Source organism: Stenella coeruleoalba, assembly GCF_951394435.1.
Source record: "Stenella coeruleoalba genome assembly, chromosome: X".
Taxonomy (NCBI): Eukaryota; Metazoa; Chordata; class Mammalia; order Artiodactyla; family Delphinidae; genus Stenella; species Stenella coeruleoalba.
Window position 1 is genome coordinate 110,315,592 of NC_137152.1, and position 126,042 is coordinate 110,441,633.

Here is a 126,042-nt window from a genome sequence, read left to right on the forward strand (position 1 = left end):
CTATGCCAGGAGTTGCCTGCAGCGGAGCTAATTGTTCAGAACCTTCTTGGGGTCAGGGTCGGGCAGATCGACTTCTTTTCCTAGCAAGCATGAAGCCACAGCCTCTCCTGCCAACCAGAAAGACCAAACATCAGTGCTTCTGAGGGCTCGTTATGAGAAAAGGGAAGGGCCACGCGCCTGGTGCCAGGGGAGAGAAGGGAACCTTGCAAGGGCTTAGGCTTTCTCATAAGGGAGGCCAGCGCCCAGTTTGTGCACCCCTGGGGAAAATAGGAGTCATCAGACTGGATTTGCTTGATCTATACTTACGGCTGGCCGCCCTCCACTCAGCCCTCTGATCGGCATCTTAACAGTGGAGAATTCCTTTAAGCAGATGGAGGGCCCGTCTTCCTCGTGGACCCCAGCTGTCATTTCCTCTGGGCTAGGCAGGCTTCTCTCATCAGCAATCCCTCCCTACTGATTATCCCGCCACATGCTCTCATCTCTCAAATGAAAAAGAGAGAAAGGAATCTTCTCTTGTCCCTAATTGTCCCTCCCGTTCCACTCCACTTCTGTTCCCCTTTACAGTGAAACAGCTCAAAACAATTGTCTATACTATGCTGTCTCTACTTCAGCTCCAATTTCCTCTCCGAACCCGTTCCATCAAATCCTTCCACTTCCCTACACAGGCACCACCCTAATCGAAACCACCATCCGCTTTGATAGGGACTATTGGGAAAGCATCTTAACTAGTTTTCCTGTTTCGATCCTCAGTCTCCTCTGAATCTTTCTCCACATGGTAGTCAAGGTAGTCTTTTAAACACATGAAAGGATGCTCAACATCACTAATCATTAGAAAAATGCAAATCAAAACTACAATGCGATATCATCTCACACCGGTCAGAATGGCCATCATCAAAAAATCTAGAAACAATAAATGCTGGAGAGGGTGTGCAGAAGAGGGAACCCTCTTGCACTGATGGTGGGAATGTGAATTGGTACAGCCACTATGGAGAGCAGTATGGAGGTTCCTTAAAAAACTACAAATAGAACTACCATATGACCCAGGAATCCCACTACTGGGCATATACCCTGAGAAAACCATAATTCAAAAACAGTCATGTACCAAAATGTTCATTGCAGCTCTATTTACAATAGCCAGGACTTGGAAGGAACCTAAGTGTCCATCGACAGATGAATGGATAAAGAAGATGTGGCACATATATACAATGGGATATTACTCAGCCATAAAAAGAAACGAAATTGAGCTATTTGTAGTGAGGTGGATGGCCCTAGAGTCTGTCATACAGAGTGGAGTAAGTCAGAAAGAGAAAAACAAATAGCGTATGCTAACACATATATGTGGAATGTAAAAAAAAAAAAGGTCATGAAGAACCTAAGGGCAAGATGGGAATAAAGACGCAGACCTACTAGAGAATGGACTTGAGGATATGGGGAGGGGGAAGGGTAAGCTGGGACAAAGTAAGAGAGTGGCATGGACATATATACACTACCAAATGTAAAATAGATAGCTAGTGGGAAGCAGTCGCATAGCACAGGGAGATCAGCTCGGTGCTTTGTGACCAGCTAGAAGGATGGGATAGGGAGGGTGGGAGGGAGGGAGATGCAAGAGGGAAGCGATATTGGGGATATATGTATATGTATAACTGATTCACCTTGTTATAAAGCAGAAACTAACACACCATTGTAAAGCATTTATACTCCAATCAAAATGTTAAAAATAAATAAATAAATAAAAATACAAATAGGACCTAGAATACTACTGGACAATGAAAGAGAGCAAACTATGGATACACACAACTTGGATGACTCTCAAGGGAATTAAGCTGAGTGAAAAAACCAATCCCCAAAGGTTACAAACTGTATGGCTCATTTACATAACATTCTTGACAGGACAACATTGTAGAAATGGAGGACAGATGAATGATTGCCAATGGCAGGAGACTGGGGGGACTGGGGAGGGGGTTGAGGCTAAAGGAGCAACAGGATGGATTCTTGTAACGATGGAACTATTTTGTATCCTGACTGAGGTGGTGGATATATGAGTCTACGCGTGATAAAGTTGGATAGAACTAAATACACACACGATCACAAGTAAAACCAGGGAAATAATAAGATTTGTAGATTGTACTAATGTCAGTATTCTGGTTATGATCTTGTACTATAGTTTTGCATCGGGGGAAACTGGGTAAGGGGTACATAGGACTTCTCTGTATTATTTCTTACAAATGTATGTGAATCTACAATTATCCCAAAAGAAAAAAGAAATAGGAAAGAAATATAAATCAGGTCATGTCATGCCCTAGGGGTGAAGCCATTCATTCACTAGCTTCCCATTGATTTGGAATAAAACCGTCTGTTGACTAGGATGCAGTCCATGATCTAGTCTGTGCCAGTCTGTTCAGGCTTAGGCTACCCTCCCCAGCTCTCCTGGTGCCAATCACAACCACCACCTCATAGTCCTAAAGCAGCAAGATTTGCCCCCTCCTGGCTTTCATATGTCTGCTCCCTCTTTTCGCAAGGCTTTTCCCTGGCTCTTCCTATGGTTGCTTCTTTCATAACTTTCAGGGCTCAGCTTAAATGCCACCTCCTCCTTTCCTAACCACACAATTTGCACCCTCTCCTTTTGCTGCACAGGCCTAATCCCAAATTTGATTATTTTCTCACTTCTTAATCGTCTGTCTCCCCACTAGATTGCAAGCTCCCAAGGCAGGGTGGCGGGTGTTCTGCTTGACTCTGCCATGTATCCTCAGCGCCTGGCACTGTGCCTGGCACACGGTGAGGGCCCAGTAAACCGAAGGCTGAGTGAATGAATGAGTAGCCACGTGCCGCTTTGCCATCAGTGCTTTTTCGAATGATGCAAAGCCCTCTGTATGGTAGCTTTGGGCTCATGATGGGACTCCTTTCGCTCCCCCCGGCCGATTACTAAGGGAAAGGGTCGCCGGTGGGTCCTTCGGCGTCCCTCAGAACCACGGGGCTCCTGCAGTCTGGGCCGAATCCGGGTGCGCTCCGGACACGGGCCGCTTTGCAGGGGGTGTGCTGGCTAGCGTAGGCCACCGGTGAGGCCACCTTCGCTCGACTCTCTTTGTTGCTCCCATCTCCCCAGCGCCGGCCGCGGCTGCCTGCAGTGACTCGTGACTCCCCGCCGGCCTCGAGGGCTGCGGCGCGAGGGCGGGGGTCCCCGGGCGCCCCCAGCCCGCCCTCCCCTCGGCCTCCGGGGCGGGAGCCGGCCCTCCAGGAAAGCGCTCGCCCCTGTCTCCTCGCAGCCACCTTCCCCGCGCGGCCGCGCCTTGCAGTCAGCGGGCCGCCCCCCGAGACGGAGGCACGTGGCCGCACGGGTTGCGTGGCGCCCTCGCCCGGCCCCCGGCCGGGCCGGCTCCCGCGCGCGCGCGCGCGCCCCGCACCGCAGCCCCCGCAGGCCGAGCCCCGGCTGGCGCACGCCCCGCCCCGCCCCGGGCCAGCCGCGCCCGCCCCCGCCCCCGCGCGCGCGCGCGCCCTCCCTCCCCGCCTCCCCCACGTGCCCCTCCCCTCGCGCCCCTCCCGCGCCCTAGATCCACCGCCCGGCCGAGGGGGCTCAGTCCGCAGCCGCCGACGCCGCCGCCGCGCCTTGGCCTCGGTGCAGGCAGCGGCCGCCGCCGAGACAGCCGCGCGGGCGAGCATCCCCAGGCTGTAAGCCCGCTTTCTCTCCGCGTGTGCGTGCATGCGTGTGTGCCTCCCGCCCAGCGGGCCCGCGTCCCGGGGGAGCGGCTGCCCTCCTGCCCCGCCGCCGCCGGTCGCGGGCTGGCCCCCGGGGCGGGTATCTGGGGCCTCGGGCCTCGGCCGGCCGGCCGGCCGGGGACGGGGGCTGCGGGATGGCCGGCCGCGGGGTCCCCTCCTCTGCCCTCCCGCCGGTGCGTGCCTCAGCCTCCCTCGGGCTCTCGCCGCAGGGGTGGCGGGCGGAGGGGACCGGGAGCGCCTGGAGGTGGGGGAAGCGGGAGGGAGGAGGGGGCTCTCCCTGGTTTCCTCTGCGGAATGGTGGGGAGTGGAGAGAGAGGGAAGGGGTTCCCTGGGCTTTCTGCCCGAGGATGGCGGGCAGTGGGGGGAGTGGGGCGAGGTGGGGGGCACCTCTCGGTTTTCTCAACGAGGATAACCGGCTGGGAGAGAGGTAGACGGTGGGGAGAGCGGGTGAAGATGAAGTAGAGGGCTCCCCTCGGTTTCCTCCTCGAGGACGGGGAGGGAGTGAAGGGGAACCGGCCTCGGTTCGCACGACGAGGTGGGCGGGGGTGGGCGTGGGAGGGAGTGGAGGTGAGGGGCTTCCAAGGTTTGCTCGTCGGGGATGCTGTGGTGGGGAGGAGGGGGGAGCCGCGCTGGTTCTTCTCTAAGGGGATGGCGGGGGGAGGGTGTTGGCGAATGGGGGTGGGGGGAGGGGGGGTTTCAGCTTCAGCGCGAAACCTAGAGAAGCAGGAGGAAGGTTTTGTAACATGGGTTGAGCCTTAGAAGGTGGATTTTCAAAACTGCAGGGTGTGACCTTTCCGTCTCAGAAAGCGTGAAATCCCTACAAGGTGCCGTCTGTTCTAGGCTCTGGGAGAGAGGTTTCTGCTTTCGAAGTTTCTCTTTCTCTTCCATTCCTCGCGGCCTCTTCTCAGGCATCCAGGACTAGGTGGAGGTTTGGAAATCAGCAAGGAAAGATTGTGTGTGGTTCGTGTTCGGTGCTATATTATCTTCTGCGTTTGAGACTGTGAGGGATTCTCAGGTTTGTTTTGATTGCCCTTTACAATAAAAACCCTGTACCAGCGAGACCCCTTGGGAAAAGAAGAGAACAAGGTTTATTAAGGGGACTCCAGGTTTGGTTTTTTAATTTCCTGAAGTGCAAGAGATACGTCGTTGTAGCATTTTGCTTGGCTTTCAGAAGACGTAGTAATAGAATAAACGTATGTCTTTGCTGGAAGTCCCCTATATTCATTTAAATTACTCCATCGGGATTATCTGAGCCCCCTTTGATTTGAATTTGGAATAGATCCAGATTTCCTAATTGGAGCCATCATTTTGTAATTGCCTGTAATTCTTTCCTGGGTTATCAAATCTATGGCAAGCTTATAGAGCACCAGGAATAATGTTTTTTCGTTATCTTGATTAAGACAGTTTTAATGTAAATTTTATGTTGTTCTTTGGAAATGTGAACATTTGCAGAATAGCATACATTTAAATTATGAGCCCCTTGGAATTTTGCAAAGCCTTTCCCTCCCCAGCTCGTCTCCAGGAACAGAACCCTCCCCATTCTTTACACTGAGGAAGCAAGGGCTTCTGGGATGGTAGCTTTGCCTTTGGAAACTCATGCTCATATTTGCTTAGGAAGAATACATATTGAAAAGGTTTAGGCCTTTAATGTGGTGATGCTATACGTGCTTTCCCATTTTGGTTACATAAGGTTCCAATCTAGTCTTTACCTTCAGTCTTTAAAAATGCTTATTTAACATTTTTCAGAGCAAATATAATCTTTATGCAACAGGAAATTGGTCAGATACGCCATGATTTGTGTGAACCACCTACCAATAAGTATATAGTCTAAGACTACCATATGGATTCTGTAACCATATATGGTTTTTGAAATTCTAGGCTGCCATTCCCATATTGAATTTTTGGAGAAGGAAAGCGCTCTTTTGTTTTTTGGGTTTTTTTTAACCAAGTCTAGATTTTTGAGTGAAACTTTTAAAAAATGGTGTAAGATTTAAATTGGGAAAATTCCTCTTATATGATACCAGGAAATTGAAGCTAATTTAATATGGATCAAACTAATGGACCACTTAAACATGATAATTTACTTGTGTACTGGAAATGATAAACTGGAAATGTTTTAAGTGGAAATAGAGGTTTTGGTCTCAAAGGTGGACGAGAATGCATTTATTGTTTTTTATAAATTTATTTATTTTATTTATTTAGTTTTGGCTGTGTTGGGTCTTCGTTGCTGCACACGGGCTTTCTCTAGTTGCGGCGAGCGAGGGCTACTCTTCGTTGCGGTGTGCGGGCTTCTAATTCCGGTGGCTTCTCTTGTTGCAGAGCACGGGCTCTAAGTGCACAAGCTTCAGTAGTTGTGGTGCACGGGCTTAGTTGCTCCGCGGCATGTGGGATCTTCCCGGACCAGGGCTCGAACCTGTGTCCCCTGCATTGGCAAGCGGATTCTTAACCACTGTGCCACCAGGGAAGCCCCGAGAATGCATTTAAACACTATTATTTGCACCATTTCTAATGTTAATGTGATACCCATTCTATATACTGGGCAATGATCTTAAAATAATACTTTAAGAATACAATTTAAATCTGACTGTTTTTTTCTCTTATGAATAGAATGCTGGGAGTGGTGAAGTCTTTTGCAGAGAGAAGCATGTGATGGTGGTGGGCCTTAAGTTTCTCTAGACAAAAAGAGTAAATGGAGTGTCTTTTGCGCAGCTTTTTAAGAACCTGTTGTTTGCCCTGCGGGACTGGAGAAGGGAAAAAAAAAAGATAAGGAACCTTGAAAAATTAACAAAAATATGATCAGATATCTTTCTAAATATTCTTTAAATTTTTGCTCATATCCATTTGAAAAGTAATTTGTAAGTCAAGGCTTTGCGTAAGACATTGACTCTTACCTCTAAAGTTTTGACGTTAAAAAAACCAAAAAAACTGTTCACTGACGGATGGCAGCTAACCTCCTGAGGCTGATCCATCCCTGTTTTCCTGCTTCCACCTCCCGGCTGCCTCCTTGCCCTCTTGTGCCAGCAGCTTTGGCTCTTATAATCTTGCGGGAGTTGAACAAATGTTCGTGCTTGCTTGAACTTTGGGCCTTATCTGTTTGGCTGCTTTCCCCAACTTTTGCCTACAAAATTTTTTTGGTTAATTGAATTTTCCAGTTGTTTGGGTTTGGAGTAAAAGGGAGCAGACTGTAATTATTTTCTCTTAAAAGATCTTTTCTTTCAGCTCCTGTTGAACGAGAGCAAAGAAAGTTTCTTTTTTTTTTTCAACAGAGTACTTAATTAAGCAGAATATATGACCATTTATTTATTCAACCAACATTTACTGAGTGACCGCCTCTGTTGGAGGCTCTGTGCTAGGTGCTGGGATGCACAGTGGATAAGAAATGGCTCCTGCTTTCTGGTGCAGTTATTAAAATGAAAAATAGACAGTGAATTCGTTGTGAATAATCAAGAGTTGTCCAGAGTCTTTTGGACTTTAACATAGCACTTTATGTACAGTAAACATGCTTTAGCCATGCAAACAGGGGAGCCGTTTCTTTCCAGGGTATTAGTCACTGCATAAATTCCATCTCACCTTCCCAATGAAGACATACTTAGTTTGGGTAATAACATGGTTTATAAGTCATCTTAAGGTCAATGACCTTTTAACGTTTTATGTAAAGTAATTAGGACATAGCAGACTCCTTGATATTAAAAGTTCAGCATTTTGTATGACTGTATAGAGTAGTGAAAAGATAACCAGGCCAGCATTCCTTCCTGTGACTTAAAGCAGCTTCTGACAGCAAATTGGGCCCAAAAATTTATTTTTCTATGGTCACCTTTGAATTACAGGTACTAATGAATGATGGAGCCCAGAGGAGTAGATAAGACTAAATGGGAGGGCGAGTAAACCTTTGTCCTCCTGCAGGGCTGCCTACCGAGAAGTCCCATCTGCAGCAAGTGCTAGACGAGTGGTTTTTAACTGGGGCAGTTTTGTCCCCTAGGAGACATTGAACAATGTCTGGAGACAGTTTTGGCAGTCACAGCTTGGGGTGTGTCTAGTAGGTAGAGGTCAGGCAAGGGGCTTAAACATTCTAGGATGCAAGGGGCAGTCCCCCGCACTGGAGAATCATCTGACCCAAATTGTCAGTAGTGCTAAGGTTGATGTAATTTCCTCTATGAAATGCAGTAGAACTTAACTTCAGGAGAGTAGAGAACACTAACAGTGTCTTGATGTGACTGAGTTGTTGGCCAAGCTTACTTTACTAGTCTTTAAAGTGACTAGTACCTGAACATCGACCCAAATCATGAAGACCAATGGAAGCTACCATTTATGGTACTTAGCTCTGTGCCAGGCACTTGTATACCTTGTCTAGTCTCTTCATTTTTAAATTAAGAACCAGGCTCAGAGAGGTAAAGTAATTTGCCCTTGGTTGCACAGCTGGGCACGGTTAGGAGACATCAAAATTGAGATTGTCTTACCCCTCAGAAGTTCATGGTTTTGAGCACAATGTCGTACTGTCTCCCTTGCTGTGTGCTCTATTCAAAGTCTTAACAAAATTAAAATTACTACATGTGCTATATATACCATTGAGTTTGCTGGAGAGTAATTAAAACCATGAACGTTAAACTTGATCATACTTGGAGTAAGTGGCCAGGAGTAGGGGGCGAAAGGGAACTGGTTACTTGAAGGCCTACGCTAGTTCTAGAAAATATGTGGGTTGAATTTACACCCATTATGTAATTTGATCCTCAGAGGAACTCTGCAGAGTGGTTATGATGCACATTTCATAGATGAGGTTAGTTAAGTAACTTGTTTAAGATTGCACAACTAATAAGCGGCAGAGTTGGGATTTGAACTTCAGTCCTGTGACTAAGCCACTGTCCCTTGCTGCTTGGTCTGGAGCTTGGTGTTGCTGAAGGGGAGTGAGGCGAGGACCCTGCTGCAGAGAGGTGAGTGACTGGTCCTGGGTAAAAAGTCGTTTCGGAGGTAATGTGTTGTAGACACAGATCACATCCAGGTGGAGAATGGAGAGGTGAACTATAATGCTATACCTTCCTCAACTGAGGAGAATTCAGCTGAACATGAAGTTTGTTCTAGAGATCTACCCTCACTGAGCCTGCAGTTGTCATTTGGGGGAACTTTATTGTCTGTCTTCCTTGAAAATTGTACTTTTTATGGTGGTGAAGCTGGAAATTACCTAATTATGTTTATATCCTTTCCGCAGCTTACCTTCAACCTTTTTTGGACTGTCGTATAGAACTTAACAATGATAGCATTTAGTTTTGTAGTCTTTGTACACAATTTAAACATTTATTTTTGCTGTGGACGTTGTTTTTATAACAAGCGTCATCAAATTCAATATTTGTGTTTTCCATATGGGGGGTGTGTTTTGTTTTGACAGCTAAATATTTATTTTAACTTTTGATGTGTTGTGTTTTAGAGCATAGCAAGAGAAAAAAAAAAAACCCCAGCCCAATAGCAACCATATTTTGTCTGGAAAGCTTTTTTTTTTTTTTTTGTGGGTAGAAGAAGTACCTCGTGTTTCATTTCATTTACTTTAAACTGGAAAGGAATTTTAACCATGCTTCTCAAGGGCCAGGATGCTGGAAAAAAAAAAGTTATTTAGATAAAACGTATGTTTTGATTTCCACGTAGGACTGTGAGCCATAGATTCTGATTATAATAATAATGTCCTGATTCTGACTACAGCGGCCAGCCACTTGGGTAATCAACCACTGTGTGCAGACACGCATTGTGATACTGTCTGACTTCATATCACCGCCCCCCCGTGATTTTAGAGTAGACTTGAGAGATCTGGTAAACCTTGCAAGAATGCACTAATCCTTCTGAAAATCTATTTTTTAAATGATAAGAGTGGTACTTTTTCATTGTAGGGAAATTTAGAAAATACAGACAAGCCTAAAGAAAATAAAAATCAGTTATAATCCACCACCCAGAAGTTAGTGACAATGTTTTGTATTTCTTTGTTAAATGCAGTGATTTTTTTCATGGTGGACTCAAGTCCATTGCAGAATCTCCAACTTATAAGTGTAGTCTAAGGTTTTTTAAAAATTTTACCAAAAGATCCTCTGAATTACTGTCGCATCTCTAGATAGAAGTCATGGCCATGAAGAGTGAAATGGGAACGCCACCCGAGAGTTAGAGAATGATCATGTGGCCTCCTCATGCAAGCTCCTTAAAATTCTTTCTCCTCCAAGTTGAGTAGTAGAATTTCAGCGCTAGAAAGGGCTGTCAAGACCCCGCCCCCCTGCTTTGTTTTAGAGGTGAGAAAACTGAGGCTCAAAGGGGCCAAACACCTGATCCAAGGTCATGTGATGTGTTAATGTCAGAGTTCCAATTTGAAGTTTTAGGTCCTCCATACGAAGGTAAGTTTTAATTTCCTAATTAAAAACTCTTCACAGCCAGAACTTTTTGTTGGCTTGTCCCTCAAAAGAACAAGGTATTATGGTGAAAGTATATTAACTGTATACTGAAGGATACCAAAAAGGCCAATTTTTTCCTAATTTCAGAAAATGATCAAAACAGTTGTTTGCAGAAATTTATCATATTATTTGCTTTACTGAAATTGAATATTAGTGGTGGGGAGCCTCTTTTGTGCATCTAGCCTTTAATTTCCTCTGGCCTAGGGAGCAAGTACAAGTACCAAGGCCTACGGAATATGCATAGTCACAGAAATGCAGCAACGACTTCGTAAGAGTCTTTACACATACTAGCCTGAAAGACCCCAATTGGAGCCATCGCTGCATGAAAGTTTTCTTTTCCTTTATAAAACGAAATGTCTGTTAAAATTGTGGTAAAGTTCAAATTGTGGGAAAGAAATTGTAAAGAGTGCATTTGCTTCCAAACTCAGGAAGTTATGGCCAATGCTGGCACAAGCGCCATGCGCGCGCACCCTCACATGCGGTCGTTGTTTTAAATCTGGCGCTGTTAAAAAATAAAAATAAGTTCTTCAGCTTCCCGCCCTTTCTTTCTTCACCCTCTTTGTGCTTTCTGTAGCTGTGTGGGCCCCTCTCTCTTCGTGTCTCTTTTGCCTGGGTGTCTATTTTACTCTCAGGGTGACCTTTTTTCGGTCCAATGAACTCTGCCCACTTTAATTTTTCCGGGCTCCAGAGTCGTCATCAAGTTTACCTGCCGCTGCGTCTTCCCCTTCCCGCATTGGCCAGTATTACAGTTACCCCCAACCTGGGCCAGGTCCGTTTTCCAGCCTAGGATGGTCAGGGAAGCTGCTCTCCAGAACAGGTGTCGGGTGAGATCTGGTGTCCCTTGATACAGAAATGTCACTGTTAGAATAGAATTCAACAAAATACATCTGGAGATTACATAGGCTGTGTACACATGTAAACCTGTGAACACAAAATCATCCCTTTTCTGTGGCCAGGGCTCCCGCAAACGCTAAAGCTACGTGAAATAATGAATATGGATACTCACTGCCAAAGGCTTACTATTGGAACAAGTGAGAAAATTGTCCCCTTGCCTATAGGGCTGTGCTGTGAAGTAGTTTCCCCTCCTGTTCCTCATTATTGCCTGCTAATGAATATGTGCATTGTCAGCGAGCCGCCAGCTCTTCCCAGCTTCCTGCAGCACACTGTACTGCTCTTCTGGAAATGGGTTTTGCTCTGTATTTAAACCAATGAGATTTGCTTGAGCTTCATTTTGGAGCTACTATGGGTGTAAAATACACAGATAGAAGATACACGTGTACCGGCTTTGTAAGTGCAGTGAAACCTAGGAAAAGAAAAGAGCAGTCAAAGTAAGTCTTGGTTGCCAGCACTCTACATTTTGTGGGATTTATATTTTATTCACGCACCTAAAAACTCTGGTTCTAGGGGCAGGACAGGAAGAAAGATGCAGCCGTAGAGAATGGACTTGAGGATACGGGGAGGGGGAAGGGTAAGCTGGGATGAAGTGAGAGAGTGGCATGGACATATGGACACTACCAAATGTAAAATAGATAGCTAGTGGGAAGCAGCCGCATAGCACAGGGAGATCAGCTCGGTGCTTTGTGACCGCCTAGAGGGGTGGGATAGGGAGGGTGGGAGGGAGGGAGACGCAAGAGGGAAGAGATATGGGAACGTATGTATATGTATAACTGATTCACTTTGTTATAAAGCAGAAACTAACACACCATTGTAAAGCAATTATACTCCAATAAAGATATATAAAAAAAAAAGCGAGTCATGTACCAGAATGTTCACTGCAGCTCTATTTACAATAGCCAGGACATGGAAGCAACCTAAGTGTCCAATGACAGATGAATGGATAAAGAAGATGTGGCACATATATACAATGGAATATTACTCAGCCGTAAAAAGAAACAAAATTGAGCTATTTGTAATGAGGTGGATGGACCTGTCTGTCATACAGAGTGAAGTAAGTCAGAAAGAGAGAGACAAATACCGTATGCTAACACATATATATGGAATTTAAGGAAAAAAATGTCATGAAGAACCTAGGGGTAAGACAGGAATAAAGACACAGACCTACTAGAGAATGGACTTGAGGGTATGGGGAGGGGGAAGGGTAAGTTGTGACAAAGTGAGAGAGTGGCATGGACATATATACACTACCAAACGTAAAATAGACAGCTAGTGGGAAGCAGCTGCGTAGCACAGGGAGATCAGCTCGGTGCTTTGTGACCACCTAGAGGGGCGTGGGGTAGGGAGGGTGGGAGGGAGGGAGACGCAAGAGGGAGGGGATATGGGGATATATGTATGCATATAGGTGATTCACTTTGTTATACAGCAGAAACTAACACAACATTATAAAGCAATTATTCTCCAATAAAGATGTTAAAAAAATTAAATTAACAAACCAAAAATAAAACAAACCAAAAAAACTCTGGTTCTTACATATATTCAAAGCATAAAATGTTCCATAGACCTTCTAATCACAAGAATTTGCAATATCCACCGAGTTCTAATTGTGCTTTTCAGTACTAAGGACATGATAGATGGGAGTGTAGAGATGTTACCGTCAAGGTTGTTTTGACGAGGATGGTACAAAAGTAAATTTCTCTACTCGATTAACAAGTTTTGTTATTCACTTTCACTTTTAGAGTGCGGATAAGGCTGCTTGGCTCCTGTCAGATTAAAAATGTGTGATTTATTAGGAAGAGGTTAAGGGCTGGTTTTTCACTGAATCTCTGCCGGGTCTAGTATTAGACTTTATTCTTGTTTGGGAAGCTGATGGCCAGCGTCTGTCTATAGACATAATCAATCATCTGTACTTTCGTGTGACCAGTTGAACTGATGTAACAGGTGCCCCTCCCAGGTTTCTTAGAGACTAAAGCGTATACACACACACACACACACACACACACACACACACACACACACACATAAATTCCAAAAATTTTTGTATCACTAAGCCATAGTAGTGGATTTAGACATTTGAATTAACAAAAATTTATGTTTTTCAATAGTTTGTAAGAAACACCCTGTAAATAATGGTAGTTTCACATACTTAAAACGATTTTTATAAAATGTCCTCAGGCAGATGGCTTCTAGAAGCTAAGGAGACACTTTAAGTTCCTTGTCAAAGGTTCTGTGTCTCCAGATGCCAGGGTCAGTTCAAATTTTCAAATTCTAGGCCCTTCCCTTCTAGGCCATAAGATGCAGAATTTTCCAGTGTAGTAAGCACACCTAACCACACTAAGGAAAGAAGCCAAGCAGCCCAGCTAATAGGAGGTGAAAATGCATACTCGCATCTACAGATAAAGCAGTCGGCCTTTGTTAGAGACACTTTTAAAATATCAAACCCTCCCCAATTTATTAAAGAATAATAGATATAATTGTATATAGTTAAAGTGTACCACATGGTACAATAAATAAATCTATTTTAAATAAGTTACAATAGATGAGTTTAGGATGAACAGATACACACTACCGTATACAAAACAGAGGTTCGGCTGAGGGGAGGGACGCTTCAGGGAGAGGCTCAGCCACGGTCAGCAGGCTTGTTGCTTTTCTGGTCGCCACTCCCCCGGCCAGCCCGACAAGATGCGCCGGTAGCGCGGCACCGATTCCTCTCGCTCTGAGCAGCCTCACCCTTTATACCGGAAAGCTGGAGGGCACTGTGGGGAAAACAAAACAAGAAGAAAGTGGAGGAGGTGCTAGAAGAAGAGGAAGAAGAACAAGTGGTGGAAAAAGTTCTCGAGCGTCAAGTGGTAAAGGGCCAAGTGGAGCACCTCCTAAAGTGGAAGGGGTCCTCCGATGAGGACAGCACATGGGAACCAGTAGAAAACCTGGATCGCCCCGGCCTCATTGCTGAGTTCCTGCATCACAGAAAACAGCACACGAGACAGATAAATCAGAGGGAGGCAAGCGCAAAGCTGATTCTGATGTGCAAGATAAGGGGGAGGAGAGCAAACCAAAGAAGAAAGAAGAGTCAGAAAAGCCACGAGGCTTTGCCCGGGGTTTGGAACCGGAGCAGATTATTGGAGCTACAGACTCCAGTGGAGAACTCATGTTCCTGACGAAGTGGAAAAACTGATGAGGCTGACCTGGTCCCTGCCAAGGAGGCCAATGTCAAGTGCCCACAGGTTGTCATATCCTCCTATGAGGAAAGGCTGACGTGGCATTCCTACCCCTCGGAGGATGATGACAAAAAAGATGACAAGAATTAACTCTCCTGAGTACCAGCCCCTGTCACATCTGACTGGGTTTCAAGTGGGGAAAGAAGGAGTTCTACTTGTCTTGACACTGTAGAGGGGGCTTGAGAAGATGTCCTTTGAAGAGCCAGTATAGCTTCTGTGCCCTACAGCAGCCCAAGTGCTTTAAAAACGCTCCATGCTGTATAGTTTGCACACCCATCCCAGTGGAGGGGAAGGACGGTCAGTGTTTCAAGGCAACCCACTCTGAACTTTGCTGAGAAAAGCAAAGGGCTTTCTATGAAGGACAAAACTTGCAGAATGAGATGTGGGAGAGCAAAAGATACTGTAGATCTTCAAAGAGCATCTCCACAACCCACAGCCTTCTTCCCAATAGTGTTCACTCTGCACTTTTACAGCATAGCATGTATGTAGTTTTTGAGTATTACTGGTGTATTATTTGGGGCGGGAGGGATGAGGTGGGAAAGAAGGGAGGTGGGTTAGGGTCATTTTTGTTAAAATTTGGGGCCTGATGGGGGAAGTGGTGAAACAAAGGAAAGAACAACTAATGATGATTTGGTTCTGTGTCCAGAATATTTCATCCTTTCAAAAAATGTCATTGGCAGCCTAAATGAGGACTGAGACACTGTTTAAAAGCTATGAATGCCTGAAACTTAGAAGCCAACGTGTTCCCTGCCTGAGCTTAATGCTGTTCCCAACAAAGGACTAAGCCAGTTAAGAAGTTACCAAAGCTGTGGTCTGTGGGATGGAAACTGGTTGAGGAGGAAAAGTCTTATTGGAGTGTATATGCAGGCAGGTCATTCTGTCTTAGAGGTGCTAATTCTTGAAATTGACAAGAAGACCCTTTCTTTTCCAGTTACGAAGTTATAAATGTCAGCTTCTCCACCCAAGCCACTGGCTGAAGTATTTGGGGAAGGGCAGAGGGTGGTATAGGAGGTGGGAGAGTAGGGAAAGGCAAGGGCCGATGCTCTTAGGGTGGAAAACTCCTGGAGCCTCTGTTTTTTGAACTTTGAAACCATTGGTGGCAGGGTTCAGTCACTGACAGCACAAATTCACTGAATCACTTCAGGAGTTGAATGATTTCTGAAGCCCTGGTCTCAGGAGAAGATTAAACTTTCATACTGGGGCAGTGGTTCACTTTAAAACAAAACAATTTTTTTTTAATCCTAAGAATTAACTAAAACCCAAAATGCTGTCTTGAATCATGAGATCCATCAGTTCTTGACATCGTCTAGACCTGCATCTAGAACTCCACTGTAAAATCATTTTAGGCATGTGTTAGGTTTCTGTGAAAACTTTTGTTTAACTGTTAAACTTCATACCAACACTGTCAGTTTTTGTCTTAATGAAAGTATAGATTTATAAAAAAAACACACTAAAAACAAAATAGATAACAAGGACCTACTGTATAGCACAGGGAACTATATTCCATATCTTGTAATGGAAAGGCATCTGAAAAAGAATAGATATATTCATATATGGATAAGTGAATCACTTTGCTGTGCACCTGAAACTAACACAACATTGTAAATTAACTATACTTCAATTTAAAAAATGGTTTAAAAAATAACAAGAAAATAGAAAAAAATGAAGTGTACAATGTGATGATTTGATACACGTGTACACTGTGGAATGATTATCAAGATGATTTAATACCCACTGTATGGAGTATCATTTATGTACAGTAAGCTGCATCCAGTTAAGGCATACAACTTCACAAGTTGCGGCAGAGGCATAGAGCCTTTTGCAGCGCATCCTTCCCCAGGCAACCACTGATCTGCTTTTGTGTGAGAGCTGCTTTCTATAAACTGAGATTTGAAAGTTTCTGGATCTTTCTCAATCCAAAGACCAGCTCTAAATCCAGAACGCTGTTTTCTTCTCTATGTTTAAGATCAAATAATGTGACAAGGAGATTCCAGGTTTGACTTCTTAGAACCTTTCCCTGGTGGCCTAAAGGCGAGTACTGAAGATTTTGCCTGCAAGTAAACCACAGTCTCTTCATTGAATAGCCTCGTTACATACTTGGATTGAAGGGAAATCAGAACCAAGAGAGAAACAATCCTGATAAAACAGAGAAGCAGTATATGTTCTTCTGAAGTAGGTAGGGTGAGATGTCAGATCCCCCAAGGACAGGACAAATAAACTAATTTGAATTTTGCTTCACACTTATTCATAAATTAAAAATGAAAGCATCAGAATAAATGTTTTACACCTGTAGGTCTATACCTCCAGCTAGTGTGTGTATGTAATCATCATTCAGGAATAACCCTATCCCTAGAGCCTTCCAAAAGATTTGAAATGGGTTTCAGAGGGAATTTTCAGTGGATGGAAGGTGTACCATCTTTACACACTTAACGTGCAAAGCCGGCTTTTAACATGCTGAATGTTGCTTTCCCATTGATATATTCAGTTGAATGAATGATTAGGCAATTTAAGGGCTAGAGTGTTGAGACGCACTTTGTCCCTTCCTCACTCACCCCCTCAAAATAATTCCTGTCACCGTCCTTTTATGTCTAGCTGGCTCTCCTTTCCATTGCTGCCACTCTGTCCTGCATCTCGTGTCCATCTGCCACTCCCGATTTCGACTGTTTCTGCCCGTCCCTGCTTTCCTTTCCCAGTTTTCTTCCTCCTCTTTTCTGTCTCCCGATGCTACTTCTCTTACACTGCTCTGCTTTCTCATGACAAAGCTGTTTTTATAAACATCTCCAGACCAAGTCATCAGCAGACTAATTCCAACATGTCAGATGTCATCTTGGAGACTGTTTTTCTTACTTTTTGTTTTGTGGTCCAAGAATTTCTTCAGACTCGTTTTTTTGGGGCCATACTGGAGGTCTGAGAGTTGTGAATGGTTGGTTTTCACATAATCAGAGTTGAATATGTTTGCAGGGCTATGTTATAGTCAGTCTTTGAAACCATGAATCACTGAAAAGAAATGAATGATGTACATTACAGCGTTCCTGTGAAACTTGCCTTTACAAAGCTACAGCAATTAAAATGGTCTTGAGGTAAGGAGATTTATTGCTCCTCAGAAGGTACTGGAAACGTTTTTTCGTTTGGTGTTTGTTTGTTTGTTTGTTTTTGGCCACACCACGCGGCTTGTGGGATTTTAGTTCCCCTACCAGGGATCAAACCCAGGCACTGGGCAGTGGAAGTGTGGGAGTCTTAACCACTGGACCGCCAGGGAATTCCCGGAAAGGGTTGGGTTTTTTTGTTTTGTTTCAAAAAACAAAAAAACTTCAGCATCTGTCAAAATCTATGGAATGCACAGCAGAAAGAATGAACCCTAATGTAAACTATTGACATTAGTTAATAATAATGTATCAGTGATAGCTCATCAACTGTAAAAAAAAATACAGTAATGCAGGATATTAAAGATAGAGGAAACTGGGAAGGAGGTATTGTGGAGGTATGTGGAAAATACTTTCTGCTCAGTTCTGTAAATCTAAAACTGCTTTTAAGAAATCTATTTTAAATCTATTATTTTTCACTTGGGATTCAGAAAGACAATGAATATATCAGTCACTTTTTATTATTAATTTGTAGATAAAAGCGCAGTGTTTGCTTTTACGTACTAGTAATGTAAGAGAAGTGTCTCTTCGTGAGTGCTGTAACTTGGACTGTGGGTCCCCTGAATAGTGAAAATGTGAGTTCCCGGGAGAGCTGCCCGGCGCTGTTCACCACTGTCTGGTTGCACAAGAGTTACTGAGCAGGTTAGTGTGAGCACTGCGTCGGGACTTTGTCTGCCACCACTGGGGCATCGTGCCATCTTTGTGGTGGAGTGGAGCCCCGGGCTTGACAAATTCTGTGCCCTACAACCCAGTGAGCCCTTTTTTGACCCTTGCATTTGTGGTATCACTAGCAACAGTGACAATCGGTGAGCTCATGCCAACGCTTGCAGCCAATATCCAGGTCAGAGTTTGATTGCTTTCGGCCAAAGGCTGTTGCTTGGCTTGTAGAAGCATGGACCTGAGACCAGAACCTCTGGGCAATTACTCAGCATGGCCAGTGTGACAGTAAAGCTATGTGAAAAGATGAGGTCTTTTAAGGTCTTCTTGCCAGTGGTTTCTGTATACTGGAACTGGCTGATTCTTTCTTTTTGACCTGGCTGATTCTTACGAGCAACTACAAGTACATGTTGCTTCCTTGAGTTGGCTGTGTAAACAGAACGTTCTCTGTAGGCGTTAGTAGGTGGGGGGGGGGGGGGGGTCAAGCCTGAGAAGGACATTGAGGCTGAGGGAGACAAGCAAACATTAGGATGGTGTTAAAGTCACTGGAAGAGGAAAAATTGAGAAAGCATCAAGAGTTGGAATATAAATGATGGCAGTGAAGGAATCAAGGAATGGATGTCTTGGGGATATGGTTGTTCACGGAATGCGTCCATCAGGTCTGTGATTAGACCCAGAGTCAAAAACTTCATACAGTTAGCTGCGAAAATACTCATGAAGGGGGGAGTTGGTTATAGAGATCACCTATTTAACTTATTAAATTTTATTGTATATCGGAAGAAAACTTTTAATGTATGGATCTGTTACGTATGCTCATTGTTATACCTGTTATTAGAGAAGGGGAAAGAGGAGACAGAGAGAACCTCTCCCTTGAGCCACAGTCCATGATGGAGGCTGGGGATTCCAGTTTGGCTGCCAAGGTCACGGGTTACTGTGGGCTGGTGGTGAACCAAGTGGTGGCACAGCCGCTGCATTCCTTGTGCTCACGCCTGACACCAGGTTCTGTGAGCTGACATGATTGTACAGCACTTCCTGTCCATTGTAGAGGCGGCAGAAGTCACCAGAGCATCCTGTGTTTGCCCCACAGGTGTAGACAGGCCCGGTCAGTCAGGAGGCCGGGCCCAGTCATGCTCCCCTCAGCCAGGCTGCTGGAAATAGCTCGAAGGCCTGCGGAGGTGCAGTGGCGATGGCAGGCAGGGCGGGTGTGTCACACCGTCCTCTTGCCCCCCGTTGCTCACCCAGTCGCCGCTCGCTGCCCTTCGGCTGCTCTTCATCTCCCTTCCCCTCTATCTCCTGTTTACCCTTGATTCAGTTACTTGTGGATTTTCTGTGAAGGAACAAGGAGGCAGGACCTCAGCACCAAAAAGTCAGGGCCCCTTGGCTGAAGCCGTCCAGCCCAGACTTCGCCCACTGCCGGGCTGTTACAGCTGCGTGGGCCTGTTGGGTGTCACGTGGAACTTGGGGTACTTGTAAAAGTTTCTGACATATAACTTGAAAGTTGATTTGTGTCACCTTATAAACTTATCGCTCCTTCCACTTTTAAAACCCTATAATTTTCCTTTACATGTGTGTGATTGTCCCTATAGCAGACACTGGCTGCGTGCATGCCGATGTGAAGGATTTATTCTGCGGCTAATTGATGGGAGCAGGGCCGCCCAGTGGCCAGCACGTAAGGAAACAGTTCATAGGGTACCAAAGGCAGCTTCTAGAGTATGAGTCCGAACACTTCCTCAAATGAAAGCAGCAAACGTTTACTGACTGCTTGCTCTGTGTGCTAGATGCTGTGGGGGACGTCAAAAGCAAAAAGGATCTCCTCAAGGAAGGAACATCCATTCTAATTGGGATTAGAGGATGTGGTGGGAAGAGTACTGCGCTGAGAGGGAGGAGGAGGGAGTCGGGAGTGTTGAATCCTGGCCCAAGTTCTACCGATAACCATCTGATCCCTGGGCAAAGTACTTCCCCTCAGTACTTACTTTATAAAAAGGGAATCGGACTGGATAATCCCTAAGACTTTCTATAGATTGGTTCACGAACAAATGGGCTCAAAAGGTAAACAACAGTACAAGGCAGTAATAGGATTCCAGAAGACGGTACCTTCTCCTTTGCCAGATGAAGTATGCAGATGATAGTCACTGTTATGTGTAAATGATATATATATTTATACTGTATAACTATACTAGTTATGACTATAGACCAGTATTTCTCAAAGTAGGGTCCTTGGACCAGCAGCATCAGCATTACCTGGGAGCTCGTTAGAAATGCAGATTCAGGGGCCCCACCCCAGACCTACTGAACCAGAAGCACTGGGAATGCAGCTCAACACTTTGTGTTTTAATAATCCCCGCCCCCCCGGAGGTTGTCACGCCCACTGAACTTTGACTGTGGGCTCTAGGAATTCGGGGCGGCGGTTCTCAAACGTGGCTGCCCATTACATTCCTCTGGGGGAACACGGGGGGCACCGAGCACGGGGGGCACCGAGACGTTACTAGTTGCTCTGGCTCCCCAGGGGCAGCCAACTTGAGGATCACTGGTGTAGGGACGGTGGCGTGCACCCGAGCGCCTGTTACTCGGTAGGGGTGACAGAGCTCAGAGGCACGGAGTCAGCCAGAACCAGAGCTGAGTGTGGGAGAAGGGGAAAAGTGGGTTCGAGTATGACTGGAAGGCCTTGAATTTCATGCTAGAAATTTGGCCTTCAGATTACAATGGAGGAAAGTTGGGGGGAAAGGGAGTGAGCCGTTCAAGGTGGTACATTCGAAAGGTGATTCTGGCGGTTCTACGAAGACGGGAGTGCGTCCATAGTCGGGAAGTCTGGTGAAGTAGTCTAGGTGTGAAGTAATCATGAACCAAATTGCGAATGTAGAAATGTGATTAGAAGGAAGAAAAAGTAGGAAAGCTCTCTTGCAGGACAGATGGCTAGGATTTGGTGATAGCTGTGGGGTGAAGGCAGGGTTAGAATGAGGCTTTGGCTCAGGAGTTCCTCTCTTCTGGGACAGCCAGTGCTCTCCAGATGCAGCGATCAGAATGGTCACGTTTTACGCATCTGTACTTATCCTCTGTCCCTCATTGCTTTGATTTTGGAGTTCTAATTTGGGGGGTGTGTATTCCCCAGTGACTTATAGAAAGACACAAATTATAGTCGTCCACAAAGCTACTCATGGTCATCGGGGCCGGGCGGGGGGGGGAATCCTGTTTCTCTTGATGAAAGAATGCTTGGAGTTGTGGGAAAGTTGTAAACTTGGCAATGACTAATTCAAGCCTATCAGTCAATTAAGTGAATTTTTATTTTATCATTTGTTTTATTTGGGAACCGTTGTAATAGTCACTGAAAGAACATCAATCTCCATATTTTTAAAACAAAACAAAAATACCATTGAACATTAGGGCAAAGGGCAAGAATTTCGAGGTTTTACCTTTTGACTTTAGCAAATGTTTGCTGCTCCATTTTTCTTGCTGGATTTCACCATTTAATTTGCTTTTGGTTTGGGGCTTTTGGGGTTTTTTTTTTTTTGCATTGTTCCTACTGTTCCTCATGCCTGATCATTTTAGTTCCCTTTATTCTGTCATTGATGGCTTTTTTATTCCTAAGTATTCTTAATGTTTTAGTTTTTTGTTTGTTTTTCTCCTTTTCTTTAGTCTTATAAAGCTCATTAGCCAGCAGTTATGTAAAGACATACGCAGAAAACACGTACAGTCTGGTTTTTTTTAACCTTTTGACCCCTTCACCCATTTCCCCACCCCCTGCCTCTGGCAACTGCCAATCTGTTCTCTGTACCGATGAGCTTGTTTTTTGTTTTTAAATTTTTAGATGCTGTGTATAAGAGAGATCATGCAGTATTCGTCTTTCTCTGACTAATTTCCCTTAACATAATGCCCCGGAGGTCCATCCATGTTGTTGCAAATGGCAAGATTTCCTTCTTTTTATGTCTGAGTAGCATTCCATTGCGTAAACATGTACTGCATCTTCTTTATCCATTCATCCATTGATAGGAACGTGGGTTGTTCCATATCATGGCTATCGTAAGTAGTGCTGCAGTGAACATGGGGGTGCAGATATCTCTTTGAGTTAGTTTCTTTGGATAAATACCCAGAAACAGAATTGCTGGATTATATGGTAGTTCTATTTTTTAATTTTCAGAGGAACCTCCATACTGTTCTCCATAGTGACTGCACCAATTAACATTCCCACCAACAGTGTAAGAGGGTTCCTTTTTCTCTACATCCTTGCCAACACTTGTTATTTGTGGTGTTTTGATAATAGCCATTCTGACAGGTGTGAGGTGGTATCTCATTGTGGTTTTGATTTGCATTTCCCTGATGATTAGCGATGTTGAGCATCTTCTCATGTACCTGCTGGCCATGTGTTTGTTCTTTGCGAAAATGTCTATTCAGCTCCACTGCCCATTTTTTAAATTGAATTGTTTATTTTGCCATTGAGTTGTATGAGGTCTTTGTATATTTTGGATACTAGTTCCTGATCAGATACATGATTTGCAAATATTTTTCTCCCATTCCGTAGGTTGCCTTTTCATTTTGTTGATCATTTCCTTTGCTGTGCAGAAGCTTTTTTATTTGATGTGGTCCCACTTGATTATTTTTGTGTTTGTAGCAAAAGTATTCTTCATGTTTTAGTGTGCCAGTTAAAAAGGAACGCGTGTATTTTTATTTCTTATCCCCCCTTTGTGACCACAAATTCTTTAAATTTGCATCCAGAAATGGCCCATTGAAATTTCTCCTTAGAGCTTATTGGGGGCCTGGTGGGCACACTGCTTACCTTTCATCCTTTTGTTAGTTTACAGGTTGTGCCGTATCTGGAAGGAGAGACCTTTTATTACTAGTTGCAAACCTGTAACAGCACATTTGATATTTTAAAGCGTTCCATATATTCCAATGCAATATTTTAAAATGGTCACCACTCTAACTTTGGAAAAGTTGTGCACTTTTTAGTTTTCTGAAGGAACTATAAAAATCTAAGGATGAATCTAGAAGGATCACAACTTGAAATGTGTAGTATATCTAGGAGATACCTTTTAAAAAGTATAACCTCTCTTTTCCCAGACTGAGTAAAGATAAAACCTTTCTCTTTGCAAATTTTGAAGAATATTATATCATATAAAATAATAGATGTAGAAACTTGTGTGGAATAAATGGTCTTCCAGGCATAGTATAGAGTATATTATACTCAGTCTAAGGACACAAAATTAGACTTTATTATATCTCTATAACATAATATCCTCTTGGATTTTGTTTATTAAGTTAATGTGCTGGTAAAGACTCGATGATATTGCAGATCCTGATTATGTTGAAATTATTAAAATGAGGCATCTTTTATCTGAACCATTTATTTATACCAATTAATTATTTTGCCGGATAAGAGCCACTTTATCAGTTCTTCTGCTAAAGGAAAGAAGTCGGTGGCCATCTCGTTTGTATTTCCTGTTGCATGTGATGGCAACATTTCAAGTGTGTTTCTGGATGGTGCAAATGCCGATGTCTCTAACGACCATAGCAGCGTAAGCATTTGAATCGAAGCAGGATAAATGAGAAGTCTAAGCGGCTGCTCAGTACCATCACAACTGTACCTAATTAAGAAGATATTTGGGGTTCACTGCTCTTTGGTTTCTTAGGTAGGAGAGACTATTCTGAAGGACATGATTAAGGAATGGTTACCATGACAATCGCATTCAAAGAGTTAGAGGAGACAGTGAATCTGTGGGGCTCATCCATTTTGATTGATTCAACTGGTCTTTTAGATTCATTCAAACAGCTGTTGTCTCTGGATTTTATTTTCCACGTAATTCACCCAATTGATTGGTGATTTGGGGATCATTTAAGCTTGGCTGTCCATAGTGATAGGACTGACAGTGTCTGTGACCAAAATACCGTTGTTAAACCTGAAGGAGAATGATTGTGTGTGTTAAATGTCACTAGAACACAGCTTCTGGCTTCTGGAATAACATAAATGGTTTGTCTAATTTCACTTATTAATTCTGTCAGGGTGGGATAAGATTAACGTGATTTATTTTAAAGCATGACTGACCCCAAAGTGTTTGGGTTTTATTTTGGATTACTTTGCTGTCATCACATTTTACCCAGTGTGTTTGGCTGCTGTTCTGTTTTTACTCTTTGACTTGCGCAATATCATCAACACAATTTGTGTTATGTCTGGTCGGAGCCACAGTTACACACTGCAGATTGAAAAGTGTACACGACTCTACGGCTCTGAGTGCCTTTATCCCCAGCTCAGTGTTAAGCGGGACACAGTAACGTGAACTGGACGTAGAAATGCTGTTAAAATCTTGCTGTACGTTTTCATCTCTCTTTGTGGGCTAGTTCTTGATGGTCAAACTCTGAACTGTGCAACTCAAGACTGCTCTGGCAGGGGCCCAAGTTGGACCCCCATGCGAGAGCTCTGCCTGCTCAGCCTTTGGGCCTTTCTCTCTTCTGCCCTCTAGAGGCCATCAGGGAATATGACATTCAAGGACTTCCTCCGCGAGGGAGAGCCGGCATCTTGGTGCGGTTACTAGATGCCAAGTTCTCTGGCCTCCCCCGGCCCCATCAAAGCCTGAATTTGCAGAGGTAGGGAGCAGACAGAGAGAAGGAAGGGAAGGTACTGGCCGGGTTGGGGTCTCAGGGAGGAAGCTCTTCTGGTTCTTTAGAGAACGGGATTCCTTCAAGTAGAGCCCAGCATGTATCAAATCCATCTCTAGGAAAAATTGGTTCTGGAAGGGTGAGTAAAATGGACTAGTATAATAAGGCTGGAGTGTGATGGATTCAGGTTCAAAGTTTAAGTCGGGTTCGATCTAAGTAGGGGTATATTTGGGGCCAGGTATCTGAGGCAGCATATGAAATGGTTATCCAATTTTGATAACCTTTTCACTCTGCGCCTGCTGGAATAGTCGTGTTAATTATATATCTGATATTCGGTGAGTACCTTGTATGCGTGAGGCCTTGTTAAGTGCTTTATATGCACTGCCCTGTTGCCACCTTACAACCTCTCTGTGAGGTCAGCTAACATGAGGTTCGCAGAGGTTGTACAGTTAATATGAGGCGGGGCCGGTATGTGAACCCAGGCAGCCTGACTCTGGCGCCCTTGCTATGAACAGCTGCGCCATGCTGCATTCTCCCCGCAGCTGCATGAAAGGGTGTGGCACCTTCTAGAAACTGAGTTCTGTGTGAGTGGGGTGTGGGTGGTGGGAGAAGAGACTTAGCCAAGGCTTTTGTGTGTACATACCGTGCTGAGTCCCGGGAGATAGAAGAGAAAGCAGGGATTTCTGTCCCTGTCACCAAGAAACTTAAAGTCCTGTAAGACAAATGAGGTATAATATAAAACCAATGCTGCATTATTCATACGATAGAATAAGAAAATATTATCTCTACTTAAGTATAGGTGGGAAGGGGACTAGAAGGTATTCTATTGGAGTCAGTCACTTTCAAGCATTTGCTTTTGAAAGTTAGCTCTTTGTCGCTGGCACAAATTTGCCTTCCTCTGGGCTTTTTTTTTTGCTGTACGCGGGCCTCTCACTGTCGTGGCCTCTCCCGTTGCGGAGCACAGGCTCCGGACGCGCAGGCTCAGCGGCCATGGCTCACGGGCACAGCCGCTCCGCGGCATGTGGGATCTTCCCAGACCGGGGCACGAACCCGCGTCCCCTGCATCGACAGGCGGACTCTCAACCACTGCGCCACCAGGGAAGCCCCTTCTGGGCTTTTGATCTGGCGGACAAGACCCCTGTCCCTATAGTCAGCGGACTTGTCCATTTCAAGTTTGGAAGAGTTGTCTTCAACTGTGACAGTTGTCATTAAGGTCTCTAAACAGATGAACCCGTTAGCCTATTGAACTAACTGGACCAGGTACTTATTTTCCCATTAACAGTAAAAAAAAGAAAAAATCTCTCACCGTTGCTTGTTCGATGATTGGCCTGGAACCGGTTGGTTGGGGCGCGGGGGGCAGTCATGAGCCTGGTTATAATCCTTGGTTTATGTTTGCCTTATTTCATTGGGTGGATGCTTCTTGAGCGCCTCCTGTGTTCCAGGCACTGTTCTGGGTGTGGGAATAGAGCAGTGAACAGAGGAGACGGGGCTGGGGGGGGCCTCCTCTCTGGGAGCTGTCTTTTCCTCAGATTTCATTTGCTCGTGTACATTTTACAGTTCATATAAAAGTGCCTTTGGTGTGAGTTTCAGGATTTCACACGTTGGGGATGATACAGTGATCACACTGCCTTTCTCCTTAGCCCCAGCCAGTCCTTTCTGAATGATGGGGGGTGGCTAAGGTGGTGATGCCAGCGTGCCCGCGGGGAGGCCTCGCGGGTGCGGAGAGGGCAGCGTGTCAGGGTATACCGTCTTTGTGTCGTGATGGGAAAAGCACAGGGCACACCTGTTTCCTAGGCATGCCTACCAGCCTGCGTCCTAATCCTGTTGTTGATTGGAGATAACTTCAGTGGTCGCAAGGCACCTCATCTCCATGGCAACACCTCTAAATATTCCTCTGGTGACTTGTGCTCTACATTCTGTCTGGATCTGAGCCCTCCTGTGGCAAAATATTCTAGAGCTGTTAAAAGAGGGGGGAAAAAAGGCTCAACTAATAAATCTATTCTAAACGACTGAGTCATTTGTTTTGATTACCCGGGTGATTGCCAAATGTTAATTTAAAACTGAAATAGGCCATGAGCTCACTCCGCTAACAATGCTGAGTGTTTGAGCTAATACAGCTTGATAATGAGGGGGCCAGATCCACTGCCGGTGCGAATGTTATATGATAAACAGACATTTGGGGAAATATGCAGAGCATCTTGGCAGTTTTCCTTTAGCTCCAAGGGTTGTAAATACAAAGCAGAACGTGTTACCGTGAGCCATGTCAAAGGAAGTTGATTTTTGGTTTTGTTTTTTAGGAATTTCTAACTTTTCTTCTGAAAAGGTAACTTGACCTCTTGGTTCTCATTGTTTCCTAACTTAGGTACGTCGGAGGTTGTTGTCAGCTGCGTCCCGCCCTCACCGAATACATCCCGTTCTGCACACATCCAGTGTGAGGTAAGTTTTCCGAGTCGCCACACATTCTTAACACTGATCTCCACCTCCTGGTGTGTGGTGTTAGGCTCAACGTTGTACAAAGATCTCTGTCTGTACCGTAGCCTCGAAGGGGGTTTGTTTTAATTGAGCTGAGCGACATCACCGCTTACCCTAGATACTGGGTCTCTGGGGAATGCCTTTTCAAGGGCAGACACATCTCATTTGCTTTTCATTTGGGGGCATGGAACGTGAGTGTGGCAAGCACAGCAGGATGGTCAGAGGCCTGCTTGAGGGTGTAGCTCTGCTCGTGCTGCCGCGTGAACAGTAGGGAGCAGGAAAGCCGCATGGAGCAGACCCTGGGCTGGAGCCCCGCAAGGCTGGGCCGCCCGGCCAGCTGTCAGGACTCTTCCGCCTGGGGTGAGCCGAGCCGACCTGTGGAGCTGCCACTGCAGAACCTGGTGATTTGGAGTGTTTCCATGGAACCACATTACCGTGGGCCGCCAGATCTTTCTCTTGCTAGGACTGAAGTTCTAAGTGCAGCCGCGTGGGTGTGAGCAGTGGGGTGCGCCAGGCCTTCCATTTAACATGCCCTGGATAGGCATCCTCCGTCCTCTTCCTTTCGCCTCGGCGGCTTCTGGACACTCTGTGACGGTGCCGGCTTACTCATTTCTCTCTCTTGAGAGATGGGGGACGTTCACCTTTGGATGTGGAAAGGAAGGGAGTCTGCAAGACGGTTCCTCCAGGCACAGTGTAAGGGGCCACGGTCTTTCTGCTTTCCTGGGCCCCAGTCTCCTTGTGTTTATAAGAGAGGTGGTGACATTCGCTGCACCGGACCACTCAGGATTTCCACTTGCATCCATCGAAAGGTTGCTGCGTTTTTGCCTTCCCCTCCACCCTGCCCCATTCCATGCTCAGTCCCACATTCAATGTAGGGCCTTTTATTTCAGTTAGGGTTGTTGCTTCCTAGGTGGTGAGAGTTGCCTTTCTTACATCTACTTGATGCAGGATTCTCCAGAGATTTTAAAATATATATGCAAGTATATTATATTAAACCCTAAATACGACTATAAAATATAAACCCTAAAGAGTGAAAAAGTAGGACAGCTTTTTAGAAGTGTTTAATCTGAATTTGATCAATTTCATCCATTACGATGGTCGCTGGCAGTCGTTCCCAGGGCCTGGGGCTTTAAACTGGCCCTGTGACAAAAGCTGCGGCAGTTTCTCTCAGCTGTCAGCCTCAGTCGGCTCTTCCATCTTCAGATTTAAGCCCTGGCATTACTATCATCCACAGCCTTCACCTAAAAGGGTTGTTTTCAAACTTTTTTTTAAATGATAAAAGCCTGTCTTCAAATAAAAACATGAGGTCTAAAACCCCAGCCGAGAATACCCAACCAGAACTGCCTGGGCTCAAGTAGGAGGCTGCGACCCTTCTCCTCCAAGGAGCCCTAGGGCAGTTGAAAAGCAGTACCCTGTTTAAGGAGCAGAGGTTTTCACTCTGTGCCCTTTCATAGCTCTTACTTTTATTTTTCCACAGCAAGAGAGACTAGATTGTTGAAGGCCATACACAGATGAGTTAAAAACATCCTCCCGTCAACTGAGTGGGAAATGCTGGCCAGGTGAACCTTGGCCGTTCGCGTGCATTGTATGCCCTTAGTAATTCCACAGCAGTCTGCAGCCTTGACAAACTCTTGTCAGTAAAAAAAACTTTAATAGAAACTATGTGTACAAGACTGTATTCCTAAAATGGAACATTTTAATTTGAAGTCCTTTGAACACATATTTGAAGTGGTTTTGTGACATTAAGAATACCTCAGTGACATCTTTAATTTGACCAAAACTTAGCATCTTTGGGTTTTCTTTTAGAGCCGTGAGTTTCTCAAGTGAGTTAATGAAATAGAATCCATTAAATTCTGTTTCACCGTGACAGAAATCTATGGGATTGATGTAACACAGTTCAACAGTCACGATGCAGTGGTATCTTATGATCTTTCTTCATTTCTTTTATTCATTCATTCGTTCAGCCCTACTGTGGACTAGGCCAGGAACGTAGGAGTGAGCAAAACAAGAAGAATGTGATACATTTTCGTCTGATATTCTTCAAGTATAGGACATCCCTGGATTACTTTCCTTTTGCAGAAGAGGAAACTGAAAATTGATTTTCCTATTTAAATTAAATTGCCCGGTATTGAGTAGACCAGTATGGGTTCAGGCGTACAAAGCAAAGTCCCTGTCTCCAGTCTGCCCCTTGAGCCACCTCCGTGTAAGCATGTGCAAATAATAAAGGATGCCTTAATTCCTGGAGATGCAGCTGTGCCTGGGACCCAAATGCCCCCCAAATGAAAACAGATGTAAACTGTATGTTTCACACTCTAGATTTTTAAAGTTTATTTGGAAAAATTGGACAGTTTAGGAGAATGGACTCTGCAGTTTCCACATGAGGATATATATTTTTTAATGGTAATGTGTCCCGTTTTATGTTCAGTACAGCATTTATCACAGGTAAACTTGATAATTCAGGGACTTGAAATTGTCCCATTTGGCTGCCCTTTAGGTATGGAATTACTTGGAACAAAAACTTGAACACAACATAATTCTTAATGCATACTTGAGCTGGGTACTCTACGTGTTTGTTTTTGTAGTAGAGACGATATTGTTAATGAGCATTTATTTCACATCTAGGAAATATTTGTATCATTGACATAAGGTCACTTTCATGATTGATTTGGCAGTTTTTAATATTCACAAAACAAAATTTTTAAAAGCAGTAGTCGTAGTTATTTGATTTGTACCATTGATCTTTTTTTTTTTTTAACTTGGTTGACTTTTTTTTCCCCTAACATCTTTATTGGAGTATAATTTCTTTACAATGTTGTGTGAGTTGCTGCTGTATAACAAAGTGAATCATCCCCATATCCCCTCCCTCTTGCGTCTCCCTCCCACCCTCCCTATCCCACCCCTCTAGGTGGTCACAAAGCACGAGCTGATCTCCCTGTGCTGTGGGGCTGCTTCCCACTAGCTGTCTATTTGACATTTGATAGCGCATGTATGTCAGTGCCATGTACCATCGATCTTGATGTGACCTCTCTTCTTGGTGCACAGACGGGTCACACAGGCTTAAAGAGTTTGGAAACCGTCCATCTGGAGCCAAGGTCTGAAACTGCTGGGCTGGATCTGGCACGCAGAGGGGGTTCCTTTAAGATTTTCAGTGAATTGCCAAGCATTTAGAAATTGAGAGATTTCACATTTTTTTAAAAATGCAGATTTTCATCTTCTCTTGAGATATCGGAAGATCTGACAGCATGGAGCCTGCATTCCTGTTGGGCAACGCTGGGCTGGGGCCAATAGCCGCTGGATCTTTAGATAGAGCATGAACTCTGAAACTTGCCACGGCCGCCAGCGCTGTGTTATCTCCTTGACACTAAGGACAAGGGTCGGGTGCCATTATCTGAATGTCTTACTCATTTGTAAGACCTGCTTGGCTCTTACGTGCATGTGACTTTTCAATCCCAGGGCTGGGTGAAATTGCGACTGCAAAGTTAGAGCCATCCTTCCTTTCAGAACCTCAGCATGTGAATTTTCAGGTGCACGATATGCTGGGTGATGTTCATTTGAAGGGGGTACCTTCAAAGGGTTGAGGGTAGACATCTGAGGGGAGGGATACCTTCTGATGGTGCCTGATTCGGAGCAGGGGCGTCAGCAGAGCTGGGGGGAATCCCGTGGTCTACGTCAGTGCTTTTCAGCCTTCAACGTGTAGATTCCGGTGCAGCAGGTCTGGGGCAGGCCTGAGGTTCTGCAGTTCCAACAAGCAGCTGCTCATACCGTGGCTACTCTGAGGACTCGCCTCTTTGAGTGGCGAAGGGGACTCTACCCTAAAGCAGTCCTAAGAAAGAGCAGTCATGCAGTGGTGGTTCTAAATAGCTCTTCCTTGGACCCGAGAAAGAGAAGGAGATCTTAACCAGGCTCTTTGGGGTTGAATCTTCATTAACAAACCTGGATTCACTTCTGGTTGCAGCAGGATAATTTTTTTTAGTTAATTATTTTTAATACAACATAGCCTGTGTAAAAGAGAAGAAGTCCAACTTTTACTTTAAATCTTGTTTTAAATTAAGTGCTTCTGATAAAAAAGCTAGATATGTTAAAGGTCAAGAATCATGAAGTAGGAATTAGAACTTTAAATTGTATAATTATAGGAGAATATATTTATGAGAGACTCCTAGAAACTTATTTAAATAAGACCACAGAAAGTAGGATAATAATCAAATCCCTGGAAGTATGATAACCTTGTAACTATAAAATGATATAAGTCAGGGGAATTCCCTGGTGGTCCAGTGGTTAGGACTCCACACTCTCACTGCTGTGGCCCCAGGTTCAATCCCTGGTCGGGGAACTAAGATCCCGTAAGCCACGCGGTGCAGCCAAAAAAAAAAAAAGAAAGAGGTCAGAAAGGAAAAGATCAATGGAATCAAATATATAAAAATGTGCCGAGAGAGTAGATCTTAAGTATTCTCACTACACATACACAAAATGGTAACTGTGAGGTAATGGCTGTGTTAACTTGATTGCAGTAATTATTTCACAGTGTGTGCATATGTCAAGCTATCACATTGTATACCTTAAATATGTACAATTGTTGCAATTATACTTCAGTAGAGCTGGGGAAAAAGTACTGAAAAGGAAAACACAGAACAAAAGGAGATGCTCCGTAACTGTTGGCTGAGTGAATTCTCCAGTAGGTAGACGGGTAAAAGACATTCATGTTCTATCACAGAGTAAATGAATGCCTGAAAAAATGTTCAGCCTCACTGGTATGCAAAGATGAGCCTATTCAGACAGCAGTGAGGTACATTTTCCATCTGTTAAGTCAACAAACACAAAAGGAAAGCCCAGTGCTAATATGGTTACCTTGGAACCAGTAAACACTTACTCATTGCTGGTAACATTGTAAGTTGGTAAAAAGCTTTTTGAAACATTATTTGGCAGTATATGGCAAAAGTCACAAAGATTGGTACCCCTTGATCCAGTAATCCTATCTGGGGAAGTGTTCGAAGAAACAAGCTGTTCTAAGAAAAGAAAAAAGCTGTGTGTTATGGATATTCCTCACAGTGTTATTTGTAAGGACAAAAAATGAGAATTTAAGCATCCAACGTTAGAGAAGTGGTTCATTTATTCAACAGATAGTTTTGGTTAAGTAACTATGATATCTCTGTGAAGTAGAATTCCATGAATTTGTTCAAAATTAAAATTCTGATGCCTGCAGAGCAGTATGAAAGAATCCGTATAATACAGCCTTACTAAAAAATGCAGGATGCGAAATGGTACATGTGCTCTGATTATTACCTTGTGAAGGGATGTGTACGAACGGACAAGAACTAGAAGGCACCTGGACAAATGTAAGTAGCGCTCTGAGCTTTCGTTCGCGTTGTTGTCCTATTGTTTGTACGTTTTGGCGGTTGAGAGTCTTCAGCTTTGACCTCCTTACATCAACGCCACATCACAAACAGTGATGTTTCCACTGATCACGCAGGAGGTGCTTGGTAAATAGCTGTGAAACATGATGAGGACTCCTGCTCAGGGCCTAAGCGCTGGGTTCCAGTGGTATTCTTCCTTCTGGATTGCTTTGTTCCACCATCCCGAGCCCCCCTTTTGCCTCCTGCGGTCGGTGGAGAGGCATCTTGGCGTCCCACGTGACAAAGTGTAAATGTCTGTCTCGGAGCTTCTCATTGACGTGCAGCAGGGCTGGGGCCCGGACCTTCGCGTGCCCGGGTTCCACGTTTGCTGCAGTAGAGCCTCGGTGGAGCCGCGAGGAAGGGCAACACCCGTTTCAGCTTCTGGTTTCCTTCAGCGAAGCAGCAAACCTCCACCTCAGTGTCCTGAGCCTTCTCCCAGCGCCCCCTCCCCTCCAGTTGTGTTCCCCATCTCCCTGCTCTCAGTATACTTTTCTCCTTTAATTAGGTCAGTTACTTCATGTCTGTTTTTCTTTTTTGACATGGTTTCCTCTGGCTGTAGCGCCACATATTTTCCCCATTTGTCATTGCCTCTGCAGCTTCGTGTTGCAATCGTTTTTCAAGTGGAACAGAGAGCACACTGCTGAGGGGGGCAGCTCTTGACTCTTTGCCTGCCCTTTGCCTGCATGAGTGTTCCTGTTTCTTTTGGGCCTAGTTCTGTTTGGTTTTGTAGTCTTCATCGTCAGTTATGTTTGGACTGAAAGATACTTAAGTAAAAATAACGGTAAGTCAGAGAGATGTCTGGCAAAGGCGCGGCACATTTGCTAAGGTTGCTGGTTTATTTATCTCCCCTGTCTCTATGGTGACTAAATCCGGGGCTGGGATTTAATGGACTTAATTTTGACCTCTTGTATGTCTCCTGACTTTCCCAGCCTCTGATATAGAAGGAATTCACTTTCACTATAGGAGAGAAATTGCGTCACTTAGAGAAAGGGTCCTAACTGGACTCTGGAAAAGGGGTATCTCCAGAGTCTTCGATCCTTCTGCTGTCTTTGATCCGAGTTCACGTAGCACTTGTAGAGAAAGTGGAGAAGTCTTCTAGATAAATACGCGCACGCGCACACACACGCACGTTACCGGTAGCTCCAGTACGGTTCCCAAATGACCACGTGCTCTGCCACAAAGGGAGAAATGCATTCCTAATTGTACTCACATGGTGTCAGATCATCCGTTCCAAAGGATTAGTGGCATATGTTATGGACAACAGCCTTCAGAGGACTCTTTGAGTGGCCCTCACTTGCTTCCAGACACACCACCCGTCAGCCTTCCTGGCCAACCCTGGTCCTCTTCGTGAACGGTGTTTTCAACACCAAGTGCTCTCTGTCGATGGACCATAACTCAACCTGCCCCCTTGGATAAGAGTAGCATCAGAATGGGTATGCCCCTTCTGTAGAGCCAGAAACTTTCTTGCTTTAAATAAAATATGTACACTTGAATTATGTGAGGCCATTGCCTGGTTCTGTGCTAGCCCAGTTCCTGGAGTTTTAATATTCACGTAGTTGGCTACTGTCAGCAAGCCACCTGAATGAATAGTCTTTCAAGTCCTTTAAAGTGATCTCTGGGTGTTTTGTTAATCCTACTATAAGCAGTCTTTTAAGTTACTTGACTTTTTTTTTTTTTTTTTTACTGTTAAGGAAATTGAGATTCCCCAGGTCTCACATTGAAGAAAATATAGGTATCAATAATATTTCCCAGGCTCATGTCTTTATTGTTCGTTAATGTGGGTGAACTTTCAGTGAGAACTTTTTATAAGAGGATCTTTTCTAAGAATATTAAATCAATGGGAACATTGATTGGATATTACATTTGTTTTTATTTTTAAAAAGTATCTCCTTTATCCATTACAGGATTCTACGTCTCCATGCGTAGAAATGTTCGAACCATGTATCAGAGTTCAAGCGTATTAAACTGTGCCCATGGAAGTCCACAGTAAAGGTTAGGTTTGACTAGGATTCACACGGAAGAAGTCAGGTTTGGACATTGGAATTCAGATCTAGTGTTCTGTCCATACCTAATTGATGTGAAATGAAGACATGGATCTCTGACCTCTAAGGTAGCTGGAGTCAAACCATCTTGAACTTGAGTTGGTTCAAATGATCCTTTAAAACTTTTTCTCCTCTTCCATATGATGCTTTAAGACTCACAAGGACACTCCAGTTTTAGGAAGTTTAATAATGTACCCCAAATCGAGTCAGAGTGCTTTATTTAATGCTAGCGTATACTGTGTTAGTTTACTCATGGATAATTTATCTATCTGCAAGTCCTTTCATCCTCTCTAGGAACAAATTCACATGTGTGAATTTTCTTTAAAACCAAAACAAAGGAGTTAGTAAATGATTAATAAGGATTGTACAAAGACTGAGACAAGAGAAGCAACTTAAGTGCCCTTACATTCTTATTCCTCGATAAAATATTAGGGTTCAGGTCTGTCATCAAGTTCAGTTCCAGTCCAATAGGGACTTGTGAATACTTAATGTTTTTATTAAGATTTTGTAACATCATAAGACTCAATGGATATGGAAGTTGTTTGAAGATTTTCTCCATCATCAACTCTTCTATTAATAGTACAGAGACTTGAGAAGCCAACAACAGATGCTCACTTGTGAAAGAGATCCATACTTGCGAGACGAATGTTGGATACTCATAAAATTCTGGGGTTGAAACCTTGCTCATGTGCCTTATAACTGTGAACTTAGAAAATTTATGAGATTAGGGCCATAGCTAAATCATATACATTTTATCATGGTCAGTACGATAAGCATAGCTCAGGTCAGAGCTTTTAGAGAAATCAAAACGTTAAGGCCCAAAGCTGTTAACAGTGCTCGAGGAAGAGCAGCAAGCATGTTTATTCCCATCACTGTCGTTGTCATCATTACCATCGTATCAACCTTGTGTGTTGAAAGCCTAGTGTGGAGAACTGTGCTAATAATAGTTATAATTTATTTCCTCATCTCTTTAATTCTTAATATTTCCGTTTTGTTTAAACAGCTCTAGGGATCGAATCAATTTAAATTTTAAAAGGAGAAAGTATATAAAAATGTACTTGGACTAGTAGCCTCATTCTCCTGTCCTGTCAACCAGATAAGCTTCCCCCTCTGTATAACGTCTCTCACTGAAGGGTCTCCGTTTACCGGATGAACAGTTAGTTTCTGTAACAGTTCTTCACCGAGGTAGGAAAGCAGTGGTCCTTAGGTAGTTTGGTGAGAATTTGTGGCCTTCGCGGGTCTGTGGACACCTCTTAAACCGTGTGATACGTGTGTGTGATATGACCATTTTTATACCTTCTTCAGGGCTATGAATTAATAATTTACTTAAGATATTCCAAGTGTTTCTTTCCCAGAACCAGTGGAGTTTTTTTCTGTGGATTCTGGTGACGGGTTTGTGTACGTGGTTCTCAGCGTACGTGCCTAGGGGATTCATAATCCATAGCGTCTTTTGCTCACTAAAGTGGTTCAAGTGCTCACTAATTGGAGAGGCTGAGTTCCACCCTTGGCACTGGGCTCACGTGATGGATTTGAACCTGACAGCAGTACAACGTATTCTGTTATTTGTAGCCTGTCCTTTATGTTCCCAGCTGTGTCCTCTGTATCGTCAGTCCTTGTAGACTTTACATAGGATCTTGACCCGGCTCCTTTGGTCCTCTCCTGTGCGCTCTTTTCTATTACTAGGACAATCTAAGGCGCAAATTGAGTCAAGGATTTGGTTGGGGTTACTGCCCTAAATAGTGCTCTCTTTCCCCAGGAAGCTCCTTGGGAGCAAGAATTACTCATGATTTCTCCGGTGTCCTCCAAGTCATTTAGGATTTATGCCAGAGGCATTTACTGGAGTTACAGTTAATTAAATGAAAGGCATTTTATAAATTACAAACCACAGCATTACCGTGGTATTACATAGGACGATCTCAGGATCTTTGTCTGACTTCCTGTTCCTCTGATATCAGTATTCCTGACATGGTTGGAGCATATGCTTGAATAGGACAGTCCCTCCTACCTAATCCCTTATAGCATAGCATCACATTTTTCCAGCACTTGGTTATGAAGTTTTTCAGACAGACAGAAAAGTTGAAGTTATACAGTGAACGCTCCTCGCCCACCACCCCGATCCTATAGGTAAACATTTTGCTAAATTCGCTTTACTACGTACCCCTCCGTCCGTTGGTCCCTCTTCGTTTCTGGGCTGTATTTCAGAGCAGCCTGCGGGCATCCGTACACTTTACCCCTAAACACTGCAGCACGCGTATCACTGTGTGGTTGCGGTTTTGACTTTCTTAGCCCTGCTGTCAGATTTGCTAAGATTCTGACATTTATTTCACTGGTGGCCAGGAAAAGATGGTAAGTTGAATGTGAAATAAGCTCCATTTTCAGACCCGGGGGAGTTTTTGTTTCTAACTCCCAGCAAGTGAGCAAACACTTCGTATCACTGCCCCTTTTCTCCCACTTTACACGGTCACATTATTTGTACTGTGGAAATTTGAAAGGCCAGTCTAGGAAATAAAGTTGAGAGTCTGGTTTATATGAGTAAAAGCGGAGAATTGGGGTTGAGGATAGCGGGGCAGGAAGTTACCCACGTGATACCGCTTACTTATACAAGGTCTCGAGAGGGTTTAGTGGCTGTTTATATCCCCCAAGGGTGGTAGATTCAATAAACACTAACAGTACAAATAGAGGGTCCTTCTAACCTATTGGTTATATTCCGTGGAAGCCTAGAACTCATAGAAATGTTTCAGAGGTTTCACCAACATTTAAAACTCTAACGTGAATTAGATTTCTTTAGAAGTGTATCGAGCTATTTAGAAAGCACTGATAAAAAACAACAGACAAGACTCAACTGTGTTTTGTAGTAAATTTTAACATACTGGAGAACACTTACTGAATGACTTTAAAATAAGTAAAGGTTATTCATGTCAGCTTAAAATAAAATTTTGAATAACACGTGTCATTCATCAAAGTCAGGATAATATTTCTGTTGTGGGAATAAAGACAAAAGGTCTTCAGTGAGACCATTACACTAAAGCCATGGTGTTAGGGCATCGGCCTGCAAAAGCTGGAGTTACATTTTGGTTTCCAGTTACAGTGAGCACTTATCCATCTGTTATATTTAGATTTTTTTTTCTAGTACCTTTAGGAATCTGGAAACAGACAAGTATATGCTTTCAACTTGAAACCACCATAAAAGGGGAGAGGTAGTGAAGGGGCCGGAGGCTGGCTCCAGTGTCATCCCTCTGATGGGGCTGTGTGAATGGATTAGGGAACCTTTCGAAAGGTCTCCCTCTTGGCCCATAGCTCAAACCGCTCAACACAAGTCTGAAAATGCATGGGTGCAATAGTACGGTTCGTTATGAGATTTTCAGGGCTTCTCCGATTACGCCCGCAAAGCCTTACAATGGCTCTGGCCACCGTTCTTACTTTGGTCCCTTTGTTCTGGGCGGTACCACATTCTGTGCCTGTGTCTAGGCCAGTACCTGCTTGTTCGTAGCTGCAGTTGATTTTTAAAATGTTCGCTTATCTATATTTTATTTTCTCCTAACATTTTATTATGAAGATTTTCAAAGTTGAAATGATGTTGCAGTGAACACCTGTATCCCCAGCATCTGGAGTCGTCTCCCATTAGCATTTTACTCATCAATGCATATGATTTGGGGATGCATTTCAAAGTAAATGTGGCAGATTGCACCAGTCAAATAAGTTCATATATTTTACACACTTTGAGTCTGGCTTTTCGAACATTGTACAAATGTGCCTAAATTGGCATCGAGTCCTGTGAAAGAAGCTGTCAAATAAATGCCCCCTTTTCACTGGGAAACAATTCAGGAGCCTTTCTTAAAAGTCACAAATTTTCTGGGGGACTTCCCTGGCGGTCCAGTGGTTAAGACTCCACACATTCACTGCAGGGGGCACGAGTTCGATCCTTGGTCAGGGAACTAAGATCCCCGCATGCTGGAGCACGGCCCGAAAAAAAAAAGTCGCAGAGTTTCTGGAATTCTGGCGGCATGGAGTTGGAAAAGAATACTGGCTTATTTTGAAATCTGAACTTTTTCGTGACTCAGACGTTGCTGACCTCTTGATAGAGAACGGGGATTGTACTTGTAAATTTTGTTTTCATCCTTGAGACAGGAGCCAGATAACTTCCAGTTCTTGTAGAGAGGCAGGATCATCTTTTAAAGTGTTACAAAATACATGGTGTTGGTCACTCCAACAAAACCTGTTATATTTGGAAAACAGGGGAGCAGTTAACTAAGGACTAAATGTGGTCTATGCTGGATCCCATCCCAAACCCTGGTGTCAAGGTGTTAAATGCAAATTATTAAAAAAAAAACACTCTTGTTGCAATTGGAACCGTGAGACCGTGCTGGAGATGAGAGATTTTAGTGTGTGGCTTTTAGCCCCTTTATGCGGAAAGCACTCCCTCCATCCTTGCAAAGCTGCGTCGTTGTTCCCTTTACTCTCAATCCCCAGAACCTTGTCTAAACACTCTCCCTTGGCCCCGGGGGAGGGGGGGGCTGGATGGGTGTATTTCCTTCTGGAAGTCTTCCCTCACACTCCTGAGTTAGCTGGCGGGAGATCCCTTAAAAGCATTTCCCCCTATAGGGGCTAATCCTGCAGTTTCCACCTCAGTTCCAGCTGCCGTTGCCTTGGTAGAAACAGATCTCTGCGATGCTGCCAATCTCTGGACCTTCCAAGAAAATTTAATGTTTAAGAACAGAAAGTTAGGAGAGAGAATCTTTGGGGCAGGGACTAGGTGGCGGGGTGTGGGTGAAGAACTGGGCGGTTAGATATATCTTAAATGTGTCAGTAGAACATGAATTTAAAAATTACCTATAGGGAGTTGTAAAACCTTAAGCAGCGCCTTCAGACAGACACGCTACTCTTTAAAACCCGTAAAAAGTCCTTGGCACCATGGAAGGATAATGCCCTTTGGTCTTGGAAGAGACTATTAGGTTGCAGAGGTTTCAGTTCCTCTACTACCGACTTGCTCTTTGATCTCAGAATGTGACTGACTTGTTCTGTGATGGTTTCTTTCGTAAGCACCGATAATAAAACCGATTTACTGTATATAGTATAATAGGGACATTTAAAAGTATATCTAGTTATAGCTCAAGTTTTTGAATGATTAACATTTAGGTATTAACATCACTCCGATTTAATTTTGTTTGAAAACTGTTGTTTTGTATATGAATACTTTATATTCTGTCATTCATATGTACAGTACCACCCTTAAGTAAATGATATGTCCACAAATCAGTTTAGAAGGTTCACTTCCTGACTGCAAAACAAGATGTTTAAAACACATAGAAATTGATTAGACTGTGCACCTATTGCTGGCAGGAGGGTGGAAAGTTTTCTAGATTTATGATTATGACAGGTGACAGTGTGAGCTTCTATTCTTAGTTCGACCTTGCTCCCCTCTCTGAAGGCAAGACACTTAATCTTTTTAACGTCTCAGTTTATCCGTGTGTAACACCTGTACTCTTCTTTCATGAAAACAGTACCTGGTTTATATTTGATAGCATTTGAGGACTGGATATAGAAGGTGGCATCAGGGTTCAAATTACTCTGTAGAAACTATTTGTATGTTGAATGATAATCTTGACAAATTACTAATTACTACATTTAGAAAGTTACAACTCTGGAGGGAACTGATATTTGATATTGTTGTCCTGTGTGTTCTAAGTTACCATCATAACAGTAGGAAAATAAACCCTGTCTTGGCTGTGTTACAAAGGGATAAACTCACTTCTTCAAGTGGTTACTGAATCTCCAGCCCTTCGGACAACAAATAAAAAGTGTCCCTTGTTTTATTTAATTTTTCTGGGAAAAAAGTCTTCTGAGTAACCTTGGCTTCATTTTTCCTCTTGTTGAGAGCTTGCCAAGTTGTTCTCTTTGTAAAGAATGAAGGGTAAACCATGTCAGTTACTTAAAGCAGCAAAAATTACCCTCTACAAACAGGCAGAGGAGGATGCTTTTGATTTTTAGATCAAAGCAAAGAACCAAGATTATGTGGAGCTAGCTTATAATACACTTGTACCCGGCTCCCTGTGCCTTTGCAGAGAATCAAATGTTAACTAAATAGCAAGAGGATTAAATAGCTAGATCCTGAGTAAAACTAGAATCCCCATATGACTATTTTTTAAATTCTGTATCCTTGGAAGTTTGGGCTAATGTGAGAGAGATCGCCAGGCTTTTCACAATGATCTGCTACTCGATTTTATGGTGTATGGTGTATAACTGTGTATGTGCTTACTGTGAAAACTTTGTAAGTTGTGTGAAAACTGAAATCCACTCGGAAAATTAGAAGACACTGTCTACTGAGGTACAAAGCCTGGTTTTTATATATATTTTTTCTTTTACAGACACTTTATTTTGACATGACTTTTCAGTTCATACTTTTCGGTTCAGTACTTGGACACACGTGATTTAATTTGGTTCCCAAAACAATCCTATAGAGAAAGCAGGAGCAGTATTCATGTCCCCATTTTCTCGATGAGGAAGAAAAAATAACTTGGCTTGTGAGCAGGTCAACAGAGTCAGGGATTCTACCTGGGATTTTTGATTCCATATCTGTTGCTCATTCCTTGAGTTACAGAACAGTGGAGCCAACCAGACGTTCACTGTTCTCTTCATTAAATGCCAGCTTAAAATGAATTTAACTTTTACAACGTTGTCTCCGTTTACTTTGACGGAATTAACTTGTAATTGATGTTGCACTTGCTAAAACTTTCAGAATTAAATGTCCTGTTTCACAGCTCCTGAATTCGTCTCTTCTCTGTACACTGCCTCGTCCGATATGATCATTTATGTAGCATGTATTCAGCATTTGTTTATGACATTAAATGAGTAGACAGTTTGAAGTGAACTGAAATGAATTAGTGTTACAATTTTTATTATACCCCTGGTTCTCCACACTGACCTGCTGCAACACCATGACTGAGGACCCCTATTTTAACACCTAACAAAAACTGCTGGTAGACAAGACTTTTTAATGATTTACATATATTATGCTGATTTATAAACATGAACCCCTTTTCCCGAAACCCAAAGAGTTAATTTTTTAAATGTTCGCTGTGAGATTGGAGTCGGGGTACAAATGACACTTCTGTTTCTTGTTTGTTGGAGAAACAGGGAGGTACAATCTAAGTTGCGAAATCAGTGACACACAGAGCACGAGTCACCTGGCTTCCGTTAGTTATGCGTCCTTTCAAAAACCAAGTGCCCGTTTCAGAAAAGACTGACTTTTGAGACGACAGACATCAAGCTACTCTTCTTGCAGGGTTCATTTAAAGCTCTGATGCAGACAGAGCTGGAAAATCCCTGACAGGTTTCCAGAAGGAAGGTGTGCAATGTTGCCTTCCAGGCAGGCAAGGTGAAGGTCAGCCTCGTGACTCAGCTGCACCGCCTTGGTGCAGAGCATGGGCACCCGTGCTCCAGACCCTGGCTGAGAAGCCACCTTTCATTTTGTTCAATAGATAAAGAAGAGAATGTGAACACTTGAAAGTCAAATACCATAGGTACTTTATAGCTTTTCCACCTAAAGACCTGATGAACGCTAAGCACCTCCTAATCTCAAGGGGTAACGTCTCCGTTGCCACCAGCGCATCACGGTGCACCACAGTGAGCACGTGTGTACGTTGTCAGGATAAGCGTTTGACTCAGTTTATTGTCTTGTAATTCATTGGCCGAGACCTGTGGTTTGGTGCAAAGAGCACTCGACTTGGAATCAAAAGCCACTTCCTGTCTGGGTGGCTTATTAGCTGAGGGTAACCTTAGCATAGTTGGCGTGGGATTTCCAGATGGCGTCTTTTCTGCCTGAACAAAAATAATCTACCACTTCAGTAAGCCTTGGGGGGTGCTGCCTGATCCACGTGAGACCCCTTCATCCTTTTCCTTTCTCTGTCTCTCTTTCCTTGTAAATAAATCACAACTCTGGTTCTTTGAGTGCAGCTGACCCTTGTCGGGTATTAGGGGAAGGCAATCTGGTCAGACTCACTAACGGTACTTTTTCTAATTGATTCATTGCATCGTTTTAAACTTTGTGTATTTCTTACATCATTGTTTGTAATAGCAGGTTGGAAACAACTTAAATGTCTATCAGTAACGAACTGTAAATCGTGGTACAGCTACACAGTTGAATACTATGTACATGTTACAGAAGTGGAGCTCTTGATGTACTAACATGGAAACTCTAAAATATATCTATCGAATAGAAAAGGCAAGCTGTAGAAGAGTATGTATAGTATCTCACTGTTACGTTTTTCAAAAAGGAAAAAGAAAAAAGTGTACGTGGCTGCCTAGTTTTCATATGCCCAGCGCCTCTGGAAACATAAGACACCGGTATCATTGGTTCCTGATGGAGAGGGGGAAATAGGTGTCTGGGGCCGGCAGGAGAGGAAGACTTTTCACTACCTTTTCATCAATACATATTTAAAAAATGCAGTAAATCCACATGCAAAACAGGATGTTCACAGCAGCATTTTTCATAATAGCTAAAAAGTAGAAACAATTCATGTCCATCAACTGGTGAATGAATAAATGGGGTGTGGTATATCCAGACAATGGAATATCATTCAGCAATAAAAAAGGAATGAAGTACTTACACATTTACAACATGCGTGAGCCTTGAAAACATGCTAAGTGAAAGAAACCAGCCACAAAAGGTCACACACTGTGTGATTCCATTGGTATGAAAATGTCCAGACTAGGCAGATCCCCAGAGACAGAAAGCAGATTAGTGGTTACCAGGGGCTGGGGGAGGGGGAATAGGGGGCGACTGCTGGTGACTGTCGGGTCTGTTTTCTGATGATGAAAATGTTCTGTAATTAGATGAGGCTGATGCTTGCGCAACTTTATGAATGTACTGAAACCCACTGAAGTGCACACTTTAAAGGGATGAATTTTATGTTGTGTAAATTGTATCCCAGTAAATAAAAGAAAAAACAACTTGGTGAAGTCATGAACATGGAAACTTTAAGAATCACCGTGAGTATATTAAACAGGGAACAACTTCCTTAAGTTTCCACCTAAGAAACCTTTCCGTCGTAAAATACTTTACGTAGTATCGCTGATGACGCCGGAAGACTTCATATCCTTTAGGTACTTTCACTAACACCCACCAGTGATCTTTTTATTTTCTGGGGGAATATTGTTAACCCACATGAAGCCCTGGTTGATTGAATTTTAAGCAAAATAGCCGAAAAAAAAGGATTTACAGTTATATGAGATTGAGAGATTGTGGCTGCAGGCCTTCCCCACTCCCTGCCACGAGGAGAGAAGGTTATGGGAGTTCTCAAAGGAGCCTCAGAATCTTTGGAGCAGCTGCCCTTCCTCTCGCCACAGCTGATGTCAGAGCAACTCCTGCCCCTAACCTGTCTTGCCAGTGAGCCACCCCACACCCTTCCTTGGGCTTTCCTGGGTCAAACTGAGTCTCGGGGTTTGAGGGGCCATTCCTAATCGGAGGGGGTTAGCCTTAGGGCTCTCGGGTGAGATCGGTGGACCTGACTGTGTGACCTCTCGTCCCCCGGTCACGGAGTGTTCACAGGTGCTGGGCCGTTGCCGTCATAGCATCGGCCTGTCCGTAGGCTGGTCAGATAACAGTCTTCTGTCAGTCTTCCCAACTCCAGGTGCCTAAACCTGCGCTCGTCTTGGGGTTGGGCCCGGGGGGTTGAGCACAATGTATCTTTGCTCAGGGGTGGGATAGACGACGCACAGCTCAGTTCTGCCGCCCCGAGACGTTCGGCCTGACCGTGCTCACTCAAGCGAAGTCTCTCCCCGAGCAGCCTTGAGCTGCTGAGTCCTCCTTGTAAGTGGCCTAAGAAGATGGCGTCTTCAGATGCGTGTCCTTGGCATTCATTCCGAATGAACTCATGCGACCCAAGACTAACCTGTGTTCTGGCCGGAGCTGTGGCTCCCAGTGATACAGGCAGCCTCTTCTCATTGTTGCTCTTCGTAGGCCAACTGAAGATCAGAGCTGTGAGCCGCAGGGGCCCCACCTCATTAATTAGTCTCATGGAAGCAAGGCCTTATTCATCGTGTAGGAAGGTCTGATCATCCGTTGGGCTCACTGGGCCCTTACTTGTAGGAGGGATGTAGGGAAGATCCCTCCCCAGACGAAGACTGAGCAGGAGACCTAGACCTAGTGGGTCTTTTATTTTCACTAGAGGATCGAAAGGGCAGAGTTTTGTCCTCCGTAGGTCTCCGTCACGTGTTCATAAACCCTCCTTGTCCGTGTGGGAGGTACAGCTGTCCCCTGTGGGCTGATTCCTCTGAGTTCCTAGGACTTTCAGCATTGTTCTTGGGTGCCCCAGTCATTCTCAGGCCCATAATCCTTGCAGCTGGGCTCTGGGCCAAGATCCTGAGCTCTTGTCTCTTTCCACATATCCCCTGTGGATTGGTAAACTTGAGGATAAATTCCTCTTTTGCAGGAATCTGCTTCTTGGGATATCCGTATTTTTAGAGTGAAATTGAATAAATAATAACACGTTGTGCTTACTGTGTGCCAGTCACTGTTCTAAATGTTGCCAGTATTTACTGTTTCTCATGACAGCCCTGTTAAGGTAGGTACTCTTGGTATCCCCATTTTAAAGATGAGCAAATTGAGTCACAGAGAAGTTAAGTAATACTTGCTCGCACACAACCACTAAGTGGTGGAGGCAGGAGTTGATTCTAGATGTTCTGCCTCCAGAGTCCATGCCCTTAGCCACTGTGCTGTATTCCCTTGAAACTTTATGAAACAACCCCGTATTAAACCCAGGGCAAATTCTATGTTATTTGTCTTAGAACAATGTTGGTTGCTCAGACAATCTCGTATAAAGTTAAGACTTGAATTGCTTTCGTGGAAGCCTTCAGAAGCAGTCATGGTCCAGTCTAAACCATTTCATCTGAGTTCCATTGAATGCGGTGATCACTGTCACTGTTCATTTGGGTTTCCCTACCTCCGACAATCTGGTCTTGTTTACACTCGGTCCGTAGTCACGTGCTTGTTCTCTTTGATTGTCGCACTGCTGGAAAACCAACAGGAAATGTTGGAGTTTGAGGTGAACGTGATGTAATCTCTCCGAGGGCGTGACCTGTGGTGGCTTCTGCCACTCCAGCTACAGACTGCTCCTTGGGCTGTGTTTGCTGGACCTCGTGTCCCTGTCGTTCTGGTCGTGTGCTGCCCGCCTGGCACGGTGAATGTGCTGCTTGACTTCCAGAGCTTTGAAACGACTCGCTCGTGCTTCTGGAGTGTCAGCCGTTTCAGGGAGACCCTCTGCTCCTCCATCGACCAGGCCCTGCTCTCTCGGCCCCGTAGCAGCTGCCGCTTCCCACTGAGCTCGGCTGAAGTGTACGGTCACTTTGACTAGACCCTGGCTGTCGCGTGAGAGAACCTACGAGGTGTCCCCTAGTCTCGGTGTCGGTGACTCAGGCACCCAGCCTCTGCCGATGATGACCAGAGGTCAAGGGACCGTGACCCCCATTGAGCATAAATCAACCCGCGAGCAGGTTTTCCGGCGTCGTGAGCAGAGCCCTTGCTGGCGGCAGCGTGATGTGCCTGGAGCGGCGCCTCGGGGGGCCCGACACCCGGGTTCCAGACCTAGAGCTGCTGCTAACGCAGTGAGGAAGTCACCCCCCGTCTCTGGGCCTTAGTTTTCCCGTCCGTAAGATGAGGCCTCTGAGGTCGCTTCCGACTCTGTCATCATGCGGTCTTGGTGAAGGTGGAGCCTGTGCCCCCGTGCCGCGCCCTCCCCGTGCACAGACTGACAGGGGCAGTGACCTCACGGCAGGGCGCACTGGCCTTTACTCCGTCTCGCCACTGAGTTTTCCGGTAATAGTGCCTGTCGTCGCCAACAGGGTAGCTCTTTCCGCAGAAAGTTCTTCACGTTTGCTCTCCCAGACGTGAGTCACCGCGGACCAGCACCCTCCTGGGTCAGGCAGACAAACAGTGGCCCTCGGCGAAACTTGACAGATGGGGACCAAGTGAGGCTTTCGATCCTCCAGGAACGCGATCGGCCCTGCTATCAAACCGTCAGCCCTGCTGCCTGACAAAACCTAGACTTCCTGAGTGACGCCCAGATCACAGCTTGACGCCCTTCCTCCCGCTGTGCTCCCACACCCACTTCTGTGCCCCATGACCAACCCCGCAGAACCACTCACGTTTCCAACCTCTACCCTGAATTCTGGGGCTTTCCCCTGTTTCGGAGTTGAAAGCACCAGCGCATAATGAGGGGATGTAGTAATTCCAGTCCTTTGGTACATGAGCACAGGTTGTATGTTACTAGTTGAGATCTCACACGCCAAAGCAGGGCTCGTGAGTTATGATCACGCCTCTGGTCAAGGCAGTCGGTCCCAGGTAGCAGAATTAAGAGTAAGGAGATGGAAGCTTATTTGATCTGCTGTTCTGTCCTGTTACGGATACTAATCAGCTGGCTAAGTTATAGACTAGGGTCATGGAATGTTTAGCTCTCAAGCATCTATCAGAGGCTTGAAATGTCCATAACAGGTGGGCTTGGTGAATGCCAGGAGTTAGCATGATTGAAAGGGTGTTTTGAGTCATGGCACATGGCAACATGGAAATAAAACAGATATATCACAGGTGGGTGGTGGTGGTAGAAATAGACTGGAAGAGAATTTTAACACCGAAAATATGAGAAAGATTTATCCCTACAAGCTTCTCCGTTTCATGAAATATTCGTTTTCCTCTGATCTGAAATTCTGTATTTGTATTGTGTATTGCCTTCTAAAACTCTTACTGATTTCTGTTTCGTTTCGTTTCGTTTATCGCTTTCTCTTTATTTCCTCTTTTAAGTGCCACTTCAAATATGTATTTTTAAATCTGAGATCATCGTAGTGGCTAACTTTGAAAGTCATTTGTTCATGTTGTCCTGGTGGTGATTTCTGGTTAGAAGCCCACAGAAATATCTCTGGGATGTGGTTGGTACAGTTCCTACATCTTGGCAAGAGTCTAGGAGCAGTATAGGAAGGGGCAGGCTTTGGGGACAGGAGACATTTAAAATTAGTTACTAATCATGGAATGACATTTTCAAAAAATCAAATGGCAGCGGCCACGGCACGTGTTTAAATGCTTAATCTCTGAGTCTTACACGGAGATTTTCTAAGCCCTGACGAATTGTGAAATGAACAGGCCTTCCCTGGAGTGAATTAGCGCTTGCAAGGTGCTTGGCCATTTCCAGGGTCTTCTGTTTCATGTATTTTATCTCATTTGTAACAGGTCTTCCCCTTTCACAGCCACCCTTTCCTTCGCTCCAAGATTCAGAGGCCCTTTGGGGAGGCAGAATTCCAGGTTTGCTTTCATTCGGGCCTTACCTGATATAACTGCCCCTCGTGTGGTTCCGGGGGGTGCCCTCGTTTTATCCTTTGACTGGTTGTGACACTGAGTTGTGACACTTAAGCGGTGACTATGCAAAATTTGGCTACTCGGTAAGAAAAAGTACTCTTTCCCACCCTGAAGGTTGACAGGAACATGAGATGGCAGAAGCTGTCCCGGGCTTTTTCTTGCCAGAAATACTCTGGAGAGCTCAACACTGAATCACACCGCGTCTCGGTGCATGACTAGGTGCCTTAATCGCGCAGTTGGAGTCACTCGGGAAGATTGTTGGTGGGGGGACTGGGGAGTCTGACGAAGTTATATTGAGAAAAAACTTGCCGTGTGTTAATGCATTAGTAGTAGGCGTGGGGAGGAGAAGAAGAATGGAAGAGAAAAATTAAGATGAAACCACTGATACGTCCACAAAGACTCCATTCCAGCTTGTTATCGTTCTCTTGCCTCTGGCGGCGACTCACAGCCAGTAGGTGAACCTGAGTACGTTTTCAGATTTCTTCGGGAGAAGAAAACTGCAGTCGGGAGAAGGGTGACCACAGCCAAGCCGTGAGTGAGGAACTCCCGAGATGGGGGCCAACTAGGTCGCTGAATTTGTCATGTTCGACTCTTAGGTTGCACCCCTTTGAACTTCGGAAGTTTGATCCTCCCAGTGGTATTTGTGAGGTAGAGATTCTGAGGTGCGATTGCAGGGCAAGAATCCCCACAAACACGATTCCACTGGAACCTCACCCTCATCCCTGGTTCTCTCTTGGCTTGACAACTTGGACCCTATTAAAGGGGCTTAGGTGTTGACATGTCAGAAGAACCTCCTTACAAAGCCCAAAATAAAGTGCCGTTTTTCCCCACAGCGGCTCCGCCTCCCACGTCCCCATCACCCAGAATCACGACCTCAGAGGGGTCACGGCTCCTCCCCTAAGCCGTCCTCTTGGTCCTGTCCCACAGTGTCCCTTCCAGCTCTCCTCTCCGTGCCCACTGCCCTGAGTGCCCTCATTCAGGCTGGTGCCCGCACCATTCCTTGCCAGGCTGTGCACCCTCCCCTTGCGCGTGTCTGTGTGTGCCACCACGCTCTCGTCCTGCGCTCCCGCCCGCAGGGGATTGCGTCCTGCCTCTGGAGCGGGCCCTGCCCTGCTCGTACCTTTGCTCGCGCTGTACCCTTTCTTGGAGTGGCCCCTGCCCTTCTCTGTGTGCTGCAGTATCCCCCGTTCTTCAGGGACCAGGGCACATACCGTCCCAGCCATCTAGTCTTGTCCGGTCCCCCAAACCCGATGTGATCTCTGCCTGTGATAAATCTCGACACCACTTCCCATCTGTGTGGTCGCACTCGCCGTGCTGTGCCTTGCATTGCTAGTCATCTGTATGTCGATCTTGGTACACTGCAAAGGAAGGACTGTCTCTTATTCTTTGTGACCAACAAAATATCTTGCACTGCACAGTAGGACATGTGTTCAGCAAGTGCTCTTATACAATCAGCGAATGCGTGGGGCGGCACTCTCCACAGTTGGAGCCGAAGGCAGGTTAAATGGAAGTGCAGTGTGGTTGGGGGACAGGAGTGTGTAGATACGCTGAGGCAAGCGGAGCCTCAGGGGTCCCCACGCGACGGGGGCCCGAGGAGCTGCGATGCACAGCACTCACCGACAGGTCATCCTGATGTTCGCGAGAGCAGGGGAGGCCGGAAGGCCCGAAGTGTGGCCTTCACACGCTAAAGCGATTTGTTCATGAAACGCCAGCCAGCTCCACCAGCAGCGTAGGAAGGTGCTTTGTAAACAGGACAGTGATTATTAGGGATGCTGGTACACGTCCTGCTGGTGATGCGGAATGAAGGTGGCTCAGACGCTGATGAAAGCAGTGCCCGTTCGGGTGTCTGCTGAGTGACCGTCAAAGCTTCGGAGCCACTGAGCCCCCCACTCTTCTTACTGAGAAGTTGATTTTCAGCTGACAGAGGGCCTCCTCTGTTTTGGTTTTGTGAAAGTTACAGCTTTGTGACTTGAGGACATGGGCAGTGGGGACAGATGTCAGAGCAGGTGTTGGTCGCACCTCATGAAGCTCCTCGGAAGGCCGACTGCACCTGGTTGGCGCAGACTGCAGAGTAAATGCTGTTGTCGTCGTCCGAGCTCCCGGTCCACCCCGGCCGGTCGGAGTTGACTAATGAATGAACGGTCAGAAAGCAGTTCTCTCGTTTTTGTGTTTTTTCTCGTGTTTCGGGCAAAAGAGATTTAGGTGTATTTGCTCATTTTGTATGGCTCTCGGTCTGTCCGTGTTCTGTTGTCACCTTTCACTTCCTGGAGGAGAGCCTTGGGCGCGCCGAGCTTATTGTTCGTGGCACGGCGAGAGGGGCGTTTAAAAATACCTCAGCTCGGGCTTCCCTGGTGGCGCAGTGGTTGAGAGTCCGCCTGCCGATGCAGGGGACGCGGGTTCGTGCCCCGGTCCGGGAAGATCCCACATGCCGCGGAGCGGCTGGGCCCGTGAGCCATGGCCGCTGAGCCTGCGCGTCCGGAGCCTGTGCTCCGCAACGGGAGAGGCCACAACAGTGAGAGGCCCGTGTACCGCGAAAGAAAAAAACAAAACAAAAAAAAACCTCAGGTGTACCTAAAAATACACCTCACTAAAACTGAAAATTTAGGGTTCGTAAAGGTTAATCCTCTAATAAACTAAGAGCGTTTCCTCTGGGTGAAAAGTTTGAGTTTGTTTTAGGGGCGTGGCGTCCTTCAGACTGGCCAGTCTCCCTGCCAGAACGCAATCAGCCGAGATAAGAAAGGCTGCGGAGGCGTGGTGGGAGCGCAGCGCCCCTTCCCTTCTTTTCCCAGGCTTTCTTTCCTTTTTTTTTAATCTTTACTTTCTTGACATGTAATAAATCTGCCTGTAACGTCCGGGGTTTTACCGTTATATCATTTTCCAGCTAACTAGGAGTTACTGGCAGTTTTAGCTATCTTTTAGAATAACTCTTTTTCTTTTAAGTTGGATGCATACCATACTTTAATAATCCAAGACAGTTCAGTTGTGTTTCCTGAGTATGTTTCATCTAACCCGTATATGACAATATTGCTGTGTTCTTAGTCATTTTTACTTTTAAGGGTCCAGAATATATTTCGAATAACTTTTCATTAAACGTTTGAAGAGCATAAGAGCCGGGAAGCTCATTGATTCATTCCTCGTGAAGCGTGTATCGCTTACCTGCTGGTTCTGGGAGCAGGAAGCCAAGTAAAGCATGATCCCGGCCCTCAGCCTGGGGGGAAGATGCATGAAGAGGGTGACACCAGTGACAAGCGCTAGACGAGACATGGCCTGACCCGGAGCGCAGGTCGTCCCCTTTCCTTGAAGTTCAATGGCTGAAGTCACTTTTGGGTTCCAGGTGGGGCTACGTTTCCGTTTCATATGTGACTTGGTTAACACTTTCCACGTCTTTTAATTCATTTTTTCAACATAGAGTTTTCGCGGGGAACAAATTGGGGAAGAGGTAGGGAGAGCGGGGGTGGGGAGCATGTTTGCGATGTTCAACAGGGTGGCCAAAGAAGACGGCACTGAGAAAGTGACTTGGAGCGAAGCCTCGAAGGAAGCAGAGGAGCAGCTGGGAGAGGCTCCATGTTGAGGGGATGGCCGCCAGGACCCTGAGGTGGGGCGTATCTGGAGGGCGCAGGGGCCAGCAAGGCATGAGGGCGAGGGGGGCAGGGATGAGGCTAGAGAAGGATCCGGACGGGGGTTGGGGAGGGACTCACAGGCCCCTCCTAGAGCTCCATCCTGACGACCAGCCTCCGGCCAGTGGATGACCTGTTGAGCTGTTACAACATGTTAGGGCGCCATGTTTTCGTCCATATTTTTACATTCATGGTTCCTGACAGTGAAAAGCGAGAGATTCCGTTGGTGGGACGATGTCTCTTCCTTGGCGTTCATAGCGGGCGTGTATGTCTCCCTCCTGCCCTGCTCTGACACTAAGGAGATACAAGGCTAGGATTGCTGTCTTCAGTATTCTCCTCATCTCTGGTGCAGACCGAGTAGGACAGAGATAATGCCCTTGATCTGTATATTCATACTGTCTTATCCCTTTTAATTACACTGGTAGCACAAGTCTGTCTCTTATAGTTACTTTTATCATTAACGGCACAAAAATGAATTCTTCAAAGGACCAAATGCAAGCTCTTTAGGCATATAAAGTGGATTAATGAGGGTGGCTCAGCGTTAAGGTATGCCAGGGCCGAGTCCAAATTTTATTCCGGTACAGGGATCACTTTCTATGTGGCCTCTCTGGCTCTGGAGCTAATTTGGATGCTGAGTAGCCCCACAGGTATTTATATGTAGTGTTTGGTATTTTTACTGGGTCCTATTCTTCTCCCTTGGATCACCTAAAATGGTTAAGAATTTTCTAGTGGGATTAAGGTTGTGATCTCTGGGGAGGGGTGGGCCATCTGCTCTTGGTTATTTTTGTGTTAGCCGCTTCCCCTTAAATGTATGTTCACAACTGAGCCACAGCCTTATCAGCTGGGCTTGAGGGAAGACTGGTCTAGGTGCCGCTCCTGAACTTGGTCTCTAAGCCATGGCTTCCCATAGACACTCAGGTAAAACTGCATATTCTTTATCTTCTAGGAAGCACAGTTTTATTTGGGCACTGAATCTTATGATTTGTCTAAAAGCTACTTTTCGACGAAATGATTTTAGCCTTGTCTATAAATAGTAAATCGTAGCTCGTCTCTGTTCTGTCCTTGCCTTCTTCGAATGCTGTTTCCAAGACAAAAGATTATTCTTATTCAAGTAAAATCAGCAGTTTGAGTGCCTTATTTCTTTTAATGTATAAGCATACTACTGTATTGTACATTTTCCAGGACATCTTATGAAGCTGAAAGAGATTGTGTGAGGAAGGAGGTTTTCTTTGTTGTTTTAGGAATTTTTTTGTTATTTATAAGATACAAGTCTTCATCTTGACAGTGCTATGAATCGAATTTAAAGTGTTTAGAAAAGGTCAATCGAATATGGACCTGGAAGGAGGAAGATTTATAACTAAGAAGGTCCATACTGACTTAACCACATCTTCTCCTTTTCTGAGCCGTCTCTTTTCTTCCTGAAGAAATTGCTGTGATACTTTTGACATGACACATAGGTTATTAATTGTTCTGATCAGAAAAAGGGGCAAAGGTTTGGAACTTCTAGACCGTCATTACCGTGAGACTCTTCCTGACACCGAGGAAGCCCTTGGGCCATGGGCAAGACTCCCCCGGGATAGGGACTGAAGGACCGCCAGTTTCCCCAGAAAGCCCGGTTCTGTGGAGTCAGCCTGCTGCCACTCTCTCCTGCGAAGCCAGGAATGTCGCCGTGGCTCTGTTGCCCTCTGCCTGAGTAACAGTCCCCTTTCTTAGCAACCAGGCACTTTGTCCCATCTCCCAGCTTTCAGATTAAGGGGCAAAGTATTATGATTATCAGCGTCAGTCTTTTGGAAAAATTGATTTTGAAAGCTTGTAACTGCTTGCCAATAATATATATATACATATATATATATAAATATTTTTGCCTGTCAATACTTAAACAGTGGAAATACTTTGAGAAATTTCTCTTCCGTTGTTTTAAGACGAATATGCTGTGATGGAATGCACTGCTTTAATGAATCAGTGTGCAATGTCTTCCCTGTTCCCAAGGGTTCAAGAGCCGTCTGTTTTTCTCCCCACCCCCCAGGAGCCATTTTACAGACATGGCACCACACGCCTGACGTTGTGGTAATCGGCCAACATACATATTCTCTGGGTGTAGACAGCAGTCAGCTGTAGCAGTTGTTCCAGTGGGCCTTGAACTCACGTTAACTCCCCGTTTTATTTACTAATTAAATGACAGGGAAATGTATCTCAAAGGTGACATACTTATAACACGCCCAACCTTGGTTTTTAAAGTGCACCAAATCCCGATGTTATTCTTATAGTAAATCTGGAGGCTATAACCGTGACTAGACAAATTACTGACACCTTCTAGATGATTTTTAAAATCAGGAACTATCATCTTGTGTTACATTAGGTTCATAGGTCCATGAAAGCAGTTGAGAAAGAAGTGCTCACAGAAAGAAGCCCCACAGTACCCTGAAATGGACTTTGTGTGGACACAATAGAGGCTCGGATAATTGGATGGATGAGACTCCGTTTTCAGGGACCATCCACATACTTGAGAGGACGTTTCAAGGACAAGAATTGATCCTTTTGTTATTGAACACTTACCGTCTGCAAAGTTGTGCAGATTTCATTCCTTTACCCTTTGGCCTTTTAGGTTGAGGATGGGGTGGGTGGGAGGGCAGTGAAGTCACCCAGCATCCTCTCCAGGCAGGGATGTGACGGGAATGGGTGGGCGAGGGGAGCAGACCCGGTGGACTGGCTTCCTGAAATAACTGGGAAGTGGTAGTCAGAAGCCTTGGTCTAGGGTGAAACTGAACGTTTTGTACTTTTAATGACCACCAAACGACCGCCTGCTACTGTGCCACAACTAGAAAAGCTGAAAACGCATGTTGTGTTGGCTACCAGGTCAGAAGCCCTCTCTCTACGGCGCGAGGGGCAGAACGTGCTGCACGTGTTGTGTGCGACGTTCAGAAAAGCCCTGTGTCAGGACAGAGTGGCTCTGGGATAGGATCTGCCCGGGGTTAAGTTCAGGGGCACGTAATGTTTCGTTTGATCATCTCTGTGCAGCCCTCCTGATCCCGGGTGTCATCTAAACCGGGTTACCTGTGACCAGCAAAAGCCAAAGGAGAGTTGGCGGGGGTTTTCCTAAACGCAGCGTACCGGCGAAGTTGCTAATAACATGGAACTGTTACCTGGTCTGTTTGTAAGGGAAAAACCACTTTCCGATTTTCTGTGAAATTCTCTGAAAGCCCACTTTTCAGTGACTCGTGAGCCCTTCCCTGTCGCAGCTGTGCAGGTGTTTATCCCCCACGTGGGGCGGCACCTCCAGGTGCGCAGGCGCGACTGCTGCGCAAGCCTCCCTTTCATCAGCGAAGGCTTCGTTCCGTGTGTTGAATGTTCTCATACGTGGAGTGACTAACGTCCTGGTATGTTGCACTTAGCCATTAACAGACCAGAAATAACCTGCATTTTTTCCCATTTGAGTTGCTGTTCACTGTTTATACTGTACATTATACCACTCAGGGAAAGCACATAGTTAGAAAAATGCTACCTAGTAATAATACTCACTTCTTCCCTAAATATTCTTATTTTGAGCCACTTGGGCAGGAGGGGAAAAATGAAGATTAGCAAGAAATCCATGAGAGAATACATATAAAGCAGAAACAAGATTATTAAATACAAATTGGATCTTCTCTAATGAGGTTTATAGTAAAAATCAAAAAAACAAACAAAAAACCCCAGATGTTGCAGTGTTATATTTCTTGTATGTGTACATGATTAAATCGGAAGCCAAAACTTTTTATTGAGATACTGAGGTTTATATAGGCCCCTCTTAGAATGTTGGATGTACTTCAGGAATTTTCTGAAAGAGGAAGCTTGTTTATTAAGTGAAGAATGATGTGTCTTTTGAAGCAGGCATAGCAAGAAAATCAGGCTACCATCTTGGAATAAATACCTAAAATTTGACACATTTCCAACTGCATTCCAACCGGCTAAGTCTTATAAAGGACTGTCAGTTAGACGTCAGCACCTTAGGGTCACAGGCGCTGCCCCCTGATTTTCTAAAACAGAAATCTTTGTTATAAAATGATTAGTCAGGGGCTTCCCTGGTGGCGCAGTGGTTGAGAGTCCGCCTGCCGATGCAGGGGACACGGGTTCGTGCCCCGGTCCGGGAAGATCCCACGTGCCGCAGAGCGGCTGGGCCCGTGAGCCATGGCCGCTGAGCCTGTGCGTCCGGAGCCTGTGCTCCGCAATGGGAGAGGCCACAACAACAGTGAGAGGCCCGCGTACCGCAGGGGAAAAAAAAAAAATAAAGATTAGTCAGAGAGCTTCCCTGGGGCAGACATGTCCTGGACAAAGGCAGGAAGGGAAGTAGTGTCCTACTGGTATGTATCCAGTGTTTCATCTCACGATTGATGACGCCCTTTCCCAGATAACAGCAATAGGTCAAGGCAAACAGATCTGGAAGTTTTGGGAGGTTAAAAGGTTTTGTATTTCACGAACTTAGAAATTGCTAAGGGGGTAAAAAATTGTTCCCTAAGAGATACACCTCACCTAAGTCTATGTCATTCACTAAGATTAAAGAGAGCCCCAAAGAGGAGGTAAAAATGCCACCTTCATTTTTTTCTCTATTCTTTTATTTCTAACAAGGGGAAAGAAGGGGAAGCGGAGAGCTTCTCTCTCCTCATGAAGTCAGTGCTTCACTGTGGCTCATTCGGTGCAGCCCACAAATCAGGGTATTTGCTGTCTTTTAGGAACCTGTCAGCGTTGTCATTTATAAGCCGTTTTCTTAGAGTTGTTAATCTCTTAGAGGATAAGTGGTAACGAAATATTTTGCTCTTCTGCACATTGTCGATATTTTATGCAGAGGTCTGATGTGGTAACTATCTCATCAGCAGGAATGTATTACTCCAGCTTCTTCCTAAGTACACTGTGTGAAGGTTTGAAATAGTTTTGGACCAAATAATCATAAGGTTAGAAAACCACAAGGTAAGCTCATTCCCGTCGCCCAAAGTTCCACTTACTAGATTTATTGCAAAAAGGTACTAAAGTTCATGAATTTGACATCGACATTGTTAACATGCTTTAAGTATTTCCAGCCTGTTTACTTCTTAGGCAATAAAGCCTGCATTCCTAGAAGTGCCTATTTTATCTTGACAAGTAAGTGTTCGCACACACATGAAAGAGGCTCGAGGCAGCTGTGGAAAGCTGTTCTAAAGGGTGTGCCCTTTGAAATCTGTCACTCATCTGGATACACACTCTCTGGGTTTAAGTACACATTGGCGGGGAATATGAGATGACCCTGGGCTTTTCATACTGAAGAAAGAAAAAATAATAATGCCTACAGCTGGGACTCAAAAACACCAAGTGGTGGGGCTTTCCGTAGTGGTGTTCACTGAATTTCCCTTCTGCTTGGTTTTACGACCCTGCACTGTAGGTGTGATAAAGTGGTGAACAGATTCGGTGACTCCATTTTCAACACTCTCTGGTTCTGCCGTGTTCATTGCTAAGCCATGGATTAGTTCATCGTGTGGATGCCTAGAAACTCTTGGGCGAGTCGTGTTCTAGAACGATAAAAGTAACCAATGAAGAACTTGGCATTGGTAGAATAGTAGTTTGAAAGTATGTGGTTTTAAGGCGGGAAAGGCTTGGCAGGTAAGATCTCTCTGGTAGTATGAAACCATAGTGGTTTTCCTTCTCTCCAAAAGCTCTAAATGGAATCCACTGTGTCTTCTGGTAGTTTGTTTTTTTGTATGACGTAAGTACCTGTATTTTTACCATAAAGCTAGGATTCAGAAATACCATGAGACAGAACCATCCCTTAGGTGGGTCTCTGTATGGTACTCTAGTACAGAAATATTTAGAATCCATTTCTTCTTTGAATGACATCAAAAGAGAGTGATATTGGGGCTTCCCTGGTGGCGCAGTGGTTGAGGGTCCGCCTGCCGATGCAGGGAACACGGGTTCGTGCCCCGGTCCGGGAAGATCCCACGTGCCGCGGAGCAACTGAGCCTGTGAGCCATGGCCGCTGAGCCTGCGCGTCCGGCGCCCGGAGCCTGTGCTCCGCAACGGGAGAGGCCACAACAGTGAGAGGCCCGCGTACCGCAAAAAAAAAAAGAGAGAGAGAGTGATATTAAAATGAGTTGGGTTCAGACTTACTCTAAATAGAGCCTTTGGTAAGAGAGAAGGAGGGATTTTCAAATGTGGTCCAAGAAGATAGTCTCTAGCCACGCAGGAAGCCAGCGCTGTCTAATCTTACAAATTCTGACTTCCTGCCAAATGGCATTTAGGACCCACTGATAATTTAATTTCCTGGCACTTACTGTTACCGGAGATTTATTTGGTTTCTCTACACAGCTCTAAACAAGAAAGTAAGTCTTCGCTGAGTGCACAGTTTCAATATGGAAGAGCTAATAAGACAAGGATTTTATGTGACATGTGAAAGGCCAACAAGAATGAATTAAGGAGAGTGATTTTCAACGTTCTATCCCTGTGACAGGCGCCCTTTCCGGTGTACACGGGGGCTAAAGACAGTTTAAAACCTGCCTTAAGTAAACAGTGCGTAGTTCAAGGAGATGGACCCTGGTTTCATCATGTCTCTACTTTTCCTTTCTAACCCGGTTATGTAAGGGAACACCCCGGTTTTCTTTTGGGGGAAAAGTGCCGGTAAGAACCATTCTCTAGTCTCAGTAAATCTCTGAACTGGTACGTGACTGTCCCAAGCACCTGTCTTCGCACAAGACTGTCACTGCTTGGCTTCAGTCGTCAGGTGTCTGGAGAGCCGATGGGCCTGGGGCGCTGCTCACCTGCCCTTGTCAGAGGCTGGTCTGAGTGCGAGTCCCCTGCCTTAGCCCAGTCCCGGCGGTGCTCAGACACAGGGTGTGGTTTCCTTAGCTCGCTCTGCTGTTTGGTTGCCTACAGCAACAGGATCCAAACAACTTGGACATGTGTTTGTATTAAAAAAAAAACTGGGAATGGGACCCAAAGTGGGAGTCTGGGGCTGGCCAGTTAGTGGAAGAGCTGCGGTGAGTACCGGGCAACTGCTCGTTTCTTTTCCCTCCTTCTTTCTCTCTAAATTACTCCCGGGGTGTTGTTCACTTGCACAATAACCACGTTTGTGGGTAGTTGGAGAAATAGTCTCTGTTTTCCTGTTTCCTGGGCAAATTAAATAATTGCTGTCTATTTACCCGTGTAAGTTTCTTTCTCAGGGAGAGAGGAAGAAATTAGCGTCTGCTTACAGAAGTTGGGAGCTAATAGAAACTCACATTTGGTACCTCTTTGGTGGCAGGATTAACAGAGTGTTCTTTAGTGCCTGTGATTCCGGGGGCGGGAGTGGGATGGGGTGGGGTGGGGTGGGAGGGAGTAGTTATATGAAGGCAATGGAAGGGGTTCTTGGATAACCATTTTCCCCCAAATTATACTTGAAAATTGCAAATGTCCTAAATCGTATAGTTCATTGACCGTATTGACCCTAAGTTGCTTAAACAAAGGGGGATTTGATTTTGGCGCATCACAAAACCGAACGTCACCGTGACAGATAGTTCACAAAACTGGCCGGTACGCGTCAAGAGTGCCTTTTAAATAAGTCCTCTCTTGCCTGATCGCTTGGGCCTCAAAAGTCAGTAAACTATCTGGGAAATAATTCTTTAGGTTCTTTTCAGGGATTAAAAAGTGCTCTGGCAGACTTAAAAGTCGCCATTTAAAATAAATTAATAAGCATTGCTTACGTGCCTAGCGTGGTCCAGGGTCAGCAGTAAGTTTCTGTTCAGATGAACTGCATTTTGCAGGTAGGAGGACAGCTGGGCGTCCGGAGGACGCTCTCCCCGCTGAGAAAGTTGTAGGCGGGGGTTCCTGGTTGGGTCTCTAGTGAGGGCCTGGGCACCTCCCTCCCTGCCAGCTGGGCTGCCCGCCTGCAGACTCGGCCCAGAGAGCTGTGTCCTTGTCCTCTGGTGTAGGCTCGGCCTCCCCTCTCCTGCCTGCCCCGTCCCAGCCCTGCCCTCACTCACCCCACCACTTGGGGCCCCGTGACCGCCAGAACCCCTGTCCCCCTCCCCCAGTGTCCTCTGTGAGGCAGCACTGTGTTGGGATGGCCCAGCAGGACTCTCTCTCCCGGGGCCCCAGGGACTCACCGCGGGGCGCTTTCGTCGCAGGAGTCACGGTGAAGCGCCTGTCGCCTGGGTCCCGTGGTGGCCTCCCCAGAGCCCCTCGGGCCACGCTCCAGCCTTCCCGTTGGTCATTTGTCCCACCTGCTCGTCCCCCGCAGGTCCCTCCAGCTACAAGGTGGGCACCATGGCTGAGAAATTCGACTGCCACTACTGCAGGGACAACCTGCAGGGAAAGAAGTACGTGCAGAAGGACGGCCACCACTGCTGCCTCAAGTGCTTCGACAAGTTCTGCGCCAACACGTGCGTGGAGTGCCGCAAGCCCATCGGCGCTGACTCCAAGGTAGCGGCCGCGGGGGCGGGCGGGGCTGAGGGTGGACCTGGACGGGGCACCGGCCCTTCCGCTCGGGCTCTGGTGTGAGGGACCATGTCGTCTTGACGGGACGCCCCGCTCACGGCGTCCGGCCCCCTGCTTGGTTCCCAGGAGGTGCACTACAAGAACCGCTACTGGCACGACACCTGCTTCCGCTGCGCCAAGTGCCTCCGCTCCTTGGCCAATGAGACCTTCGTGGCCAAGGACAACAAGATCCTGTGCAACAAGTGCACCACTCGGGAGGACTCCCCCAAGTGCAAGGGCTGCTTCAAGCCCATCGTGGCAGGTACCGGCCGCACTCAGCCCCGGGGCAGCCAGGGAGGAGGCCCTGGGGGCAGACGTGGCGTGGGGTTGCTTGCGGTGATGGGGCTGGCGCTGCTGGGAGCCGCGGCTGGAGCTCAGCGTATATATGCACGCATATATATACACGTATATATGTGTACACATATATGCTCGCACACACGCACACACGGCAACTAAAGAACACTGGAGAGAACTGTCTGTGGCAAGAGAAGGAAGTGAAAAGTATGTAGCGCTTTCTCACTTGGGATAGTAAGTGATCGAAGCATGCTTCTTCCTTAGGGTGTAATTCCGGGTCACATAGTCCCCCGTTGAATCTCGGAGTCCACAAAGGCCATGGGGGGTGGGGGGGGCGGGGATTCAGGCATCTGACCCTAAATCACTACAGCCGGGGTCCCCTCCCTGACAGAGTCTGGGTTGGCATGACCACAGGAGGACGCGGTAGAGAAGCCCCTGCGGGTAGGTGACTGGAAGCGTGAGGCCAAGAACTGCAGGGCCTGCATTTCCTCCCCTCTGGAGGGCCCAGGACGGCGCCAGCGGATGCAGCCCCCTGCAGAGCACTGTCAGTGGGGCTACCCCGTCTCTTCCCCCCGCAGGAGATCAGAACGTGGAGTACAAGGGCACCGTCTGGCACAAAGACTGCTTCACCTGCAGCAACTGCAAGCAAGTCATCGGGACGGGAAGCTTCTTCCCTAAAGGGGAGGACTTCTACTGCGTGACTTGCCACGAGGCCAAGTTTGCCAAGCACTGCGTGAAGTGCAACAAGGTACGTGTCAAGGGAGTTCTGCGCTGACCGTTGCTTCTAGAGGCGTTTGACAGTTTGCAGAGCACTTGCACACACACTATCCCATTCCATCCTCACGACAGCCCTGTGACGTAGGGATTATTATTCTCGTTTTACAGATGATGAGACTGTGGTAGTAGAAAGCCACGCCCAGGCCAAGGCAGGCTGTCCGCGGGCACACCGGCCCTGGAGGCCAGCCTCCTCCCCCCAGTTGCTGTGTAGTAACCTCGCACAGGGGCCTGCCTTCTCTGAACCCCAGCGTCTTCATCTGTAACTGGGGGATAATAATAGCGCCTGCCTCCCATGGCCGTTGTGGCGATTCAATGAGATACTGTAGACCAGAGCGCCCAGCACAGTGCCTGGCACGTAGTAGGCACTCAACAAAATGGTTGTTGAATCTGAATCCGGTGCTACACTCCCTGGTCTAGGCCATCACATCTGGAGGAATCACTTACCAGGATCAGCCCTGGCATGCCGAGTGCTTTGTGTGTGTTACCTGCTCTAAGAAGCTGGCTGGGCAGCGTTTCACCGCTGTGGAGGACCAGTATTACTGCGTGGATTGCTACAAGAACTTTGTGGCCAAGAAGTGTGCTGGATGCAAGAACCCCATCACTGGTAGGCTAAAGAGTCCTTGCTAAGTCTGCCAGGCTAGGTTTTGCGCATGGTAACCATCTCTCATTTTCCTACGTCGTCGGTTTCATCCACAAAGGCCCCAAAGAATGCCCTCTCCCCCTGCCACTGTGGTCCCGAAGGCCCCCAAATAGTTTGGATTCTCCCCCAGGCCAGGTTAGCCTTTGCAACACAGAACACTTCTGACGACTGCCGACTAACTAACGCTGCTGCCGGAGATCACGAGCCTGAGACCCACGGCCACGGGCAGGCACTGCGCGGGGATGCTGGGGGGTAGGGGTGGGGGGAGAGGAGCGGGGTGGGCTGGGGTGGGGGAGGGGAGGGGAGGGGAGGTGGGGGAGGCCGGAGAGCGAGAAGCTGGGATGAGAACACCCCATAGCGGAAGGCTAGCTCAGAGGTGCCAGTGGGCAGTTTTTTTTGCGATCAGGAGCCGAGCTAATCACTTCATTCCTCATCTCGCGGCCGCGGTCCACGTGCCCTGGGCCCTCTCCCCCGCCTCCAATTTTCCCATCTCCCGGGGAGCCTTGAAATGTACATTTGAGAAGACTTTTGCCATCCTCAGGGAAAAGGACTGTGTCAAGAGTGAGCCACCCAGTCTCTAAAGCTAGGAAGCCCCCAGTGTGCCACGGGAAACGCTTGCCTCTCACCCTGTTTCCCAGCGCCAACCTCCGGGGCAGGCATCCGGGTGGAGAGAGGACTTGTCCCTCGTGGGTGGTGGTTCTTTATAGAAAAAATCGAAGCTTAGCAGCTCCTCGAGGCCCGGTAAGTGCACACCCCACAAACAGCCCAAGTTTGCCTCCTGGTGGCCACTTTGATGCCATGGCCCTGACCTAAATCAAAGAAACTGGTTGTGCTGGGAGGTCGGTGCGCATCAGTCACAGGGCGATGGCGGTGGCAGGGGATGTGGGTTCTGGAGAGCAAGGGGGCCCTCGACTGAGCTCTGGCATCTTCTCAGGTCCCGGCGGCGCGGGGGACGGTGCGCGGTGGAGTGGGGGGCCGGGCGCCGGGCGGACGCTGCCCGCGTGCTTGTCGGCTCCGTGAATGGGCAAGGCGGCGGCCTGGCTGCCACCTGTGTCCACTCAGCTGTCGCTTTTGTTTGCTTTTGTTTCCTCCACAGGGTTTGGTAAAGGCTCCAGTGTGGTGGCCTATGAAGGACAATCCTGGCACGACTACTGCTTCCACTGCAAAAAATGCTCCATGAATCTGGCCAACAAGCGCTTTGTTTTCCATCAGGAGCAAGTGTATTGCCCCGACTGTGCCAAAAAGCTGTAAAGTGACAGGGGCTCCTGTCCTGTAAAATGGAATTTGAGTCTTGTTCCTCGTGTCCTCGCCCTCTGCCCGGCACCACCCATAGGGCGAGAGCGGCCTTTCACCTCTTCAGGGTTGCTCCTTCTGTCTTTTCTCCCATTTTACAGTTATTACTCAAGTAAGGGCACACAGTGATCATTATTAGGATTTAGCAAAAAGCAACCCTGCAGCAAAGTCAATTTCTCCATAGCTGCAATTAGCAAACGAACACTTAGCTAGATTGACTCTTCTGCATGTTTATCATAGAGCAGAAAAGTGCTGACCATGTAGCTGCTTAGTGACGTAAGCAAGAAGCCTAAGAGATAAAGCCCCCCACTGAGATGCCTCTTGTGGCTCAGCTGGGACCCACCGTGTCGGTCACACGACACATCAGAGTTGCAGCGGCTGCTCCAACTCGGCTGCTCACCCTGTTCTGTGAGCAGAAAGAACTTAGCGAAATGCATGGTTTAACTTCCTCATCAGAACCTTCCTTCTGTTCTTTTGTGCTTTCAAAAGACTAACACGGACTTCCAGAAAATTAACATTTGAATTTAGCTGTAATTCTCAACTGACCTTTTCTCCCCTGTACTAACGTTTGATTTCCCCGTGTGGCGTGTTTTCTGAGCGTTCCTACTTTCAAACATGGAACGTGCAGGTGACTTGGAAAGTGCAGGCAGATCTGAGAAAACAAACAAGCCTGTTTCAGAAGAACGTCATCACAGCGAATACTTCTGGAAGCTTAACAAAACTAACCCAGCTGTCCTTTATCTTTTTTTAATTAACAATATTTTCGTTTTAATTAATAGCAACATAGCTTATTGGGTTTGGAGACTTGCATGGAAATATTTTAGCCCCCTCAGACGTTCCTGCAGTTTTGAAAGTCATCCTACAGAAGTAACCGTAAGACTCGAGAGGGGTAGGTGAGCAGGCGCCAGGACTGTCATTGACACGGATATGACATTTCCCAACAGTGACAAGTGGAATCCCTTGTAACATAGTACTTGTCTGCTCTGTGTCCGTGTGTTAATAAGCAGGCCCGCCAAGTCCCTTCTCTTGGGATTCTAAGGACTGTTCCTCAAGAGCTTAGCTGGCTCTCTGGGGGCATGCGGAGGCCACTGTCCCCGCAGGCAGAAGCGGATTTCCACGTAGCGCTTACCTGAGATGCAGGATCACCTACTTACTGTATTCTAGCTACATTGTTATATTACATAGTATAATGAGACGATATCAAGAGTACACATGTAATGACAGTGCATATTAACATTCTCGTAGGAGTGGTTAGAGAAGCCGATGCCTCATTTCTACATTTTGTCATTAGCTATGATCATCTGACAGTTCAGTGTATCCTTTCAGAAATAAAGCAGCATATAAATAACTTGCCTCCCGACTTCTAATTCTGTCCGGTGCAATTGTTCCGAGGTGATACTGCTGGTCCAGAGACCTGAACAACTAACTTTTCCTTCCTTCGAGGACGTGCTCAGTTCAGTGCGGTTGAGTGCAACTACACGAATTACAAGATAAAACCAACCTGTAACAGCACTTGGATCCAGTTAAAAACAGTAACAAAAAACCCCATTCTGACCCAAAATAACATTTCCCAGATGTTCATCTCCCTTAAAAAGAGCACACTGATTTCCTTTGGCCAGGGGGCTGGAGGCGGGAAGGGAACTGCAGCTGAAGTTTGTCATCGAGAAGTCATCCCGTCCCTATTTTGTTGGCTGCCCTTTCCCTGCGCCCCCCACCCCGCCCCAGAGCCCTGAGCTGTGGCGAACGCCGCTGTGCCCTCCACTGCCGCTCCTCCACCGTCGGAAGAAGGCGCCCCCTCGAGGCTGCCGCTCATTTGGGAGGACGCTCACTGGGGCCTCTGTATCTCAGGGGTGGGGGGCGTGGGGACGGTGTGGGCAGAGGTGGAGGTAGCTTGCAGATCACAGCCACACCCACGAGGCTCAGGTGCTTCGGGTGTCCAAGCCGTCCACGCCACGTGGTCGTTTCAGGATGGCGTTGGGTGCCCAGTGACATGGGTGTCTGCTGCAGACTCCTCAGGTGGAAGGGTCCCCAGGATACTTCAGCTAAAGGCTGAGGCAGGAGGAGAGGGCCTCATCTTTGAGGAGCCTCACGCCCGGGCTAATCAAAGGACAGAACCCCTTTGGGGCTAAGGAGTCAAAACCTGTCTATAGGAAACCGTGAGTGTTTCTATGAAGGGGGAATAGACGTGTGTGTGAGAGGGAGAGGGACAGGGAGAGGGACAGGGAGAGGGAGAGAGGAGAGGAGAGGAGAGGGAGGGAGGGAGAGAGGGAGAGAGGGAGAGAGAGAGAGAGAGAGAGAGAGAGAGAGAGAGAGAGAGAGAGGGAGAGAGCGCGAGCCTGGCACCAAGGAAGCAGGTGTGGGGTAGGGAGTTGGGATGGTGACCCTCTGCTTCTCAAGGGAGCTTACAGGGTTGTTGTGAGGGTTTAAAATGATACCTATAAAGTACCTGGCACATAGAATGTGTAAACATAACTACGGTTATTACAACACAGTTGTTTGGGAAATTATGAGACGAGCCCATCTGGAAACACTGGAACTGGATTGGTGGGGAGGGAGACCGAGGGCAAGGAGGCCTTTCTGGGACCTGCTTCGACTGACCAGGCCTGCAGGGTGTGCAGGGATCAGACTGAGCCCTGGTAGGACAGGCCGGGCAGTCTGCCTCCGGGCTCTGCGTCTTGGCACCAGCTGCTGCTGCGGTTCTACGCCCACCTCGCGACCCTCTAGCTCTCGCCAGTGAGTTAGCGACTCCTGAGAACTGAGGGCCCTCCGAGATCCTAGCGCAGGCCCCCAGCCCGCTCACCAGGCAGCAACGGCTCAGAGGGGCCATGACGGGCGCAGTTGCTTGGAGGGCTTGCAGCCCCCTCGGCAGGAATTCGGGTCCTCAGACCTCCTGTCCAGCATCCTTTCTAGAAGTGTTCTCACCGCGTTTCTCTGGTCACCGGGGATTGGAGCTATTGAAGAGCTTCACTGCACACGGGGGCAGTGGGGGGCGCGGATGACACGGGTGTGGGAAATGCGCTATCATCTGCAGAATCCACCGGGAGAAGCCAGGGGCCTGCCCTCAGCCTACGGCAAGCACGGAGGCCGGGTCAGCGTCCATCACCTCAGGGCTGTCAGCAGGGTGCTCTGACCGTACTTCAGGTTGTCTGCGCACCAGGGAATGTCCTGGTTCAACAGCCCCAGTGGATGGCCCGGTACTGAATGCCAAGTGCGGAATGGCTGCCACTGTTCTCAAAGCACCAGGTGCCAAAGATCAGGGATAAACAAGGACCTCACCTTATCAAACACAAAACCTAGTGCAGTGGAACATGTTTCCAGATTAGAAACTAAACATGTATGGGCAGATCAAAACACTGGTTTGGCCACACACCATAACAGTGATGTCATGAAGGGATGCGCACGTTAACGGAGCACAATTGCTGCCCGAGTGCACGCTCGGACTTTCAAAAGCAAATGTGTTTGCCTCACGTGCAGCCAGCACCAAATGTGATGTTTAAAAGGGCTGTGGGAGGGGCTTCCCTGGTGGCGCTAGTGGTTGGGAATCCGCCTGCCAATGCAGGGGACAGGGGTTCGAGCCCTGGTCCGGGAAGATCCCACATGCCGCGGAGCAACTAAGCCCGTGCCCCACAACTACTGAGCCTGTGCTCTAGAGCCCGCGAGCCACAACTCCTGAAGCCCGCGCGCCTGGAGCCCGTGCTCTGCAACAAGAGAAGCCACCGCAGTGAGAAGCCCGCGCACCACAACAAAGAGTAGCCCCCGCTCGCTGCAACTAGAGAAAGCCCGCACGCAGCAACGAAGACCCAACGCAGCCAAAAATAATAAATAAATAAATTTATATTAAAAAAAAGGGCTGTGGGAGAGGGAATGGGGAGTGACTGCTTGAAGGGTACGGGGTTTCTTTTTAGGATAATGAAAACATTCTGGAACTAGAGAGCGGTGATGGCTGTACATTGTAAATGTACTAAATGCCACTTACGTGAATTTTACCACAGCAGAAAGAAAGATACTTTAATCACTGGCCTCAGGTCACAGCCGTCACAGGGAAGAGTTAACAAGCACTGAAACGGGTGCAGGAAGAAGACCAGAGTTCAAAATTCCCATCTTAATGTCCCACGGCGGAAGTGACTGCAGAGGGGCATCAGAGGATTTGATTACTTATCAGAGGATCTGATTACTTATCGAACATACCGGTTGCCTGTGTTCATAGCTTGGTTAACAACTGGTGTCACCTTTATACCACCACCAGTACATTTTTTATTATTAAAATAAGAAGAAAACTTGCTTTACCTGCAAAGTTTATTGCATAGAACACACACATTTATATGAAGGCGTAACAGTGTTTCGACATGTGAAATCTGTACAGAAAAATCTCAGAATCACATCTGTTAAGATGACTGTCTCTGCCTTTTGTATAAAAGAGCAAGTGTATAAACAGTTTTTAAACCTAAGGCACCAAGCTCTATTCTATAACAGAGATACAGTACTCTGAATAGCAAAGAACTAGGGGATCAAAGAATAACTACTTTCTTTTACTAATCGAAGACTGGTGGCTACAAAGAACACAGGCCTGCTTCAAACTATTTGTGATTCACCAGAAAACTCATTAGCATTAGGACCACTAATTTGAATTCAAGTTTTAGTCAATGGTTTAAGCAGGATTCAATGGATTTCAGGAAACATATATTCTGTGTACACGTGTGTGCGTGTACACATGTGTGCGTGTTCACCGTGTATGTCTCTGTGCCTATCAAGGGGACCGAAGAATAACACTGCTCCTGTACTCACTCGCAGCCAGCCGCTAGAGAAAGGCAAGCAAATTTTGATTCCACATCTCAAGCCTGAGTGTATACTGAAGGGCAGGCCTGGAGAGCACAAGCAGAAAAAGATTATACACAGTAAACATTTAGAGGAGTTAAACATACCCCATCAGACAACAGCCAAATACTGCCTTATGTACACAATAAACATAATAACATGTTTTTATAGATAAACCGCAGTATGTACTTCAAAATGAAACACTGACAAGATGCTAAAGATCACACCTTCTAGGGCTCCCAGTATTTGGGGGTATCAGTGCCTGTGTATGGGGCTGGCAGACTATGGCAGAGTTAGCGATATGCATACATAGCGGTAAAATGTGATTTAGTATTTTGCAACCTTCTGTATTTGTACGTTAAGAACAATCCAAACAAAGCTCTTGTGAGGAACCTCGAGGCCCTCAAATAAGCCGTCATGTTCTCTACAAGATCAAATGTGAGTTTTTACTGGTAAATTAATTGTTAAATGGAGTAAACGTGATTTTAAGATTTCAAATATATACTGAGAAAAAACTATTCCTCTGGTAGAGATTCTCTTAGAAACTCAAGAGTTAGCATTTTATAAAGACACCCTTGATACATACTCAAACGTGTTGGCAGGAAAACACAAGAACGAGAGACATGAAGATTTTTACAGGAAAACAAAACGACTCTTTACTCAGAACCCTTGCTTGTGGGCAAGAGTCAAGATGATATGAGCATCTTCTGAGATATGTTAAGATGACGTTTTGATGTTTCCTGTTTTGTTTTTTTTTTTTGAGAGTCATTTTCTTTGCCAGGTTCAAGTAGGAGGTGGAGAAATTTTGAGAGGTGTGCCTGGAGGTCAAAATCCAGAGTGGAGAATGGCTTCTCTTCCAGGCTGGATGAGGTTTACATATCTGACCAGAGGGAAAAAGAAAAGAAAGAAGGTTAGTAGAGAAAATGCTGGTTCCACACCAAGTGGGCCCCGGCTCCGCTCTGAGGTGCGCCTGGGACCCTCAAGTAGCGCCCCTGGAGTTGCTGACACACTGGTGCTCTTATAAACGTTCCCCAACCCCCAAATGGGCCCAAGCTCCTCTCAATTTCAAAGAGAGCTTCTCAAGGAAAGAAAAACAGAGGCCTTTTGGTTTTGGAAACACAAGTTGAGAGACTAATTCCAAAAAACTCACTAACCCTCTGCCCTGAATGATGATCTGTGTGCTGTAGAGCAGCCAGTGGATCAGGAGCGCAGAGGAACCTGAGGGGTCTGGGGTTTGAAATGAACCCCACTTTGTATATCTGGCAGGAAATGCAGGCCATAAAAATTAGAATCAAGTCATTTACCCTCTCAAAACTAACTTAACGGAGGGCTCTTCTACATCAACCTAGTTTTAGACCAACCACTGTCTTCTCCCTCACCAAGACAACCCTGGAACAGCTGGAAACACAGGAGGGTTCAAGGTCAACTACCTTTCAAATGAAGTGAAGATGGGATGAGGCCTTACCCAATAGAGCAGAAACAGATTTGCTTGTTTTCTTGTTGTCTACAGGTGGCTGGCGACTTAGGCAGGATGTCATGGGACCTTTCAGATGGTGTTTTCGGCTATCAGGAGGGATACTGGACTTAGGTGGTTCTATCTCGCTTGTGATGTCAATAATCTTGTCACAGACCCAATCCTGTGCCTCTGAATGTAAGCTCTTGGAAGGTCCCATGGTGTTGCTGGTTTCTGCCTTTCCGGTTTTGGCTGCTCGGTTGGCTGTTCTTTTGGTGGAGGATCTGGAAAGAGGTATTTTGGTTATAATCCAGATTATCCCCAAACCAAGGCTTTGCCTGAAGGAAGTTTTATTATTTAATTCTAAGAAATGCCTTGGACATAAACTTTCAGAATCACAGAATGGGAAGGCTGGATGGAAGGGACCCTGGAGATCACAGAACACACTGGTTTCCAAATTGTGTCCTCCCAGGTCCTAGGGCTCCACGGGAACGCTGAGGGGACCAGAAGCAGCTGCGCATGCAGGGCTCTAGGGACGCCGTCCCTACCGCAAGCAGATCCAGGACACGGCCAGTAAGGCGGAGTGAGGACTCATGTGGGTTTACCAGCTCCACTGCTCTTTCCACGCCATCAGAGTCTCTTAGCAGATTGCTTCCACAGGCCTTGCAGGTTAATGTCTTTTCAGGCCATCGCCCAAGGAGCCTACCTTTCCAGGAATCTGGTCCTGTTCTTCTGACCTAACCTCTGACCCTCAGTTTCCCATATGTACAGTGAGGACTTTAGTATCAAACTCAGAGTTGCAATGAGAATTAAGATAGTTGAAATGCCTGGTATACTGCAGTCACTCTATCCATGTCCCCTCCCGGACTGTATGAGACAATACTAACCAGCATGAATAAAGGCACAGTTTGGAGTCAGGTGTATCTGGGTTTGAATTTGGGCTCTGCCCTTGAACGGTGGGATGCTGGGCAAATGAGGCCCATAATCTCTGCACGTCTGAGTTTCCTCGCCTGTAAAAATAGGGATGCTCATCCTCACTAAGCAAGGCTGCTGTGGGGATCAGTTTGTTTCTCTAAGTCGAGTGCTTGACACAGTGTTTGGTATAAACTGAGAGCTCAGTCAATCATCTCGTGCATCATTCTAAGAATGCCAATCATAACCCTTCCAAGTGTATTCTGATGAACTCACCTAGGGACTCACCTGGCACTCTTTGTCTGATTCAAAGGGTCTTTCACTCTTTTTTGTCTGAAGGTTTTCATGTCACAATTTAAAAGTGTTTTTGTCTCTTTACGGATGTAGCTACAAGTCTCATCTAAAAACACCAGCTTGCGAGTGTTCTTCACATTTTTAAAATGTGTTTTTGGTTTTGTGGATGACTCTGTGCCATTTATAAAAGCTAGAGAAAACAAAAAGAGCAAGAAGATTAAAACTGGAGGTTCCACAACAAGACAAGCAAGGTGCCTGCCGGCTCGGGAGGGAGCCTGCCTGAAGGCAGGAGCCGTCTCGTGGCAGCGCTTCCTGGAGCCATGGCCTGGACTACTGCCCAGCGCACAAGCCCAGCCAGCCCTCAAAGCACAAAGCGCCACCTTTAAGGAACTTGCCCTCTCTCCTTTGCCAGCAAAGAATGACGCACCGCGCTTCTGGCCCCTCCTCCTGGTGACCCTCTTATTTTAGTCTCACCTCCGACCTCGAGCTTTTCCAGCGCCCTAAGGCGGAGCCTCCAGCGCAGCTGCCCCTGCTGCTCCGTTCTCGCGGCATATTCCGGCCAAACTTCCTTTACGTGTGACCAGCTTGTGGCAGCACCACGGTCTGTTCATGTCTAGCTCCCCACTGGCTGTGGTTCCTCGAGGCCCCAGTAGCTAGCAGAGCGCCCAACTTGTGTGTTCAATACCCGCCACGCCATAAAGGGTGAACGAATCGTGTTTTCTCAAATGCCATTACTGTGGCCATTAAGTGGCTCCTACTCACCAGGGAATGAACGAGACTCAACAATACACCTTAGGGGCGCTCATATCACAACATGATTCTCATTTTCTCTCAGTGAGGCGGGGAGTGGCATTCTACCTATGGTCAGTCATGAATGCACCACAAGGCCCTGAACTGCGAGATGCTGGGAAGCCTCACACTGAGCTGAGAAAGAGCTGCCATTTACAGTCTCTCAGCACAACCTGAAACACAGTAACAGCTGTAGCAGCAGCTAATATTTATTGAGAGTTTGCTATGTGTCAGGCACTGTTAGCACTACACGATCTCACTGCAATCTCATGCCCACCCTAGGGAGAGAACAACATTAGTTTCTCCTTTTTCAGATGGGAAAACTGAACACAGAGAGGTTGAGTAACTTACTCAAATCCACACAGCTCAGAAGTGGAGAAACCTTTGGATGAGCCTAGACAGTCCAACTTCTAAATACTGACTAACAGAACTCAGAAGGCAAGCAAACCTGATGGATGCATGTCATCAAAGGAATCACTGTCACTTTCTGACTCGTCCTCATCGTCTGCCTCGTCCTCCTCATATGCATCACTGCTGAATGTTTCTGTAGCCTACCATGAAAAATGAAAGTCATGATTACATCTAATATTCAGTCATCCTGACTTAGTTATTTCAAAGAAGACAGATTTCAGGGCTTCCCTGGTGGCGCAGTGGTTAAGAATCCACCTGCCAATGCAGGGGACATGGGTTCAAGCCCTGGCCCGGGAAGATCCCACATGCCGCAGAGCAAGTAAGCCCGTGCGCCACAACTCCTGAGCCTGCGCTCTAGAGCCCGCGAGCCACAACTACTGAAACCCGTGCGCCTAGAGCCCATGCTCCGCAACAAGAGGAGCCACCGCAATGAGAAGCCTGCGCACTGCAACGAAGAGTAGCCCCCGCTTGCTGCAACTAGAGCCCGCGTGCAGCAACAAAGACCCAACACAGTCAAAAATAAAAATAAATAAAATAAATAAATTAAAAAAGACAGATTTCACACCTGGATTGATGGCTAATTTTTGTCATTTCAGTTAAAAGGTAAAAAAAAAAAAAACTAACCTCTTTGGCCCACAGAATCTACAGAGGACAGGACAGGTGGCCCGTGTCTTGCAGCTCAGGAAAGCCACTCAAGAATGAAAGACTTCCCTGAGTGGGAGCCAAGGGGCAACAGCTTTGGGCTGGCACGGGGGATCTGCCAAGGTGGGGCCCTGGCTAAAAAAGTTCCTGGCTGCTGCTTGAGGCAGGGCATCTCAGGCCAATGGGCTAAACGATCCTTGAGATGGCAACTCCCAGCACTTTTCAGGAATGACATTTCTATTCTAAATTTTCATGGTATGAGTGACCACAACAGGGCAACTGTAAATAGGCAAAATATCAGTTTTGTAGCTCAGAGGGTAAAGAACACAGAATCTGGGGGCAAAAGACCTTAGATGCACGCAAACCATCAAAAGACAGGACACTGGGGCCAGGGAGGGAAGGGTGGCAGTAAACAAATACTTATGAGACATACCCTGAAAGCACTAACCATAAAGGAAAGAAGCTGCTAAATTTCAGTTCATTAAAATAAGCTTCTGTTTATCAAAAGACATTATGAGAGTGTGAGGCAAACTACTGCACAGGGGCTAATAACTGCAATACAGATGTCCCAAGGGCTCAGAAGTAGAGCAGGTAAAATCTCCTACAGATCAATACGAAAAAGGCAGGTGACCGACTGGAAACAGGGGCAAAGGACTTGAAAAGGCACTTCACCAAAGTGAATCTCCAAATGGCCAATAAGGCACCCGACTCCATTAGTCATCCAAAAATATGGATAAATTCAGCGATGTGAAAATCAAGAACTTCTATGTAGCAGCAGACAGCAAGAAGACAAGCCACAAACTGGGAGAAGATATCTGCAACACATACAAGAAAGGAGAAGTTTCTAGAACATTTAAAGAACTACCAATGAGTAAGGAATAGACAAGTCAGCCAGAAAGTTTTGGGCAAAAGACCTAAACAAGCGTTCCACACAAGAAAAAACATGAAAGCTAACTAAAGGTATGAAAACATGCTCAACCTTTTTAATAATCAGGGAAATGCCAATGTGACATGTTATTTCATTACCACCAGAGATGGGCAAAAATGAAAAAGTCGGCAAGAATGTGAAGCAACAGGAATTCGTATGCACTGCTGGCAGGAGCACACAGACTACCTTTGAGGTATTTGAATCTGGCCTTCTTGTCCGCTTCATAATTTCCTCAATTCTCTATTTAAAGGAAAATAAAAATCAAACATGAAAACAGATTAAAAACAAAACACTGGTCCTGAAGAAGTTGATTATTTCCATGTTCCAGAAGCGGACAATATATATCAGTGACTGCTCCAACGCCACAGATATAACCGACGCAAGACCCTGGGCCGGCACCTGGGTGCCTTCCTTCAAGCCCAGTTTCATGATCATCTAGAAAACACCCTGAGCAGTGATGGGCGTACTTGTTATCCTAACACAGAAATCCAAATGACTTCTCACTCCTGATTTTGCCGACATGGAAGTTTATTACTTAGACTGAGCACATATTATTGCAAACCAATTAGAACTTGTGAACATGATTTTAGTCAGAACAGACCACGAGTGAAGCCGAGTTAATGAAAAGAATGCACCCCAACAATGCAACCCCGTCAGAGGTTTTGTTACTAGAAGGAGCACATGCAGGAGGGATAAGAGTTCCCTTCTTTCCTGAAGGTGAGGAGAGCTACAGCTCTCTGGCCTCCTCAGGGTGACTGATCTCCTGACAGAGACGCCATGAAGTACCTTGCTTGGTCCAGAGCCTTCCTTGCTCCCAGACAAGCCACGTGGGTTGCACAAAGTGAGGTCCTACCTTACAAACAGCCTGCGCCTTGGCTTCTCAGGGAAGCCTCCACCTTCTGCTTCTTCCCACTCAGTTGCTGAAATTTCCAGCCCAGTTTAGAAACAACTCTAACTTCCACCAACCCCTACCATGACCTGAGTGACTCTATTCAAAGGAGCTTTGTTCCCAGAGATTGGCTGTACAGAGATATCCCTGTAATGGTCATCAGTGGTCCACGAGGGAGACGTATGATCAGTAAAAGGAGATCATTCTAGGGAGAAGGGGTCAGATCCTTGGATAAGAGAGCACAGAGGGAAAACAACCAAGGCTAGCATATCACTTACTTGTCATTTTCTAAAACATGTTTTGATATCACATGCCCAACATTGTTTTAAACAAAGAATCAAACCCCCCAAACCGAGAGAAGGAGTACCTTTTTTCTTTCTAATCTCTCCTGCAAATTCTGTAACATAATTCTCTCGTGTTCCTTCTTGCGTTTGTCAGCCTCCTCCTGAGCTTTTATTTTCGCATCACTTTTCTAGAAAATTTGTACAAAAATATCATTTAATCTCAATATATCTGAATGACATCAGTGAAACAGTAAGATGTTATCCAGAATAAAAGAATGTAACCTTTTGATTGAGTACCCACATATATAACATTCAGGGATCATCAGTTTTCAAACCATTAGCAAACATACACAAGAACTAGCCTATTATCACAAGGATTTACAAGCCATGCTAATCCCCTTCAGGACCTCGGGGCTGTCAGACCACGACTGTTTCAAGTATGTATGTGATTGTGTAGTCTTCCACTGACACAGGCATCAGAAGCCAAGTCTTACACTTCTCAAAAGCAGCAAGAGGATTCCTAAAGGTACTTTCTCGAGGAATGCAAATGCATTACAATCATTTATGTAACATATTAATTGATTTTGATTAATGATACACTAAAACTGGAATATAAATTAGGCTACAACAATAATTTAAACTGAGTATAGTCTGAGCTCAGTTTGGGGGTTTATTTACCTGGTGATTTAAATTTACATGGGTGACATTCTCATCAGTGAATCTGATGAGGCATTCATAATTTGTATCTTATCTGTTGTGGCACAGGTGTTAAGTGTCACCACAGAATGCAGGGCTGGGAAGAGCGATCTGGATTTCCCGAAACCAAGCTGTAATATTATTTATGGAGACGAACTAAAGGACTGCTCATCTGTAATCTGCTGCTTTCTGCTTCTGTTTCACTTGTAAAACATTCTGGGATTCGGCCAAGGGTGGCTGAGAACAACTCACACAGACACGGTAACAGCGAGACTGTAATGTGAATGCAAGCAGAGCACGCAGCATCTGCTTGTTTTCTGTCGTGGAGAAATAGACTTTTGCTTTGGGTTTCTACTGAATTTTAGAATCTGGTTCTCATCCCTTGATCAAGTGGGGAGCCGGCAAACCTGGAGTTCCACTCTTTGGTCTTGTTGTTCTTGACTTCCTTCCTTCTTTATCTCCTTTGGTGGTTGCCCATCTCCAAATTCTGAGAACTCCTCTTGTTGGCCTTCATCTGCTTTCTTTGCTATGTCTTTCATTTTCCTGATGACACAGAATATTTAAATAACTCTTACTATGTGCATTTTTATAGTAAAGCTGCTTGTGTATAGTAATACAATTTCTATTTACACCAGATTCACCACTTTTTCTGTGTTGTTACTACACAGGATTTGCATAATTTCATCTTTTTTAAATGGGGGAAGCTAGCCCTTGGGAGTAGAAAAAGATTTCTGTCAAGTAGTGGGCTACTTTGCGTCTTAAAACACAAATGCGCGTGCTATAAAATCACTCCTTCTTAACTGTTTTAGACGTATGCTCACACCCAGTCTCACATGGGGGTGTGAGAGACGAATTTAGAGGAGGGTCTGGTGGTGCTCAGAGGAGAAAAGCCCAGTCTACAGTGACTGGTCTTCAGGGCTTTTAAAATGTTAAACTAGCTCTGTTTTACATGAAGCAATGAATAATATTCTTCAAGTTATAGGGGTGTTTTTTCTATTCATAATGTCTCCTCCTCCTTTCTCCCAAACCCATATAAGGTACATGGAAAGCATGTGACTGTGATTCAAAAACACTTAATACTTAAAAACAAAGTCAGGACTGTAGTTATTCTTTGCAGGCAGTGGACAGAGGTTTACATCAGAAGGCCCCAAATCAAATGGGCCTTGAGATCGAAGATCAAGAAACCTTTAGATTGAGGTAGAATGCACACAACTGTACATGACAATGGCAGCCCACAAGTCACTGGAAACCCAGGAAAACACAAGAAGTATCCTTTCCAGGTTTACAGATTTTTTCTTTTTTGGTAACTTTTTATTTTCAAACTTACAAAAAAGTTTCAAGCAAAGCTGCTTTACCAGTTACTAACTCTATGTGTGTGTATGTATTATTTTTTATGAACCGTCTAAGGATTGAATTCTGAACTAAAACAAAACTGTATTAAGAATGTCACTGGGACAAATGGCAAATTGAACTGCTGACTCTGAATTAGAAAATAAAATAATATTTTCCTGATATTAGTTATTATACTCTGGTTATGTCAGAGAATGGTTTTGTTCTTAGGAAGTATACACGGAAGTATTTAGTAGGAAAGGGTCATGATGTATGCAACTTATTCTTAAACAGGTTTACAAATTCTAAAGTTATAAAGGACTTTTGAAATAGAGAAAGGGGCTGATGCCAGTGAATGGCAACAGAAAGAGTCTTGTGTGATCACTCAGGTGCTCCTACTGAGATCCAGGCCCCTGACATGAGTTCAGGTCTCTATGCATCTTTACAGCACACCTGACGGCACATGACACATAGAGACTAAAAAGGACCATACAGTCATCTACACACCAGCGTCCTGTCTGCTTGAAATGCTCCCCACATTTGTTTAAAAGGCGACGAGTCATTTCTGATTCACACTGGAGAAAATGTCAGTTACTATTTGAGAACTTATAATACATCTAACTTGAGGATAAAGTCTGACTTCCAGAATTCAGGCCCCAGCCAAGATTTACAATATAGAAAGGATGATTTTGTGCCAACCTTTGTTCCATCTCTTTTTGTAGTCTTTCTTCCTCTTTTTCCTTTTGTTCACGAGCAAGGCGTCGTTTCTCTGCCAAAATTTTTGTTGCCTCCTCGGCATTCATAGGCCCTGGTGCGCTTTTATTACCAGACTCTAATTTAAATTAACATGTAAAACAGTTAAGTTTAGGGAACCTACTGCCTCTAAGTCCAACAAAGAGGTGCAAGACAACCTGTGATGTTAAAAAAAACCAAACAGTATGTCCGTGGTCTAAAATGTATAAATAAACTATAAGTGATTTATGTAACAGCTTTTGTTCAAAAGCCCAGCTCCCGCCCCCTCACCCCCACCCCCCAACAACAGAAGTAGCATATTGTTGATTTTTAACAACTACCTGTTCCAAAATGAAATAATGTACTCCTGCTTTGGTTTAGCTGTTTTGAGATACCTGACTGAATTGCCTCTATGGGAAAAAACTTAAGATATACTGAATATAGAGGAAGACAAGCTTATGCTCGGTCCAAATGAAGTGTACAGATCTTTTATTTTTTAAGTTATTTTGTCATGCCATGCAGCTTGCAGGATCTTAGTTCCCTGACCAGGGATCGAACCTGGGCCCTGGCAGCAAAAGCGTCGAGTCCTTAACCACTGGACCGCCAAGGAATTCCCTGAAGTGTACAAATCTTAATTACTCAATTAAACAAAAATATATCCAGCGTACATTGTGCAGCATCTTTACTAAATAAATACTGTTTAGCTAACTGTTGATAATAGTATGCTAACATATTTGGTTGATCATAAAGTGGCTAACTGTAGATAATCAAAGAAACCAAGACTATCACTAAAATAAAGTGACCACATGGAGGCATAACATTTTAGTTCATGTGACGAATTTGTTTTAAGTATGACGAATTTGTTTTAAATAAACTACATACAAAAATGAGGATTTCAGGGCTTCCCTGGTGGCGCAGTGGTTGAGAGTCCGCCTGCTGATGCGGGGGACACGGGTTTGTGCCCCGTGTCCTTCCTGCTAAAATCTGGAAGAAGACAAGGATGCCCACTCTCACCACTTCTATTCAACAACAGTATCGGAAGTCCTAGCCATAGCAATCAGAGAAGAAGAAATAAAAGGTATCCAAATTGGAAGCAAAGAGGAAAATTGTCATTATATGTAGTTGACATGATATTATATATAGGAAACCCACACAAGACTCCACACAGAAACTACTAGAACTGATAAACAAATTCAAATTTTTGCATCTATATTCAACAAAGTAGCAGGATACAAGATTAACATACAGAAATCCGTTGCATTTCTTTACACTAACAATGAAGTATCAGAAAGGGGAAAAAAATCCCTTTTAAAATTGCATCAAAAACAATAAAACACTTAGGAGTAAACCTGACTAAGGAGATAAAAGAGTTATATGCTGAGAACTATAAAACATTGATAAAGGAAACTGAAGATGATTTAAAGAAATGGAAGGATATCCCATGCTCTTGGATTGGAAGAATTAATATTGTTAAAATGGCCACACTACCCAAAGCAATCTACAGATTTAATGTGATCCCTATCAAATTACCCATGACATTTTTCACAGAACCAGAATAATCCTAAAATTTTTATGAAACCATACATAAAAGACTCAGAATATCCAAAGCAATCCCGAGGAAAAAGAACAAAGCTGGAGGCATAACCCTCCCAGACTTCGGACAATACTACAAAGCTACAGTAATCAAAACAGTGTGGTACAGGCACAAAAACAGACATATGGATCAATGGAACAGAAAAGAGAGCCCAGAAATAAACCCACATATCTATGCTCAATTAATCTTTGACAAAGGAGGCAAGAATATACAACAGAGAAGACACGGTCTTTTCTGTAAGTGGTGTTGGGAAAGCTGGACAGCCACATGTAAGTCAATGAAGTCAGAACACTCCCTCACACCATACACAAAAATAAACTCAAAATAGCTTAAAGACTATTAAAATATAAAACAGGACACCATAAAACTCCTAGAAGAGAACATAGGCAAAACATTCTCTGTCATAAATCGTAGCAATGTTTTCTTAGGTCAGTCTCCCAAGGCAATAGGAATAAAAGCAAAAATAAACAAATGGGACCTAATCAAACTTATAAGCTTTTTCACAGCAAAGGAAACCATAAGCAAAACAAAAAGACAACCTATGGACTGGGAGAAAATATCTGCAAATAATGTGACCTACAAGGTCTTAATTTCCAAAATATATAAACAGCTTATACAACTCAGTAACAAAAAAACAAAAGCCCAATCAAAAAATGGACAGAACTAAATAGACATTTCTCTAAAGAAGCCTTATAGATGACCAAAAGGCACACGAAAAGATGCTCACCACCACAAATTATCAGAGAAATGCAAATCAAAACTACAATGAGGTATCACCTCACACCAGTCAGAATGGCCATCATGAAAAAGTCTACAAACAATCAGTGTTGAAGAGGGTGTGGAGAAAAAGGAACCCTCCTACACTGCTGGTGGGAATGTAAATTGGTAGAGCCTCTATGGAGAACAGTATGGAGGTTCCTTAAAAACTAAAAATAGGGGGTTTCCCTGGTGGCGCAGTGGTTGAGAGTCCACCTGCCGATGCAGGGGACACAGGTTCGTGCCCTGGTCCGGGAAAATCCCACATGCCGCAGAGCGGCTAGGCCCATGAGCCATGGCCGCTGAGCCTGCGCGTCCAGAGCCTGTGTTCCGCAACGGGAGAGGCCACAACAGTGAGAGGCCCGCGTACCACAAAAAAAAAAAAAAAAAAACCAAACAACTAAAAATAGAGCTACCATATGATCCTGCAATCCCACTCCTGGGCATATATCTGGAGAAAACCATTAATTCGAAAAGATACATGCACCCCATTGTTCACAGCAGCATTATTTACATTAGCCAAGACATGGAAGCAAACCAAATGTCCATCGGCAAAGGAGTGGATAAAGAAGATGTGGTACATATATACAATGGAATATTACTCAGCCATAAAAAAAGAATGAAATAATGCCATTTGCAGCAACATATTAGGACCCAGATGTTATCATACTAAGTGAAGTAAGCTAGACAGAGAAAGACAAATAACATATGATATCGCTTATATGTGGAATCTAAGAAAATGATACAAATGAAGTTATTTACAATACAGAAATAGACTCACAGACATAGGAAACAATCTTATGGTTACCAAAGGGGAGGGGTGGGGAGGGATAAATTAGGAGTTTGGGGGCTTCCCTGGTGGCGCAGTAGTTGAGAATCTGCCTGCCAATGCAGGGGACACGGGTTTGAGCCCTGGTCTGGGAAGATCCCACATGCCGCGGAGCAACTAGGCCCGTGAGCCACAATTACTGAGCCTGTGCGTCTGGAGCCTGTGCTCCGCAACGAGAGGCCGCGATAGTGAGAGGCCCGCGCACCGCGATGAAGAGTGGCCCCCGCTTGCCCCAACTAGAGAAAGCCCTCGCACAGAAACGAAGACCCAACACAGCCATAAAAAATAAATAAATAAAATTTTAAAAAAAATTAGGAGTTTGGGATTAAAATATACACACTACTATATATAAAACAGAAAACCAACAAGGACCTACTATATAGCACATGGAACTATACTCAATATCTTGTAATAACCTATAATGGAAGAGAATGTAAAAAAAGAATGTGTATATTTATATATATATATGTATATTTATATATATATATATATATATATATGTATTAACTGAATCACTTTGCTGTACACCTGAAACTAACACAACATTGTAAGTCAACTGTATTTCAATTAAAATTTAAAAAAAACAAAACAGAAACAGACTCACAGACATAGAAAACAAACTTACGGTTACCAAAGGGGAAAGGAGCAGGGGGAGGGATAAATTAGGAGTTTGGGATTAGCAGATATGAACTACTATATATAAAATAAACAATAAGGTCCTACTGTATAGCACTGGAAACTACATTCAATATCTTGCAATAACCTATAATGAAAAAGAATATGAAAAAGAATACATATATAGCTGATTCACTTTGCTATATACCAGAAACTAACACAACATTGTAAATCAACTGTACTTCAATTAAAAAAAAGAATGGCAAAATACCAATAGGATACTTTTTGGAACCCACATACTGACCTGACACATGTATGGTCTATGTATGGGAACTGCCCTACAGCTCCTGAAGGAAACCTGCTCAGCCACAAATGGCTGGCGTGCTCTCTCCAAGGACGGAAAATACCTTAGGGCCATCCACTATCGGAGCTGGAGGGAAATGCAGGCACCACCTAGACCATGGCACTCATCCAACCCATCCATACTTCCAATATCAGTTCCAAAAATGGGGGTAAGAAGTTCCAGCAAGCAAACAAAAAGCAGTGTGCCAGCGTGACTGGTGAAATTCTCTTTATTTAAAAGAAAGTTCGCTTCCTAAAGTTCTCTGCACTGGGGAGTAAAATGACGTTGACAGTTCCCAAACTACCTTTTCTGTGTTGCTGAAATGAACTTCTTAGTGAACGAACTCACCTTCACAGATCATATCCTTTTGGCTTGCAGTCTCAGAGCTGTTAATGGTGTTAGAGATGGCTTCATTCCTCATTCCAATAGTACCTAATGCATTTTGTGCAAACACGGTACGCTGCATAGGAATTACTCCACAGGAAAAAGAAAACTGCGTCGACTGTTTTGACGTGGCGGGTGAAGGTGACGGGGGGCGATTCTTTTGGATTTGCCTGCTGGGAAAAAGTAATAGTTAATGGGGGAAGTCTGGTATGGTTTTGTAATACATATGTGATGATTTTTAGTGTACCATTTCATAAGCTGTAATGTCTTGACTTTATGATATAATGATATTTTATAACAAAGGTAAATCCATTTTTAAAAGCTCTTCCCTTTATATTTACATTACCATGCATACTAAATTATTTATGAAACACTGATGTGAAATTTATCCTGGTAAAATACGTATCAGGAACAGTGGCAAATAAGCTACTTACCTAGCACTGATGGGAGATGGAGGACACCACCTGCTTGTAGGAGAAGATGACCATCTATAACACGGTATCTGTGATGGTGATAGGCGCTTCTTCGTAATCGGGTTTGAGGCCTGTTTGTCCGTTCCTGATTTCTGAACAGATCAATACAATCAGATAAGAAATTACTAGCATTACCTTTTGCAGCTGGCTTTTCAAGAGAAAAATATTCTGAATAACATATAATTATAGCTCCTTAAACTCCCAATTTTCCTTTCATGCATGAGCATCAGGTACAGAGATACATTCTTCCAGACTAACAATTTATATTACACAATTCAAGCATGTCAGAGAAATAATTTAAAAGAATTCTTTTACTTCAAAACCTACTTTTATTTTTAAATCCTAATTGAGGTTTGCAATAGTTCTCAAAAACGTTCCTTCAGAGTTTAGAAACACAGTTCATATAAACTGCTTTATTTTGTCTCTTCTACTAAAAATTAACCAATATTCCAGCTTTGGGGGGGTAAACTCTGCAACAACGAATATCATATAATTTTAAATTATTAAAGTGAATTTATTTTATCACAGAACGCTATAAATAAGAAGTTGCTTATGTTGTGAAATCTGACCTATCATAATCTATACAACAAAACATACAGATTTTAATAGAAAATTTCTCAATGAAAGGCACTTGTCGAACCTGTGAAGAGTCTTTCATTTTCACCTTGGAAGACATTCCCATGGTCACCGCAGGGGAGGCCTCGGGGGGCGCCTCCATACTTGCCTCAGAGGGCACTTCTGTACTCTCCTCTGGGGATGCTTCCACGGTCGCCTCAGGAGATGCTTCCACACTAGCCTCAGATGACGCTTCCGTGCTCACCTCTGGGGACGAGTCCACGCTCACCTCTGGGGATGAGTCCATGCTCACCTGTGGGGACGGATCCACACTCGCCTCAAGGAACAGATCCTCGCTTGCCTCAGGTGATGTTTCCACGCTAGTGGGGGGTGTTCCTGCGCTCGCCTCTGGAGGTGCTTCCAGGCTCACCTCGGTGGATACTTCCAAGCTTGCCTCGGGAGGTGCTTCCACGCTCACCTCAGGGGATACTTCCAAGCTTGCCTCGGGGGATACTTCCAAGCTTGCCTTGGGGGGTGCTTCCACGCTCACCTCCAGGGGCACTTCCACACTCGCCTTGGGGGCCGTTTCCACGCTTGTCTTAGAGGGTGTGTCTACTTTCTCCTGGGGAGGTATTACCACTGTTGACTTGTGAGGCACTATGGTACTCTTCAATTCATCACTGCTGTGCTTAAGCAGGGGCATGTTTACATATTGGAATATATTGTGGATGCCTGTAGGTAAATGAGGACAGAGAGTGAAATTCCACACAGCTAGAAATTTGATAAGACAGAAATGCACCATGTAACAATATAAAAACAAAGAGACTGCATTTATTAGGAAATGACAGGGATTACACACAACACAGAAATGTTTACTGAAATGGATCACAGACACAGAACAGAAGCATCGCAAAGTTGGTACTTCAGAAGCAGCACCACCACCAAGAGAGGCATTGTGAAAACAGTCCACTCCAGACGAAAATAAGATGCTTCTCCAAAGCTGATGTTTGCCGTAAGCCATTTCTATTTTAATCACACTATAGTTCAGAAATGATTTTCATAGAAAATTACAAGACCTTCAATGCTTTTTAAAAGTAATCTAAACAACGTCACCAAGGCCAGGGATCTTACCATTACAGGTGATTACGTAAGGCATTCTATATATGATCGTTTTAAAATAGAGTATAAAAAAGCATTTTCTCACCCATACTAAAAATTGTAATAAGACATTAATCAGAATGAGCTGGATCTCCAAGGTCTCTTCCAGCTTTAACAATCTAAATATTTTTAGCCTAACAAATGGACAAAAGTCCTAATATCCGGTACCAGCTAAGATAGAGGAAAGTGATAATACTAATGTTGGGAACCAGGCAACCTCATGCACTGCTGGTGGAAGTATGGATTGGTATATGCTCCCTGGGAAGCATGTTGGCAATAGTGTATCAAAAGCCATTCTAAAAAGTACACACTCGGGACGTCCCTGGTGGTCCAGTGGCTAAGAATCTGCCTTCCAATGCAGGAGACAAGGGTTCGAGCCCTGTTTGGGGAACTAAGATCCCACATGCCGCGGGGCACTTAAGCCTGCATGCTCTAGAGCCCACGCGCCGCAACTAGAGAGCCTGCGTGCCGCAACTACTGAGCCCACGCATGCACACCAGAGAGAAGCCTGTGCACCACAACAAAGATCCCGCATGCCGCAACTAAGACCCAACGCAGCCAAATCAATCAATCAATCACTATTTTTTTAAAATAAAAAGTCCACACTCTTTGTTCTTGCAATTTCACTTTTAGGTTATTCTGAAGAAAAAATCAGATAAATAAATGAAAATGTATGTATGAGATTACTTACTACAGCATTGTTTAATAATATAATTTAATAATTATATTTAAATATAATCCAAATATTCAACACAAAACTTGGACTATACTAAGGCAGTCATTAAGAGTAATAATATACAATTTTTGGACATAGAAAACAGTATATGTTGAGTTTAAACAAAAGCAGGTTACGATCCCATTCTACTAAAAAATATGTAAACGCAAAGAAAATATTCAGTTATCAGTGGGTATTGGAATAATAGAAAATTATATTTAAAAATTTTCTACACTAAATATTTATTGCTTTATAATAAAGTGATTTTTTTTTTTGGCCATACCACGTGGCTTGTGGGATCTTAGTTCCCTGACCAGGAACAGAACCTGGGCCCTCGGCATTGAGAGCATGGAGTCCTAACCACTGGACCACCAGGGCATTCCCTAAAGTAAACATTTTAAGGAAGGTGTTTGGTGGTAGCTTTCTAAAGACTTGGTAAATATAAGACTCGGTTATTTTTTAGTCCCTCACTTTTGGTAGAGAAAGCATTTTACTTACATACTTGTATGTGCCTAAACAGTCACTTATTTAACACTGACTGTGCTACAGAAAATAGAGTAAGTATAATAACTAGATTTCTAATAACTACAGAAATTTAAGGTAAAATATTGAGGTTTTTAATAGGAGTAATATATTAAAATAAAATGAAAGTAATTAGAATACCTTACAATAGACTCAGGGGAGACTGGTAGAAAATAATCTGACACACATACAACTAGGCATAAACAAAGTTGAGGATTACCAAGAGAAGTAAAGCTGCACTACCACAAAGTCTGTGACAGCACTTTGGTTTACTAATCATACGGATATAGACATAAAAATAAGCAAAGGGGGTGGGATATATTCTGGAAAGGAAAAAGTGGAGAAAAAAAGACAAAAAGGATGGGAACAATGCACTAGAGCTCTCCATTACTAAGGACTTACTATCTAAAGGCATGTCTAACATGATATGTAACCTATAAATGAGAAAATCCACATAACCCTGAAGATCTGTTTTATTTTACTAACAATCTTTATGTTCTTAATTAAAAGCTAAAGAGCCACTCAATGTTGTTCTTCCACATTTTAAGAAAAAAAGAAGGGTGGAGTAGGACACTTTCTCCCTTGATATTATTTAAGTTTTTCTATATTTTTAAAATCCAGTACTTTTCACAGTACTGTGATACACTTAAACACAGGTTAAGAAACCCACTGTTTTACAATTTAACAACCAAAGGTCCCTATCTCATCCTATAAATTAAACTGATAACTATTCTACCCTGCTAGAAATCATAAATATGCAACATAAAATGTTGGGTAGAATCACTCATTTGCAAAGTATTGATTCAAATTATTTTTATGCCTTACTGTAGAAAACTAAGTGATACAACCTACTTTTAAGCACAAATACTAACACTTTCAGGCACTCTACTCTATGCCTGTTACCTGGAGTACTGCTTCCAGAAATTAATAATGAAACAGCACTTTTGTTCCTGGCTACTGACGCTTTTGTTGGGATGAACAGGAGACGGATTAAATTATTCTCCCAAAGACTAGTGTATAACTGACAAACTAAATGATGAGAAAAAAACAGAAAGGATTTGATTCGAGGTCTCACAAATAAATGCAAAGCAAGAAGGAGCAATGTGAACTGCTGCAAATGATAACTTTCCCAGCCTAAAAGCAGAGGCAATGAGAGCCACACATATATAACAGGACTGAAAACTGCCACCTGATGGGACTACACTGTTAGGGAAAAGAATACCTGAATAGAGGGGCAAAGGCCCCAGCATACCACAATAACCCCAAAGCAGGAATCCAGGTAATGTATCTAGCAGAACCATACCCAATGTATGGAGTCTCTACAGAGGAACTCACACGTGGAGAAAATAGTTGTACATGACAAAACAACTCTGACATGGATTCCTCCAGATGTATGTCACTGACAGTCATATTGGTCAAGTCGATTGCCAATAGCTCCAAGAGACTGAGTGAATTATTCTGTTAAAAGTAAATCTTGTAAATAGCTTGCTCCAATAAATTTTTATGTTCAAAAAGATCCCTGTGGGGGCTTCCCTGGTGGCGCAGTGGTTAAGAATCCACCTGCCAATGCAGGGGACACGGGTTCGAGCCCTGGTCCGGGAAGATCCCACATGCCACAGAGCAACTAAGCCCATGAGCCACAACTACTGAAGCCCACGTGCCTACAGCCCGTGCTCCACAACAAGAGAAGCCACTGCAACAAGAAGCCCACACACCGCGACGAAGGGTAGCCCCTGCTCGCTGCAACTAGAGAAAGCCCGTGCACAGCAACAAAGACCCAACACAGGGCTTCCCTGGTGGCGCAGTGGTTGAGAGTCCACCTGCCGATGCAGGGGACACGGGTTCATGTCCCAGTCCGGGGAGATCCCACATGCCACAGAGCGGCTGGGCCCGTGAGCCATGGCCGTTGAGCCTGCGCGTCCGGAAAAAAAGACCCAACACAGCCAAAAATAAAAATAAATAAATTTATAAAAAAAAGAAAAAAGATCCCTGTGACAATGACATTTGTTATAAGAGGATGTGACCTGAATCAATTAAATGGAGAGTCTTCTGTAAGTGAACAGTTTGTTACGGAAAAGAAAGGAAAATCATGTTTAACAGGGAAAACTTAGGGGGGTGTTAGAAACAACTTTACATAAAGAAGTACTTCAGTAATAATTTGGAAATCTTGTGTGTAATCATCAGCAGTGAAAACACACCCAAAGGATAGATGTAGATTATGCTGTGAAGCAACAAAGCAAAGCTTTGAAGTTCAAAATGTTGCCGGTAATTTAGAACTTCAATGTGCGAACTGATGAAACATTTGAAGGGAATCAAGTGCTTCAGGACAACTCTGTCTATACCAACATTCTGTGACCTCCTCAGCTTCACTGCAGAATTATATATTTCATTTGAAGACTCTTCTGGCTTCAGCCAAATAAGCATGGCACCAAAGTACATTTTTTAGTTAAAGAAGGGATATTTTGGCTTCCAATGTTTTGGAATGGCTTTTCAAGCAGCTGAATGTTGACATAAATAAAATGCTTTTAAACGACCATTTAAGACCGGTACATAGAAATAACTAACCAGGTGTTTTTTCTTCCACTTGTTCTGTAGATGAATGCAGTTTGCTACATCTTCTATTCAGAGATGAGCTTCTCCTCTTTTCTGTTGTTTCTGGAGATCAAGGGCAAAGAATTTTACCTTTTACAAGCTGTTTATATATATTATTTCAGGGGTGAGCCACCCGTTCCCAAACATTTTTTATCTTATTTAAATTTCAAGTATTATGCAGAAATTTTACATGCCCAAACTTAAAACTAGTTTACTCTTTAAGTAAGTTATACGAAGTGAAATAAAATTATTTAGGAAACAGTAAAAATTAAGCGGGAAAATCTGATACTGACAACATCAAAGTTCCCAAATTAGGAATATACAACATTTAATTTTGGACACAGTCCATAACATCTATTACTAAAGTAATTTATAGTTCAGTTTTAACTTGGTTTTTTTGGTTTTTTTTTTTTTGGCTGTGCCACGCGGCTTGTGGGATCTTAGTTCCCTGACCAGGGATTGAACCCAGGCCACGGCAAGGAAAGCACCAAGTCCTAACCACTGGACTGCCAGGAAAGTCCCTTAACTAGCATTTTTTAAATAAAAATGATCATTAACATTTGGTATAGATGTCACAATTTTATCAACCCAAACCAGTCATATGGGAAAAGACACTTTTGTGTCTTTTCCATTTCACTTGAAATATTATGGTTCAGGATACTGATGAAAGTCTTTAAAGAAGAACTTCTCTTTTGGGAACCTCTAAATTAAAGTACGTATGACAACATAGCATCTTGTGAAAATTCTTGAATTGATAATGTAATTGCACAGCATGAACCACAGAAGTGTAATCAATTCGACCATGTGATGAAATCACCTATCCCTCATTATCACACTGCAAGAAATGACAAAATAGTGTGAACAGTTATTATAAGTCAGCAGTGAGCAGAAGAAAAACAGACTATTTGAATCAGTCAAGATTTAAAGCAACGCTATTTAAAATATCACAGGTTAGATTATAAACTTCATTTGAGTTTGAAATGTTCATCTCTCTGGATTGAACAGGTTTTATTTCAATTTGAAGGGATTTTACAAAGGTAAGCCACTGAAAATATTGATTTTATTTTCAATAAAATTATTGGAATCATTAATTTAACGGCATTCATCATTTCAGAGTGTGCAATATACTGTAACTTTAAGCAAACTCTTTCATAAAGTATCTTCCACACATACCTTCTTATATTAAAAAGTTACTTGGAATTGTTCCTTCAGCGCAATTCAACTAATTATTAACTTGAAAGTCATCACCTGTCCCTTCTCTTTACATGTCTCATTGATACAGCAGGCACACATATTAATGAAAACACACTAGTGTTTGTTCATTATATTAAAAATGTAATAAATGTCTGTGCAAGAAATCTCTGCTAATTCCTCCAAGCAATTAGATAGTAAAACATGGCCAATGCTTATGAAACTATTAAAATAAATTAAAATGAAAGTATATAAACATAACATTACAATGAATGTTACCTAGTTTTTCTAAAGGATTGAGTTTGTGAATAATAAATTAATTACATGACAAGCAAGGTGTTAAAGAAAATCCTCCCACATTAATCTATGAATGAACCTGGACTATACATAAAAGTGCTCTGGGAAAGCATATTGAGGGTGAGGGTGGAAAGTGGATCAACTTTTATTGGACCATTACAAGAGAAAATTAGATGCACCAAGACTGACAAACAATGAAAGACCTCTCAAGTTCATCGTTGGAAACTGTAAGAGTTCTAAAAGTACAAATAACGTAAGGATGAACAAAACAAAAATCCTTTTCAACATATTAAAACTATAATATTTAGACAAAAATGGAAATCTTTCCTATTAAGTTAGACAATTAACTAATTATACTTTAAATGAGGTCCAGAATCTTTTGCTGTAGTGGAATTTTAGAGCAATCAGCATTGCTCAAAAAACTGCCAAGGCACCTAATAATACAAAAGAAACATTTTTAATTCAAACTATAATTATGCCTTTGTCTCAATTCACAAGGTACAAAGGTGGTATTTCTTCTTTTCTTACGGCTAAGTTTGAGGGAATGATGTGGAGTATGTCTGCCATGTCTTTTTCCTGCCCAGATCACTTCTGTTTTTTTCTCCATATGGGTATGGCTGTCTAATCCATTTCAATTATCAATGAGAAGCACCATGTACTACAAGCCAGAAATGGTCACTGACACACACTCTGGTAAAGATTTTTTTTAAAGATAAGGAACTCTAGGGAATTCCCTGGCTGTCCAGTGGTTAGGACTCCGTGCTTTCACTGCGTAGGGTACGGGTTCAATCCCTGGTCGAGGAACTAAGTAAAATCCCACAAGCCGGGCAGCCAAAAGAAAAAAAAAGAAAAAAAGGAACGCTAATTAAAAGTGCAAACACTAGGAGCAAAAGGTATTTGAAGTATCCATAGTAGATAACTTTGTTTTATTTTAAAGAACACTGCATTACCTGCAGGAAGAGTTGTAAAGTGGAGCTTAGCAATACTTCTCTCATTAAACACTGTTACCACTTTATTTGCTTTGGGGGAAAACATGGACTTGCTAGTGGAATGTACAATTTAAATACCATGATCCATCCATCAAATGACTAAAATATAAACCATAAATAAGTATGGAGGAGTGGAAATCACCGAATTTCTTGGGGTCTTAACTATACAACTAGGAAGGTAATTATACTTGCCTGTCAACTTTATATATATGTGAAGCAGATCAACCTGTCCACTGCTATATATATGCTATTATTTTCCTTAAATGAGGTAATATTCATGAAACTTAATGAAAACTGAATGACCAGTCTAGTCCCTAGAAAAAGTGATTTCATTTATAGGTTAAATAGAATATGAATTAATTCTAAAATAAATTATTGTACCACCTAATGGCAATGTCTTTTGGTCAAAATATGTTTCATATTTGTTGGGCTACCTAAGCCCAACAAACCCATCTGATATGATTAGTACACAAATCAAGAAACAAGTATTTATACTGATGAAAATACAGAATAGTAATGACCATCTCTACTGTAAAACAAGGTGGTGTTCTTCTGAAATGTCCTACAATCTAAATAAGTGGTACTGTGGAAATACATATAAAGAATTGATTTCATTGGTTTGAAACTCAGTAGAATACACGAAATAACTACTTACTCTTGGTAATAGAATTTTGAGGACTTGCAGATGACACTTGTTTATGTAATCCAGAAGTCCCCTGTTCAAGCTTTTCAGTAGATACAGAATGTCTGTTGGCTGAGAAAAGATATAAGATTTACTGTACTCATATTTAAACAAGCATCACTAGCTGAAACAAAATGAGTTCATGATGTACTTCTATGGAGCATAAACTATATAAATTTTACTTACATTTTATGCAACTGTATAGAATTATGTCCACACATAGGAAAAATTTACAGTACATCAATATTAAACAAGACTATTTTTAAAATATGCACTGGATAAAGCTGTGTAAAACTTATCAATTATTATTCATTTTTACACTGATTACAAGTTTAAATGGTAAGATTTTGGATATAGTGGATACAATACAATTACTATAAAATTTCACCTGGTTCTTTGGCGATCTCACGTGACACAAATTTAAACGCATGCCAAAGAGTAAGTACATGGCAGTGTTTTCACCTAGGATACAAACCTCAAAACCTTTTGTAGTAAATGCAACCTTATACTAGTAGCCAATATTTACATGTGAAAATGAATGAACTTAAAGTTTAGCAGCTGTATTAATTACCAGTTTTATTCTGATAGTTCACTGTTGTAGAGCCTTCCCATGACCATCTTTTTTGATAATCAATACGGCTGCTCCGTTCCAGTGTACGATGAAGGGCAGCTTTGAATCTCTCCTATTTAAAAAAAACGCCAACAAATTTTTACATATGCATTATATTGATTAGTATAATTTTGATCTGTCGGTTATAAAATACCCCCACTACCAAATTTTCCAATCAGGCAAATTTTTTTAAATAAAAGATAGAACTGGAAACATCTCAGGTAAAAAGTTAAAGTTCAATACATCTCGGGTATCAATCCACGTTCTCCCGAATAACGGTTTTAATCTTATGGACACGAATCAAGGAGCTGACTGTGCTTCCCTCTTTGCTTATTATATCATTAGGAAATTTAGAACCAAACGTGTAGCCTATTCTAGCAACTATACAAAGACTGAGTGGCACACTTTGGTGTATGCTAATTATACCTTATGTTTTATTATTTTCTTACTTTAATTTCCCCCTCTGCTTGATTCCCTCAACCACTTATTTTCTCATCTGGTTGTGGTATGTCTTTTTTAAAATATACCTTAAATTCTTTGTAGAATGAGGCAGGAAAAACAAATCAACTAATACACATATGTGAAATCTATGCCAGATCATCTGTTATACCCACATTTGTAACATCTTAAATTCTGGCGTTAACTAATCAAATTTTTAAAGAGATGTGTTTGTCTTGACCTCAGCTTCAATTTGAACTGGGCAGGATAACAGCTCTACAAATGTAAATGCTACACTGTGGCGAAACAAGGCCATTGCTGGAAATGAGAGGCAGTTTTCTTTTTTCAGCTATTCCTCACCCTGTGCTGTAACATACCATGGACTACACTCAGGTAAGCAAATCAACTCAGGGCCAGAAGGTTTTCTATTCTTCCCTGACAACAATCGTTTCATAGCAACATCATCCTTACGATGTTCCCACCGTTTCTCTGAGGGCAAATAGGGTAAACATACTAGGAAAACAGAGAGTCACCCATATCCTCTGAGAAAAGCAACTGCAATTCTTAAGATAAAACTTATCTAATGGCAATATTTTAAAATTATATTTTATAACAGAAAGTAAGTTTTTTTTCTAAATTAGTTAGACACCCAAAAAGTATAATAAAGACTAAAAACAGAGAATCTTCTTGTATTTCTCAAACATCTCTGATTCCTAAGCATTCTAACCTGCTGTTTGCAGATGCGCTGACCCTCTGTGCTCTTTCAGGTTCCTTCCAGGAAGGCACCTGTGGCTCCCGTGCAAGCTCCCGGCCTGCCTCCCGTGCAGCCCCGCCCACACTCGCCCCTCCTCAGCACTCCTCTTTTCCTCCGTGCAGCCTCCTCACAGTGTCGACCTGTCCCTGCTCTGTCTGGGACTCCCCCATGCTGGCTCTCAGGGGTCGGTTCTCTTTTGCCCTTTCTCCTTGTCTTCTGGCCTCTTCCCCTGCCCTGTCTCTGGCTCCCGCTCTGTCTACAGTATCATTTTGTTGCTTCTTCTTTCTTGGTGTTCTCTCTCTCAGGTTCCTCTTTCTCTAAGATTGTCTTTTTTTCTCCCAGTCCCCAGGACTCTCTCTCCTCCAGGGACCCTCCCCGACTCTGTGCACAGTTTTCTATTTTACTTTCTTTGGTTCTCTCTTTACCTAGTTCAGTCTCTCTGGCCTTCACTCTCTTAACCACAGAGAAGTAAATTAAGGAGATGTTTCACAGAGGAAGACAGAGAGTGACACAAGTTCTGAATGAGAATTCATTAAATACTGGAATGTGCTAGAAGGAAAAAAAAGACAGAGAAGGTGCTAGTGGACCATGGACAGGGAAGAAACAGCACAGGAATAGTCCTAGAATAAGGAAGATTCGCCAACGGGGGTAAGGGCTAGGGGGTGAGGCATTTGCAAGAGCCAACTGTGTGCAAAAATTAGGAGGAAAAGCGAGCACCACAGAGAAGGGGGCTCTTAGGGAGAAATGAAACCAAAGAGAAAAGGAGAGGGAAAAACATTTTAAAATTGGACCAACAGAAAAAAAAGAGAGGGAGATAAAAACCCATATACTGAGAGAAGCAGAAACTCTATAAAGATGGGGAGAGAAAAGAGGGAGAAGCTAAGACAAAGAAAGCAGAAAGAAAAGGGAGGTGCCTCGGGCAGAAAAAGGTCAGTCAGTCAGACAGAGAGCCAAAGACAGACCAAGGCTCACTCAGGGACACTTGAGAGTCACTGGAACAAAGAAAAGAGGGAATGACAGCGAGGAACAGGACAGAACATGTGAATTCAGAAGGAGCCAAGGACACTCAGGAGAGCTGTGGAACAACCTACAGGGGAACAACTTGGAGCCACAGAGAATCATACAGATTGAGACAGGCAGCCAGATGCCCACACAACAGTCAAAGACAAAGTGAATGAAGAGCGCCAGAGGGGGAACGAGAGGGCACGACAGAGGCGGTGACTCATAGCAACAGAGTGCCAAAGACACCAAAGCAGAGTCCCCACAGGAAAAGAGAGCAGGGCTACAGAACAACAGAGGGAAAAAAGGAACAAGAAGGGGGGGGGAGAGAGCGCAAAGGAGAGAGAGCCAGGGAACCGTGGGAGAGTGCGAGGCTCTCGCTTGGCTGGGCCTCTGCCACTCACGCCACTCACTCGATGAGCCGAGTGCTGAGGTGAGAAGCAGAGCAGGTCAGGGTCACAAGGGGGCCTCTCAGAGGCCCTGGGACGGTGGATAGGTGAATACTAGGCAATGGGACAACACTTTTGTAGGATAGAAAGCCGCTCAGAGCAAAGCCCAGGCCGCAGGCACCCTGCAAGTGGACAGGGTTCTCTCCCTGGACGTGCAAGGCTCGGATCAGGATGGGGCAAGAGGTGCTAATGTTGAAGGAAAGATGAAAGAAGAATTGGGATTGGTTCCAGTAAAAGCAGAGAAGGGCTAAGAAAAAAGTACTGCAGAACCAGGCAACACAGTGCATCATCTGATTAACAGCCTAGAAAAACATGTACCCTTTCTTCCTGTAACTTTTCGTTTCTCTTTTTTTCTGCAGATATTCTCCGTTGTTCATCCTTTTCTTTCTGTTCCCTCAGCTTTCGCTGCTTTTCTTCCATCTGTTTTTCGTATAGGATCTTAGACTTTCTTTCTTTTTCAAGTAGTTGTGTCTCTTTATTAGCTGAAATATTCCAAATGCAAGGTAAGAGCCAAGAAAATATTTAAGTTTTCCACATTACAGACAGAGAAGGAAAAAGTTTATATTTTATTCTCTTTCTTAAAAATAACATAACCTGTGCTAATGACTAAAGACTTATTATATAAGTGAACAGAGATGGCCACAAAAGAATCATTTCCACTGGGTGTTCGTTTAACTCCTGAGAACTGAATTGGCTTAGATGACTCTCCTGTCCGAACTAAAATTCCAAATTCAGAAGAAATGTTTTCTTTCATGTGATGTTTCTGCTGACTTGAGCTGAAGTCAAACCCCATCAGATTAATATGCTATACATTAAAACAAGATGTAAAAAAAACACATGGCCAGAATATATGTTTTTTTTCCCTTCTACTAGGAAACTTCTTTTCAAAGGCCTCATCTAGACAGACCATCTTAAGCATGCCAGTTTGACCTTCGTGGGCTTTAGGCACATACCACATTACTGACCAGCATGATGCTTTCCTGCGTTCAAATTTCCCCTCACTAAAGCCTGGAGAGCCATCTATGAAGTTGTAAAATACTCTTCTAAAGAGCTACAGGAAGAAACAGCTCCTCACCAAAACAAAGACAATTTTGCTTGCTATTTTATTTGAATGAACTTGAGCACTAGTTTTGCAGTGGATTTACAGGGCCAGATGAGAAAAATACATAGATGAAAAAGTATTCTCTCAAGGTGTAGAAAGATTATTCTTTTAGATTCTAATTGATACAAAGTTACACTTGAAAAGCATAGCAATCAGTGAAAGATACCATATCCATGTTAGGATTATTAGCAACTCCATTTTTTGTTTTTTTGGTTTTTGTTTTTGTTTTGGAACCCACCCCCAGCAGTGAAAGCAGACTGCTAACCACTGGACCGCCAGGGAATTTCCTCATTTTTGTTTCTAAGTCATTTTTCTGAAATCCCATTTTGCTTGTTTCTACAAATGTTGAAGAAATTTTCATACCTTAATTTTCAGAAAATTAAAGCTAACAGAAACTACTAGTTCAAAAATAAAACAATTTGGTCAAATATTTTTCATGGACCTTCTTTATCTCATTTAGTATAAGCTCTTAATCCAGTATAACACATACTGTAAAACGTGTAATCTATCATATGAACAGATTAAAAAGTAAGTAAAACCACTTTGGAAATATATAACTTTAACGTAAAATTCACTCATTTTAATTTTTTTAAAAAAAGTCTAAAATATACCATCATCTTGTCTTTTTTTCTCCTCTCTGCGCTCCTTTGCTAATCTTTGCTTTACATCATTTTTAAGCACAGATCCATCTATTACTAAAAAAAAAGAAAGAATACAGTTAGACATAGGATATCAAACTTTAAGGATATAACACTTTGACATCTATCAAAGCATTCTAGAAATTATACCTGGTTTAAATGGTGATTTTATATTTGAGGGCTGTGATGGAAGAGCACTAAAGCTACCCTGACTCCGTCTTTCTTCAGCAATGGCATTAGCAGCAGCAACTAAAATACAGGGAGATAAAGGAAAGGGATTCGATATTAAGAATACAAACAGTGGGACTTCCCTGGTGGCACAGTGGTTAGGAGTCCACCTGCCAATGTAGGGGACGCGGGTTCGAGCCCTGGTCCGGGAGGATCCCACATACCCCAGAGCAAGTGGGCCCGTGCGCCACAGCTACTGAGCCTGCGCTCTAGAGACCAGGAACCACAACTACTGAGCCCACGTGCCACAGCTACTGAAGCCTGCACACCTGGAGCCCGTGCTCTGAGACAGGGGAGGCCACTGCGGTGAGAAGCCCACGCACCACAACGACCCAGCTCGCCACAGCTGGAGAAGGCCCGCATGCAGCAACGAAGACCCAACACAACCATAAATAAATTAATTAATTTTTTAAAAAAGAAAGAATACGAACAGCTAATCCAGGGGTGGCAAAGCACAGCCAATTGTATCTTCGATGATAAAGGACAGAATCTCTTCTACAAGGCAAAATCATGACAGACTCTGGGTCAGCAAAGACATAATGAGTACCTATGATGTTCAACAATAATTCAACAAAGAATTAACAGTGTTTACCGTAGACATGCCAGCCTATCTGTGCGCACAGAGTTGTCAGTAGAAGTAGCAGCACGAGCTGGTAGGTGAGTAAGAGCTGATTAATAGCTTTCAAAAATGCCTCAGACAGACATTACAGCAAGTACTAGAAAAACTGAGCTGGCAAGGATTTGGAAAAATGTTTCACCATAAATTGGGGGAATCTAGAAAACATTTGGAGTTTATGGATCTGAATTTGGATGCAAAAGTGTCAACAGTGAGAGCCTCAGAGATTGGGCCCAATATAAGGAGTACATGTATAAATTACCTAGGTCAGGGGCTTCCAACCCTGGCTCCACACGAGAGTCACCCAAATTGCTTTTAAAAAAAATTAGCAAAGCCTTCCCCTCCCCGCCTCCACTCTCTGAGAATGGGGCCCAGCCCTTTGCAGTTGCTAAAAGCTCTATTCTGATGCACAGTGAAGGTGGAGAAAACATTCAAGGAATTGACAATGTGATGGTATTTTTCTAGGTAGGAAAATGTCAAGCAAATAAATATAAATTATATAATATAAATTTACACATCTTGTGTGAACAGGTAGAAAATGGCAAATAAACTTCAATAAGGGTGAAATATAAGAGTATGGGAGCACAATTTGAGGGAAAGTAAGAAAAACTAAAATTCTAAGATGATACAAAAACAAGTTCTTGGGGAATTCCCTGAACTCTAATTCCATATATGGCTATATCTAAAATGCCCCATAGTGACAAAGCGAGAGAGAGGCATGGACATATATACACCACCAAACATAAGGTAGATAGCTAGTGGGAAGCAGCCACATAGCACAGGGAGATCAGCTCGGTGCTTTGTGACCGCCTGGAGGGGTGGGACAGGGAGGGTGGGAGGGAGGGAGACGCAAGAGGGAAGAGATATGGGAACATATATATATGTATAACTGATTCACTTTGTAATAAAGCAGAAACTAACACACCATTGTAAAGCAATTATACCCCAATAAAGATGTTAAAATATAAAATAAAGAGGTAGAACAAGTTTTCAAATAAAATAAAATAAAATGCCCCATAGTACCAGGCATCTTCAGGAAGGAGCTGGAGAATAACACTGAAAACTCCTCTTCTACTCTCATATAAAAGCACAGGAGGACTTCCCTGGTGGCGCAGTGGTTGAGAGTCTGCCTGCCGATGCAGGGGACACAGGTTCGTGCCCCGGTCCGGGAAGATCCCACATGCCGCGGAGCAGCTAGGCCCGTGAGCCATGGCCGCTGAGCCTGCGCGTCCGGAGCCTGTGCTCCGCAACGGGAGAGGCCACAACAGTGAGAGGCCCGCGTACCGCAAAAAAAAAATCCTAACGAAAGTCCATATTTTGGCATAATTTAGTTGGCCATAAGGACAATTTTTCTCAAAATGTACAATTTTACCAGATTTAAGATCTTATTAATCAGAAGTAACCTAAGAAATAGCTGTGATGGCAATAACGAACCAAATCGTATAAAGGTTATAATATCAAATATGATTTTTATTTATTTTTTTAAAATTTTGGTTGTGCCGCACCACTTGAGGGATCTCAGTTCCCCGACCAGGGATTGAACCCGGGCCACGGCAGTGAAAGCACTGAGTCCTAACCACTAGACCGCCAGGGAAGTCCCCTCAAAACTTATTTTTAGATCTTTACGTCCAAATTCCTACTGGCAAGAAATACATTCACCAAAAGAACAGGCTCTAAAAATGTCCAAACAATGGGAGAAAGCCTTTATGTCTGGACTTAACAAAATGAACATTTTATTCAACTCCATTCAATGAGAGAATTTACTTAATTCACTTTAAAGTAACAGGTGCAATAGAGTACTTCTATAGTTCTTATACTAACTCTAAGTCCAAAATTAAAGTTAAAAGTTACCTTTTGCCTGGAGATTACATAAGAAAACATGTAGAGTTTATTACTAAAACTGAATTATGAATCTTAATCTGTATTTCCAAAAATCTGCCATAACAAATAATGTATACCACCATTTATGAAGTTGTTTTCATTGGTTATTACCTCATTTAATTCTCATAACAATCCTATAAAGTGGATATTATTATTTTCCCCTCCTTATTTTACAGATGAGAAAACTGAGGCTAAACACAACTTTCCCAGATCACACAGGTAGCAACTGGTAAAACCAGAACTTAATTGTAGATTAAGAAGCAACTTAACTTTGAAACATTATGTAATTATCAAGGACCAGACTGTACAAAACCCACATCAACCTTTATATGACTTAGTTTAATATTCCCACCTCAGCTACTTCTAAGGTTACTTCTTTTTAAAATATCACAATGAAGGAATTAAGATCTAAATGTATAAAATTTATTCAACAATAAGTAAATGAAATATACGGGCTTTGGTTTAAAATATACTTTGGAAATACAGCAATGGAAATATTTTAAAATAAAGCATTTACTTTTTTTTTCCTCTAAAGTAAGCACTGTTATGCTGTGGCTAAGAAAAGCTTATAGAGAAAGTGTGTAAAAGATGTTACAAAAAGAAAATCATTCTCCTTTTTTGGCCGCACCTCGCGGCTTGTGTGATCTTAGTTCCCTGACCAGGGATTGAACCCGGGCCCTCGGCAGTGAGAGTGCAGAGTCCTAACCCCTGGACCACCAGGGAATTCCCCCATTCTCCTTCTATGATGGGAAAACAACAAACTCAATCATCCTAGCCATCTAGCCCAATAAAAACCTCAGAATGAAATGAACCAAAAATAGATGCCACTAGGATGCCAAAATTAAAGAATGCTTTACACTTGATAGATTTCTAAAAGATGTCATTGAAATTTTGAGGCCCCTTCTGGACATAAAGCATTTTAGCTCACTACTGACTTCAACATAGTGGAATATTTCTGCTTCTCTCCAGAAACCCCACTCCCCCTTCCTCAACACACACACACACACACAATCTGTGTCACAAGAGCTCTGCTCCACTAGGTCAAGCTAAATGCAAGAAAGGAAGGAAGAACACTTTTCCATGACAATTAGTTCAAGAATCTTCCTAAAGCTGCACCCAAGCACAATCACCCCAAAATGCTTAATCCCATGAGATGCCAATGATAAATACTCATCCCAGTGCTTATTAGCAATTCTGTATTGTCTGCCTCAGCTGCTGCTCTTGACATCACTCAGTCAGAGTTCGACCTAAAATCTGTAGCCCCGGGCTTCCCTGGTGGCGCAGTGGTTGAGAGTCCGCCTGCCGATGCAGGGGACACGGGTTCGTGCCCCGGTCCGGGAAGATCCCACATGCTGCGGAGCGGCTGGGCCCGTGAGCCGTGGCCGCTGGGCCTGCGTGTCCGGAGCCTGTGCTCCGCAACGGGAGAGGCCACAACAGAGAGAGGCCCGCGTTCCGCAAAAAAAAAAAAAAAAAATCTGTAGCCCCACCTCTCCATGACCTTTCTTCTGTACTAATTAGAAACATTAGATTACACAAACTAGTACACTAGTATTTCTCATTAGGTAGCAAAGGGCATAGATTGCAAAAAAAATCATTGAAAGGTTTTTTTTTAATTATTATAAGAAGGGCTAGGGCTAACTGCTACAGATCAGTGCTACTCACCATTATTTGGATAACAGAATAAAAAGCAATTGCTACTAAGTCTTATCTTGCACTCCTGCTGGATGTAGCCCTCAAAGTGTAGGCTGTGGGGTGTCTAGCAGCAGACTCTCTTCCAGCAGCCCAGTCCCTGACCCTTCGCACAGTTGCCGGCCCAGTCCTGGATCCACCCTCATTCAAAGCTGAGCAGTTGGGAGTGCAGATCCATTCCACCCATACCAAGGGTCTCTCTTCATGGCCTTATTACAGTTTGCATGTCATTAGGCCAGGGAGAGGGTGAGAAAATATTTACAAAAAAATAGAAAACCAAAGACATTTGCAATCAGGGAACCACAAAAATAAGGCAGATTCAGGAAGCTTTGCCTAAAACAGCAACAAAAGCTACTCACTGTTATCTGGATAACAGAAAAGAAGCAATTGCCACAAAGTGGCAGAATATTTCACTGACTCTGTCCCCTTCAGGAAAATGCTGAGACCATGAAGTAAGTTCTTTCTGGTCAAGGTGGTCCTCTGTAGAAGTTTAACATGTGATGTTTTCAATTCCTAATACAAAATGGGCAGCAAGGAGGTCAACTAGGTTCTCGGTTAAGCCTTTTTTGCTTAAGTTTTTAGTTTGAAATACTGTGAATTCAAGCAACTGTCCCATATAAAATTTAAAAATACTTTTCAACATTCAGTATGCAAATACTTTGGGGGGGCTATCCAGAAGGCCGGTTAGTTTAAATCAGTGAAATAATTCAATGTCAGAGGACCTTAGGTGTCAATAAGCAATAAAACAATGAATTTATTGCAAACTCTCCCTGTAGGTGAACCATAATAAGCTAGAGACAGAAGAGTTTTTCACGCTATGCAATAATGAAAGTGTTTTTGCTTCTGACATTATTCTCTGGGGAGTTGATTCAAAGCGTTCTGAAGTAACATAAACCCTCCCAAATCGCAGCCGGTCTAATTTTTCAACTGCAAATGAAAAAAATCCCTAAGGATTTCAGTAAAATCAGCAAGGCTGTTTTATTCAAGTTCATATAGGAGGAAACTAGCCCGAGAACTAAAAGCAACCTCCCACAAGCAAGAAATACTATCTCGCTCAAGTAGCGAAGCAGTCTCCTGGGCTAAGCAATGCCAAATCCTGCCAAATTTTATAAAATTAACGATTTCGCGGGGGGGGGGGGGGACTTTTTGGCGATGGGACCAGTTTAGAAGAAAGCACTCTGAAGCGCTGAGTCCCGTTCAGTCCAGCCTAGGGTCTGCAAGATGTCCCACGGAAGGTGACATCCTGGAGAAGTCATGTGCTGAGGCAAACCAGGAGGAGCAGGGGGACCAAGTTTTATCCCAAATTTCAAAGCCAGACCCCCAAGGCCCCCTCCTCACCGGACCTTAACCAGACCTTGACCAGGAGGATGCGGGAGAGACCGGGGTTGCGACCGTGGGAGGGGATGAAAGCGCGAGCGCCCCGGGCAGAGGGAAGATTCCAGGGCTGCCCCGAGCCACGAGGGCCGTCTCGGCGCCCGCACCTCCCAGGCAGCGGCGCGTCCGTTCCGGCGGCTGCGAGAGCGTCCGCCTCTCCCCTACGGCAGGCGGGGCTCGGGACCGTCCGCGGGCTACGGGGTGCCAGGCCCCCGCCCTCCCGCCCCAGCAGCGCCCGTTAGTTCTCTCGCGCCCCGCCCGCCCGCGGGACTACGGCCGTTGGCGGTGGCAGCTGGGCCGCGGGACTTGGGCCGTTGGTGGCGCGGGCCGGCCGTCTCCCCTCCCGCCCGCGTACCCTCTCGGCGCCCCGTCCCGTCCCAGGGCGCTCCGGCGGGGGTGAGGGGAGCACCCGACGGCGCGCGAGGCGACTCCGAAGTGAAGGTTTCCGGCGCCGGTCGCGCCGCTCCGACAGTCCCCGGGGCCGCGGGAACCCCGCCTCCCGCGCGGGCCCGACCCCCCCGGGAGCCGCCGGCCCGCTCACCCATCCGTTCCCGCAGCCCCCTCAGGGATGTGCCACCACCGGCGCGCTCCGCCATCTTCAGAGCAGCCGAGCGGGGAGCCGCCGCAGGCACTGGGTCCCCAGTGCGCAGGCTCTGGCGCGGCCGCCGCGGGGGCTGGGGCCGTGGCGCCGGGGGGCGGGAAGGGGCGGGGCCCAAAGGGCCGCCGCGCGCGCCTCGGACAGGCGATTGCCGAAGCGCTGCTTTTTGCGCACCACGTGGTGAGCCGCTGGGTGGCGACCACCTGGTGTAAATAAACCCTCTCCTACGTCCCGCGCTCTCCCAGCACCCTCCATCCTGGATGCCAGCCAATCATCAGCCGGCGTGGCCCTCCAACATCCCTTTTTTCTTTTCGACTCTTTTACCTAGAAACGCAGTAATGTTCTTTCCTTTCTTCATTCGTTCACTTAGGGAGCACTTCCTGAGTGCCTCCTGGGTGCGCTTGCATCAAGAGTTTGCTAGTCTTTGAAACACGACAGAAAGGCCCAAGTTGGGTGAAGAGGCCTAGAGAGGGGTTGGGAGAGAGATAGGTTCCTGTGAGGTGCTAGGGGTCCTGATCATGAGTAAAGACTTTAAGTTGTTGAGAATAAATCGTGACACTATTAGGTCTCAAAGTTGTGTGAATTATCTTAGGGTGTTTGTGGATCTTTAAAGTGAAGGAGAGGACTTATTGGTGTTAATCTCGCCAGATAGATATATAATATTCGTAAATGATTAGTATCCAGAATGCATAAAGATTTTAAAATTACTTAAGAAATAGGCAACCCCCCCAAAGTGAGCAAAAGGCATAAAGATGCCTTTCACAGGAAAGAAAACACAAATGGTCAATAAGCATAAGAAAAGATGCTCAAACTCTTAAGCACTCGAGAGAATACAAATGGAAACCACAGATATCATGTTACACCTACAGATTTGGCAAAAATTAAAGAGTGGAAAATAAGGGTTGGTTAGGATGTAGTTTAATATTAGTGGAGAAAAATAATACTGTAAATCAACTATACTTCAATTAAAAAGACACTAGTGAAAGAAAAAAACACTAGCGGGGGGAAGAATTTTGGCATTGTATCACCATTTTAAAAATGAAAGATTTTTAAAAACAAGCATGGGGGAAGTGTTTCAGATCAGAGGAGGCAACAGAGACCAGGTGTAATAATGCATTATCCTTGATTAGAACCTAGATTAAAAAAATTTTTTACAGGGCATTCATTATTGGAACAATTGGGAAAATTCAAATATGAACTGTATATTATATATTATTGTATCAAAGTCAAATTTCTTGGGTGTGAGAATGGTATCGTGGTCATGTAGGAAAATGTCCTTTTTTCTTAAGAAGTAACTGCTGGGTAAAGCATCATAATGTCTGAAACTTACTGTCAAGTAGTTCATAGGAACAAACAGAGCAAATATCACGCATATTAAAAACTTGTGAATCTAGGTGGTTACACAGAAGCTCGTTTTACTCTTCTTTCAACTCTTAACATGGATTTGAAATTTTTCAAAATAAGTTGGAGAATTTATTTTAAATCTAGAAAGATTGTCTTCAGCTTACTTCTAAACATCACCACTTTGAAAAATAAAACTTGATTTGGCATTACATATACAGGGAGGCACCCTCCATAATCTTTGCAGCATTTAGAACTTCTAAAGGTCTTAATCCTGCCCAGGTGTGTGTTGTGGGGGGCAAGTAGCAATAAGAGGTCTCTACAAGAAAACAAGTACAGGCGGCATAGGCTGGGAGCTGGGTGAGTAAGTAAAATGGGTCCCATCAACAAGAACCTACTGTATAGCACAGGGAACTCTACTCAGTACTCTGTAATAACCTACATGGGAAAAGAATCTAAAAAAGAGTGGGTATATGCATATGTATAACTGATTCACTTTACTGTACACCTAAAAGTAACACAACATTGTAAACCAACTATACTCCAATAAAAATTTTTCAAGAAATAAAATAAAATGGGTCCCAAGAGCTCAGAGGGATGGGAAATCACTCGTGGTTGGGGTGATCAGAGAACCCTTTGTGGAAAAATTGGCACTTGTTTTGGACCTGAGGACCAAATGAGAGGTCCTCAGGTAGCTTAGTGAGGCAATGCGCCCATCTGTGGCTAGATTGCACTATTTCTCAAAATAAGATGGAAATCTAGGTTTTAATGTAAAATCTTTTTTTAAACAATGATGACAAAGTTAAAAGTTTTGCAAAACAGGGTGCAGGGCAAATAAAATGATCAGATAGTTAATCAATGTTCGACTTTCCCAATTATCTCATTTTTTATGTTCAAATGAAAATCCAAACAAGGTCCACACGTGGCATTAATTGATATGCCTTTTAGGTCTCTTTTAATCTATAGATAAACTCTTCTTTTCCTCTAACATCTTTGACAGATCACTGTGAAATTTACAACTCATTCATTCATTCAGTATTGGGGAGAAAGAGACAGGGAAGATCCCCTCAGATGTTTCCTTGGGGCTAGGGCAGCTCCCTAAGGAGCCCCCCACGAGACTGTCTGTACATTTCTCAGAAAATGAGTGGAACTGAAGACCGCCAGCTTGGGGAGAGTTAGTCTATTCTGAAGCCAACTCAGTCAGAGCTGGGAAAGAACCCAGGAGGCTTGACTCCTCTCTGCCCCTGTTTGGAAAGCCTATGTTCCCCAGTGAGCGAAAAAGAACTGGAATCCTGCTCACTATTTTTTTACTTGGCTATTTTTTCCCTTAAACCTGATACCAGCAGGAAAAATATTCAGAAACCCCGCAGTCGTAATAGGTCTGGGAAGTGTCACTAAAACATTGAATTCACATGTAATAAACACCCAGTGGACTTATCAAGTCTAACAAATTTGCATTTAAACTGCCACCATCACAGCTCTGTAGTAAGAGTTTTAAGCTTCACAGCCTTGAGGTGGCTGTTCTTCTCCATCCTTAACTACCTGTTGGATTCAGCCATCACACACACAGCGGAGTCAGGGCTCTGGTTTTTCATTCTCCTCTCATTTCTGACTCTTGCCTCGCATCTGTTGCAGCTTGGCTGTGATGCAGGGGGAAGCGTGATGTTTCATTCTGGACTCACCTCTTGCCAATTCTACTCACATTTTCCTTTCTTTTCCCAAATCTGCACTTTCCTTCTCTCCTCAGTTACAGACTCACCTCAGGCTTTGGTCATTTCTTGTTTGGTTGATGGCAGCTTTCCCAGCTCCGGAATTCCTGCTGCAGCACCTCGCCCCCGCTCCCCACAGTGCCCCTTCACCACCCCTCCCCCATTCCCCTTCCCCTTCCCTTTGCACTGAGGACCAGGGTGACCTTGCTCTCTTTCCAGGGATAGGGTGGGGGGGCTGATTCTCATGGCCTGAGCTCACCAGGGTGGGGGGCTGGGAGCTTCCGAGGAGAGGAAGAAGAAGAGGCACCACTGTCAGTTGGATCAGACAAACCTCAGAGGGGGAGAGCACGGTGGCAGCGATGGCAATCTGCTTGGAGCAGTAGGTGCATCTCGGATACTCACAAGTAAACAGTAAGAAATATGTCATTGTCCAGTGCCTACGCACTGGCAGGCACAGTGCTTAAGGTTTTACATGGATTGTTTCATATAATCCTCACCACTGCTTCATGGGATAGCTTCTGTTATCATCCTCATTTTGCAGATAAGGAAAGAGTTAACCTCCCCAGGGTTAGCACAGCTAGGAAGTGGCAGGGTCAGGATTCAAAGCCATGTATATCTAGTACTCCTTCCACTGTGTCTCCCAATATACCAGGTGATGAGCGCTAGTCTACTCAACTCCTAACCCACGTCTTCACTTCTCCATTGATCCAGTCCCCACACTCAGGCTACTCACCTTGTGTCATGTGGCATCTTAGTTCCCGATGACCAGGGATCAAACCTGTGCCCCCTGCAGTGGAAGCTCGGAGTCTTCACCACTAGACCATCAGGGAAGTCCCGAGATGCACTTTTTATCAGTGGTAACGTCTTCGTACAACTACATCTCTTAACCCAAGTATCACTATAGCAGTCTCTTAAGTCTTTACTAGGATTGACTCAAACTATTCCATAAGAAACCATTGAAAAATGGGTGCTTAACATGTCTGGCAGTAAAGATAAATAAGACTCCTCTTAAGCAGCCTTCCTTCTAGAAAGGCTCACAGGGTCCATAAATGCCAGGTACTCAGGACTGACTTCAAAATGCATGTGTAAAGGAAAATGTGCCACATCTAGTGCACTGTTTATCCTGCAATGAATATTTGTTGAATGAATGAAAGAGTATTGAAAGCCTCCACAGTACCGAAGGAGGAATTTTCGATGGCCACCGGGGTGTTGAAAAGGTCTAGACTTAAAATTATCAAAGGGCAAGAAAATGTCCTCATTTTTTTTCTTAACTTCAAATAAAGTAGAGCAAACATGGGCTAAATACAGGGCCTATAATATAAAGGACGCTTCAGGGGATGCCAGAAAGCATAAAATATCAAAGAATGCCCTTTAAAGACACTGCGGAATTTCTAATAGAGCTAAAAATTGGTAAAATCTAGATGGGAGAAAATGAGAAGAAAAGAGGAGTCGGGATGATTTGTTAAAACACAGATTGCTCGGCCTCATTCCCAGAGTTTCTGATTCTCTAAGTGTTATTAGCTGTATAACTAACATATACCCCTAAGGAAATGTACCGAATGTCTACTGTGATGTCAAGTACAGCTGAGTGCTTAATATCATTACACTCTGATGATGCTAAACATTTAAAAATTCTAATACAGATCTAGTGTCGTGTACATCCTGATACTTGACATTTGTTTACTAGGGGAAGACAGATACTTTGCCCTAGGTTTCACTGCAAGTCAAGATCTGGCCAAGACCTTGTGGGTGAGCATCGCAATGGAGGCAGGGGCATCACAGGCAGGGAGCTGCCTGCAAGGATGCCTGAGAGCACTTTGTACCGCAGCTTCTTGTGACAGAGTGTAGTACAACACACTGAATACACGGTTTTCCTTCTCTTCCCCACCTCCACCTGCTCAGGACAGTCCACGTGCATACACACCTACATTTGAAAAGGAGTTAACATAGGTACGGGGCGGCGGGGGGGAGGGGGGCGGAGTAAAGACATCCAGATCACAGACGGGAAATGAAATGCAGAAGAAACTCCTCTCCTCACGACCCAAGGGGGGAATGTTTCCCGGGGTCAGAATGGTTAAACAATTGTGTCCTTAACTCTGCCTCTTCTTGAGGACCCCTTTGCAAAACTCAATTGTTTGTCGCTGAACTGCTACAGTTGCAGAGCCGAAAGCCTGCACTGTGAACCTCATTGTTTTTTCATGGCCGGCTCCCAGAGCTATTTAGAGAATGTATACTTTGAGAGACAAAAGGACCCAAGAGGACAAAGGGGAACTGTGCGCACACTCTTCTTCGGGAAACGTGGGTCTGTGGGGATGCACACGTGGGCTGCGGAGAGCTGAAGCAGGCTTCCAGCAGGGCTCTCATCTCTACGCAGCTGGGGTAAAGGACTCAGCAACAACACGGAACAAAACTTCTAAAGGCCCCACAGCCAGCCCCTCGAAAAGAAAACCCTCCAGGGTTTTCAGAGAAGACTCTTGGGGTGGATGAGGGGGAGAAGAGGAAAAGAGCAGGTCATCCCTGAGGCCAAGTGAATAGACCATCGTTCTCTGCTCTCAGGAAAGACACATACCCTTGACTTTGCTTTTCTTTAGTTTCCAGATATTAGCGTCTGTTGAGGACACATCACTGAATGTGAGAGCTGGGAAGGAACGTCAAGGCCACTAAGTTGAGTCCTCTCATTTTCCCCTGAGGCTCAGAGAGGCGTGTTGACTCAAGTTCCCACTGCTGGAACCCAGGTCTCCCTACACCCTATCTAATGCCCTTACCTCTGCCCACAAGTGAAAGGCTGTCCAAACAATCTTTTGGAAGAAGAAAAAAAAAGTGAGAATTGCTGACCCAGTGCTGGGAGCCACTATGTCATCCAGCTGGAATTTGACCTATATCCTCCCAATGAAACTGAAACGGACACGGGAGGGAAACAGATGGAGACCCCGCGAAGTTGAGAAAGACACACTTAAAGGATGTTGAACAGGCGTTATTTCTGTGAAGGAATCAATGAGCTGGCCCCTACCTGCTGCTGCACACAATTCCCACTACTTCCTCTCAGGAACCCTGTTCTGCAACAGCAAGACCAGGCAAACGCCTGGGCTCCAGCTGGCCTCTTGATCTACTCTTCCCCCACCTGACGGAAGTGTGATTCAAGTTCAGGATAATCGGACTCCAGACTTCTCTGGAGCTTTCCAGAGGTCTGAGGAGCTACAGCAAGAGAGGGCTGCTCAAAACAGTGCCTGGTGGTCTATGCCGGGGGCTAAAAGCATGGCCGTATCCAGCTGCTATTTGAATCTAGGAGTGGAGGTGGGGATGGAGGAGATGGGCCGAGCACCAGCCGAGCCCGAGAGGCCTCATGGAAGGAACGGCTCTTAAAACCAGGCTTTATAAATGGTGGCTATTTATTGGCTAGTACATTCTTTTTTTTTTTCGGTAGGTGGGCCTCTCACTGTTGTGGCCTCTCCCGTTGCGGAGCGCAGGCTCCGGACGCACAGGCTCAGCGGCCATGGCTCACGGGCCCAGCCGCTCCGCGGCACGTGGGATCTTCCCAGACCGGGGCACGAACCCGTGTCCCCTGCATCGGCAGGCGGACTCTCAACCACTGCGCCACCAGGGAAGCCCTGGCTAGTTTGTTATACGTGTTACCCTCAGAACTCTGCGCAGTGCTCTGTAGAGGGTTTGTATTCAATACGTTTTTGTTGTCGATATTATTATGCCTGGAGATAATTAATTCAACTGAAACACACCCAGGAGGAACTGTTCAGAACTACCCAGTTCTTTTCTCTCTCTCTTTGGAAGGAGGGGCGTGTATGCCGAATTCTGGTTCCTTCTGGATACGCCTGCACTGGGAAGCTGCCGATGAGGCTGACTTCAGAAAGAAGGTGTGAGGAATAAAGCACTGAGTTCAATTTTAGTTCTGTAGAAATATTTGAGCAGTCTGCTTGGTGGTGTTTTCATGATTAAAAATGACCCCGTGCATGCACTCGACAGGAACACGGGCCACAGCCGGCCTGACATATGCTTTTTCCCATCTCCATATGTTTCATTTATATCTTAATCCCCAGCCTGCTGGGAAAGAGCCGGGTAGGATGACACTTTGGGGACCGCTGTCAGTTGGTTTCATGCTATTTTCTTAGCCTATGGTTTTCACACATCCTTCACTATGAGCTGGAATCTGGCGCCGGGCCTGTGGAATTGCCATAGGGCTGACTGCAGGGGAAAGAAAATTCGAAATGTGAAATGACTTTTGTTCACATGTGAGTCAGGGATGTGTTTGCTCTGTTTATAGAAGGAGGAAATGACATTTGAAGAAAATTGGTTCAGGGAGAAATGCTGTCATTATACAAGCATTCGAAATTTAGTGACTAACTGGCATCCTTACGAAGTTCCCAAACGTGCCCTTTGCCCGTTGCCGTGTGGTGAAAACAGCATGGGCTTTGGAGCGCAGTACATCTGGGCTTGCTTCCCAGTCCTGCCACTTAAAGACTCTTGGACCCTGAGCCTCAGTTTCCTCATCTGTAAAATGAGGATAATAACAGTTGCTTAAACTGTTTTACTGATCTTGAAATCAGTTGATATAAAGCTCAATATACAGTATGAGCTCAATATAAAATAGTAGTAGGGGCTTCCCTGGTGGCGCAGTGGGTAAGAATCTGCCTGCCAATGCAGGGGACACGGGTTCAAGCCCCGGTCCGGGAAGATCCCACATGCCGCAGAGCCACTGAGCCCGTGCACCACAACTACTGAGCCTGCGTGCCACAGCTACTGAAGCCCACACGCCTAGAGCCCGTGCTCTGCAAGGAGAGAAGCCACCACAACGAGAAGCCCACGCACCGCAACGAAGAGCAGCCCCCGCTCACCGCAACTAGAGAAAGCCCACGCACAGCAACGAAGACCCAACGCAGCCAAAAATAAATAAATAAATAACAAAATAAAATAAAATAGTAATAATAACTATAGCTAATATTTCAGAGGCAGGTACTGTGTGCTGGGCACCGAGTTATGCACTTGCTTTTTTCACATTGTCCCACTTATTTTGACAATAATGCTATGAGGTCAGTAGAATTATCCCCTAAAATAGTACTATTAATCATGACGATATACCACACAGCTCAGATTGGGATAATCGCATGCTTTTTAATCTGGCTTTTTCTCCCTCAACTGCCCGCACATCTCCCCACCCCCGTCCGCAGTGGTTTTCATTTGTGGTCAGAGGGCTGGAGATGTCTCACCAGGTGATAGGGGAATGGAGACAGGAGGCCAAGGGAACAAGCATTTTGCCACCCAAATGCTGGAAGAGGGCTTTGCAGTCAGAGACAAGCGATCAAATTTTCATGCAAAGAATACTAATTGTGTGGAACTAACAAAGAGGCTTGTTTGAGGGGAAACAAACACGAGAGTCATTCAGATACTTGAAATCTTTTTTTAAATCAGAATACTGGAGCTTCACAGAGGCCAGTCCCTTTGTGTTCCTACTCCCCCGCCCCCCTTCCTTCTTAGCTTCCCTCAGCGGTTGGGGGGCGGGGGAGAAGGTCTGTTTCAGAGCGGGGCCAGGTAGGGCCTATTCCCTTCAGGTGGCGGCAAAGCCTGAGGTGCAGAGACCCAGCCGCTCCCTCCCCCGGGCACGTCTCCCTGTGGGGAAGACACAAGGCGGGAGCAGACAGATGGCAGCCACTAGGATGCTTTCTGTCCCCTCATTTCTTACAAACAGAAACGGCCTTGTTGGAAGTTAGCTCTTGCGATCTCTCTTGAGGGTAAGGCAAGAGCTGAAGCAGCACCAGATGAGAATCTGCCTCAGGAGCTCACAGTCAGCCTCAGCGGCTCATGGCACAGAGGGAAGCATAGGGACCTTGAAGGTCTAGAAGGGGTTAACCCAGGTCACGTGTCTGAACACACCGCCCCGCCCACCTCCGAAGGACGGCGGGCACTCGGAAGTGAAGCCTCCTGCGTGACAAGCTTATTTAAATGCTAACTGAGAACAGCAGATTCTATTTTCCCTTTGGCCTCCGGGAAGCCACAGCACAGAATTCTGACATTTTTCACTAACACTGCCTGTGCATGGTCCCACGGGGACCCGGGCACGTCTCCCCGTCCCTGCCACTTCTGCCACATTTCTGGGTGTGGTAGAAAAGAAGCGCTTTCAGTCTGGTCCCCAGAATTCATGGCAATATGAAAGAGAGTATTATAACATTTTGTATTGTGTCTTGTTTTAAAATCGAAAAGTCCTGTTTTTCTCCAGTGGCGTTTTAATCACACTTCAAGACAACCTGTTGTGAAGGGACACTTTTGGGGTGAGGCCAGGGACAGAAAAACTCAGATTAGGACTTTTTAGATAGCTCAAAGACAATTTTGAGAGCTTAGAGATTTACAATTTAATCAGCTTCCCTCTTCATTTTACAAAGGAGGCAACTTAGAGAGAGACTTGTCCAAGGTCACACAGTGAGTAAATGGCAGACCCATATATTTTAAAGTCCCATTTTCAAAATGCTGTTATACACGATCCAAATGATCATCTCAGTAGGGGGCATTTTTGTGTGTAGAAATTGACAAGCTGATGGGTTGTCACCAGGATTAAATAACAATAACGTCCGCAAGGTGGCATGCACAGTAGCTAAGCAAAACGAAATTAAAATGTTCTATCCATTACACACTCCTTTCCTTGATATTTATGTCCACATACATTTTGAGTTTACAGAGTTGTAACATTTGTGTCTATATCACATCTTGATCTCTCTTCTTCACTTAACACAGACCCCATACTTACCATTTTAATGCTGAAAGAACATTCCATCTGGTCCATAGACTCTACTTTTTTTATACACGCTACCATTATTGAACATTTGGGCGGTTTCCAGTGTTTCACCGTTATATATAGCAGGGCTAGGAACAACCTTACATAGCTTCCCACCCCCCACCCCGTGCTCCTTTTTAGTTGATTTCTGTGGAGAATGTTCTCAAAAATGGAATAAGACATATAAAGAGCTTTCAAAGCAGATTGCTCTCCAGAGAAATACCACCACTTTACTGTGTTTGTGTGTCATCGGTGATGGGAGACTATAGCATTGGAGAAAAAAAGTGGTTTAACTCTTCTGTCTGGGCATAGAAAAGGAACTTGGGGGTTCTTGACTGAAACTTCCTAGCCTGCCCCTGGTCACCCCACCCTTCAACCCTCGGCAGTGTTAGTGCTTTCCTGGCCTTTTTTCTAACTTCCCCCTTCTGCACAGAGTCTTGGAGCGGAAGCAACCATGCTAATACAGAAGAGGATGAACAGTTTTGAATCAAGAGGTGAAATCTAACAAAAGCAACACACGGAAGTGTGACTGTCCCAAGTGCTTCACCAAATAAAATGTTGGGGATTCACCTGTAAATTTCCATCATGGACAAAAAGGTGATTTTTAGTTTCAAAGATCAGTTGATAAGAAAAGCCTGCCAATTCAGAGAGAAAAATCTCACTGTGGATCTATGTATCCATGTGTTTGAATTTGAACATTTGGCCCAGTGGACTTGGGGTGTCTCTTCTGACTTCTGTCACTCACAAACTGTCAATGATTCAATAATAACAAGTTACATTTTTGAGTGTTAAGGCCCTGTGCTTCCATGCATCATCTCATTTAATCCTCATAACCACCTTTGGAGTGGATACCATGATCATCCCCATTTTACAGATGAGGAAACTGAGGTTTAGAAAGATTAACTTGCCCAGAGTCACACAGCTGGCAAGTGCCAGAGCTGTCATATGAACTCAGGTCTGTTTGATTCTAAGGCCTTTGTGCTTGATCTTGTCCTGCCTCTCATACTTTCTTGGTTTACGTGATGGTGACTTATCTGCCATACTGACTCCAGTGTTGTTTCAAGGATCAAATGAGAGAAAAATCCCAAAGTGCTTTGTAAAGAGTAAACAAAACATTGTATAGATGTGCAGGCATTTTATAAACGTGAGGCATGATCATCACTTGGATTTAATTTAGCTACTGTGATGCTATAGGACTCTACCGGGCCACATCACCTGACCCAGCCCTAGGCTTTCCGGAGAGACTCCGTCATTTCTGTTTTAAGAACAATTTCTGAGAAGTGGGTCCCCAGTTATAGTTACACTGTGATATTTGCAAATGCAGTGCTCCCCCCACGATAGAGCTGTGAGGAGAAAGATGAGACACACAGGTGCTGGTGCCATTGCTCCGATGGCCTGATCCGTGTTTCAAAAGGAGTCACGTGGACTAGATGGGGGCGTGGTACTCATCCGGCCCAGGTCTTACTGGAGTGGGTAAGTCGTGAAACTGGCAGGTTAGCAAAGGAGCTGCTGCGTCTCATTTCCTCTCCTGAGGGAGAAACCAGGCGTTAGGCACAGTTCACCTTAATACCTGAACCAGAGACCGTTGGGAGGCTGTTAGCCATGAAAGAGGCCTTAGATAGCCTCTCACCGGACACCGACCCCTCCCATTTCTTATTTCCTGAATAGAGCTTTATTGTTTTTGTTAAAAATGCATGCACTGTTCGTTGACTTTAATGAGCTCTGATGTGGCACAGTTGTTATTTCTATCATTCTTCTCCCACACATAAAGTGTTTCATTATTACGGTACTAGAAGGTTTCCCCCATGAGCCTGCAGGGCATTTGTCATGACAGCTTTAAAAAGATTTCTCCTCGCAGGGGAGGGGGCTGCAAGATGTCAGAGAGTAGGGGTTGGGAAATAGGAAAGATGTGTTGTTTCTTTTTGAAATTATATGCTACAAAATGAGTGATTATTACATATACAGTGTCATATATTAACATGAAAAAAAGTTCAGTTCCCAGGCTTGCAAAACAATTTACATGAGCTCTCTAGATTCCGTGTTTCTGATGGAATGTAGAGCGGTAAACAGATCTTTTAAAGATAAAGAGAATTTTTAACAGAAAAAAATAACAAGATCAATGGATGAATGTTGTTTGTCACATGCTCAATAAATTATGTTAGTTCTTTTTTTAAAATAGATTTTATTATTTATTTATTTATGTATTTGGCTGTGTTGGGTCTTTGTTGCTGCACGCGGGGGCTTTCTCTTTGTTGCTGCACGCGGTGAGCAGGGGCTACTCTTCACTGGGTGCGGGGGCTTCTCATTGCAGTGGCTTCTCTCATTGTGGAGCACGGGCTCTAGGCGCACAGGCTCAGTAGTTGTGGCACATGGACACAGTAGTTGTGGCACGCGGGCTCAGTAGTTGCGGTTCACGGGCTCTAGAGCACAGACTCAGTAGTTGTGGTGCACGGGCTTAGTTGCTCCACAGCATGTGGGATCCTCCCGGACCAGGGATTGAACCCGTTTCCCCTGCATTGGCAGGCGGATTCTCAACCACTGTGCCACCAGGGAAGCCCTATGTTAGTTCTTAATTTAAAAAAATGCATGCACTGTGCCTATGCAGAAAAGAGAAGGAAAACTGTGTATGTCGTGTGTTGTATCAGACTCTGTCATGGGAAATTGTGGAACAACATGCCTTTGGGCATACCTGCGTGTGATGCAGCTGCTTGTGTGACATGCCTGCCTGTCTGTGACACGTCTTCCTGAGTGTGCTCTGATTCCCGGTCCCCTACATGCATGGTCTCTAATTCTAGTAAAACCCTATGAGGTAGACACTATTATTATGCCCATATTACAGATGAGGAACTCAGTCTGCCCCAGGGTACACAGCTACTAAATGAAACTATCAGCATATTCACCTCCCAAAAGAAGGAAAGGAGAAGACATGGGGATTGTGACTTAAGAGACCCGAGTTCTAGTTCCCACAGTGCCACTACCTACCTGGGTGACCTTGGCCAAGTCACTCCAATTCTATTCCATCCTCTACAAATTAAAGGCTCCTACTCCCTTATGGCTTTGGTTCTTTCCAGCTTTAGATTCTATGTCTTCTTCTGAAGTCTGTATCATTATTTGCGATTACTTGTAATTGGAATTAAACCTGTTTAGTTGCTCAGGAGACTAGAACTAGAAATACTAAGTGTCAAGGTCCCGAATCCAACATATAGGTGAGGAGGTCATCATAGAAACGACAGTAGAAAGGACACTGTTTCTATTGATATTTGGCAAAGCTGAGTGTTGCTGCCACCTAGTGGAGAAAAGGAGCGTGGCTTCCAGGCAAGGTCCGCTCCTTCTGTGCTAACCTAGGGAAAAGCTAGCAGAAATCATCCAGTTGACCAGTAATACGGGACTTCACAGATACGTTAAATCTTACAAGGTTTTTACAAGCCAATTGCTTTCCCTTTGACTAAAATGAGGTTGGGAGAATTGCTTCTCTGGGCATTATTATTAAGTAGATGTGATATTGTGTATACACTGGATCCTTTCCCGAGGTCCTCTGTCTCTCTCAGGTGGAATCCCAGAACCCTAGAAGGTCTGAGCAGGAAGGAAACAACCTCAAACAATTTCTAGGGCAACCCATTTCATAGTACAGAGGAAAAATGTTTTGGCCAAGGTCACACAGGTAGTTAACATAGGCAGAGGTGACAAGAGATTGGTCCCAGAACTCTGAAAACTGATCTGATAAAATCCACCCCAAATGGACAAGATTAGATATTTGTAAAATCACCTTTTGAGGTGAATGTAGCTCCCGGGCCTGGAACAAGATTAGGAGACGTAATCAAAGATATTTACATATTTAAAGAAAGCCTGAGGGTGCTGGTGGGAAGGCAGGGGTGGTCAGGCCAGAAACCAGGAGGCTCAGACCCTGAGGAGAGCTTTAAGCACTAGAAGGCACTCTCTGTGCAGGGAGGAGGGAAGGGCTCGGTCCCTGGGACTCCTGGAATCCCCCAGCCGGCGATCTCAGTCTTCCTGAGAGGCAGTCCCACCCTTGGGGGAGTGACCATACCTTTTCCTCTGCCTGTAAGAAAGAATATCAGACCAATAAAGATGTAAAAAAAAAAAAGAAGAAAGAATATCAGAAGTGAGAGTGAAAGCAATGGTTATTGCTGGATAACTTGCCTCTGCTAGAATGTATTTAAAAAGTCAAAAGCTTTTGTTACTATTATAAGAAATCACTTGCAACAAACTCATAGGCCCTAGTTGAAGTGGCCCACGTACTCTTGTAATGATCCTCTGCACAGTCAACCACCTTTAATGATGACGATGATGACGGCTAACATCACCAAGGGCATCCATTGAGGCAGGGCCTTTGCCTTTATTATCTCATTTACATCTGACAAAAGCCCAACGAGGTAATAATTACGATCCTCATTTTACAGCAGAGTAAAATGCGCTAATGCCAGGAAGCAGGAAGTGTACACCCTGGCTAGGGGACTTGTACCTTTCCACCTCTAGGACAGGAGTCCCTTCTCGCCACGCGGACCCCATTGTAAATGTGCGCAGATGCATTCTAGTAATCCCGCCTCTCCTCAGGGAACTGATCCAGCAGTTTGGTAGGCTAGTTGCCTGTAGGGGGAGAGATTACCTCGGGAAAACATTTTCCTAATTTCCAACCAATTGTTTGCTGGGCGGAGGTGGAGGGGGAGATAGATGTAGGAAGACAGGTGATGAAGGGGAAGAATTTTTGATTATCTGTTGTTCAGCTCATCAGAACAATTGCAATTGCTTCTCGCTCTTAACATGGATTCTTAAGAATTGACTGTATAGTTAAGTGATTCAAACCTTCCTTCCTCTCTCACACAAAAGTCCCTTCAGTAATCAACAAGCATGCCCAGAATTATTCACTAAAAGGGATGGACTTCCTTCCAGTGTTTGTTGTCAAATATGAGCCTGTCTTCCTCCCATTACATTATCAATTAGGTGAAGAGTTTCCATGAACAAGAGTGTATCATCTTTTACATATAAATCTATGTAATATGAACAGAATATGCACAATAGTAATTTTACTCTTGCACCACCCCTCCTCGCTTTTGATCTTTTTTTTTTGGTTCCTTAGGCTAAGAATACATGCGAAGGCTTATATAGCATGTTATGCTATCTCTCTATGGATTTTTGTTTTTAAGGCGGAGAATAATAAACAAGGGCATTTAGAAAAGGTCAACAGGAAATAGTTGAACACAAACTGAGAATGCTGTTAAAAAAGAGGAAGTGAGTCGGGGACTAAAGACAGCCTTGTGTCGGGAGGGTCATCAAAAAAGAAGAGGCTTCTAAAAAGAAAAACAGAGGCCTCACCTCGTGCCTGGATTCCACACACCAAGTCTAGACTATCAGCAGAATTTTCCGCTGTTTCCTGAAATAAACCCAAGCTGCCTGTAGACTGACCACAAGTTGCCTCCAGGGGTTGAGATTATGTCTTCTATACCGTTAAAATCCCCCAGATTGCCTACTGTAGTTTTAGTATGTTTTAGATCCTCAATAAATACTTAGTGAGTCAAAATGGACTTTGTAATGAGATTCCAGGCTTCAAGAATCAAGGTGCTTTTTATGGCGAAACCGCAAAAGAAATGAGAAACTACAGATTTCATTTCAGAGTGTGAAGGGGAGACTGTAAAGGGAGTAAATGTTCTCATCTCATTGTATATGAATCGTAACTGTAATAATGCGGCCAGCAGTGCGTATGGAAAGTTTTTCAGTGACTTGTTACAGCCGCCTTCCAATTTAGCTGTTACCTTTACTGTACGATTCAGTGAAATCATTTTTTGATTAAAAAAAACTCCCTCCAAAAAAACTCCCTCCGTGGTGCGTGTGTGTTTGTGTGTGTGTGTGTGTGTGTGTGTGTGTGTGTTGTTTAATCCAAAGAAGATAATATTGAAAAGCATTTTTAGGATTAGGGCAATTCTTACTACCAGAAGTCTGTGGTCACTTACATGGTGTGATGTGTGAGAAATTCCCAAAGACAACCCTTTCTCTCCCTAGCTCTCCCATGCTTTTCTCCTCAAAATCCTGAGGGCGTAGGTAAGGTCTTGTCTCTGGATGACCTCTGTTAAAATCATGTATTTGGGAAGAAGGGGGTAGAAACCACCTGAAATCTTGGAAGGGAGCAATGATTATGTGCCAAGCATAATGTTGCTAAATATACACATGAAAAGATGCTCAAACCTCATTAGTCATTAAGGACATGCAAATTAAAGCCACAGTGAGATACCACCGCATACCAATCAGGATGGCTAAAACAAAAAGCAACCCCCAAACTGATACTATCAAGTGCTGATGAGGATGCAGAGTATCTGGACCTCTTGTATATTGCTGATGAGATGAGAAATCTTCAAAGAAGCAGGATGAAAATGTGTAATATTTGGTCTCTTGTCTAGAATGGAGCTTTTTTTATCGGGAGCTACAATGAAGTATTGTTATGAGCAGGGGCAATAGCTAAAAACAGTAATGGCCAAGTGTTATGTGGCGACTAAGTCATTCCAGAGTGACAATGAAGAACCCTAGAGAAAGACTTAAGTTCATTATATCAGCCTGAAGCCTGGTCCAAAGTGGGGAGTTTATTTGACATTCTTTCTATTAAAATTACAGGGTCTCCGGGGGCCAGACTAATTCAGTGCTCCCTCTAATGACTGCGTCATGCTGCCTTTTTTAGTCCCCAGGTTTATGTACAAATTTGCTGTGTCCTGAATTAGTCGCAGCACCCTGAGCTTCCCAGGACCGGTGAGTGTTGGAGAACATCACCTGATAAAGGGATGCGTGTGGTCATAGGATTTGCTGTACCTTTCACTATCAGTAGTGATTACTTCCCCTCATTGATGGCTTCGGCTTTCATTGAGCAACAGTAGGGCACTTCCCCCGTTCTGTCATTTCCCTGACAACTATGAAGGTTGTCAAGGTTACCTGCTTATCTACACCTGACTCAAATCACCCTCCTGGCCTGGGAGCTCGGGGCAGCTTACTAGACAGATGTTGTCACGGTTGTGTTTGCCTGACTACCTGTCGATTTGGTTAAAGTAGTCAAATAAATACGCTCTCTGCCTTTACCCCTGGAAGGAACCTGTCTGGAGTTAACTGAAGTAGAGAGCATCAAGTAATCTGAATAAATATACATTGTGTTATACAGGTCAACTAAATCCAGCTGCAGAGTGATCTAAAGTGACAACTACTATATGTAAGCAAGAGTCTGTGTTGTTATTACATCCCTGGGTTGCTCGTGTGGAGGTCATTTTTTTGGACTAGAGATTGCCACCTGGTTGATTTTATTCCAGTTAGTTTGGCTGAATACCATCGACCAGAAAACAATTCATCTGACTGTGGTCATTTCTAATCTTTCTGATAGAATTGAGGACTTTTTCAGTCACAGAAACAGACATTTTTGTATGGCTTTATATTTAGGAATTTGGAGTCCCTTCCCTCTATAAAGGATTCAAAACTTCCATTCTTTTTCTTAAAATAAAACACATCTGCCTGAAGGCTGAAAGTTTCTGATATGTCACCTATTATTTGTATAATGAAATCACTAAACACTCTGAAAATGATCTTCCTCTTTACCTCCAGTCCTGCATCATCTTGGGGGTGACTTTAATTATCTATATCTCTTCTCCATCTAGAACACTCTGTGACTCCCAGCATCTTACAGGGGCCTGTTCAAATGAGGGGCCCTGACATTTACCTGAAGCTTCATTAGCTTTTTTAGCTTAGTAGACTAAGTTCTGTTAGAACAGGGACCATGTCTAATTTTGCTGATCATTAAATCTTTAGTATTTAGTGTGGTGTCTGGAATAGAACAGGCGCTCGCTAAATATTTCTTTGTCCAGCACAGTGCCTGATGGGACCCGGGGCTGGGCTGAATGAAACAGAGTAGAGAGAAGCCCTATACTTCTCAAACTTTCTGTAGGCAGAATGCCAACCCCTAAATAGCCTGTGTAAACGATAGGATCTGGGCAGATTTATGAATGGGGGAATGAGGAAGGAAGCAAATCACATGCCCAGGTTGCCCCAGACTAGGAAGCCAGGGGTATTATGAGAGTGGGGCTATCTACCAGTATCCCTCTGAGCCTCACTGGGGACGAGCAGGAGGCTGTTCTCCACAGCCAACAGAAGGGGAAAGGAACAGGGGATCAGAAAGCAATGGCCTAGTACTGATCACTATAACCGCCATTTGCCAAGTTTCAGGCTCCATGCTCAATATTTTCCCATAGATTATCTCATGTCTTCCTCATAATCAGTCTCTAAGAGAGATCTCACCTCCATTTCATGCTGTGGAAGCTAGGCCTCAGGTTGGTCCCGAACTCAGCAGCGTTCCCACACAAGTCCAAGGCCCTCTAACCCTGGGCTTTCTGAGTTCAGAGCCAGAACTCCCTTTTAACCACTATTAGCTGGAAGAAGCGTCTAGAATAGCACAGAGCCTCCCACAAGGGAGGGTCAAAGTAGCTTCCAGGGTACGCCTGGGTCAGCTGCTACAGAACCAGACAAACAGGTTTCTTGCCCATTGGTCAGGGGACCCATTTGGTCTGAGCAGCGACTAGGGCCGGAGGCAGGGTAGGACCAGGGAAGGACAAGGCCAATACAATGAAAGGGAAATATCCAGCACCTAGGAGAGCTCCATGTTTGCGTCTCAGAGGGGCTGGACCTGGCAATGCTCCTGGCCTTCTCATTTGCTCAAAGAGCTTCCCCAGGTCAAGCAATCTGTTCAGTGTGGTGACTGGGTGGCCTGGGCTGCTGCTGTGTTAAGATGAGACATGCGCCAGACTTCTAAGCTGTAGCCCAGCTAAGCCCCTGAACCGGGCCCCTGCCCTGAATTCTTGAGCAATGGAAACGGCAGTGACAGCTGTGAAAACATGCAGCCTTGCTCATCTTGGCATTGAGTTATAGAGAACATCATCATTATAGAGGGAATCAGTAACATCTGTCTTTCCTGGCCTTTATTTAACTTACTCGAGTTAGGAAACCTCTCCATGTTCCCACTCTGTAACTACTGTAAATGATGCAAAAGAGGAGAGAGAGACTTGAGACAGAAAGAGGGAAGGAGAATTAATTTACCACTGGGTGAAATGAAAATGTACTGAAGTGTAATGGAATTTCATTAACTTCGGAAATGATGATGAATGCTGTCCAAATAATTCTTACTAATGCATAATTCACAGCTGAAAATAGAGCCAAACTCTCCTAAAAAGCACATCCATTTATGCCCCCAAGTTAATTTGGTGTGTTATTCAGGATGGTTGACAGGATAAAAGATCTACTATGAAATGTAATCATCTATTAAGATTGGGAATCTATGAGTCTTTCTAGTTTAGTAGATGATGGTAGCTGATAACAAGTGGCATCTTCAGAGGCAGACACCCACAGTCCTCGTTCTCATAATTTGAATCTCCCCAAAGACATCATTTTAGACAGAACCACAGAGAAGATAGGATGAGCTTTGAGATCTCCATAGCAACGGTGGCCCAATTCATATATACCCCCAACGCAAATTAAAATCAATTCCAGAAGATTCAAATGGGGTCAGGAAAAGGCCTATACCTTTTCCGACTGGAAATGTTTTTCCATTATATGTTTATAGAGTATATAAATTATATAGACCATATATTATGTACATTTCCATATAACTACGCAGAAAGATTTAAAAATTCCTTTCCCATTTTGTGTAATACTGTATATCCTATTTCACAAACTCTCATCGACATTTATCTCTTAACGTTTCAAGATATAATAATCCCTTCATTAAAACTCGCTTATGCTTTTTGTATACTCAGGAGAGTGGTAATGGGAGAGAGACCTTTTCACCTTTAGGTCTAACGGAAACCACCACGTGGTTGGCAGAGTGTAACTATATTAAGTAGGAGGACAGCTATTGGTCCAGCTCCCACCAATGGGAATATGTAGCTCCAGAGGCCAGTTGACATCTCACAGCGGAGGCATCATGGCTTCTCCCCCCATGGGACCCTTCAGCCAATTAGAGAGAACCTTGGTAAGACATATGCACAGTAATGTCAGGGATGACTTCTGGGAACCCTCTGAACTCCTTTCCCAAGGTGGATTGCGCTGTGTAGAGGTGGAGGTGTGATAGGAGGAGCATTACCTTCCAAGACCACCCCTATTTGTCTTAATGGCCGGACCTTATGATCTGGGGCACTGGGGTGCTAAACAGCACCTCGGCTGCTGATACAGGATATGTGATTAAGTAGGAGGCAGCCACTGGCCAGCTTCCACCAATGGGAGACCTAGTTTCAGGGGTTATCAACGCCTCACAATGGAGACATCATGGCTCCCCCCACCCGCCCCCTGCCGGCCTGTGGGTCCCTCAGCCACTCAGAGAACACCTTGTACGCACACGTGAATATTGATGTTAGGGAATGTGTCTCTCCCTCTGAACAACTTCCCTTGGGGCAGAAATGCAAATATAGAAGGCAGTTATTTACTAGGAGGTCCCTGAATTCTCCCTTCATCCCTTTTCTTTCCCCTCGTCCCCTCGTATCCTCACCCAGTTGCCCAGCTGTTATTCTGTAATGTCATAGTCTGCCTCCCTCACAGGTAACCCTTGGTAAAAACACTTGTCCCTGCTGGTTCCCATGCCTAGGTGCACTCACATCGAATTATCCAATGTATTTTCTGAGTCATATCTAAGTTTTCCACACCTCAGAACTTTTGAAAACTGTGAGTGCTTGAAAAGGAGCCCAGCCCTGCTCCTTAGCAGGCATTCCGGACCCTGCATGACTTGTAGCTGTTCCCCCTCCAGCCCCATCCATCTCCGAAGGCTTCTCCCCATCATCTCTGCTCTAGGCATTTTACCTAGAACTAGAGTCAGTATTAGAGCTCACCCTCGGCCTGAAATGTTTGTTACTTCATCTTCACCCCTACAAAGCCCACTTATCTTTCAAAGTCCAGGTCCATTATCTCCTTTGAAGCCTTCTACCCTCTAGTTTAAATGCTCCTTTTGCTGCTAGTTTGAATTGAGACCCAGTGTCTCTTGCTCCTGGACTAGGTTACCCGCTTAGTACCTTTAGTCCTTTGCCCTCTATCTTACGTTATTTAAAATTTTTTTAGATGCCTCTATTGAATGAATCCTTATAAGCTGTCTCCAAATCTTTTTGCAGCAAATAGAATAAATAGTAAATATATAGTCTCTCGGAGAGTTTCACCTCGAAACCGTAGCTTGATGACCACTCTGCTGCTTGTTCTATATACCCCATCCACCATCCCTCCCATTACCTTGTTCTTTTTCGGGCAAGCCTGCTGCTTCTCATGGGAATTGATAGATGTCAAGTGCAAGTGTTCTCCTGGTGGGTGGATGGATGTTGGTAATTCTCTGGATGTGAGCCTCGCCACGAAGGTGGGTTTCTGATGTCTTCACCTAGGCTCTTCTCCAGAGTCTGAGCTGTCTCAGGGAGTGAGTCTGTATTTATACCCTGCCCTGCCCAGATGGCACTACTCTGTGCTAATCAACCTACTATGACCTGGCTTGAACTGTGACGTAAGTGGACCAGGACTAGGCTATATATGAATATATTTCAGTGATTGAATACTTTTCAAGGTAGAAGAAACATATTTATACATAAGCACAAAGACTAATACAATAACTGTTAGCCACAAAAATTGTTTCCAGAATTCTAGACTCACAAACCCACTTCCCCTCTCGTTCATAAAGAGTGTGAACAGGCACTAGGAATACTGCGTAATCTCCATGGCACTCATCAGAAGGCCTATTGCTTATTTCAGCCTTTGATTAGACCCTGTAGCCAAGACATATCCCACTTCTTTAAAAACTGTAACAGCAGTAGCAAAAGATGGGAAATTTTCAGGGAGTTTAGTTCTAACTAAACTTCATGGATCTCCATGCTGTAAAACCTCTTGCAATAAAAAAAAATGCTCACCTTTATATATATATATATATATATATATATTTTTTTTTTTTTTTTTTTTTTTTTTTTTTTTTTTTGCTGTACGCAGGCCTCTCACTGTTGTGGCCTCTCCGTTGCGGAGCACAGGCTCCGGACGCGCAGGCTCAGCGGCCACAGCTCACGGGCCCAGCCGCTCTGCGGCATGTGCGATCTTCCCGGACCGGGGCACGAACCCGTGTCCCCTGCATCGGCAGGCGGACTCTCAACCACTGCTCCACCAGGGAAGCCCCCTATTTTTATATATATATATATATATATATATATATATATTTTAACATCTTTATTGGAGTATAATTGCTTTACAATGTTGTGTTAGTTTCTGCTGTATAACAAAGTGAATCAGCTATACATATACATGTATCCCCATATCTCCTCCCTCTTGAGTCTCCCTCCCACCCGCCCTATCCCACCCCTCTAGGTGGTCACAAACCACCTAGCTGATCTCCCTGTGCTATGTGGCTGCTTCCCACTAGCTATCTATTTTACATTTGGTCATGTATATATGTCCATGCCAGTCTCTCACTTCATCCCAGCTTACCCTTCCCCCTTCCCGTGTCCTCAAGTCCATTCTCTAGTAGGTCTGTGTCTTTATTCCTGTCTTGCCCCTAGGTTCTTCATGACCTTTTTTTTTTCTTGATTCCATATATATGTGTTAGCATACGGTATTTGTTTTTCTTTTTCTGACTTACTTCACTCTGTATGACAGACTCTAGGTCCATCCACCTCACTACAAATAACTCAATTTCATTTCTTTTTATGGCTGAGTAATATTCCATTGTATATATGTGCCACATCTTCTTTAACCATTCATCCGTCGATGGACACTTAGGTTGCTTCCATCTCCTGGCTATTGTAAATAGAGCTGCAATGAACATTGTGGTACATGACTCTTTTTGAATTATGGTTTTCTCAGGGTATATGCCCAGTAGTTGGATTGCTGGGTCGTATGGTAGTTCTATTTTTAGTTTTTTAAGGAACCTCCATACTGTTCTCCATAGTGGCTGTATCAATTTACATTCCCACCAACAGTGCAAGAGGGCTCCCTTTTCTCCACACCCTCTCCAGCATTTATTGTTTGTAGACTTTTTGATGATGGCCATTCTGACTAGTGTGAGGTGATCCCTCGTTGTAGTTTTGATTTGCATTTCTCCAATGGTTAGTGATGTTGAGCATCCTTTCATGTGTTTGTTGGCAATCTGTATACCTTCTTTGGAGAAATGTCTAGTTAGGTCTTCTGCCCATTTTTGGATTGGGTTGTTTTTTTTTTTGATATTGAGCTGCATGAGCTGCTTGTATAGTTTGGACATTAATCCTTTGTCAGTTGTTTCATTTGCAAATATTTTCTCCCATTCTGAGGGTTGTCCTTTCATCTTGTTTATGGTTTCCTTTGCTGTGCAAAAGCTTTGAAGTTTCATTAGGTCCCATTTGTTTAATTTTGTTTTTATTTCCCTTTCTCTAGGAGGTGGGTCAAAAAGGATCTTGCTGTGATTTATGACACAGAGTGTTCTTCCTATGTTTTCCTCTAAGAGTTTTATAGCGTCTGGCCTTACATTTAGGTCTTTAATCCATTTTGAGTTTATTTTTGCGTATGGTGTTAGGAAGTGTTCTAATTTCATTCTTTTAAATGTAGCTGTCCAGTTTTCCCAGCACCACTTATTGAAGAGGCTGTCTTTTCTCCACTGTATATTCTTGCTTCCTTTATCAAAGATAAGGTGACCATATGTGCGTGGGTTTACCTCTGGGCTTTCTATCCTGTTCCATTGATCTATATTTCTGTTTTGTGCCAGTACCATACTGTCTTGATTACTGTAGCTTTGTAGTATAGTCTGAAGTCCAGGAGCCTGATTCTTCCAGCTCTGTTTTTCTTTCTCAAGATTGCTTTGGCTACTCGGGGTCTTTTATGTTTCCATACAAACTGTGAATTTTTTTGTTCTAGTTCTGTGAAAAATGCCATTGGTAGTTTGATAGGGATTGCACTGAATCTGTAGATTGCTTTGGGTAGTAGAGTCATTTTCACAATATTGATTCTTTCATTCCAAGAACCTTGTATATCTCTCCATCTATTTGTATCATCTTTAA

At 44.4% G+C, this 126,042-nt stretch overlaps 2 protein-coding genes across 10 annotated transcripts; one reads left to right on the forward strand and one right to left on the reverse strand.

The window, feature by feature from the left end:
- The first annotated feature begins 3,536 nt into the window (after positions 1-3,536).
- Positions 3,537-64,294, forward strand: FHL1 (four and a half LIM domains 1). Of its 6 annotated transcripts, none has more exons than XM_079911447.1 (8): positions 3,537-3,666; positions 26,999-27,072; positions 59,715-59,896; positions 60,038-60,212; positions 60,823-60,992; positions 61,439-61,625; positions 62,203-62,402; positions 62,758-64,294. In XM_079911447.1, the coding sequence occupies exons 3-8, from the start codon at positions 59,741-59,743 to the stop codon at positions 62,839-62,841; spliced, it is 972 nt and encodes a 323-aa protein (XP_079767573.1). In that variant the 5' UTR covers positions 3,537-3,666; positions 26,999-27,072; positions 59,715-59,740; the 3' UTR covers positions 62,842-64,294. The 6 variants fall into 6 exon arrangements, with proteins under 6 accessions (XP_079767573.1, XP_079767575.1, XP_079767574.1 ...); XM_079911449.1 differs by lacking the exon at positions 3,537-3,666 and adding an exon at positions 4,634-4,729; XM_079911448.1 differs by lacking the exon at positions 3,537-3,666 and adding an exon at positions 8,465-8,642.
- Positions 64,295-67,246: 2,952 nt separating this feature from the next.
- On the reverse strand, positions 67,247-102,252 carry MAP7D3 (MAP7 domain containing 3). Of its 4 annotated transcripts, none has more exons than XM_079911644.1 (18): positions 102,143-102,252; positions 95,964-96,062; positions 95,787-95,870; positions 94,392-94,555; positions 91,395-91,506; positions 90,797-90,895; positions 87,638-87,727; positions 82,763-83,409; positions 82,084-82,214; positions 81,614-81,819; positions 77,096-77,228; positions 75,475-75,610; positions 74,455-74,559; positions 73,385-73,438; positions 71,666-71,768; positions 70,423-70,618; positions 69,235-69,506; positions 67,247-68,649 (listed from the first exon to the last, which is right to left on the reverse strand). In XM_079911644.1, the coding sequence occupies exons 1-18, from the start codon at positions 102,195-102,197 to the stop codon at positions 68,642-68,644; spliced, it is 2,694 nt and encodes an 897-aa protein (XP_079767770.1). In that variant the 5' UTR covers positions 102,198-102,252; the 3' UTR covers positions 67,247-68,641. The 4 variants fall into 4 exon arrangements, with proteins under 4 accessions (XP_079767770.1, XP_079767769.1, XP_079767771.1 ...); XM_079911643.1 differs by having other exon boundaries at positions 81,614-81,822; XM_079911645.1 differs by lacking the exon at positions 73,385-73,438 and having other exon boundaries at positions 81,614-81,822.
- Between the last annotated feature and the right edge of the window lie 23,790 nt (positions 102,253-126,042).

Bases quoted from the DNA above. Each gene is read 5' to 3' on its own strand.
- FHL1 (XM_079911446.1), top strand. From the start codon at position 52,396: ATGGCTTCCCATAGACACTCAG. The intron at 60,213-60,822 runs GTACCGGCCGCA...TTCCCCCCGCAG, and splicing joins CTTCAAGCCCATCGTGGCAG to GAGATCAGAACGTGGAGTAC. The intron at 61,626-62,202 runs GTAGGCTAAAGA...TGCCATCCTCAG, and splicing joins ATGCAAGAACCCCATCACTG to GGAAAAGGACTGTGTCAAGA.
- MAP7D3 (XM_079911643.1), bottom strand. From the start codon at position 102,197: ATGGCGGAGCGCGCCGGTGGTGGCACATCCCTGAGGGGGCTGCGGGAA. The intron at 94,556-95,786 runs GTATATTTTAGA...GGAATATTTCAG, and splicing joins GAAAAAAAGACAAGATGATG to CTAATAAAGAGACACAACTA. The intron at 75,611-77,095 runs GTTGGCACAAAA...CTGTGTCATCAG, and splicing joins CAAAAAGAGATGGAACAAAG to GAAAATGAAAGACATAGCAA.